The sequence below is a fragment of the Dreissena polymorpha genome, chromosome 10 (assembly GCF_020536995.1).
Source record: "Dreissena polymorpha isolate Duluth1 chromosome 10, UMN_Dpol_1.0, whole genome shotgun sequence".
In the NCBI taxonomy this organism is placed as follows: Eukaryota; Metazoa; Mollusca; class Bivalvia; order Myida; family Dreissenidae; genus Dreissena; species Dreissena polymorpha.
In genome coordinates, this window is record NC_068364.1 from 69,507,333 (window position 1) to 69,613,757 (window position 106,425).

The 106,425-nt window shown below is 35.3% G+C and overlaps 4 protein-coding genes and 1 long non-coding RNA gene across 18 annotated transcripts; 4 read left to right on the top strand and 1 right to left on the bottom strand.

Annotated features, from left to right (window-relative positions):
* Positions 1–3,326: 3,326 nt before the first annotated feature.
* LOC127846962 (A disintegrin and metalloproteinase with thrombospondin motifs adt-2-like) lies at positions 3,327–75,827 on the bottom strand. Its single transcript, XM_052378424.1, has 19 exons — positions 75,642–75,827; positions 73,012–73,095; positions 39,526–39,655; positions 39,148–39,361; positions 35,908–36,004; positions 34,690–34,767; positions 33,572–33,726; positions 32,591–32,628; positions 31,592–31,697; positions 31,001–31,165; positions 27,824–27,950; positions 27,433–27,549; positions 25,955–26,006; positions 25,145–25,294; positions 23,700–23,819; positions 12,001–12,198; positions 11,538–11,665; positions 5,190–5,221; positions 3,327–4,511 (listed from the first exon to the last, which is right to left on the bottom strand). The coding sequence occupies exons 2-19, from the start codon at positions 73,063–73,065 to the stop codon at positions 4,415–4,417; spliced, it is 2,058 nt and encodes a 685-aa protein (XP_052234384.1). The 5' UTR covers positions 73,066–73,095; positions 75,642–75,827; the 3' UTR covers positions 3,327–4,414.
* On the top strand, positions 7,718–10,761 carry LOC127846967 (uncharacterized). The gene is made up of 2 exons (XR_008033751.1): positions 7,718–8,447; positions 10,129–10,761. It is a non-coding gene; the product is annotated as an uncharacterized LOC127846967 (long non-coding RNA).
* On the top strand, positions 40,727–57,994 carry LOC127846963 (uncharacterized). 14 transcript variants are annotated; one of them, XM_052378427.1, is made up of 6 exons: positions 40,737–40,829; positions 46,900–47,015; positions 47,644–47,764; positions 49,521–50,243; positions 53,354–53,441; positions 55,003–57,994. In XM_052378427.1, the coding sequence occupies exons 4-6, from the start codon at positions 49,557–49,559 to the stop codon at positions 55,437–55,439; spliced, it is 1,212 nt and encodes a 403-aa protein (XP_052234387.1). In that variant the 5' UTR covers positions 40,737–40,829; positions 46,900–47,015; positions 47,644–47,764; positions 49,521–49,556; the 3' UTR covers positions 55,440–57,994. The 14 variants fall into 14 exon arrangements, with proteins under 14 accessions (XP_052234386.1, XP_052234387.1, XP_052234385.1 ...); XM_052378436.1 differs by lacking the exon at positions 40,737–40,829 and having other exon boundaries at positions 49,521–49,799; positions 50,019–50,243; XM_052378430.1 differs by lacking the exon at positions 40,737–40,829 and having other exon boundaries at positions 49,521–49,798; positions 49,838–50,243.
* A 7,169-nt stretch (positions 75,828–82,996) lies between the features above and the next one.
* On the top strand, positions 82,997–93,958 carry LOC127846966 (huntingtin-interacting protein K-like). Its single transcript, XM_052378441.1, has 3 exons — positions 82,997–83,177; positions 87,284–87,391; positions 93,688–93,958. The coding sequence occupies exons 1-3, from the start codon at positions 83,025–83,027 to the stop codon at positions 93,781–93,783; spliced, it is 357 nt and encodes a 118-aa protein (XP_052234401.1). The 5' UTR covers positions 82,997–83,024; the 3' UTR covers positions 93,784–93,958.
* Positions 93,959–94,087: 129 nt separating this feature from the next.
* On the top strand, positions 94,088–98,432 carry LOC127846965 (BTB and MATH domain-containing protein 36-like). Its single transcript, XM_052378440.1, has 3 exons — positions 94,088–95,923; positions 96,886–97,004; positions 97,779–98,432. Exons 1-3 carry the CDS (start codon positions 95,511–95,513, stop codon positions 98,231–98,233), a joined length of 987 nt encoding a protein of 328 aa, XP_052234400.1. The 5' UTR covers positions 94,088–95,510; the 3' UTR covers positions 98,234–98,432.
* Positions 98,433–106,425: the final 7,993 nt, after the last annotated feature.

The following is a 106,425-nucleotide window of genomic DNA, read 5'->3' on the forward strand; positions in this document are numbered from 1 at the left end:
ACCTGTCACAAAGTGACATGGTAAGCTTATGTGACCGTGTAATGTCCGGCGTACGTTGTGCGTTCGTGTGTGCGTGTGTCCGTCAACAATTTGTTTGTGTAGACAGTAGAGGTCACAGTTTTAATCCAATCTTTATGAAATTTGGTCAGAATGTTTATTTTGATGACTGACTAAAGGGGTTGTTTACCCTTGGGACTTCGGTTAATAAACCATTGCCCGAGCACACTGCTTAACATTAAAACTCTGCATTTAAAAGGTCGAAAACGGCCATAAAATGGACAGCCCGATTTTACTAGGCTGTACCATTGATACAAATATAAAACTTTGCAGTGTTGGTGCGTTGCTTTAATAAAAATCTAGTCGTTTAAAAAATAGCTTTACACTGGCTGAGCCTAACGCTGTTAAAAAGTGGCGTTTTTATTCGTTAATGGACTTTTTAAACGATGGCGCTGATTGGCCGAAATTTCTTATTAAGTATAACAAGTAGGTCAATCCGTTTATAAATATAAATTTTCCCACGGCGGACGACCTTGATATTGCACTTTACAAAAAGTAAACAGTAATATTTCCTATGTAGGAAATATAAAAAAGAAAGAAAAAGGATGAATAAATCCAAAAGAACTTGGACTTGTTTTAAAGTTATAAATTACTATGTTTATGTTATGTTACTGTACTTCTTATTAATTATTATTATTAATATGATGTTGTTATTGTATGTTATTGTTTGTTTTTTTTTGGTTTTTTAAGAAGGAGAGAGAGAAAGAATAGCCCAGTTTTTATAAGTGAAGATGGTGAAAACACACATACTGTTGTATGTGGCATCATCAATACTACACACAAATGGGATTGTTTACCCTCGGGACTTTGGTTAAAAACCATTGCCCGAGCACACTGCATAACATAAAACTCTGCATAAAAAGGTCGAAAATGGCCATAAAATGGACAGCCCGATTTTACTGGGATGTACGATTGATATAAATAGAAAACTTTGCAGTGTTGGTGCGGTGCCTTAATAAAAATCTATTGGTTTAAAAATATCTATCCTTATTTAAGAAGCATTAAAAAACGCAGTACTTTACACTGGCTGGGCCTAACGCTGTTAAAAAGCAGCGTTTTTATTGGTTGATACACTTTTAAAACGATGGCGCTGATTGGCCGAAATTTCTTATTTAGGATTGCAAGTAGGTCAATCCGTTTATAAATAGAATTTTCCCACGGCGGACGTTGCACTTTTACAAAAAGTAAACAATAACAGTTTCTATGCAGAAAATATAAATGAAAGAAAAGGAGGAATAAATCCAAAAGAACTTGGATTTGTTTTATAGTTATAAATTACTAAGTTCATGTTATGTTACTGTACTTCTTATTAATTATTATTATTTATATGATGTTGTTATTGTATGTTATTGTTTGTTTTGTTTTTTAAGGAGGAGAGAGAGAAAGAATAGCCCAATTTGTATAATTAAAGATGGTGAAAACACACATACTGTTGTATGTGGCATCATCATTACTAGACCCACTGTTCAGTATATACTGCAATGGGTTTGTTGGAGTCTTTAGACTTTGTGATCTGTGTTTTAAATGTTAAAATCCAAATAGGATTATTTTAATATAATGCTTATAGAAAAAGCAGATGTGTAATATGTTTGAGAAACAAAATAATAATACTTGAGGGTTTTCTAGATCACAAAGTGGTTGAACATTGCCACTATATATTTACATACATAATCAAGTACCATTATTATGTGTATATTTAAGGTTTAAACGAAATGCCACACAACAAGATCTAATCATTGGAGAGATATGTTTATCTATGAACATTAATTAGTAGGGATGCCAGAGTCTGATTTAACAGCTCTCAAATGTAAAGTGAATTTGCATGTATACATGCAATTATATGAAAAAAGAAAGGAAAAAAGACAATTTATAATAACACATAGGGAGTATAACTCTCAAATATATATTAATGTTGCAATTGAGTATTGAGTTATTAAAAATGTAATGTGTATAAATTTATGTATGTGGCTCAATGTTGAACACTTGCAGACAGGGAATATAGCCGTAATGCTCCAACGTAAGACCCTGTCTGTATGGAACTTAAAGGAGGATTGGGCTATGGAGAAGAGAAGTCCCCCCAGAGTGGCATTAAAGCAATATTTAAAAGTGAGTTTTGTGAAAAAAACTTATATGTTAAGGGTTATGACTTACGTGTCTCCAAACGGTCACCTTTATAGGGCCACATAAAAATAAAGGTAAGACAATGTGCTTTACAGTTAAAAATGAGACAAAAACAACTAAATTTGTACAAAAAGTACATTATTTACAATATGTACAGAACTATATGCGTTTATATATTTAAAATACATGTTGGCACCCTGGAGGGTTGAAAGAAGAAGAGATTTTTGGAAGTGTAGGCTGGTGTGAGTGGGGGAAAAAGAGCCAGCAGGGGTGATGTCACTCAATTGAACTAAGGGAGGTAATTGTGGGGATGGAGTCTACAATGGTTGTTTCACCCTGGACCAGAGGAAGTGCACGGTAAATGGAAAATGGTTTGTATACAATTGAAGGAGAATTATAAAAAGGTATGATGTAAAATGGTAAAAAGACCAAATATTACCTAGATGAATTAAAACAAACCCAAAAAGCTCTAATCCAACCAATATTATTTATATATTGGTGATAACAATGGAGGAAATAGTACTAAAGTACCTTGTATGGTATGTAAAATGGCAATTAAACAGAAAAACTGAGGCGATTTGCTATATAAAATAGCAATTTATTATAAAATTATGGAAATTTGCTATATAAAATAGCAATTTTAACATGAATTAGTGTAATACAGAGTAAAATGTTTGCTATGGTGTAGGAATAGCAGTATTGAGAAAAAAAATAAGGCAATTTGCTATATAAGATAGCAGTTTTACACAAAAATAAGGAAATTTACTACACAAAATAGCAGTTATAACAATATTTAATGTACTACAAGGTACAAAATTAGCAGTATCAACAAAGTCGACAATAATACCAAGGGATTTGTATTACCCTGGATAGGGCTAAATAAGTGTTTTTCATGGTTTAAGGCCCTGCGCCGTGCACTCCAGTCCGACACGGCTCTTCGAGTTTGAAGGGGAAAGGGTGGGGTGTCAAAGGGGAAGAGAGGGGGTGCAATGCAGCCAACAAGCCCAGGTTACTGGACAGCCTCGTCCTTTCTTGTAGTAAGAAATGCCATAAAATATGATTATATTAAACTGAGGAGCTGCGCCATGAGCGCATGATACGCCCGTCGTTCGCCAATGAAGTAGTAAGGTAATAAATAACCCTTTGAATCATTTTTTTACTTCAGTTTATTTGTATTTGAATACATGGTTTATTTTATAAGTACATGAGCATGGAGCGCCGTCTCCTTGACATTCATACCATATCTTTTTTTGAGTATATGTATGCATTTCTTTAGAGGATATGGAGTTGAAGTAAACCTGTTATAGATATTTTGACCAATAATAATACAGAAATGTAGATGGGTAAGTGGTAGTGTACAATCGGAATAGAAAAAAGCTCACCTTGTTCAATTTTTGACGAACAAAGTCCCATAACTCTGGAACGACAATTCAGAATTCCGTCAAAAACGAAAGGGGATCAGGGTTTATAAATATTAAGATTGTGTTGAAATTTGAAAAAAATCCATCGAAGGATATTTGAGCTACAGTAGGACATTCAATGAAATCACGAAATTTTGACGAACAAAGTCCCATAACTCTGGAACGACAATTCAGAATTCCGTCAAAAACGAAAGGGGATCAGGGTTTATCAATATTAAGATTGTGTTGAAATTTGAAAAAAATCCATCGAAGGATATTTGAGCTACAGTAGGACATTCAATGAAATCACGAAATTTTGACGAACAAAGTCCCATAACTCTGGAACGACAATTCAGAATTCCGTCAAAAACGAAAGGGGATCAGGGTTTATCAATATTAAGATTGTGTTAAAATTTGAAGAAAATCTGTCAAAGGATATTTGACGTAGCGTACGACATTAACAGACGGACGGACGGACAGACGGACGGACGGACAGACGCGGGGTATACCATAATACGTCCCGTCATAGACGGGCGTATAAAAACTGAAAAATGTAAATATGGTCAGAATGTTTATCTTGATAATATTTTATTTTGGATCGTATATGGGTCATCGGGGGTCAAAAATTAGGTCACTGGGCCAATTCTAGTAAAACTTTGTGTAGATGAAAGAGGTCACAGTTTTCATCACGTCTTAATGAAATTTGTCAGAATGTATTAATTAATGAAATCTGGCTTGGGATTGTATATGGGTCTGATAGAATTTAAGTTGATGTAGCAAGGTTAGTCAGGTGAGCGATTCAGGGCCATCATGGCCCTCTTGTCTATGGAGTAGCCTCAGTAACGGTGTCTACCGTGGTACCGGAAGTCGTCTGGCCGTCTGCTACCCGGTTGACCGCCACCGCGATATTCACCATGCAGATACTGTCTGGGTCTGAAATATACAGACGACTATGTCACATTCTAGCTTTATGTTCATGTACATGCGGACATTTTCATTTTATGGTCCGCATTCACAAAGATTTCCCTGTAAAATTGGGTGAATACCGGTTCAGACTTTTATTCAGGTGATTGCATGAAAGTAACGGCGAATCGAGGAAAATATTATACCCACGTATTCATCAACCAATTTCTTAGGTAATGTAAGCACAATGTAATAGTTACTTAATACTACTAGTTGACAGAACTATTATAATACTTAAATACTACACTCCAGCAGTTATAAAAGTACAGTACTTAAAATGCTTATAGCCAACAGTTAAGTTAATGGCCAACAGTTCTAGCACGTATTACTACTAGCGGACATGTAGTTATGGTACTACATGCTACTCACCGCAAAACAAGTACTTAACCCATTTATGCCTAGTGGACTCTCCCATCCTTCTAAGTTAGATCAATTTATTTCCAAAATTAGGGATTTCTAGTATTTTTATTTCTATATTTAGAATATTTCTCACACAAATTCCTTTAAGCAAACAGCGTATACCCTGATGAGACGCCGCATCATGCGGCGTTTCATCTGGGTCTACGCTGTTTGCCAAGGCCTTTTTTTATAGACGCTTGGCACAAATGAGTTAAATACTAGTAAACCTCCTCAACAGGGTCAATCTACCTTGTATTATATCTGCCGTCCGGTCTTCCGCTCTGAAAAAATGTCAAAGATATAGTCCGTCAATATTTGAACGAAGCACAACAAAATATGTTATTTTGTTGGTAGAGATTTCTTCTTGAATGTTTTCTGCGTATGTGACTAAAATCACATTTAACCTAGATTTAATGCAGTAATTCAAAGCCCATTTTTTTCCAGGAATGGACTTGTTATTTTATGGAACGAAAACTTACAATAATAGTCTAACACATAGCGATAACTTTTCATATTTAGGGGTATTTTGCCATAAGTTTCAACGTGTGTACATTCCAGGAAGTTATTAAATGTCTACATGCGTACATTTCACATCACATTAAAAATAATGCATGTTTGTATGTGGTAAGAGTTTTTGCATGTGTACATTTGCCATTAGCATGTGTTCACCCGTACATGTTAACTCATTTTTCTTCCAGACGTGTGAATTAATTCTGCAAACGCTTGTATGTGCCCATTATTATTAAATATAACATTAACGTTAGGTATTAAAGTTTAAAGTATAGTACGTTTTCTTTAAAACATATAAGACACACACACACAAGAAAATCGTGCATAATGCATGCGTTAGTTAACGCAAATTTAAATAACAAATTAGGTGCTATACCGTGGTATTAATGGGAAAATAAAGGACGAATGATCAGGTAAAACTAAGGTTGGTATGACTTGTTTGAATTTATTTTTAGATTTGCACAGAAAGATATTATCTTGTATGGTCACGATACGAGATAAACGGGTTAAAGGGGACTTGTGCGCAGTTTTCGTATTTTTGAAAATGACTCTTATTGGATTTACTTAAAAGTCTGAAATATTAAGAATAGTTAAAATATAATAACTAGAAAAAAAAAAAAAAAGTTCCCGCCCGGCGCTCGAACCCGGTAACACCCGAGGGGCTCGAACCCGGAAACACCCGAGGGGTTCGAACCCGGAAACACCCGAGGGGCACGAACCCAGTAACACCCGAGGGACTCAAACCCGGTAACACCCGAGAGGCTCGAATCCGGTAACACACGAGGGGCTCGAGCCCGGTAACACCCGAGGTGCTTGAACCTGATAAAACCAGAGGGGCTCGAACCCAGTAACAACCGAGGGGCTCGATCCTGGAATACCCGAGGGCCTGGAAGCCGGTAACACCCGAGGGGCTCGAACCTGGTAACATCCGAGGGGCTAGAACCCGGTAACAACCGAGGGGCTCGAACCCGGTTACACCCGAGGGACTCGAACCCGGTTACACCCGAGGGACTCGAACCCGGTTACACCCGAGGGGCTCGAACCCGGTAACACCCAAGGCAACGGGCTACCACTACGTAAAACATGCGGTCAAATTTTATGGTTAGTTGATCACAAAATAACGTCGGTAAAATATGTTGTTGTTTTTGTAAAATAATCGATGGAAAGCGTAAGTACAAGCGTTTTATTATGCTGTCTATTTCCACAGATGATCATAGATGATCATAAATAAACGAACATATATTTCTATATGTTTTCTTACCGATGAATGTTATTTTGTTTGTTTGCAAAGACATGTAATTCCTACGTTCCTTTTAAATATGTGAGCATTTTTAAGAAAATTTTCATTTCGCACGTGAAGTCCATTTAAAGACAGCGGGACATATGCGTGTTTTTATTTTCTGCCAGGTATTTGCACGCGATATACTGTTATACACGTACCAGTTTTCCTATCAGGTATTTGCTCGCAATATTTTGTTATACACGTACCAGTTTTCCTATCAGGTATTTGCACGCGATATTTTGTTATACACATACCAGTTTTCCTATCAGGTATTTGCTCGCAATATTTTGTTATACACGTACCAGTTTTCCTATCAGGTATTTGCACGCGATATACTGTTATACACGTGCCAGTTTTCTTATCAGGTATTTGCTCGCTATTTTGTTATTCACGTACCAGTTTTCCTATCAGGTTTTTGCACGCGATATTTTGTTTCCTATCAGTAATTTCCACGCGATATTTTGTTATACACGTACCAGTTTTCCTATCAGGTATTTGCACGCGATATTTTGTTATACACGTACCAGTTTTCCTATCAGGTATTTGCACGCGATATTTTGTTATACATGTACCAGTTTTCCTATCAGGTATTTGCACGCGATATTTTGTTATACATGTACCAGTTTTCCTATCAGGTATTTGCACGCGATATTTTGCTATACATGTACCAGTTTTCCTATCAGGTATTTGCACGCGATATTTTATTATACATGTACCAGTTTTCCTATCAGGTATTTGCACGCGATATTTTGTTATACACGTTCCAGGTTTCGTATCAGGTATTTGCACGAGAGATTTTGTTAAACACGTACCAGATTTCCTATCAGGTTTTTGCCTCCGAAATTTAATTTAGCACGTACTAGTATCATCATTTAGAAATATTTATCACTGTATACAATCCATCCTCCTTTTATTCGTATTCTTCTGATTAGGTCATCATGTACATGTATACACTGTATTATTAGTACTCGAGTATTTAATGCTTAAGCGTGTCTAGCAATACGTTTTCACTTTTTATATAAGATACGATAAACACATTAATATACAATTCAAACAAAACATTACAACCTCTACATAATTTAAAAAGTAGTTCAAACAACGATATGCAGTGTTCTATTTTGATGACGAGTTTAATATCTTACAAGAGTGGTCAAGTTTATGTCACTTAATTTTACATATCGTGCTATTCTAAACGTATATCTATCAGACGTGAACCTTTAATTACAGTAAATCCTTTCAAAAAAGCGGTCACCGTCTAAATATGCTAATAAGTGTATTTCATTGTACTACATCAGCATTGGCGCGAATAAAGCCGATGAAGTTCAAATTAAAACTCGTTCGTTGAAAGGTTAAAGAAAGGTTAAAGTGGATAAAAGAAGATTTGTTGTTTTTGTACTTAAACTTATACAAATAGGAATGCATTTAAAGCATAGAAAGATTAGTCATATGTTTAAAACATACAACAAAAATCGGCTGGCTAGGTATTTTGTTGAACTTTAATAAGAAAGTCGAAAATCAAAACTGTGTTAGTACATGTGTACGTATAATAGCAAATGGAAACAGTGGAATACGACGAAGATGGTAAAGCCGATGACGAGACTCTTGATTGGGTGAATATTTTTGTTCCCATAGCAATCGGTGTCCTGTTCGTGCTCGTGATTGTTTGGCTGTACAAGACTAAAAAGGAGGTACCAGTTGAGACGCAAGAAAAAATCGTAAGTAGACAGAGAGAAACTGTCATGCATGATCGTCAAATTTATTGTATAATAATTTTTAGTACCCATATGGAATAATTCAGCTGCTTTTGCCAGTATAGAATTAAACATGTATTTTGTTGTTGTTCACATGCTTTGTTCATTGTTTTTAAGGTTTATCAGACAAGTCATTTGGATCGTGCTGATTTAAATGGACTTATTTTGTAAATTTCGGTCAATGATCGAATATTAACCCATGTATGCATAGTGGACTCTCTCATCCTTCTAAAATGGATCAATTTATTTTCAAAATTAGGGATGTCTAGTATATTTATTGTTGTAAATCGGCTTTGATTTGCCTACAAAAAAATATTATTTTACGGACCGAAACTCGTAACAATTTGAATATTCTGAATAATGGACACACGTTAAATACACATCATTAATTGAGTGTGCATGTCAACCGTTGTTTTACATTAGAGATAAACACTGATCAGATAACATTTAAATTAGCAAATAAAAAGTACACAAAGTGTCCTATCAATACAACGAGAGACCTCTCTAATCATATCGCCCACATGTTGCAAAAGCTACCATGTGACATTAAAATCCAATGTAACATGGTACTTAGTTGCACCAATAGAGCGATATGAACGTTTTCAGTTATGACTTAAAGATCTTGTTTCTATTCGCTTGATGTACATGTAGTCATAGAGTTTGTTCGTTTTTTAAACCAGTGATCGGATCTGTTTTTCTTTTCATAATTGAAAAACGGTTTTTGCACGGGTTGAATCCTTTTTTCGTTTAATATACTTTGCCTTTGTATGTCCCTTTCTGTGTCGAATAAGCGTTATTCTTTCTATAAGCTATATTCCGGCTACATTCTCGAACTGTTTCGATTAGTTTGTCATCAGATCTTATTATCACTGCTTTCTCCAGCCGTAACATGTATAAAATGTCTTAAAGTACCCTGACCAGTCTATCAAACCGTATCATTCAGTCGTTTTTTTTTACATCAGCCGTATCTTTTACCCAACACTTTTGAATATCTCAACTCCTTTATCACACCGTGTCATATACTTTCTATTTGAGTTTAAAGGGACCTTTTCACGTTTTGGTGAATTGACACAATTAAAAAAAAACATGGTTCAGATTCGCAAATTTTCGTTGTAGTTATGATGTGTGTGAAGAATCAGTAATACTGAACATTAACCATGCTCTAAAATATCCATTATATGCATCTTTTGACGATTTAAAAACCTGTAAAATATAATGCGTGGCAACGCGAAACGATTGGATAATTTGGAGAGTTCTGTTATTGTTCTTATATTTTGTGACGCTACGAGAGTTGCTTATATTATTTAAGTAAAAAATACATCAACCTTAATATGAGCACGAATGGCCGGGTGGTCTAAGCGATAGACTTTTACTCCATTGGTCAGTAGTTCGTGCCCAGTTGAGGATTACTCATTTATCAATATAAAGCATTTAAAGGCATACTTCAATACATGCCAAAATCTGTGAAAAGGTCCCTTTAATGCCTGATGTATTATGTAACCGTCTCATTTGTTAATTATTTCAATTTCTGGTATAATCGCTGGATCCGTGTACAACTGTTCATGGTTTGGTCATTTAATACTATCATTGTCAACTATTACCGTATACAACTAGATTATTGTCCATGATGTGGTGATGGCTTCAGGTCGCGAAAATTCCCGTTTTAAACCGATGCATGACTACAGAGTGGATTGTGGACGAAACGACTGGGAACGAAAAGGCTGGGAACGAACCGTGCGCCACGACAGAAAATTGTATTGAGAAAAACAAAGAAAAACAACCATTTGCGAAAACTAAAATCGCTCATAGCGCTGGTTATGATACTTTAGTGGAGGAGAAGGTTGAGTTAGAACCTTGAATAATTTCGTATATAGTTTTGCAGTGTTAAATATGTTAATACCATCCTGCATATTTTTCATATTTTTATACGATGTGGATAAAGATTTCGACGATATTGTATTTTTATAAGCTAGTATCTTATTCAGATTTGATTTTTGTATTCAATGCATCATATTGTTCATGCATTTTAATCAGAGCTCAGTGTATTGCAGGACATTTTAGATTTGGTGTTTGTTCTTGTTCAGATCTGAGCGTTTGACAGTATAATATATTTATTGTCAAAAACGTGTTCCAATGATCAACGACTTTCACCTGTTGTTCCATGTATACACGTTTAAATCTACACGCCTGTTGAAACGTATATTTTATTTCGCTATGTGTATGCATGTATTGAAGTTGTGCGCGTGTTGTTTTGTAAATAAAAATGTTACGAAATGTTTTACGATTTATTTAAAAATTGTGACATTCTCGTGAAGCAAGATTGTCCTATGAAATGCAATATCAACATCGTGTTTTCGTTCCACGACTCCCCCCCCCGTCTCAGCTGAAGTCGCGACCCCAAAAAAATTGTCGATTTGCTATGCACTACACGTACACACCAATATTTGACTTTTTAGATTTATATACTAGTTATTAAAAAAATAATATTCGACCTACTTTTTTGTTTGTTGTGTTATTGTGTATAGCTTTTTGAGGGGTTTTGTAGGGGGCAGCAGCTGGGGCGGGGTAGCAGCTTATGCCGAGTGTTTTTCTCTCGTATACTTGTTTTTAATTTTTAAATGCCACTCACGTCCCAGCCATGTCAGTAAGAAAGTGGTTAGACTTTATTTCGGACTAATATCCGCTTTATATTCAAAGGAGCTGTAATTGTGTGATCCCGCTAAAATAATTCGTAGCGAGTAAAGTCGATATATAGAGCGAATACAAATAACAAATAAACGCTTATCGCTGTCTTTCTTATATGACTGGAAAGTGAGCGGCATAAAAAAAAAACATAAAAGTAATAAATGGTATAAAACGGCGATGAAACATGTCTCGGCATGGACGTCGCCATCTTGACTATCACGTGATAACTCCCTATGGGCAATGGATTGCTTGTGAAACAAATGAGAATGGTAGAATACTCTCTAATCGTGAAGTTTGTCCATTATACATAATATCTAAATGATCTCGTTGAAACATTATAATCGACAACTGATTTCAAATGATACATACCCTGCTGGCGGAATGTCCGCGCGAATCCTTCTGTTGCCCACGCCGACAACAGCAACAACACACGACGGCAACAACGATGCATAGAACCAATGCACCGCCTCCACCTGCTGCCACCGGAACCACCCACTCTAAACACAAAATGTATGACTTTTTCTAACAATTGAGAGTCGTGGTTAATGTGCGTACCCAAGTGTTGGTGTGATTTGCAGAAAAACGTACGAACGGGCAAGTAGGTTGTATAATTGATTTGTGAAAGGGCCAATGAGCTGTAGGCAGTACGGCGTCCCACATAGTCTGATGGGCATTCGGACGAAGAGACATATGGTAATTTGAAGCAGTGATTTCAATGTAAATACAAACGGCATGTTTCTGAGCTAAGAAAGGAGTATACGTCATCAAAACAGCAAGGGGCAAGGTATTACAAGTACAAATAGATCCAATAAAATAATTGAAGTCATCCAACCAGGTAATGTGTCCCCGCCATCACTTTTCTGAGTTGTACCGGAAGCTCCCTTAGAGGTCACAGCGGTAGTGGCCTGTGTTGAGCCGGAAGGGGATCTGGCGTTGGAGGAGCGACATGTGTCACAGCACTCTTGTGGGTAGTTTACACAGGCGGAGGATGCACGTTGGCATCCGTCGTAACTGTCCCCGTATTCGCAGCCTTTTGTAAATAGATCACATTTCAACGCATCATTTGCAGACGCAAATATTTCACTCTTTGCTCTTGTTCACAGTGTGACATAAAAAGTCACCTGAAATATTCATGAATATAACCACACGTGAAGAGGGTTTTGAAACAATACCCGTATTCGCAGCCTAACATAAAACGGTAACCGTAATAAAACATGCATATATGTACACTAGATGATATCTCGGTATTCAGATTATTGTTTATACTCTTATTTATGTAGTTACAAGATAATACCAAGGGGACATCAATAGTTTGAAAATGATTACAATAACCACATTGAACTTTTGCATACAACTTAAAGAGCTTTTTATGTCTAATAACAAATATAAAAAAATCCTTTCATGGTAAAATTATTAACATTCGCCAAAGATATATAATAATACATTCATAAATCATTTAATGTCACTCAAATCATTGATTTTAAAGAATGAATAAAAATAAATATATTTCACTGACACCTATTCCAGCACGACACGTGTTTGGAAATAGACAAATTCTACTATATAGTCCACAGTCAAAACTACCAAGGGCCATAATTCCTTTAAACCCTTAGCTGCTTATTTTCATTTCTTTACAATCATCTACACAGAAATGTGATTTAATTGTGAGATTTTTAGTGAATTCCACCCAGTATTTAAAGCTCCCGAAACACTAAATATCAACGAATATTTCATAAAATATTTCGAAAAATAAAGTTAACACATAACAAATCCGTGTTCCTTGTAGATCTAGCAATAGCCAAAATGTCAACGCTAGATGTGGTCTGGTATCATAGATGAAACGAGATACAAAATTCTCTTCATTATTTTTTGTGTTAAAATTTATATTCAGTGTTTATTTCCCGCGACGATATCCGAATATTTACGAGCGAACACGAGTTTGGCTTAGGGCAGCTAATGACAACTACGTCGTGCTTCCGACGCTACGAGCATTTTGTATCTCGTTGAATCGATATTACCATACCCCATCTAGCGTTGAAATGTTGGCTTTTGCTATGATGAATACTGATTTTTATGGGTTGACTTTGTTTTACGAAATAGTTAACGAAATATTCGTTAATTTTGAGTGTCCATGGGGCTTTGAAGAGAAATAAATATTTTAATATGAAAAACACATGACGGTCGAACATTCTTCCAAAAGCGTTCATTAAATTGTCAAAGTTTAATCGGGATCCTACGGAAACGTATATGGTACACCCCAATAATGTGGTCATGCCGGAATAATTTATATCGACTTACTGTGAAATAACATGGTATGTCGACATAGTTTTGTAGCTTTTCCGACCTTAATTCTTCTCGTCATAACGACATTAAGTTGAAGTCTCGACGTAAATGTTTCTGGCTTTTCCCGAAAATATATTTGGTCGACATGATCTAAGTCGACAAATCTACATAATTGTTGGCGTCATGCTCTGGTGAAACTGTCTTGCCATCATAGTTTTAGTCGACACGATGAGTTATTGTTAAGCCATGAAACCTTTTTCATATCATGTCGTCGTAGAATTTTAACATCGTCCAATTATTGCAACATTGGTCCATGACATCCGGCGTCGAACAGATTTTTAGTTTCTGGTATATTCTTTCGAAACACGCAAGACCTTAGACAGTCCATTTTTACAGCAGGAATGCTTGGTATAAAGGTAAAAATAACATACAATGTTTGCAAACAATAAATATTAATGTGTTCATGGGGTTTTATGAGCATTTAGAGAGCTTAAATCTCGATTGATTCATTAAGATATTTCTTTTCAACTAATACATGCAAAACGTGTGTTTAACGACTCGCAACTTTTTTATATTGCAGATTTGTGTCTCAGTGGCACTGATATATGTTGACTCATCGTTAGCTGTACTTTCAAATCAAGAAAGGGATGTTTGGATTTCGCGTTATCGCATACAGGGCTATACGCGTCTGGATATATGTGGATTTTTGCTTTTCCTACACAACGCTGCTCTCAGTTTGAGTCAACTGAAACGGATACTGCGTAGGTAAAGGGCTCAAAAGACGCAACGCGTCGTCTCCTCTTCCAGACGTTATACGAGCGATTCGCTCAGTATATAAAAGAAGGATGGCTGTATGTGGTTATAAAACTATATGGAAACTGGTCAACACAACCACAAATGTCAAAGCAACCCAAGAAACAACAAGATGTGTATTGAAGGTAATTGATCTTGAGGGTGTTGCTCTCAGGTCTGCACATCGCCTGCGAAACAGAGTCTATACCAATAAAGGTCCTTATTTTACTATACACATTGAAGGGTATGATAAGCTAAAGCCTTTTGGAATTGCTATACACGTTGCGGTGGATGGATTTTCCAGATGCATATTATGGCTGGAGGCATGTTATTCGAATAATAACCCTCGAATTATCGCGGGCTTCTTTGTTAACTTTGTGAAACGGATTGGTCGCCTTCCACGTCTGGTTCGTGGCGATGCAGGGACAGAAAACGTTTGGGTACGGGCTGTGCAGATAGCGTTTAGGTTTAATGACAAAGATAACATGTCTGGAATGAACAGTCACATGACTGAGAGATCCACTGGAAATCAAAGAATTGAACGTTTTTGGGTAAATTTAAGAGTAAGTTTTACTGTGTTTTGGAGGAACTATTTTAAGGATATGGTAGACAGCGGCTTGCTTCGGAATGATGATCCTGTGCATTTAGAATGCTTGTGATTCTGTTTCATACCATTAATACAACGCGATCTGAACCTTTTCACCCATCTATGGAATTCTCATCGGGTTCAGCAGCAACGACATGTGGAAACACCCAATGGGATACCGATAGTAATGTACTACCAGCCTGAGGCGTATGGATCCCGATATTTTTTATTTCGGCTTCCTTGCGAATTGGAAACCATTGATCGTATTCAAGAGAGATACTTTGTAAAGAAACCGCAGTTTGGATGTAAAGATGACTTCATACCAGTCCTAGAACATGTGTGTGAAATGCAGCGGGAGCAACTGCCAATTCCTGAATCGATTGAAAGTGCAACTTCTTTGTTCTGGGCCTTAAATGAAATATTGGATGGTTACTAATTACATATGCAAAAATATATGCTTAAAAAGTGGTTATATTTTGCAAATTTAATCGTTAAGTTCTTTTAGTTCAAGTAAGTTTCGTTTCCAGTTTTATTTACGATGTGTCGATAAGAAACACAAAATTGATATTATTGTTATTGGAATTGATCATGATGGTTTTTTTTCTTTGCTAAAAAAAATTCACTCATATTGTTGTACACATTTACAGACATTGAAAACTTGGCAAAACAGATTAATCAAGTTCCTCATTTCATTGTTAGATTGCAAAAGAACGAATGAAACGTCACTAATTGTTTGAAAACATGGCGGTCATTTAGTTATGAAATCCTCGTAAAGTATGGAATGTTCCTTTCAAAATATGGTTCTTTCAAAAGATTTATTAACATTTCATTTCAAACTTCAATATATGAAACGAAACGACTGTTGTTAATCTTATATTTAATATTAACACGGGCGCAAATAAATGATATGTTTATTTTGTATTTTCTTACTTGATTTGCTGTTCCTGAAACTGTAGTGTATATAGCACATGTTTGAAATAAATGTTCATACTGCAATACGATCTTTATTTTGTTGAATGGTCAAATAATTCGTTTTTGAGTTAATGGAAAATTATTCAAATGTGACACAAAATTGGGCTATTTGTAGATCAATTTTAGGGTTAGTGAATGTGATTGGTCTTTCTTCTTCGTCCGTCAAACTTTTCACTAAAGCGAAATCACCTACTCAGCTGTGTCAATATTACCAAAACATGAACAGTCTTTAAAGCTAGTAAGGTTGTTGTTTGCTTTTATTTCCATATTATGTCCACATCGCACATTATTTATCAAAATATTTTCAAAAATTTGAAATATTTGGTTTATATGGTCCGATATAGATCGGTCTATGTTCTGACCCTATATATAATATATATTTATTTATTTATTTATATATATATATAAATTATAATAAATTATTAGATTATATATATATATAATATGTATGTATTAATATATACAATTGTCTGCATTCATTATTTCGGTTCCTTATCTAAAAGTCTTAAAAAAGCATTTTCGGACTTGATGTATATATTAACAACATCCGTACAAGCTTAATTGTAATCTTCATTACTTGTGTTTGCATATCTTTAACATCAAAAACCACGTTAAAGGCATATCATGAATGTCGTAGGAGTTTATCTATTTAGTTATTTTTTCATCAAACATTTAGTTTTTTCTACTATTTTAGAATCGGATCTACCTAATAAATATGCGCGAAATATCAAAGGGTAGTGTAAACATATTACAGCGGGTATTTTTGATATGTTGTTAAATAGAGACAAGCTATTATATGCAATTAGTGTATTTAAATGACCATTTACGAATTTGGATCAAACCGATGCGATGGTATTTCTACTTTTGTATATCCCTAGTGGGTTATTATTCAGTTGACCGATCTTGAAACGCAGTAGCATCTTTATCCGAAATGAACCAGATGCAATAAGTGTATTTAAATGACCATTTACGTGACCATTAAGATCAAACCAATGCGATGGTGTTTCTTGATAAGATGCTTTTGTGGGTGACCGATGGCCGATTTTGTATCGCAGTAGCATCTTTTACCGAAATGAACCAGATTTCCGATTGAACCTGAACAATTAATGTAAGATTGAGATAGCAATTGTATTCATGGTCGTTCAAAATCAAAGTAATCTTGAAAGATAGAACGTGATTTATGATAAAAGAAACACCATCCAGTTCAACCGTGGCGAGTAAATTTGAATTTGACATTGGCTTAGGGGAAAATGTTTTGTAAAATAAGAAACTGTTAATATACTTAGCCGGTAATTAGTTTAATCTTTGTAGGTCATTTGAAACTGTCTTTCATGAATCTTATAAATATTCCATGTCGTATACAAAATAGCTTACTGAAAGAAAAGAGCCTTTAACTAAGCATATGGTCGAGTAAACCACGTGTACCGTAATGTTTAAAAAAGGTTATCGTTTTAATGTCCAAGCAGATGTGCAATTATTATTTTTTGATACATTTTATTCACAAACCCCAAGCATCCTATTCAAATATGTAATTGACGTGAGAGAATCGCAAGTTATAAATTATCTATATGACTATAGGAAGCACACCGTTTCAGTCTTAAAAATATTTTAAATTCTTGTCATTAAAAAAGTTATGATTTGTTCAATAATAAACAAGAAACATTTTCTGAAAAATAAAGTTGTTACTAGATTTACCAGAAGTGATACATAACAAAAATCAGGCGCGAATAAAAGATTATCTGATACGCGAAATTATCAACCTTTGCAAACCGATAACAACCCCTTCAAACTGGTCACTATATAATATAGTAACGTGTTATTGTCAGGGATACAAATTTAAACACGGCCGTGATACTGTGAAAGTCTGTGGCAAAAAGGTCCTTACTTTCGTGCAGTTCTAAGCAGGTTCGGGTTCGCTCTCCGCCCGACATTATAAAATATGTCATCATTTATCAGGCTATCTCTTAGACGGCCAATTTTAAATTTAATCTTACCTTAACCCATTTATGCCTAGCGTCTAGAAAAAAGGCCTTTGCAAACAGCGTAGACCAAGATGAGACGCCGCATGACGCGGCGTCTCATCAGGGTCTGCGCTGTTTGCTAAAAGGAATTTCTGTAAGAAATATTCTAAATATAGAAATAATTATACCAGACATCTCTAATTTTGGGAATAAATCGATCCAATTTAGTAGGATGGGAGAGTCCACTAGGCATAAATGGGTTAATCTGATACAATTAGGATAGCCACTGAAATACGTATGTGCACACATTACAGGTAAACATTTTGGACCAGGACACGTGTCAGTTGCGTAAATGTTGTCCTTAATAGGAATGAAATACTGCTGAAAACGGTAAAAAAATCTTACAAATGAAAAACAAAACAAAACAATCAAAAGAACAAATGCCTTTGTTTATTGCAGACTTCTGCAGAATAGTATTATCGCATGTTTAACGATTAAAACACTCAACGAAAAAGAGCAATGTACGTGAAACAGAAATACAAGTAAATAATTATTAGAAATACACTTTAAAATTTCTGTAAAGCACCTGCCGACCGCTCATTAAATCGGAACATAAGAGAGTCGGTCAACCGACATATTAATAATGGCAAATCAAAACTGTATACAGCCTGTTTGGTCAGTTTGATTTTTCATGGTTCTAAAAAGACAATAAAGTAGAGCAGTCACGTTTTCTTGTCGTGGCGGCCATATTGTTCGCCGTGCTGTAAAATTGAATTACACGTACATTAGCCAGCGTTGTTTTAGACAATATTCAACAGAAATAAATCACGATGAAAAGAGAAATGAACTTTGTTTGTTACTGTATGTTTTCCACGAACAATGTGTAATTTCGTTACATGCTTAAGAACTTGAACCTGGTCATAAAATGCGCCGCTTCTCAGCAAAGATTCTTCACTCGAATCATACCATGGATCTCCTACTGCTTGCTTTTAATGCTCGGCATTTAATTATGTTATAACTACTTCTGATTTAAGTACAATTTAAATAACTTGGTTTTGATATAACTGTTATCGCTTCTACTTTGTATACTTGATTTTCTTATGCATAATATATTGCAATTATTTCTGCTGCTAATACTACTACACACATTATTCATGATTTTTATTGAACAAGGGACCAAACACAAACCATATTTTGATTGAGATAATTTTTGTCTGTAATAAGACTTGTTTTTGGTTATCGTACATGTTTTTTTTTATAGTCTAAGACCACAGAGGCATGGATGTATTTACAATGAGAATTAATACCTTGTTATTGACATCAATGTTTGTGCTCATAAAAAACACATACACGCGGATATGACCCGTTAAACGATAAGGCAAGAGAGATAACTGCGTACTTACATTATATAATATTTTTGAATTACGTCCCTTGATTTGTATTTCTGCTTCTTATTACAATACTTATTATATGACCCTATATAATAAGGTTATTTGAATACAATATTTCGTAGAAGTATTTTTCTTAAAAATAAGAAGGTACGTTATTAAAGGTCCTTGAAAATGTTGGGCTACCAAAATATTTATCTGGAAGTTTAGCGGGTAAAATACAAATTTGATAATTTTTCGTACACTGAACTACTGCATGTATATATATACTCAACCGAATTCTAAATGTGTTATTGAAAGCGAATTATGCATTTAATCGCCGATTATACGTGCAGTCATCATTGTAAAACGAAAAAAAAGAACGGCGAATATAAAAGTAACGCTTGACTTTAAAGCGGGTATATACGATTATTTATATGTGTTTAATTGTAATATATTGATATAATATGTTACAATTACACAAAATAGGCAAGAACAATTATACATTAAAGCCGAATTTTATAAAATGCAGCAAAGACAAATTAGCGGCCAGAGCCGATTGTGACGAACATATTTTCCTACAATAACCGTAGCATTCGTCTTTGTATAAGGATTGGAGTTAGTGTTTGTGTGTCGTATGAATAGATATCGTTGCAGGAATTCAAATAAACCGTTAAACTAAGTTCAGATTCACATCGTACATGTATGATATACATGCTGGCGAATTCGGCTGTACAGCCGTTTTCAATTTCAGAATTAAATATCTGGCTTATTTCGCATTTTTCGACACATGTTCTTCTTAACTTTTATTTTAATTTATATTAATTAATAATTTATAAGCTCTAAGCTTATATTAAAAAGCATTGTTTTCAAGATATAAAGGGCCATAACCCCATTATTAACAGATTGTGTACAATGCCGTTTGGCGTGCATCATCCTCTTATCCATATATATACTCATACCACGTTTCAATAAAATCCGCCACAGCACTTCAAAGGTATGGCTCCGGACACAAAAGTGCCGGAAAGACGGACGGATGGACAACGCCAAAACAATATCCCTCCGCCTATGGCGGGGGATAACAAAATCAAGATTATCAACAGACCTATAATGTTTTGACTTAAAAAAGTGTCCCTCAATTTGGTTTATCTGAAAGAACTGAACGAAAGTGTCACTATCTATGTAAAAGCCATACAGCACTAGTGTATGGATGAATCGTACTGAAAGTACTTAAATACGCTCAATAGAAAATTTACGATAAAAACTGAACTCAAAATGAGCAAAAATAAACATAACAATATAGCACAATAAAAACTGAACTAAAAATGTTATTTCACAGTAAGCCGATATAAACTAATCCGGCATGACCATATTATTTGGGCACCATATACGCTTCCATAATTTTTAAACAACGACCTTTGTCCACATAAATTATATCGACTCCTTCAGTTATATCGCCATGTCAACATTATGTTACTTGCAAGTCATCAAGATATATGCCGTCATACAGTAAACAAAACAGAAAAATATAAATTTACAATACGGCTAAAGGTTAAAATATCGGCAGAGATTTAGGCTCTTATGTCAACATGCGAGTTGTTTAAGTCTTGACAACTTATCTTATTTCGAAAAATCATTATAATTTTAGGCGTCATGCTCTTTTGAAAATTACTTGCCATTGTAGTTATAGTCGACACGATGGGTTATTTTTGGCGACATGACACCTTTTTCATATCATGCCGTCATAGAATGTTGACATCATCACAGTATCAGGGTGTACCATATACGTTTCCATAGGATCCGCTACGTAAATAAAGAGAAGTTAAAACACGATGTTTGTTCTATACATTCTAAATTTAGAAAAAATGCCATTATTTTGCCAAAACTCGTGGCGACGAAAATTCCTTTCTTCACGATCATCTGTACAAAAAAGTTTGAGTGAGATCCACGAAGTGATAAAAAGGGTTGAAAACAAGTTTCGAGATTTAATAAACGTTTTATTGATAAAAAAATAGTACACGAGCCAAATACTATTTAATTCAAATCGTTAATTCCATCGATAATCATAACAAGAAATATCTTTAAAAAAGATATACGGCGTTGATTGTGGTCGATGTTTATGAACGATCAAAAGTTATCTCTATGAGATAAAAAGTAGCTGATGCCTTTTTTCTGCGCAGTTCTTAGCTACATCACAAGCAAATCAATTACGGGGTGTTGCGCCAGATTTCGTGGCTTATTTTGCATTATGTGATATATTTACTCAGATATCTATATTTACAGAATAGAAAAACACAAGAAACATGAAAATAAACGAGTGCATATAGGTCAGCCGGCAATACTCAGTCTTATTTAATTGCATAATTATAGTATAGTGAATTATTGTGCTCATGCTTAATAAACTGGTCTAAATGGATAAATATTTCTAATTTATTTTATCAAAATTGGTCCTTATCATGCAAATGTTGAAAACATATTAAAAATCGATGATTGACATACCACAATAATATCGCCGAATATCTTTATTTAGTATCTTTCTGATCAAAACAGACTTCAAGTGCACAAAGTTTACGAGACGGCGTTTATATAAAGATTTCTGCAACTGACCTCAAACTGACCTTGATACCTTGCGGATTGAAATGCAATGCATTAAAGTTAGGTAACAATTCTGCTGCTGAAACGACGGCTTGTTGAAAGATTTAAACATTTTCTTGTTAATTTAGAAAACAATTTTAATATGTTCGTCAAAGCGTATATCAGGTTACTTAACAACGATTCTTACATGATCTAAAATTTTTGAGTGCACATAATGCAATATCGTAGTAATTACCAAATATGAGAACACAGCCTTTCAGCTCTGGCGCTGACATTCTTCTAAATATAAAGGGACACGCACTCTGTATTGATGTCGAGAATTGAGTGTGAAACTGCTCCATCTCTCAAACCTAATTATTAGAGATAGAGCTACAATTGTTTCATGCTGAATACGCAATTAACTTCTTTGCATAACGAACTGTAGTATCCCTGTCCCTACACTTCCCAAAAATAGAAAGTCGAGGGAATAACATATTAATGTTAATGTGAAATCTGTTTGTAGATTGACCGTTTTCTACTGCGAAAAGTTTCAGGCCTACCGGCGGAAAATTTTATATTCGAATTGATTGGTCGTTTACAAAGGTCAGGCTAAGGTGAAAAGCTGGCGTATACAGCTAACGCCGAAAAATAAGTACGGTGTATTATTAGTTTCACCGTTAGTAACTGACGGTGTATGGGATATACACCCTCTGTAATTTTATACCATACGAGAGCGAAGCTCGAGTATGGTATTAAATTACTGAGGGTGTATATCTCATACACTGTCAGTTACTAACTGTGTAACGATTATATCTCAACCGACTACTCAATTACTCGGGTAGTATGGAAATTACTCGGGGTGTATGGAAAATACTCCATGGGCACGTGACCGCTCTAAGCCAATCGGATTAGGTCATTCTTGTAGGAGGTGAGATATTCTTTTTTACGCCCTAGTTAAAAACTAATTTATAATTTTAATGCTTCACGTACATTATGTGAATACTCTGTTTTACGCCAACTGTACACGACCAAGGCAACAGCTGTGCCTAAAATATTGATATATCGACAAAGCGACTAAACGAACTATTAACTCCATCAGATTAAAATGCATAGATTCCAATTTTTTCCTTCAATGATAAGATCGCAACCCCTTCTGCGAGCTCCGGTGATGAACTGTATATAAACTCTTTCACACACTGGCCGCGAATTGACCCGAAACCTCGCGGGTTGAAATGCAATGCAAGTAAGTACTAAATATGACAACATAGTCTTTAGTATAAACGCTTTTGCGCTGGTAATTCTATGAAAATAAAAGGTGAACGCACAAACTGTATTTATGTCGAAAATTGATTGTAAAACTGTTCTATCTATTGAGCCTTTTTTATAGAGATAAAATTGTTTCATGCAGAAAAACAGTGTTACAAAGACGCGGATATGTTTCCAATGTTCTGGTGTTATACTCAAATCAGCCAACGGAATAAATGAAGTGTATTCATTCGTACCTAGCCGCGGGAAATTTTATTTGAATATTATTGGACACTTACAAAGGTCAAGTCAGGGTGAAAAGCTGGCTTAATACAGCTTACGCCGAATATTAGTACTTACGGAAAGCTATCTACGTTCGTTAAGGAAATATTCAAACAGTTTTAATGTATTCAATGCTTTTCGTGTTTGTTTTTCAATACCTTTAAATATTTCAGTTTTTTCCCCTATTCTCAAGTGTTTAAATATTGTTAATGCGTGTTGCTTAACCTCTTAATATTCTCTCCCTTTAAATGAACAACAAGTGTTTGCTATATAATATGCGGTCCCTTCGACTATGCAGCCATTGTATTTTTGTTTAAGTTTTGCTCATACTGCCAATCATGAACAGAGCTTAAAATAAATACAATTGATACTTGAGACGGACGGACAAATGCAATGTTTAACGAACCTCAATAATTGAGGGCATAAAATACGGTCTCACCAAGATACTTTAAAAACGATGTCAACGTACCTGAAATATTTCCCCGAAAGTCGGCACAAGTTTTGCAGCAGGACACGGTTCGAAGGGTCTCATTATAACACTGCCATCGGCGTATGGCGCTACAGTTCGATCTGTCACCGAACTCGCAGCCTGTTACAATGAATTAGACCGAGATACACGAGATTCGGATAATATGGGCGATATGTGAATAATAAAATATCGTGCGTCGCCGCGACTATCTCGCAAAATATCGTGCGTCGCTTCGTGTGTCTAGTGTCGCCCTTTGAACGCGAGATACGACACACGAAGCGATACACGATATTTTTCTCGACAATCGCAGCGACGCTTCGTTAAACTGTCACTTCGTTACGTACCCGTTTATAAATAACAGACAACCCGCATGATGCTTCATTTCTGCCATATCGTTCGAGCATGTTGGCGGTTTTGAAAGGCGCCATACGAATATTGAAAAAAGACAACTATTCAGGCGAATACAATAAATAACTGTTGTTTTGATTGTTATCGAATTTCGAACCCGCCATCACACCAGAACGACAAGTTAAGTGCGCATGTGCAGCCAGATGAGCCCGCCATCACACCAGAACTACAAGTTAAGTGCGCATTTGCAGCTAGATGAACCTGCCATCACACCAGAACGACAAGTTTACTGCGCATGTGCAGCCAGATGAACCTGCCATCACACCAGAACGACAAGTTAAGTGCGCATGTGCAGCTAGATGAACCTGCCATCACACCAGAACTACAAGTTAAGTGCGCATGTGCAGCTAGATGAACCTGCCATCTCACCAGAACGACAAATTTAGTGCGCATGTGCAGCCTTCCTCCACGCAGACATTTGACAGGAACCAGCATAGCTGTAACAAATCCCTACCTTCATAACCAATCACGTGATGATAGCCTAGCCACGTAGTTAAATAATTTTATCGATGTTATTTGTGCTTTTTTTAATTTATGTAATTTTTTTTTATTATGAACCTAAACTTGTACACTATTTTCAAAATGCAATATAAAATGATACTACATTTCATAATATAATACTTTAACCAATAAAATAGAATCCTACCAAATATGGTAGGATTTTCTTGTGATGGCAGAGATTGTATGTGAGGCCAAAGAACGACAACTCTGCGTGAGGCCAGATGAACCCGCCAGAACGACATCACATAAATCTCTTGCTCTTTTACCAATTACTGACGAATAGCCGCCTCTGATTTGTAAATCGTGCGTCTCGGCGGATTAAAACTACAGGTCGATCATACGACAACGAAAAACCAACAGGGCGATACGAGATTTGTCGTTATTTCGTATTGGCCGGCCACATAGATGACAACACACAAGGACGCTGCGACAGAAATCAGTCACTAATCAATAACTTTTCCTCTTTAAAAGACAAAAAAAATTCAACACGTCTGAACGATATGGCACAAATCAGCCACTATTGACGGGTTATGTACCTGCGATGTCCAGTTTGCGTTGCGAACACGTCGTACAGCAAGGTGCGCGCGTTTCCTCGTGGTAACAGTTGCCTAGAAAAGCGCTGACCCGGTCTGAACACGTGGTTCCGGGAACCATCTCCCCGGGCTGGTCTCCGAATATGCAAGCATCTGGAATCAGGAACCAATATCATAGCAATCACAACGAATCAAATTGTAGGAACTATATATACTGTGCGATATACGATATATAACTGCTCTGCTCTCGAAGCAGCGATTCATCATGTTTTCAGTTTAAACCTGTTTATTTAAGCCAGATTGCATCGAAAGCCTCCGGCTTATTGAAACACTCTAGAGTCTGTTTTCTGGTCATAGAACCAGTACTCGGTGTCCTTTGAGGAAATCTAAAGAAGGCCCCCACAGTAGGGATCGACCCTTGACTGAAGCATCCTGTTTCCGGTCGGACAAACGTGGATAAGATCTCCATCTGTAAACGCCTTATGAAATGATTATTTAACTCTTCAATTTGGTATTCATCATTGGGATTTGGTTTGATAACTTCATTGTTATTAGCAAAATCACGATATTCTAAGAAAACATGGTTCAAAAACAGATTTTGCTTAAAATTGCACAAAAACATACTCGATATCATCGTTCGAAACGGACATCATAGTGAAATGCACATTATTTCGTGGAAGCGTGCTTGGTATTCCGTATAATACTGGATACATACCCTCTACCAGCAATATACGTATACAAGCCATTTAAAACAATCAAGCATTTACATCCTCGTAAAGTTGGTAATTATGTTTTATTGTTGAAAGAACGTACCGTTTTTTGCCTCAGCCTCTTTGGACGTCACACATGTTCCGTTGACACACCACTGAAACAAAAGGCATGAGACCACGTCACATAGCGATTTTACAGTGTCCTTTTTAGCGAACCTTTTAGGGTGTAAAAAAATTACAAAGTCAACGAACGCGTTGTACATCACGCGATTTGATAAGCATTGTCGAAATGAACGAATACGTTAATTTGGGCCTCGCAAACCTAACGCATCCACTTCAATATTGGATAAAACCTTCAAGTTTTAAGTCGCTATAACGGTCTAAAGGGATAAACATGTAATTAAATCGTTAACAGCAGTCATTCTTAGAATGCTTGGTAATAAACTAAACAAGAAATTTCTTTAACATTATATACGGCGTTGATAGTTCAATGAATAAGATCAAGGATAGCGAATGTCTTTTTCTGTGCAGTTCTTAGCTGCATCACACGCAGTACGGGATGTTACGCGGAGTTTTCGCGGCTTATTTTACGTTATTACATATTGCTGGTCATAAACATATAGAAACATAACAGAAAACCAAAAGAAGAATGGAAGTGAAATTAAAACATATGAGTCAACCGGCCACACGCGGAGTATCCGTATTTATAGGCGCGTTCTTCGAACAAACCTGTTTTAGTGGTTTGTCGGGCATTGCCATTTGATTCGATTATTTACAGTATCGAGAATCATCGCGCTCATGCTTAATACATTAGTCAATATGGTGGAACAATTATTGTCAAATTAATCAAAATAATATTTATCATTGTATTGTAGAAAACAAATTAAGAATCTATTATTGGCATAGCATAATTATATTGCTGAATATCTTCATGTAACATATTTCAGGTCTAAAAAAAAGTCCAGGTCACCTAGTTCACGGATAGCGTCTTTATTAAATAACGATTATTTTACTGGCCGCGAACTCCGGTGATGACCTGTATATAAACTCGATACCTCGCGGGTTAAAAATGCAATCCATTAAAATGAGGCCTCGCTTCCACTGCTCTTTATTACTTTTACATGTTTACATGTTGACAGGAATATGGAATTAAGTACTAAATATGAGAACATAGCCTTTAAGTATAAACGCTTTTGCGCTGGTAATTCTATGAAAATAAAAGGTGCACGCACAAACTGTATTGATGTCGAGAATTGAGTGTAAAACTTTTCTATCTATTAAGCCTTTTCATTAAAGATAAAAATTGTTTCATGCAGTAGAGCACTGTTACAAAGACGCGGATATGTTTCCAATGTTCTGGTGGTATACTCAAATCAGCCAATGGAATAAATGAAGTGTATTCATTCGTACCTAGCCGCGGGAAATTTTATTTGAATTTGATTGGACACTTACAAAGGTCAGGTAAGGTGAAAAGCTGGATAAATACAGCTACGCCGAAAAATGATTATTGAATGCCAAAGATCAATGACCGTTAAGAAATATGGTTGATAAGAACTCTACAGTATAGTTTTTTAAGCCTACCTTACGATTTCCACATGATGTCCCATCCGCCGGAAGGACGTTGCGTAGAAGCTGTACGCTATCCGTGGTACAGGACATGCCGGTACATATGTCGGCAAAGGCGCCTACGTGCGCGCTCTGAAAGAGACGCCGTGTCATTCAATATTGAACGCTTCCGCGACAACGAATAATGGTTAAATAACATAATGGCGCTGTCAACACCTTGATATCGGACGCATATTGAAATTTTAGCGGTTGTTTCAAATAGTTGTTCGGCCTGGTATCTCGACAAGGGAGGTTGATAGTGATTTATCCGCCCGTCCGTCCTTACGAAATGAACTAGGTTGTGTCGTGTTGAAAACGAATCTTGACCATTATACTACAAGACGTCAAACAATATCTTTTGACTGACCCTTAAAAATTCGGAATTCTGGCCAATCGCGTGTCGACACTGATCGTCAGGGCTGTAAGTCTGTCCCGGATACTTCCGGTCAGTGATGTTCAGCACCGAAGCTTTGTCGTCTATCAGCAAACATTTGCTAGTTAACAGAAAAACGACAGTTTTAACGGCCCGAAAGATCTTCTTAAAAGTCGGCTGTCACTATTGGAATAATGCAATCGGGAACTCTCGGACAATTAGACCATAACGGCGATCGCCTCTCGGGTGTATTTGGTGGAAGGATATATCTAACGCCTCGAGGCGGAAGATAATACACCGAAAAAATAGTACGGGTTACACACCACTATGTTTGCACTAAATTAAACGATACTATAGATATTTAAGGACCAATATCTCTAAGGAGTAATATAATAGAATATTTATTAATGTTATTGTTTAAAATTAGATATTATTGCATGCAAAATATTCAAATTTTAATAAAATGTGAAGAAAGCCAATAAGTTGTTTATTGAGGTGAAAACAACAACATTATTCAAACTTAAAAGAATCAGTATTTCTTAAATTATATTCATTGCAACATTGCTGATGTTCGGCTGCAGGCGACAAACTTTGAGATTTAATCAATATGTTAATGGTTTATACCATAAACAATCGTACAACACTGTACAGTGGTACAGAAAAAAAACTCTTCGGTGTAATATAAGAAATAGTAAACTCCACGTTGGTCCCAATGGCATTATAGTGACCAGCCAGGCAGTCACAAACTGTATATGGACCATAGCCATACGGCCCTCAGTCGGGCTTTTATCAGTTTTGAGACACATGAAAGGTTTCATGGAATGGAATGAGTGGGGAGCTCGATTGAATTTAAAAAACGATTCTTTCTGTACATTTGATGATGGCAACCATACAGTACTTCTGGCAGATATTGTTTATATTTTATCCTAGGCATTTCAATTCCAGATGTTGTTATCCCGGCCAGGCAACTAGCTTTTTAAAGCCTTAAACAATCCAGTGCCATTAAAATACGGGACAGTGTAACAGTGTTCAGTTTGGTAATATTCATATATTAAGGCATAACTTTGCCCTTGGAAATGAACTCAATTCAGAATGGTCTCTCAAAATAAGAAATACTGTATTGGAAATGTTTAAACTGAGCAGTGGTGCTGTTAAAATTTATATTATTTATATTTTAAGAATTTTTAAGATACATATCACAGTCATGCTCATGGTTTTTGGTCTGTACTCTTTAGCTGGGAAACAAAAACACTAAATGTAGTCGACAGTGCAGGCAACAATTGTACAAGATAGTTTCCATCCCTGACTGCCATTACTGACATGAAGTAATATATATATAACAAACCAATCACAGAAAACATTAATTTAAACAATAAGACTACTAGTAAAAAATAAAATCAGCATCTTCATTCAATTACATATTGCCTGTGAGAGAAGTTTTCACTTTGTTTTCAAATTCATATTTATTCTTAACGATTTTTACATCAGCAGGTAAACAGTTCCAGTCTTTGATCGCTTTATAATAAAAAGAAGTGCTGGTAAAACCATTCACTGGAGGACGCTGAAGTAAATAAAAGTTATCTTTACTATGTCTACTGTTATCACTATGTATATCAGACACTAAACTAAAATTATTATACAAAAAAGTCATGTAAGAAGGACATTTCTCGTTAACAATTTTATAAACATGGTTGAGTGTTAATTGCTTAACTCTGTTTTAAACATTTAACCAACCAATACTACTAAAATCTTTAACTTTCAAAGATGGTCTAGAGTCATATTCATGAATTAATTCAACAACTTTATCCTGTACAACTTGTAATCTATTTTTTAACTGTTTACTAATACCATTGTACTATGAAGAGCTAGCATAGTCAAAATGGCATTGAACCAATGAGTTACATAACAATTTTCTTAATTCCATATTTGAACAGTGGTTTTGTCTATACAAGAATCTTATTCTAGAGTTCACCTTTTTAATAATATTATTAACAATAGATGTAGCAGAAAGATCAGTGTCGAATATTGAACCAAGGTGTTCAACAGATGATTGAGAAACAATAGTGTTATCATTACATTTTACATAAAAATTATGAAGTTTAGATAATTTCCTTTTGGAACCAAACACTATACATTCAGTTTTTTCAAAGGTGTAAAAACAGTTTGTTATCCACTAACCATTTAATACAATTTTCAAGTTCTTTACAAAAACACTTCTGATGATACTAGGATCTTTGTGAGAATAAAGAATGGCACTGTCATCATCATAAAGAATAAGTTTACATAAATAAAATAATCGAAAATCACTAATATCCTATATCAGTGTTAAGGCATTATGAAATGGAAATGGGTGTGACAAGTAACAAGAACCCTACACATTTACATCGCAGAACATCTGATATCTACAATTACTGGATATAATATATATTTTGAAAGTTAATATAAAGAGGGCAATACAAAAGAATGTACAAAAGTAGTAATAAAGACAAAACAACCAGTTACAATGTTAAGAACTATGCAGTTGTTGGCAATAAAAGAAAAATAACCATTCTTAACTTTGAATTTTGCAAGTGTAAATACATGTGTGAACAGGAGTTTGAAATTCTATCCATAAAGCTAATCTAATAGCTAAATAAAAAAAAATAAAAACCCTATATAGTATAAAGACTATACTATATTGGTGTATATTTTTAATAATTTGGCCATTAGACTAGCTTTATGGATAGAATTTCAAACTCCTATGGTAAAACCAACTTATATGTGCTAATTGTCTGTCCAAAAACTTTAACATTTCCTATAACTTTTGCAATAATGAAAATAGCAACTTGATATTTGGCATACGTGTGTATCTCATGTAGGTGTGGTGTAGCCCACTGTCCGAAGAGTTCAGATTGGGAATAATGAAATGCACCGATATCATTTGCGGAGCAATATGCCAATCCAAGGGGGTTTCGGGCCGCAGATCAAAATTTAACGGAATCGACAAAGCCTACATTGCATGTATAGTTATAAAATACACCAATTATGCACTTACAAAGCATGCGACGCTTAACATGCCCCGTCATCTTTTGCGGAGCATTTAGAAAAGGGTTTGCGGGCCGTAGATTAAAACGGAATCGACAAATCATACACTGAATGTATAGTTATAAAAAGCGCTAATTATGCACTTACAAAGCATGCGACGCTAAAAATGCTCCGATGTCTTTTGCGGAGCAGTTTGAAAATCCCCAGGGGTTGCGGGCCTTGGACGCTGACATGATTGCATTGGATGCCGAAAGGATGTATCCGTCGTCGCTGGAACAAACATTGTTGTCCCCGTCGTGGCGACCACCCAGACTGAAAGTCAAAGAAATATCGCTGGTATAGTTAACAACGAACACTGCCTCAACCCGAAGCTAATTTATTAATAAATTTTGAAGATGAGCAGGACAATTTAAAAAGCGAAAATCAAACCTATTGACATTGTTCCATTAATTTTTAAATATTTTGAAAAATTATAATAATAATATAAATAATAATAATAATAATAATAATAATAATAATAATGATAGTAATAGTAATAACAACAACAACACTAATAATAATAATAATAATAATTTGAGTTGAATAATATTACAACTTCTACTTCTTATAGCAATAGTTCTATGGCACCGAATTGAAACGGGCAATGAAAAACAACACGGACAAAAAATCGAAGGGAAAGAAGCCTTACGTCAAAGAGTTTATTTGAACAAATAAAGCAGACGAAAATAAGTAACGTACGCGTGACCTAGTTCGTGCGTTTCTATGGTAACGGATAGGAAGTTGAAACGTTCCTCGACCAATGATGTAGACATGTTCGAACACATGGAGTTGCCTTGGGCGTAGCCTGAAGAGTGAAGGGTGTTTCGTATGATGTAAGAAAGCAATTTTTATATAAGTATATATGAGACGTGCTTTGTGAAAAGGGGGTTTTATGCAAGCGCGTTAAGTGTCGTTCCAGATTAGCCTGTGCAGTCCTCACAGGCTTATCAGAGACGACACTTTCCGCTTAAATTTGATTTTTGCTAAGAAGAGATTCCCTGTAAACTAAAAATACCATAAAAGCGGAAAGTTTCGACCCTGATTAGCCTGTGCGGACTGCACAGGCTAATCTGGGACGACACTTTACGCACATGCATTATGCCCAGTTTTCTCAGAACGCTATCAATTATTGGTTTTAAGACATTTACCAAAAATCACAATCATTTCGATATTCAAAATCTGGTCCCCTTGGGTGAATGTCACAATTTTCCATTTTAGATCTATGCTAAATAACAACATTAAAAGTATTATCCTGTCAACTGTATTAGAATATACAGTTAGCGTGTACATTAACCAGATTGTTTTCAACAGTACAAAAGTATTTCTTCGAGGACCCACGATCACTTTCCTAAAATTCATTTCGCAAGGAAGGAAGTTTACCATATTTAGCCCCACTACACACTAAAATCCTTACGAGATTGTCTTCGAAATAACATGTTGAGATTCACTCATGGAAAACGGGACTAGGGACTGAATAAATATGCAGTAAGTGTCGTCCCTGATCATAGGTTAATCAGGGATGACAATATCCATATTAGTTGGATTTTCGCTAAGAAGACACTCCATTTAAAACACAACAATATAAAAGCGGAAAGTGTTTAGCCTGTGCGGGCTACACAGTCTTATCTGTGACGACACGTTTCGCACATGTATTAAGCCCCGTTTTCCCAGAGCGAGGCTCATAAGTAATAAGCTTACCCGCGGCTTCTGTGTTGTTTGCTAATGCAAGGTCGTGACTGAAACACACATATCTGTATAATAATACATCATAAATATACCGTCCATATATACCAAAGAAACTTAATATATCGTTGCATTTAAAAACGGGTATGCCGAAATATTAAAAAAATACACTTTAACAAGAGTGCCAAACTGTCACAATGTACGCTCGTTTGAAGGTTTTAGACAACTTGATAACTTTACCATGACCCATATTTGAACTTGACCTACATATCATCTAGACACAACTTGTGACCAACTTTGTTGAAGATCAGATGAAAACTACTTCAATTAGAGAGCGGATACCATGCTAAATGCTTGAAATGCACTAAGTGACAATGTGGCTTAGTTGTTGACCCTGCATGACCCATATATTAAATTGACCTAGATATTGTCTAGACACAACTTCTGACCAAATTTGGTGATTATCGGATAAAAACTACTTCTATTACAGAGTGGACACCATGCTAAATGCTTGAAATGCACTAAGTGACCCCGTGACCTAGTTTTTGACTCGGCATGACCCATATTCGAAGTTGACCTAGATATTGTCCAGATACAACTTCTGGCCAAGTTCGGTGAAGATCGGATAAAAACTACCGCAATAAGAGAGCGGACACCATGCTTAATGCTTGAAATGCACTAAGTGACCCTGTGACCTAGTTTGTGACCCGGCATAACCAATATTCGAACTTGACCTAGATATTGTCTAGATAAAACTTCTGAACAAGTTTGGTGAAGATCGGATGAAAACTATTTGAATTAGAGAGCGGACACTGCTTTGAACGCCGCCCGCCCGCCCGCCGCCAAGGTGAAACTATAATACGTCCCGTTTCTTTAAAACGGGCGTATAAAAACGGTCCATTTTCCTGTCATCTAACATTTGAATAATTACAAACCAAAAAATATATAACTTAAATATAAGATTCCGGGCATCAAAGGATAGAGCCATTGCATCACCTCGTTAGAAACATGTAGTGATCTCCAACCGGAAATGACGCATCATCAGACCGTTTGCTGGCGATCCACGCCTGGAAGTCGGGCAGTAGGGTTTCGACGGCAACTTTTCCTCGGGGCATTGAGTTGTCCACATGATAAACAAACGAAGCTTCCGACTGCAACGTGAATTACTTTATTGCACGCAGTATGACGTCGACGCTTTATGGGCATCTGATGAACAAAATGCAGCTGACAATTGTAGATAACCAGTTGAATAAAGGTTGTGTACGTATTTATATCGATCTAATATTAATTAAAAAAACACAACTTAAACACTTATCCTCATGGAATAGAGGTTACCACGCAGACCAATGTAATTATTATACAATATAATATTGTACAAATTTTCACAGGCTACATAAGAATATCAACACAGAAAACAAGCACTCACTCTGGTGGTCATGTTCCCATATTGATACTGATAAATATGTTTATACATTTAAACACTCTAGCATTTTCTAAACATCAAATCACATAAAGTATTATGTAAAAAATCATAGTCTCAGACCCTACGTGTGGCTGATTTCTGCCAAGAACTGCTAATTTCTTTCTAATTCATTAACCCATTTATGTCTAGCATCCTGAAAAAAGGACTTTGCAAACAGCGTAGACCCAGATGATACGGCGTCTCATCCGGGTCTACGCTGTTTGCTTATAGGAATTTCTGTTAGAAATATTCTAAATATAGAAATAAGTAAACTAGACATCCCTAATTTTGGTAATAAATTGATCCAATTAAGAAGGATGGGAGAGTCCACTGGGCATAAATGGGTTAAGGTGTCCCTACCAGCAAGAACGGATTGGCAGAATTCAGCCAACGACTTGGCATATATAACGTATGTACACCTATTTATTCTTCCTCGATTGCATCGAAAGCATGCGACTTAATGAAATACTCTCGAGTCCTTTTCCGGGGTAAAAATGGTATTTTGTGTCTACAGTCGAGATCTAAAGAACGCTCCCACAATTGGGATCGAATTCGTAACATCCCGGTCGCTAGGCGTACACCATATCCATGGCGACCTTTTTGTATATCACGTCGAGATGACTAACGTGAAATAATATCTCGCCATAATTACCTTGAGCACATAGATTCCAACCAGTTTGACTGCAATGTCAAGGCCATATGACGCGAGGCTTCTGTACCGCATGTCTATCTGAAAAACATCAACAAATGATGATCTTAAAAGCGTTACTTAAGACGCATTTACTATATTTTCGAGGAGGGCGCATACACGAGCAGATATAGAATGATGACGTTAGTATCATTTTCATTCATCACAACATACATTTTAAGTTTATCAATTTTCATAAAGAAAAGTTATGTGGCTTTTCTTTGACGTACTAAGATAATTTACTTTCTATTATTATGCCGCATAATGTGTTAATGATCGGGTGTAAAGTGTCGGTCGCCGAGAGCAAAAAGCTTTTATTACAATTTTCTTGTAGTAGCAGAAATGCCCACACACAAATTCAACGTTATAACTTCACAATTCATTAGACTATAGAGCTTATTGTAAACTGCGACACATTTATAAATACAATCGTCGTTTCCTGAGAAAACCAGGCTTTATGTATGTGCGTCCGCACTGGCTAATGTGTTACTACACGTTTCGCTTTTATTCGTTTTTTGTTTACCTACAGTCTCCTCTTAATGAAAATCCAGTCTATGGAAAAAGTAAAAGGGTCGTCACAAATGAACTTGTACGGACTTCACAAGCTAATCTGTGACGATACTTCAAGAATAAGCGTAAAGCCCAGTTTTCACAGAGCTAGATTTATTATCAAGTTTGACACATATCGGATTAACACTCTGGTAGTCATGTGTCTATAACGTCAGCGGCCATAGCCTCTTTTCCGAAATGACCAGGAAAAAAAACGCCAACACTCATTCTCATGACGTCTGTGCAAATCGGGTGAAAACTGTTAGACAACGGAAATGAGACTGACTGTACAACCATACTTAGCAAATCCATCTTAACTCTTTCAGTGCTGGAAGCGAATTATGAAGGCCTTTGCAAACAGTTTGGATCCAGATGAGACGCCACATAACGTGGCGTCTCATCAGGATCCAAACTGTTTGCTATTCTGATAGTATTCTTGAACAAAAAATCGAGGAAAATGCTTATTTTAAGAAATTCAGCAGAAGACATTTTAGCAGACGACAAATTTCCCAGCATGCAAAGGGCTAACCCACCATATTGCATCGAGTGGTGCATATTGCAAAGCCGATTCTCTCTAAACACTGCCGTCGGTTTAAATGTGTCATTCAAAATTCCACCCACTAAGCGACTTACTCCGTTGACATGGAAGACATAGAACGTTTCCATGGTAGACAGCGCCTGTCTGTCTCGGCCGTCTGCTGACATGTTGGCTGGGGTGAGCTCGTACCAACTGCAACCAGTACCACAAAGTGACGTCATACTTTATCTAAAGCGTACAATACATAATTATACTAGAAAGTCGGTACTCAGAACCACAAATAACGCGTTAAGTTTCATAAAAATCAACGCCATGACCACCAGCTCGTACGAAAAATGAAAACAACTAAACAACCTTACGCACTGGAAAGGTGTAAAGAAAATATCCTATTGCTGCCACTTACACGAAACACATTGAAGCATGCTGCATTCAGTAAAGAAAGGATGAATACCCACAAAAGACTGTAAATAAATGCGCCCCACTCGAGATATAATGACAGTCGGACACTACGCTTATTTGGTGAGAGCCGGGTACCGTGCACCCAAAAGACTGTTAATGAATGCGCCGCATTTGAGATATAATGACAGTCGGACACTACGCTTACTTGGTGAGAGCCGGGTACCGGGCACCCAGACGACTGTAAATGAATGCGCCCCATTCGAGATATAATGACAGTCTGACGCTACGCTAACTTGGTGAGAGCCGGGTACCGGGCACCCGGACGCGACTGTAAATGAATGCGCCCTATTAGAGATATAATGACAGTCGGAAACTACGCTTACTTGGTGAGAGCCGGGCACCCAGAAGACTGTAAATGAATGCGCCCAATTCGAGATATAATGACAGTCTGACACAACGCTTACTTGGTGAGAGCCGGGTACCGGGCACCCAGACGACTGTAAATGGATGCGCCCCATTCGAGATATAATGACAGTCTGACGCTACGCTTACTTGGTGAGAGCCGGGTACCGGGCACCCAGACGACTGTAAATGAATGAGCCCCATTAGAGATATAATGACAGTCTGACGCTACGCTTACTTGGTGAGAGCCGGGCACCCAGAAGACTGTAAATGAATGCGCCCAATTCGAGATATATAATGACAGTCAACGATTACTTGGTGAGAGCCGGGTACCGGGCACCAAGACGACTGCAAATGAATGCGCCCCATTCGAGATATAATGACAGTCTGACGCTACGTTTACTTGGTGAGAGCCGGGTACCGGGCACCCAGAAGACTGTAAATGAATGCGCCCAATTCGAGATATAATGACAGTCTGACACAACGCTTACTTGGTCCGATCCGGGTAACTGGCTGTACCTTATAAAATCTTTGACCAGGCGTGAAACAGTACACTGATAAAGGGCACAATAGTGTGTTTTGACAAATATCATGAACGTTCCACTTCGCGCCGGTCATCAATCTCCATGCAGAGTTGTCGTTCCTTGCTCTCACATATGAATGTAATGTAACCGTCGTAGAAGAGATTGGCCGGTCATGCGAATACTTTGATAATGGATGGCACGTCGATACCTTATAATAACAAAAGCCATGCACGAGAGGTGAGCTCTTCAGCTTTTTTCATTTATTTTCTGTACAACTTGGTTTTTAGACACGGAATATTGTTTGGCCGATTTATTTATAGAACTTCGTATTGCGAAGAAAGAAATTCGCTGAAAAACGGTGGATTATATGAAAAACAACGATAAAAGTCCATCGAAAATCAGCATGGACTAGATGATGTTAACATATTTCAACAAAATAAGAATACTTAGAAATAAATAATGAACGTGTTTACTATTCGAATTAAAAGATATATATGTCTTATGTATAATAACACGTCTGTTCCCGATTAAAGTGGGATCCGATCAACTCGATCATCCCGATCACCGAATTTCCCGACCAAACCCGACCAAGCTCGACTAAAAAGGGTTAACACGACTTCTTCTCGACCTCTTGCCGATAACACACGACCCCCACACGACTCATTCACGACGTCCACTCAATCATCTTTCCGATTTCCGCTCGATCATCTCGACCTGTACGATCGCAGCTCGACCAAATGGACCTCAGCTCGATCACCACCAGATCTTCACAAGACCAAATAATTCGGGTAGAGGTCGAGCGGATCGGGTACAGAGCTCGTGTATGGTCGAATATCAAGCGGAAAGTGATCGTGTACGGTCGAGTAGCCGTCGGGTAGCAGTCTAGTAAATATGTTCATCAAATCGAATAGAGGTCGAGTGGATCGTGTTGCGATCTAAAATAACTCGGGTAAAGGTCGAGCGGATAGGGTACAGATCGTGTAAAAGATATCAATCCGATCGCCACACGATTGCTCCACGATAAACTCAATCTTCTACTCGACTAATACACGACCACTTCCCGAGCGATTCTCGATCCATTTTCTACTCGACCGCTACTCGATATTTTTTGACATGTAAAAATATCTGATAGGAAGCCCGACCAATGCCGACCTACCCGACTGCCCCCGACCACTCATGCCGACCGATCCAGACCAGTACCCGTCCGCTTGGTCGGGCTTGATCGAGTTGATCTGATCGGCAGTGGGAACCCAGCTTTACCCGAATTTTTTTAAACAGATATAACACACTATTATTTAGCGAACCAGACATGCAAAATTCGCTGTTGAATATTGTCGTAAAAGGCAGGCAATAGTTAACAATTTCTGAAGAACTGACGTAAATTAAAATCGAATCACCAATATTTTGCTTCATTGTTCTGATCCCTTTCGAATATACCGGTTATCATGTTTGTGTTTTCAGTAGGGTATTCAGTTAAGATACGACATATTGGGGATAAACATATTAAGGTTATAAGTTTAAAAAAAACTTTCGCGCGTGTTTTGTTTTTCTCTTTTATTGAATGAAGTGCCATGCGTTATCGCAGTATCGCCATGACCAGGGAACACTATACTCGCTAAAATACGAATCACGACATTAAATGCGACACACGACAGTGATCAACTTACGGTCTTATGTACAGTAAAGGACGGCAAATGTCAATACACGTAATAATAAGACATTACAAGGCGACTAGAGATAGATACAGAACATCGATATGCGATGATCTCTCGAAATATTGTCGTGCGTAGATGGTCATTGTCGTGTATCGCATTGAATGAGTCGCGTTCTGAGAAAACTGGGCATAATCCTTGTGCGTAAAGTGTCATCCCAGATTAGCCTGTGCAGTCCGCACAGGCTTATCTGGGACGACACTTAACGCACATGCATTATGCCCAGTTTTCTCAGAACGCGACTTGAATAATGGGCGTCGTGCTCAACGACAGTTAACAATCGATAGAAGAAACTCACAACTTATAACGACTGTAGTCAATGACCAAAACCAGTTTCACTGTATAAGAGCCGGTTTCTCGCTTCTCACGATACTGTATTGCCGCCGCTTGAAATGCGCTTGCCGCTTGACTTCCGGTTTGACTCCCGATGACCGTTTCACTACCATTAAACTTTTCGTTTCCGTTCACCGTATCTCTTCCGGATAACTTCTGACTTCCTGGCTTCGCAGCATCTGGACAAACAGTATGCGGAATATTATTATGATGTTAGTTTAATAAAGAAATGTTATAAAATCGACGAAATCCATCAAATGGAGAGCGTTTCTCTTCCGTAATGGCATTATCCTTTCATTTCTTTGCATACGCGGAGATTACCACCGCGGGCAAGTGTACACACCCACTGAGTTCGGGCTATCTTCGTCGGAACTGACACTAGCTGACGACTTGTAGAGTCCCAGCGCCAGGATGTCCCCCGAGCCGACCGGGAGTGCATACAATGGGCCATCCCGATGACCTATCTCAGCTATCTGGCAAGAAAGACGCAAACACAAGTGACGTCATCGCTATAAAACAGAAGCAACAACTTCTAAAACCCTTGCAATTCTTTCCACCGTGATAATAATCTATTCAACTATCAACTATCGTTTTGATTTAATTCTTTACATATTATAAGAATCTGCGTTCTTCTATTTCGCGCGGCTTCGTCTGTTATGACGACGGCACGAGTATTACTTAGTAGACGTCATAACTAGCTGAAATATGTCAATTGATTCTGTTTTTATTTGTGTATGAAAATGAAATGTACGCATACGTTTATATGTTTTATACATGTATACGTTATCAAAATATTATGTATATATTGCTTAAAATAATCAACAAATCGAATTGAATGTGTCTTCATACATTTTTATTAGAGCGCTATATGATGTATACTTAGCGTGTTATCTACCATATGTTTTTGTTGCTAAATAAACACGTTATTTGTTTTGTTATAAGAATGAAACACGGTTCATGGGCCATGTAAGCTGCTGCCTACATTTCTCTCTGAAAAATGGACGAATAAGGTATGTATGCGATATAAATCAGAAGAAAGGTATGACAATTATATGCCATTTATTTTATAGTAATAAAGCTGTGTTTTTCTATCTCAGAATTTTCACGACTGAAGTGGTTAATTGTATATTTCTGATAGCATTAGGTCGGCGGAGGGGCAAGTACATTGCTACATTTCGTTGATCACGCGTTGGTAAATGGATACTAGCATAAATGTGGCATTCAATGTTAACCAGAGTCGGTTTGTAACATTAATTGCTTAAAAATACAGAACTTGTCAAAATATCGCCTGTCGGAACAGATAACGTTGCCAGTTCCACGATTGTTCACAAACATAATGTCACACATTCAAAGCATGACCCGATAGAAAGTTTAGAATCTAACTAAGAAAGACCGACAGGTAAAACATATCATAATGAACCATAAGTATGATTTTGAAGATTGCTATTACAAACAAAACGCGGCAATTACGAATTATCGTTTAAAGTAATATACATACATGATAAATGTTAGTTTTTTCGCCAAACAGTGTGACGCGATTACGCCTACGTCATACCTGCATTACGTCATAAACGGTGCCATTTTGTTTACGAGTGTTCTGTACAAGAAGAAAGCTTGTGTGTCAAAAACTGCATGTGGACATTTTAAGTACGGTGAGAATATTTTATAGATAGTAACATATATTATATGCCAATATTTTCTGTGAACAAATGGCCCGTTAATGTTTTTGAAATTGTTGAGCACTTGTATGTGTTCTTGTTGCTCAAAAGAAGATTTACCAATAGTCTATTGGTCAATACATCAGAAACTTCTAAAATTGTCAATATAAGTTATAACAAAGTTTAAAACCTTACAACTTATTTGGCATAGTGAATTTAAGTATAAATAAGAAACATATTTTATTTATGCCAATAAGAATATATATGGTGCACTGTGCTAACAAGGTAGAAATCCGTCTTTTTGCGCTTTAGGCCCTAAAGCTTACCAATAATCGCGTTTGTCGAAATGGACGTAAACGTCTAGAAATAATACTTTCGGTTTTAAAAGCGGTACCGTTTGTAAAATAATACATTAATTGCTAACTATGCTATAGATTTAATGTTATCTATGCCAATAAGAATATATCTGAAGGTTACAAGGTAGGAATCCGTCTTTTTTGCGCTTTTAACTAAAAAATAATCGCGTTTGTCGAAATGGACGTATACGTATAGAAATCCTACTTTCGGTTGTAAAAGCGGTACCGTTTGAAAAATAATAAATTACTTGCTAACTAGGCTATAGATTTAACGACAATTTTGCAAACCTTCAAATTGCATCTATATGTTTTGATTAATATGTATTTTATTTCAAGGTGTGTGGCTTTAATAACTGTTTCAGTTTGTATAAATATGTTCAGTAAATCGAATTGTCGAAGTTTTGTTGGCCGTATGCCTATAACAATCGAGAACTTTTGCTTGTCGGATGTGACGTCTCGATACCAGTTAAAGAAGGCGTGTAGTGTATGCAATTTTTGTTGTGTATGAAACTATAGTGTTTGCATGGTTTAGCACGCTGTAAATAAAAAATTTTTACATGGATTTAACGGGAATTTACGAAAGCCTATTGGTACCTATTAATTTTTTTTTTAAGTTCGAAGTCGTAATAACGCCAAAAAAGGCATTACTACACAAATAAATACGTAATAACGGAAATTACGCATTATAACGATAATAAAGGCGTTATAAAGCTAAAAAAAGGGGTGTAATAACGCCCCAAACTTAAAGGCGTACAAACATTTATAAAAAGGCGTAAAAACGCTAAAAGAAAGGCGTTATGGTACACAGTTTTACAGTCCTTTTGCTAAATATGTGCCATAACTGTGCATACGTACAAATGAACCAAAATTTCCAGACGAGCACGTGTACATGCTGGTTAATATATGTTTATACAATTTCATTGCTCTAGCAGCATAACGTATGATTATCGTATTACGAACGACATAAGTTCAAACTGTATTTTAACTGAAAATGGGTCATCTCTGGTTATGTTGAACAAGAAATACCTTTGAAAAAAAGATATTTTGCGTATATGATTTCAAAAATTTGAGTTTCAACTGTACGTTTCTAAATAATTAAATTGATTACAAAGATTTAATTATTGTTTGACTGCAAACGGACAAATGTACGCAATCCTGATATGGATTTTGCCTGTGAACGGGTTGATCTTAAACGCAAAACTCGATATCATTACGATGCAAACGCGCAATCACAATACTGCTAGCTCGATTGCAATAACAAAAAAGGCGAATCTACGACGGTACGATCACGATAATGCGATATAACTTCGTGTTGTCACCATCGTAATGTCGCATTTTCACCATCACAATGTCGTATCGCGTTTTCATTATCGTACTGGCGTGTTATCCTATTCTTGCTCTGAGAGACGATTTCCAGAAAGACTGATATCGTCTTTTCAAATCCAATAAACTAAAATGTACTCATAACGCTTTGGTTTGAATGTCTTCAAAGAAGCCATCACTTTAAATAGTACAAACGGCGTTATTACGCTTTTTTAGCGTTTGTTCGCCTTTAAAATTTGCGTTATTACGCATTTTTTTAGCGAGTGTACGACTATTTAGCGTGTTTACGCCTTTAAGTTTGGCGTTATTACGCCTTTTTTAGCGTGTGTACGCCTTTTAGTCTGTGTTATAACGCCATTTTAAGCGTTTGTACGCCTTTGTGTTTGGCGTTAAAACACCAGTCCTTTTTAGCGTTTTTACGCCTTTTAATTTTAGTTTGGCATTATTACGCATTACGCGTAAGAATGCCATTTTTAGCGTCATAACGCCTTTTTTTAGCGTTTGTACGCTTTTAAGTTTGGTGTTATTACGCCTTTTTAGCGTTTAAACGCCTTTATTAGCGTTATAATGCGTTTGTTTGCGTTATTACGTGTTTATTTGCTTAGTAATGCCTTTTTTCGCGTTATTACTTTGAACTATTTTAAGTGGTACTAATAGGCTTTCGTAGGAATTAAATAAATCTTAACGGGTAAATCGTTTATTGCGGCTTTGTTTGCAATAATTCAGAATTGTTTTACTTGTTTCCTTAACCGTTCGATACACGGTCATCGGATGATACCCGTTTTTTGTGTGATAAATTGTGATAGGATTTCGATTCAGTTTCTGCTAAACAAGGCAAAACACGAGTGTTTTATTGTTATTAAATTTTAAGTATTAAATGAAAATGTATGCTTTATGTTAAATGTTCAGTGAGGAACAAGCACTATCCCATGGATAGAATAATTCAAGTTTGCTGTATCGTACGATTCCCTTCTCGTGATGACGTCACACGCAAGCGCTCCAAGTTAGGGAATCGTGCGATACGGAAAAACTCATTGCATTTATTTCTAAATTGCTAGTATATACATGTATAATGGCATCAGCAAGTTTATAACGTTGATCATAAAATCTGGTTAATGATACAGGGCTTTTTTTCCTTCTTTGCGAGTGGCCCTGGAAGGACATTTCACAATTTTGATAGGGACAATTCACAAACCTAACAGGGCCGTGAATTTTTACAAAATTGCCGTTTTTCACAATTTTAACAATTACACGGCTCGGTTTTTCACAATTTTAAGAAGTTCGCGACTCAATTTTCCACAATTTTGAATAGTTCGCGACTCAATTTTTCACAATTTTGAAAAGTTCACAACTCGTTTTTTCACAATTTTGAAAAGTTCACGACTCATTTTTTCACAAAGTGAGGGTGCCAGGGCCGCTTCACAAAGTCAGGAAAAAAAGCCCTGTGATATTTTCATATATTGAATTAAAAGTAATATTAACCAATTATTTAGTAATGTAACTATTTATTATTCAGATGTTCTTGCATGCTACATTATGTATATTAGTAAGAAAGTTGTTTGCAAATGTGAAGATATACTTAACATGCCTTTATTTTATAACCACAATTTTAAAATAGGTCTTAGTAGTATATATAATAAATTTATGTATGACAATGGAATTCGATTGGTAAGGGATATTGTAAACACCTCTGGACAATTTTTACAACAATCTGTTTTAGAGAATTATATTGGCACAAAGATCAACTTCTTATTTTATGAAGGATTGTTTAGAACTGTTAGGCCAAAACAAAATAATGGTGTGGTTACGGTTACTCGACCGAGCCTATTATTTTACTGCGACCGTACAACATTTTATTCAAAATGAAATCTAAAAAAAAAAAAAATTTTTTTAACAAAATCGAATCTATCTTGAGATGTCACCAAGATGGGTTGATAGAGGTGTCTTTTGCCCCGACTGAAGGTATGTTTTTCATGGTGGGTGGGGTAAAACAGTGATTTTTTTCACTGAAAAATGCATTGGAAAGGTGGTTGTTTTTGTATTTGTACACATCTTGAGGTTAGTCTATTTACATATCTTAACATTTCTGCACAGGAGTGCGGTGTTTTCATTAGGATAAATGAAACACCCAAGGTCAAAACTCTCGACAAATTCCATAAATTTAAACAGTACTTCTCTTGTCCCTGCTTCTATTGAAAATCCATCCATGCCAAGGCTAAAAGAAACTACGCACAATTTTTTCAAGAAATGCCTAGGCTAGGGGAACCTATGCTCAATTTTTGTGTGTAAAGTCTAGACTTAGTAGGGGGAACCCAAGCCCAAATTTTACATGAAATGCCCAGAATTTTCCTGAAAAGCTTGGGGAAGCCATGCCCAATTTTTCAATTCAGAGTTTTTAATTGCATTGTGCATGTTTTTTTGAAAATTTGTGTTTTTGTTTTATATCCTGTTTTTAAACCAGATAGTTTTAAATTGAGCATGTCGGATAGAGCTTGTTCTAGTTTTAATTAATGTGTACATGTATATACTTTTATTTCTTGCCAGAAGTACTGCTGAAGAGAGATCTTGTTCTAGTTATATTTGTTTTTTCTGTTGATGAGGGTATGCCTATCAAACAGGTGTTAGCCTTAGTGATTAAGCCATGTTTTTCAAAGTGTTTTCGGGTTTTTTTCCATCAAAATTTACAGTTTTTTTCTCTATATAAAAAAGTTTTCTGAAGTTTGTTTTTAATATGGATAAAAAGTCAATGCATAGCTACAGCTAAGTTGAAGTCATGAATTGACCATTCATCCTTATCATCAGTTAAAATGTTTTTGTGCTAGATTGCCTATGTATGTATTGGAAAAAAGCCGTTCAACAAAATAAAATAAAATAAAAAAATATAATGTTTTTCCTACCTACCCACCCTATTTTTTTGGCCCGTAACCTGAACCACAACATTATTTTGTTTTGGCCTTAGGAATTTTCTCAGTCTTTCTGACTTCCAAGATATTAAAAAGCCAAATACAGAATGTGCATTAATATCGTCTTAATTGAATAGCATAGTTTTTATGCAAAACCCAAACCGAAATGTTTATAAAACTTGTATTATCAATTCTGATATACCGACTTGCCAAGCAAAGTGGAATTCATTTTTCAATAAAATTGAATGGAAAAAAGAACATAATCTTGTTTTCAATATTTCCAGGAAATAAGTGATGTCTAGGAACTAAATCTCTGTTGTATAAAATGAACATTTTGGAAAATAATCTGTGCACTTTTTGTAAGCAAAATGAGGAAACTATAAAACATCTGTTTTGGGATTGCTGTTTTACACAGAGAATTGTGAATTATGTTTTTGAATTTTAATGTGCACAAAATGTGCAAAAACACTCAGAAATAAGTTGTAAAACAATGATATTGGGAAGTACAAAAAGTAATATGACTGATATAAATATTCTTATGATAGAATTGAAAAAATATATATACCTATGCCAGAGAAAGGGGATAGTTCCTTCCATACAAGGTCTAAGAATGAGCCTGACTGTGTCTTTAAAAATCCAAAACAATGTTAAGTGTCATTAAACAGAACTACAATCTTGGGCAACTGTAAATTTGTTTGCTGACCCACTATCATAATATGAACATTATTTATCCTTTAAAATCTCCACAATCAACCATTTGAAAGATCCCATGTACCAGTACTTAATAAATTGTCACTAGTCCAAAGCTTTTTATACTTCCACAATGAAAATAGTTTGTGCATCTGCTTTACAAAACATAACATTTGCTCTTCATTTTTTACAATAAACTTTATTTGCTTTTTTAAGATGTTTAAACATTTGTACATGGTATATTTCATGTATGAAGATCTATAAGAATATTATATTCTTATTCTAACAATTGGTTACAACACTGTTTACTCATACATACACAATAATGTATGCACGGTATGGAGCAGGATGACCTCGACCTGCTATGGACGAGGAAAATAAAGTATCATTATAAAAAAAAAATAGGATTCATAATGATGAAAATCCAACAGAAGGTGTAAAATACAACAACTACGTATAAACAAAACAAAAAGCATTTCTTTTATAAAACAGATGAACATAATCATGTAATAATCTTTATAAAAATTCCCATTTTGCCGTATAATCCCGTTGTTCCCTATCTGACGGGCCCCGAAAATTTTTCCCCCTAAACACTGTTGCAGGCCGTCAACTGATTCCTATATTCCTATATTTTCCTATATTTTGGAGAATGTACCCATATTTTTCAAAACCTATATTTCCTATATTTTCCTATTCTTTTGACTTTTTTTCTTTTTTGTTTTGAAAATTTCCTCTTTAAAAAATACTTTTATGAAGTAATACTGCCTTTAGATATTTTAATTTACAGTTTAAAAAGCTGTCCCTCCTCTTCCAAAGAATCGCCATCTTGCAGGAGTGCTGTTGTACACCATTGTGATATCTATATGGACACCTTTGCTGAAGAAAAATACAACCATTTCAAAGGTGAGAACAAATCATAGCAGATAGCTGTAACAGGGTTTTCCATAGGGATGCTCTTCTGACAGGATATTTAATGCTCTTCCGGATCTTAGATGGAATTGAGCGTATCTACAGGCCTCCAATTCTTTTGCATATTGTAAATTATTTAAATATTTAAGGGCATTGTAAATCTTGTACCGTATACTCAAGGTATATCTACTGATTATTGAGATGTTTTATTGTCATTTTGCCATGTACATGTATACCATAGCATCGTATTCTTGTTTTTAAGATATGCATCTACCATTGTGTGTCTGATACCCATGAGATTAGATTGTTTCACAATTGGTATAAATAACTCAGTGCATTTTTGTTAAATTTATTATTTTGATGTTCAATTTCAAATAGATTTATATGCAGAAGCTTACAAAAAAATCTTTGATTGAAGAGAGTGTATAGGAATTTTAATGTGCATAGAATACATAATTTATATTATATACAATGATATGATACTACATGTACGTGATTCATGTTTTCGGTTTCAATAATTTCATTATCAATGTTTTTTTGCACTACTATGTAAGGTTGTAAAACTATGTTTAATAATGTTTTGTGTTTTGTTGATTGTTAACTATTTATTAAAAAAATTCAGGTGTCCACATTGATGACCACAGTGTGTTGCTGCACCAGTATATCTGCCTTGGTGGTGAAGATGAGAGACTGTTTTGTTAAGTAAAACATAAATTTGATGATTATTGACGGAAAACAAGAAAGTAAGAAGTTCTCTACATATCTCTAGAACGTTGTCGTTACTTTTTACCATAAAATTCCTATATTTTAACCCAAGACAAGCCCATACCTCCTATATTTTGATGCAAACATTCCTTTATATTTTCCTATATTTTTACCTTAAGTCTGTTGACGGCCTGCTGTTGATTGAAGCTCGTATGTCCCCTAAAAAGGTACCATTACATGTTGTTTAAACATTATAAAGTGTTAGTATGAATGGTACCTCTTGACTGTGTCCTAAGTCTGGACACATGCGGGAAGATCGGCAAAATCTATTTAATTAATAAATCAAATGATTCTTTACTTGAAAAATGCCATTCAAAGCTGTTTGCATAATTTTAATTCGGAAAATTAAATCGGGTATTGTGAATTAACCGACTTGTTAAATAATCGAACATCTACACTGCACAAATTTGTTCACTCATAGATACCGATAATATTGAAAACGTCGATTCCCCTAATTTTATGACAAAAAAGTTGTAACATGGTTTGACAGTCACACTGTAAGAAAATATATTGAGCGATTGTTAATTGCCGAGCAACGATAAATTTGGCTCACGGAAATGATCTCTGTTTGTAATGTAATGCAGTCAGAATAAAATATTAAGAACCAGGGGGTTTTCTGCTATGTAAAAAAGGCCGTAAAACGGACCCGATCCCAAACGGAAATCATAATAAAAATTCAAAATTTCCAAAAAAACAAACATTTTTTTAGAAAGTTAGTCAGTGTTTTTTTCACTTATAGGGGAATGGTGGCGGGGCCCGTCCAAAGGGGAAAAATGCGTCGTTTTTTAGGAAAAGGAGAAAATTAAAAATTCACTCTTTTATATGTAATGATATTTATTATATGAATACACATGTTTGTATGAATATAATATTCACAGCAGAATGTCTCTGTCCTTTTTCTGAAATATATATCAATGATTTTTTCAACATTAGTTTCAGACAGTTCAGCCTTCATGCAGAGTCTCAGTTTTCTTAGCCATTTTGAGTCGAATTGAGTTTTTTTAAATCAATTAAATGGCAAATTTGAGCATTTTTTATCAATAAAATGAACCAAATTGGAATGTTTTTATCAACAAATATTTACACAATATAGATACATCAGGCCTTTTCCTGGCCATTTTGGGAGACAAATGCAATTCATGTGAAAAGTCCACTGATTTGGAAAAAACTAACCTAATTTATATAACACTTTATAATAATTAAAAATCATATAAATTATAGTTATATACTTTGTTAGTTATTTATGAAATAAATTTGCGATATAATTGTCATGATTATGAAACAGTTCTTTTAAAAAAAAAAAAAAAAAAAAAAATATATTTTTTTTTTGTTTTTTTTTTACTTCTGGAGGGGATTTTTTTTACAAAATGGGGGAAAAATATATACTCTTTTTTGAGGGGAATGGGGCCGAATATCGGCCCCGAAATTGCCATAAAAAACACTGTTAGTAGTGTCTTATTATTTATGATTATGAGACTAAACCTAAATTTTATTTTTTAAACATCGTACACAATATATAACTAGAATTTATATGATTTTTTCCCTAAAATGACCAGGAAAATACCTGTTGTGTTAATATTTGTGGATGCAAAATTCCAATTTGCTCCTTTTTGTCGAAAATAAATTCACAATTTTCCACTTTAATCGATAAAAATCTCCCAAGTTAACCAGACTACTTAAAAAAAAAATGGCTATGAAAAACCCTGAGAACAGCTTGTAACGTCTTATTCGCAGGTATCTTTGAGACAAGAACTGTTTCTCTGAGTCGCCATGTCGCCGCTGGTCCTAATGACGCTATGCCTGCACGTCCTTCTTGCAATGGGACTGCCCTATAGAAGTAGAACAGTAAAACAAGAACCAAGAAACTTATATGTATCAACGCAACCAAAACAACCATCAATGGAAGTACTAAGACGAGAACCACCACAAGTACCACTAGTACCGCGAGCACCACCACTAGTACCACTAGTACCGCGAGCACCACCACTAGTGCCACTAGTACCGCGAATACCACCACTAGTACCACTAGTACCGCGAGCACCACCACTAGTACCACTAGTACCGCGAGCACCACCACTAGTACCACTAGTACCGCGAACACCACCACTAGTACCACTAGTACCGCGAGCACCACCACTAGTACCACTAGTACCGCGAGCACCACCACTAGTACCACTAGTACCGCGAGCACCACCACTAGTACCACTAGTACCGCGAGCACCACCACTAGTTCCACTAGTACCGCGAGCACCACCACTAGTACCACTAGTACCGCGAGCACCACCACTAGTACCACTAGTACCGCGAGCACCACCACTAGTACCACTAGTACCGCGAACACCACCACTAGTACCACTAGTACCGCGAGCACCACCACTAGTACCACTAGTACCGCGAGCACCACCACTAGTACCACTAGTACTGCGAGAACAGGATTCGGATGACTATGATGATTCGGTAGAATTTGTCTGCTTTTTGTTTGTTTTTGTTTTTATTTATTTTGATTTTCAACAGTGTTTCAGACTTTAAGTCAAATAAAGACCATACAGGGCTTTTTTCCGTTTGTGTGAAACGGCCTTGGCCCCTCCCCCATAATAAGTCGCGAACTGTTGTAAGTTTTGCGAAAAAAATGAGTCGCAAACTTTCTAAAAAATTTGCAAATTTGAGTCGCGAACTTCTTGGAATGGTGAAAATTCCCAAAATTGTGAAAAACGGCCATTTTTAAAGAAGGAAAAAAGCCCTGTGATGAGTTAACGTGCTTTAACATTTTAAGTGTGAGCTGGCTTGATACTTGTACTTAGCGCCCATGCGGCTGATAGTGTCAACTGCCCTATTTAAACAAGATGTTCGGTGAAAACAGCTGTTAAATAATTTCAAGCCATAGTAAACTCCGCGTGAATTTAATTCGCGATCCGCGGATTTGCAGTCCGTTTCCTATAATTAAGCGAATTGTAACGTATTGAGGAGCTGCATAAGTTTACAATAGGTAGACATTTTGCTAAGCAACCTCACAAGCCAGTGTTTTTTCACCATTTTGGTAATGGGTCCGGGTCCCTTTGAATTGGGAAAATTCGCGGCAATTTGATTAAAATCGGGAACTAAGAGTTGTTGCTGTTTTGCTAAAAAATGCTTTAAATTAAGCCCTGGTAACAAATATCTACAGCGAATCGATTTCAAAACGAAACAGCCTCCGTCTGTATACCGTTTTTACCCGGGAAAATAGACGTTACTGACGTTTCGTCATTTCCCTTTATCGTGACATGAAAAACAACGGTAACGGAAAAAGAACTTGTTAAGGGAGGCGCATGTTTCACATAAGAAAACAATGTAAGATTTTTTGTTTGATATTTTATTGGTATATTAGAAGTATGTTCAAGCGGATAGTTATTTGCTGATTAATCATATTTCATATGTTTTAAAAGTTCTTGAACAGCTGAAACCAATGATATGGTTCCTTTATAAATCGAACGTACGTAAATTATGTTATTATTTCTTTGAAAATGTCTAGCTGTCTTGTAATGGACGTCCAAAAATGAAAAACTTTTTCCGGGTACAAAATTCAAGCATATATATCCATTTAAAGGAATGAATGATTCAAAATTAATAAGCAGTGGTAAAAAATTCTTTTTTTTTTCAATGGAAATATCTTTATATGATGTATAAGGTAAATAATTAGATTAAAAAAGGAGTTTTATGACCCTTACCACGAAAGAATTTCAGCTTTGAGATCATTTTGTGTTGTAATTATAAGAATTGATCATGGGCACTTATTACTGGTTAGTGGTTATAGTGCCTCCCCCATCTCTGATACTAGTTTGGCAGTTGTTATGAACTGACTATGCATAAACGCCGTCGTTGCATAAATTAGGCGTATTTTTCCCGATAGTTCATACAACGATGAAATGCAGAAAAATGCTATTCTATTCTTAAGTGTTTGCCTCGCATAATTGTTACAAACATTGCACTTTCATTCATAAAATCCCTTACGGTATATAACTTAAGATAAAATAGTCAATTCAACAGTAATTGTAAATAGATAAAGGCTGTTTCAGTTTAATCAGAAATCTAGTTGTCCTGCAACATGTCTCCAAATCAATATTTATCTCGTAGAAAAGATCAATCAATTCTGTGTGTTTTGATTTGTAAACTTTAAAATTCGGAATAATAATTGCTACATATCAACAAAAAGAGTCAAGAGTCAACGGCTAAAAATAAACCTTAACGTCAAAATTCATTTTCCGTATTTTTTACGTTACGTAACTTGACGCCAGTACTGAGCGCGACGTCGTAAGTATTTGAATAAGATTACATTTAAACAGCCTTTTCTTTAGCGCAAAACATAACGGTCTTTTTTTTAGAATTTTGAACAATTACATTAAAAAGAAGTAATATAGTTTATATAAATTTAAGTTATTCAATTATGCTTAAAATGAAAATACTAAAGAATGTCAATGTTTTAAGTGTGAGCAGGATTGTTGAAAAAATATTTGTATGACTGGAACAAATGTGCTTCTTTGAACACCATTAATTGACTCAACCGATACACGGCACGTATTTAACTTCTTTTACATAAATTAAAGCTTCTCTTACTGTTTAGGTATTGACAACAACTAAATTTGTAAATGCTTTTTTAGCTTCTTTAATAGTCTTCCCATTCTTAAACGAGCGACCCAATCCGTTATCGTTTACTTAAATGTCCCGGACCCGCGGGTAGTTTTTCGACCCGTGAAGCCGATTGTTGTTCTGGAACCCGATGAATCTCAATTAAAACTATTTACTTCTTCAAAATAATGTACTATAAATAAATAATGTAATAAAAGCAGATGCAAATTTGAACTGACCATGGCGTTGATCCGGTAAGCAAATGCAAATATTTTCTTAAATTAAAATTAAATTAAATGTGGATAAATGTCATATATGTGTTCTAATTAATGCATTCACATGCATGCATTCTTTACTTGTTATTTATTATATTTTTAAAGAACATTAATCATAATCATTCATAAAGTTGTGTTTATTTGGTGAACACTATCCTGTTAAAATAGTAGAGGGTTATTTTTTTCATTATGTACATATACAAATAAGTTTACTGCGTTCAGACCTCTAAAATACATATACATATCGGTTTTAAAGCCATGTTCAGTCAATGGGTTCAAAACGCATATCAGCTCTTAATGAATTTACTATGTTTTGTCAGATTAAACAAAAAATATTATCGTTGGATGGTCTCGACGCTTTTTAAATGTATTGCGAGTTTTGTTTTACACGTTGCACAGGATCGCGTTAGGTTTAAGGGCCGTGTTCTGTAAAATGGGGTTTAATGCATGTGCGTAAAGTTTCGTCCCAGATTAGCCCGTGCAGTCCACGAAGGTTTATCAGGGACGACACTTTCCGGCTAAATTGGATTTTGGCCAAGGAGAGACTTCTTTACACGAAAAATAACATAAAAGCAAAAAGTATGCAGACTGCACAGGCAACATATGAGACGACACTGTATGCACATGCATTAAGCCCAGTTTTCCCAGAGCAATGTTCAATGATTATCACGCTTAATCTACTCGTTGCAGGACTGCGATGACCTGGAGGAACGGCTAAGTGCCCTGGAAACCACCGTGAAGCAACAACAGGCGCTTATCAAGAGTTTGTCATGTATCGGTAAGTTACGACAGATTTAAAGCACCCCACAAATAGATATTTTTCATCAAAGCTCATGACAAATATGCATATATCTTCAAAGCTTATGACAAATATTGATATATACTATCAAAGCTCATGACAAATATGCATATATCATCAACGCTCATGACAAATATTGATATATTTATCAAAGCTCATGACAAATATGCATATATCATCAAAGCTCATGACAAATATTGATATTTATTTTATGCTTTCCTGTGGTTTATAGAGAAATATTAGTGAAATAAAACTGGTATTTCACTGTTTTAAACAGTGAAAAATAACAGTGAAAAATAACGATATTTTTCACTGTTTTACTGTGAAATGACGTCATTTTTTTTACGAAATGACGTCATAAATCCAGCGAAATTATCCAGTTAAACTCTTTTGCGATGTAAAAAACAGTGAAAAAAAGCACAAAATAAAAAGAAAATTCGTTGGATTCGATGGAATATCGATTTTATTTCACTCGTGATCATAAAAAATACATATTTTCACTTGTGGCTGCGCCACTCGTGAAAATATTATTTTATATGATCACTCGTGAAATAAATTCGATATTCCACCGAAACCAACAAATATCCTCTATATATTATCAAAGCTCATGACAAATATGCATATATCATCAAAACTCATGACAAATATGCATTTAGCATCTAAGCTCATGACAAATATGCATATATCATCAAAGCTCATGACAAATATGCATATATCATCAAAGCTCATGACAAATATGCATATATCATCAAAGTTCATGACAAATATGCATTTATCATCAAAGCTCATTACAAATAAGCATGTTTCTTTTATACCTAATGATAAAATATGACATTTCTGCAGTGAAATAACAGCAGTGAAAAATGGTTGTTTAATCGGTGAAAATAAATTTTAAGGAACTTTTTTTTCTTTTCGTTAGATTATCATATCAAGATTTTAATGATCACGAGTGAAATAAAATCCATATTCACCGATTCAAACAAATTTTCTTTTTATTTTATGCTTTTTTCACCGTTTATTTACATTGTAAACGAGTTTAAGTGGAAAAGTGAAGTCATTTCGTCGTAATTTTGCGTATTAAGGCACGCCACGGGAGAACGGGTAACTTTTCAGCGATAGGGAAACCGCTGTTAATTATTTTCTTGAAAAGGGGGTATACAAGAAACAAAAGATTTGTTCATGTCAGTGTCGTGTCAGCTGCGCCACTCGTGAAAATATATTTTATTTGATCACTCGTGAAATAATAAACGATCTTACACTGACATGAACAAATATCCTCTATATCATCAAAGCTCGTGACAAATATGCATATATCATCAAAGCCCATGACAACTGTGCATTTATCATGAAAGCTATTTACAAATATGCATTAATCATCAAAGCTCATGACAAATATGCATCCATCATCAACATGCTGCGAATACTGGTATTCAATAGATTTAGAGAAAATGATTGAACTAAAGAAATTATAGATGTACTGATTTATGTTATTGTATTTTGTTAAATTATATTCGACGTTTTCATTTGCATATCGTTGCAGGTCCCAATTGTCGGAAGAATTCCCCTATAGCTTTTTATGCCGTAATGACACAATCGCAAAAGAATGTTGTCTTCGGCAAGAAAATTATCTTCCAGAATGCTATCCTGAACAGCGGCAACGGGTATAATCCCAAAGTCGGAGTCTTTACAGCGCCAGTTAGTGGCACGTATTTGTTCTCTGCAAACGTATTACACCCACCACTCAAACACAACTTGATCGTATCATTCACGCTCTCTAGAGGCACTTACAAAACGAACGCCAATATCTTCTTCGCAGCAGGCCGTAGGTGGGGCGGAGGCAGCCAAACAGTGATCGTTAAAATGGACAAGGGCCAACACCTCTGGTTGCAGAACAACGCGAAGAACAATTTGAAGAAAGGCTTTCCATCAATTTACGGCCACGCTTTTACTTCGTTTTCGGGAGTTAAGCTAGACTGAGCGTGCGCACCGAGGTACTTTAAAAAAGTAAAGGCGAGTATTGCTAGCGTGGTAACTTAATGGGACAGTAAACCAATTGAAACTCCGCATAAGTTTTTGCTTACCCGTACAATCGCACTAATGGCATTGAAATCTAATAATATTGATATTTAAGTTATAAATACATGTTTGATGATCGACAATAATTAGTTATATAAATATCGTTTTGAAATAGACCCACATCGGTTATGTTAAATTTTTGCAATGTACAGTTTTATGAATGTATTATATTATGTTGGATTCATATATTTGTAACATATGTAATATGTTACATCTTGGCATAATTGAGATAATGTGACGTAACATCAAAAGGTGAGGTACACGAACGTAACGCTTAAACGACGTCGTTTTCTGATATTGTTACGAATACGTAAGATTATTACGATTGATATTTTTTTCCGATTTTCAGAAAGCTTTTGATAGCTTAGACCATAGTTTTATGTACAAAGGTTAAGATAGCATGGGCTTTAGCCAGTCTTTATTACAGTGGGTGAAACTGTTTTATAATAATGCACAATCTTGTGTAATTAATAATGGGTATTTTTCTGAATTCTTCGACACCAAAAAGGGAGAACGGCAGGGTTGTCCCCTCTCGCCCTATCTTTTTATCATATGCAGTGAATTACTAGCTAACCATATAAGACATAATACAAATATAAAAGGAATTCACATAGGCAACATCGAACTCAAACAAACATTATTCGCAGATGATGCCTGTTTTCTTCTTGACGGCAGTGAAAAGTCATTTGAATTGTTAATTATTACCCTTGAAAATTACTCCACTATATCCGGTTTAAAATTAAATAACAATAAATGCTCTGTAATGAAATTAGGTGCACTTATAAACAGAAATGTAAAATTTTGTCCACATAAAACATCTGATTGCGACTGTAAAAGCGCGACCACACTAGGAATAACAATATACAATAATACTAATTTAACGACTGAACACAATATATGTAATAAAATTCAAGAATTTAAAAACTGTTTACATAAATGGAGAAAATGGAATCTTTCACTGATAGGAAATATCACGGTTATCAAAACTTTTGCATTACCGAATCTTATATACCCATTTACAGTTTTAGAAAGACCAGACGAAAATAAATTGAAAACCTTAAAAACAACTATTTTCAAATGTGTATGGAATGATAAACCCGACAGGATAAAACGTGATCAAATTATACAGGAATATGAAAATGCGGGTTTGAAAATGATTGATATAGATTTATACATCAACCTGAATCAAAATTAACCAAATTATACATTATTTTTCTAGAAAAGTATGGTAATTATTTATTGTTAAAAAATCGCATCAAACCTGACGATATAAACACACTAAACATTCGATCAGTGTTTGTAAAGGACATATTCAAGGTCTAGAATAAGGTCAACGCGCAAAATAACATCACACAAATCGGGAAAAAAATTATTTGGAATAATTCCTTTATAAAAAATTCACACGGTTTATTTTTCTATAAAGAATGGCATATTACAGGAATCAATGATGTAGAACAAATATACGACTATGGAACAAGGCAATTTATAGTTTTTAGCAATTACAAAACTTGTACGGGTTAAATACCAGAGATTTCCTGAAATACTTTAGTCTTATAAAAAAGTGTGCCACTAGAATGGAAAGAAAAGCTGAAATCTGAAAACATTAGTATTCAACCGCAAGAATATTTACTCTCATTAATTTCAGAGTCAACTAGAATCTGCAAATTAGTATACCAAAAACTCGTACTAACAAAGCAAATCAATCCAATTAAGGCAATTGCGAAATGGGAACTATTTTTAATATAGAATTAGAAACGAATACATTGTTTATTCAACCATTTAGACTGACACATGATACCAAGCTAAGATCGTTCCAGTATAAATATATTATGCAAATTCTTCCAAACAATAGCTATCTATTGTTATGTGGTTTAACACAATCCAATATTTGTGATTTTTGTAGTATGTCAGTAGATTCGAATGTGCATATGTTTTGGGAATGTCCTGTAATTCAACATTTTTGGAACGGTGTTTAAGTGTATATCGAACTAACAGCGAATTTGCCGTTTATTTCATATTTTGACTATGAACATATAAGCTTCTGTAACGTTTCAGCAGGTCATTCGAACATGTCACAGATTGTTAATTTTATCATATTGTTGGCAAAATTATATATTTTTAGAAATAATTGCCAAAACAGTATACCCAATATTAATCATTTTATAACATTTCTTCAGAATAGGCTCAAAATTGAGGAGATAATTGCTTTCAATAAAAATCAAATAGAAACTTTTAGAACAATTTGGAATAGTTTTTTTTAACATAATTCATTTAAAATTGTAGTCTGAATATGCATGTTATGATTTAATCTATTTTTTCGAAGTGTATTAAATTATTATTTTGCTACAGTCTCATGTAAGACTCTCGTCAGATGTTTGTAGTATTGTTTTTTCTTTGTATGTTCGTTGTTATTACCATGATTATATTCTCTTTGCTGAAATAAAATTATAAAATTGTATGTACAATTGTTGTAAGTTAACAAATATGTTCATACACTTTAACATACACGATACGATTATTAGTACGAAAACTTCAAGCACTCATTCGTTTAATAAAATTATTAAATTACACATCTAGAAACGAACTATCATTTGAAAAATAATTGAATTTATTTAAAGAAAATTCAAATTGGTCAACCCTTATAAATTATATAAAAGAAAAGTGTTGGATAAGAATTAACGTAATGAGAAAACTTAATTTCAAACTTGATAGACAATCCCTTGAAACTATATACATCTCGTTTATTTGTCCAATTCTCGAATACGGTGACATCCTATTCGACAATTGCACACAGTCCGAAATATATAAGCTCGAAACAAATCAACACGAAGCAGCAAGAATTGCTACGGGCACAACAAAACTAGTATCTATTGAAATACTTCAATCAGAAATCGGTTGGGAATCTTTATAATCTAGGCGAAATAAACACAAACTCATTATGTTTTACAAAATGAAAAATTCGCATGTTCCTGATTACCTTGCTAACCTTGTCCCGCTTACAGTAGGTCAGTCTGTCCCGTACTCTTTAAGAAATAGAAGCGTAATCAAAACGTCAACTTCCGAACATCATTCTAAAGGACACATTTCTACCCTCAACCATCACCAGTTTCAATTCCTTGCCAAGTCATATTCAAAATGCATCTATTGCCGCATTTAAAAATATGTTGAATACTAACACTGAACCTTCCAGTAGTCCAAAACACTTTTACCGTGGGCCGCGAAATCTTCAAATTTTACATACACGTCTTCGCAACAATTGTAGTTCTCTAGGTGCCCGTCTTTTTAGAAAAAACATTAATGATACGCCTATCTGCAGTTCTTGTGACGAAATAGAAGACTGCAACCACTTTTTCTTTCATTGTGCTAAGTTCAGTGTAGAACGAGCTCAGCTTATAAATAGTGTATCGCAGATATGTTCTCCATCACTATATGTTTTTCTGTTTGGTGATCCTTCGCTTTCTGTCGATGAAAATTGTATCATATATGACCATAAAAATTCATAAAATTAACCAAGAGATTCTAGCCGCCATCCATTTTCTTCTCTCTACCACTCTTCTTTTCCATAAATTTCTACATGACCGTTTACAACCTCGAAATCAATACTATTTTTCTGTTAATGTTTCCTCCCCCCCCCCTCAATTTCTATTTCTTTCCCCCTGTAAAATTGCTTGGTTCTTTCCATCAATGTTGGTGGACTTGTAAATACGTTGCATTCTGTATTATGGTTTTTGGAATTGTAAGTTGCATTTTGCATCTTGTATTGTCAATTTACTACGACGTCATGACATAATGTCATGCGTAAATATAATATTTATCGGGAGAGGGCTCCAATGAGGTTCGCCTTTCAGCCCAATCCTATGTCAATGTCATGTAACTTTTGAATATGTTACTATGTCGTAATAAATAAGTTTAAACTAAATAAGTGAAGTTAATTTACAATTAATATTCTATATTTAAAATAGAATGATGAAACAATTATAATGGTATTCCTGTTTTCTTGTTTAAACAAAAATAAGGACAATATATATTTCATACATTTCAATTCAAATATACATACAAACGGGGCGTATAATTCAGTTTGATTAAACATATATATCTTTTTAATTTACGCAACTACTATACTTATTTACACTGAAAAGTCTTCTAAAGTGTATTTAGAAAATACTATATTTTTGCATTTTCTGTAGTTATTTACTTTACACTAAATTCAGTCATGAGTATAATTATATGCTTTAAAGCATAGCCAGGAGGAATTACTGTGTACCATAATTCTCATATCACTCTTCTATCCATGTCAAAACACGTTTGAGATCATTTTCAGGAATAGCGACCTTAACATTTGCTTTTACAGTTTCTAGCAAATAAACGATTGAGTATACACTAACAATAGCAAACTTGCTCTTCATCAGACTGAACATTAAGGGCCCGCATTTTTTATAGTAATGGCCCGTGATAACTTCGGCAGTTCTTGGGAATACACTTCCCCAATCGTCTTGCTCATTTTTCTCCAACGTAACTGCGGCATTGCCACGAAATTGGTGACTGGCAAATGGCTCCAATAGTTTGCACAGGTACGCAAACATTTCATCACTGCTTGTTTGTTTTTTTACGAACATAAGCTTTTTCCTCGTGCTATTCGCTTTGGACAGTATCTCACCATACTCAAACTTTTCACAATCTACGATTTCATCGGATCTTTCTTCTTCCATTAATTTCAGTAATGATACACCACACGTGCCACAATTTCTGTTGATGCAATCAGCCCTGTAGTAGTTCTCATTTTCATCCTTTCCACATAAATTTTCTTTAAGTAATTCAGGTACACTACTGTACACCAGAAACTCCAAATCCTCGCCACGTTTCTCTCTCAGCTGTAGTCTTCTCTTCATGCATGCTTTATGGAAAGTGTTGATTTCTACGTGATACCTGCACATACATGTATTTCTATCGCTTTCCTTCTCAGATGATCTTTGTGAAATATTCACCTCCGCGTGTTTTCTTTTAAACGAATAATAGGTTTTCGGTCTGACTGACATCTAAAACTTGTACAGCATGGCTTACAAACACACGCGCAGATAATCTTTCACGTTTAAGGTCTTTATTTCCTGTAGGACGCGAAATGCCGATGCTTAACCAAAAGTCATAAACAGTTCTTTTAACATAGTCTGATATTTAGTTTGAACGAGTTTTATTCCTTGTGAGGGTCCAACCTGAGGCATCGTCCTTAAGAACGGTAGTACGTATCCGCTGCCCGCCGGTCATATAACGCCGATGGACGCCCATGTATTTTCAAGATTTTTTTGCATATTCGCTCTTACACTTTTTCTCTACTCATTGCAGAAAAAATAACATTTCTACTTTGAATGTTTTCATCGTATCTGCGTTTTTTGTTTTGTTCAATGCTGATGTTACATCAACAAGCACACTGGTTGATAGGGATTCGTCGCTGTTGCACTGAAAAACATCTGTAAGATTTTGTACTTTGGACGATTTTGTTTTCAAATACAAAGACATTAACTGTGTCCTCTGACTTGGCGATGCCGGTAATACGGGCAAAAGCACGCCGCGTAGCGGCGTGCGTTGACCGTTTATTTGTATCAATTTTCTGAAATACAAAGAGACATTACCTTATAGGCTATCAAGTCAAATAATTCCTGCCGTCATCTATTTTCGCGATGGAAAATCATAGACCGCTGGAGCAACATAGACACTTCGAAAAACGCTATATGATACGCAGATGCATTCCTCAAGAAATAATACGTCATGGCAGTGATTATTGCGTAGCGGATCGTACTCTATGTTATTGTATTAAATGTTTATCACCGCCAAAATGCGATTTTTGTTTTTCTTCCTATTTGCCTGTTTCCCGGCCTAACGCCGTTACGGGAATAAGCCAAATACCAAAGACTGCTATACTAAATTTCGCGTTCACTTTTCCAAACATAATGTTCAGAAATATAACCCGTCTAAAATGTATTGCATAATTCTAGATTTCTTTCGAATTTATTTGCTTCGATCTATTTGATTTCGGATTGTTATTATTATCCTCATAAATCAATAAACGCTTGTTTAAAAAGAATGTCTTTTAAAATTTTATTGTCAGTATCGGTATTCTCGCGGTATTTCAAATGCGCCACCCTACAGTACGTGCTGTTTACATGTAAGAGTTCGTGACACAATTTGCATTCGCTCTCAGACAGCAGTTTTACATGTGATCATTAGCAATAATCTAGTAAATTGCGGTTGTAATCCATCAGAAACAAGTTTATTTACAAAATGTATCGATATTGCGATTGAACTGTTTTGTATTTTAGCTCAGTTTCAACTTGTTTAAACCTCGTCTGCTCTCACTTTGCCGAGGTTACATATTACTATATACAGATTAGGCCTAAAACCCCGAAACACTGTTGGATTTTCGTACCAAAATATTCCAGATTGTTCAAAATTAAACAAAAACCTGGTATTTACAAAACGCCTGCATCATTTATCAAATTTTAAGATTTGTGTTCTCTGTTAATTTTCCATTTTTAGAAGCTGTTCTGCCAAGCACTGGGCATCACACAAGCCATTCTATTGAGCAAAACTGACAGTTTTGGTTTCCAGAAATCAACAAAGGAGGGATTCCTGAATTATCAAAGTTTCCATGGAATGAAGTTTTTAGCCATGGTGATCTTGTTTATTGGTTCTGAAGGTTTACTTTAAAGGAACATATGTGAACTTTTATAGAACTTTGTAGAGTCTATATCTGTCTGTCTGTAAACAAAAATCAGCTATCACATTATAAAGACGTATATGCAAACATTGTTAATGGGTTGTTAAATTAACGATTTGGAGGCAATTAACATGTTGAACAAAAGCGATTGTTCCGATGCAAATTTAGCCTATAAGTCGACAAGTGTCTGCAACTAAATGTTAAACTTGCAATACAACAACTTACCACAAGTTGATAAAAGAACACCGAACGTAGACGTTGTGATCATTTAGTAAGACAGTGTAATTATAAACAGTAGCAACTAGCTTCATAAATTAATGAATTGGCTGTTAATTGTTGTCCCATGATAAATATTGTATATGCTAGTAAAAAACCAGCATTGTTTATTTATAAAATTGTATTTATACTATATTGTTTTGAATAAACTGCATACTATTCTGTATTATTCTTGTTTTTCATAATGCATTGAATGGATAATGATACATAAGGAATTCATTCAACAGTTTTTCAAAAAATAACATCACTTTGTAACTACATAATACGTAAATATTCTTGTAAGTTGATGACAGTGTTTAAGCATTACTGATTGTGTTACTAGTCTTTTATGCGCAAATAAATGATGTAAAGTGTTCACTTCTCTATAATGTATCGCAATGCATTACCATATAAGTTTTATATATGGACTGAATATACTAACATAATTTACATGCTTCTTCTAAGCCTAGACAGACGGATATATAAACATGCAAATTCGTTGAATTGATATCCCCCGCCAAACTAGAGCTTTGTCACAGACGTGACGTATACCCCCACATGCTTCATTGACCCAGAATATATACAAAGGGCCATAACTCCGTTATTACCAGATGATGTACAATGCCATTTGGAATGCATGATCCTCTAATCCGTATATATACTCATACCAAGTTTCAATGAAATCCACCAAAGCACTTCCGAGATATGGCTCCGGACACAAAAGTGCCGGACGGATGGACAGACGGACGGAAGGACGGACAACGCCAAAACAATATTCCTTCGCCTTTGGGGCGGGGGATAATAAGCTCATATGATTACTGAAATATATGTGTGTGATGTTTGTGTTATAAGAATGTATAAATTAAAAAAAAAAATATGGATGATATAACCTTATGTTTGTTTGCATTCAAATATTTACCATACAGCTACAAACTTAGTGTATGCAGTTTAGACTGTGATTTTTGAATTACTACGAAATGGCTCGTTTTTAATGGAAACATAATTTAAACTATGCGACAATAGTTTGCAAAAGAAGACTTTAACCTTGTGAGATACCGGTATTTATGAAATATTTCAATTGCAAAAAAAAACAAGTAAGATATCCTTCAGTTCACATAATTATACATTGATAATCCCGTCAATCAAAATTGATCTGACACATTACATTATTTTGATTATGTTAAATCAGTTTATGATTGAATCAACAGCTTACTTTGACTTGAGACATTTGATGAAATAACCTGTTTCCTGGGTAGGACCAGTAATTGGCATCTTAAGGGTTATCTAAAGAACACTTCCACTTAAGGGATCAAGGCCGAGACCCCTAAGTCACTAAGCGGACACCATATCTACCACGCCGCAGCCACCGAACCAGCTTTAAATTTCAGACGCTGAAAAAGCACACAATTATGAGATATTAAATGTTAAAGTTTGGCAGATGTAAAACGCTTTTTTTTCATCAAGCAAAACATAAGATTAATTTTGGCTGAGTTACTTTATCATTGAAACAATTATAATTACGATACGTGGTTATCAAATAAGCTTTTGCCCGTAAATACTGTAGCACCTATTATCATATTAATTAATTTCCTTAAACGCACAATGTGCGCGGCCGTGCCATTCTATTGCTGTAATCAGGTGGTGTAATTAAATCACGTTGTTGTTTCTCCTTTTTGTTTGTTTCATAACGGCGTTGATATTCCCTGTGTTTCTCCTTTACTATTGTACAGTGTTGCACGATTGTTTATGGTTTAAAAGAAATACACTGAAGAATTTCGTAGGAATAATGAAGTCATTTCGTTAAAAAATGACGTCATTTTACAGTAAAACAGTGCAAATTAAGTGGTGTGTAACCCCTAACGGTCCATATACAAAAAAAGTGACCGGTCCATATACTATTAGGTTCCTCTATCGCATTTTATAGACTGAAACCGGTCATATAGATATAGAAGGACCAATATCTCTGAGGTGTAATATATAGAGGGCATTTGTTGGATTCGATGGAATATCGATTTTATTTCACGAGTGATCATATAAAATAATATTTTCACTCGTGGCTGGCGCTTTCTGTTATTATTTGTATTATCCTGATGAAGGCGTAAGCCGAAACGTTGATAAAAAAGGAAAGAAAAATATGTGTTTTTGTTGGATTTATCATACTATATTACATATGTAATATGTTACATATTTGCATAATTGCGATACTTTACAATCTAGTATCGACCATTTAATGTAGTCAAATAAAAATAATATAACGTTTGTTAAATAGGTTTATTGCTAACATAGTATTCACGGTGCCTATATCAGGTGACTTTTTAAGATCTGTGCTGGCAGAATAAAGCGCGAACCAGATAACATTTTTAAGGATGCCTTTGTTTAAATAAATATTTCACCATTTCCATTTTAAATGGGATAAAGTGGAGAGCCCGCTCATTCGTGAGAGTTTTCTGTAGACATCATGAATTTTTAAAACAAATATTTAATAAGTATTTTTTCAGTAAAGTGCAAAAATGTCGCATCAGTGTGGGGACCTCATATTAGAAACGCGCGGTTGCCCTTTACTGAAAACATGCTAATTCGTTTAAAGAAAATCATGATACCTAAAGCAAACTCTCACGAATGAGCGGGCTCTCCACTTAATCCCATTAAAAATGGTAAAATAATTAAAAAGACATCCTTAAAAATGGTATCTGGATCGCGGCGCTTTATTCTCCCAACACATATCTTAAAAAGTCACCTGGTATAGACACCGTGGTATTTAAACAGCGCAGTCAATTTCAAAGGCCTTGCTGGTCTAATCAGAGCGCTCGAGATTGTTCTTTAAAAATTAGAGGATCCTTATTAGCGGGATCATATGGTGCTTGAATTCAGTGGAATTGTTCACTTTTTGATAAAAGCAACAAACTTGGCACATTTGTAGATTAAAGTATTTTATTGATTTTTAGCTATGGACCCATCTCCAATTTTCAAGATGGCCGCCATTTTCAAGATGGCCGCCAAGCTGGCCGCCAAAATTTAGGAAACTACATGTTACTGCCATATTTGATTAAAATATTCTGTTTTTGGCATTGAAATTAGCTGTTTTATGTTATAAATTAATTAAAATATGTTTCTACATGAAAAAAATGAATTAAATATTGCATATAAGTCAAAATGGCTTCCAAAATGGCCGCCTAAAGTACCAAAAATAGGATTTTCCTACTCCAATCTATAATTTCAATATTCAACGAAAGTATGTTATATAAGCAAGTGTTTTCCTTTTTTGTATTTACAGATTTCTTCATTTGTATAATATTCTCAACATATTGTTTCAGTCCTAAAATAAAGAAATAACTGCATTCAACGAGTTCACTCTTCCAGACCTTAAAGCTGCCTTAAAATCTAACCGCGGTCACATTCCTTCACCACATAATTGGTGCTTGAATTCAGTGGAATTGTTCACTTTTTGATAAAAGCAACACACTTTGATCATTGGTAGTTTAAAGTATTTAAGACAAAATAGGCTATGGACCCAATTCATATTTTTCAAAATGGCCGCCAACCTATTAAAAAAAGGAGAAAATATCGAGGTGCTGTTTTTTTTGTTGCGATCTTTTACAAATCAAATACAATACTTTATTACTAATTATGCTGATAATCAAAAATCTTGGCAAGAAAAACATTTATTATAAGTATTTTGTTAATTTTGTACTTTTTTTAAGGTCAAAAGGTCATTTTTGGGGGGGGGGGGAATTATGCTTTTTTTGGCAAATATTCATTTACTTTAATAATAAATAAATCCATAAAGCAGATTATCATGGTCCGAGAGCGCAGGTGTTTATTGCAAGTGTTGAGGCCATTTTTGTGTATATTTGAAAAATGAATTTTATATCCTTCCAGAAAACCCATTTCTTATGTGTCACAGCCGTGCATATCAATGATTTTTTGGGTAAAATCACTCAAAATCTAAAGTTTTCCCTCTGATTTCTGGAATAATTAAATAAATAGACATTTTCAGTCATGGGAATTCACCCAGGGTTTCAGTTTTGTGGTATTAAATAAGTATCAGAAACCTTTCTGATAATTCAGAAAAACAAATAATTGTACATGTTATTTTTTAAAGGGAAAAACCACCATTCGCATTTTATTTTTGCAAATTTGACCATTTTTCAAATTTTAATTCTGCAAAATCTTTTACAAAGTTAACAATTTCCAACATATTTGTCTAATCAGTGTTTTAAAAACACACATATGGCCTCCTTGTTTCATTCCAACAATGACTTTTTTATCAACATCTACTAGTGATTTTTGGTTGAAATGATAAAATCACACACAAAACTGCTGATTTTTAGAATAATTTGATTAAATTTAATTTGTTAAACATGTGATCATTATAATAATCAAATATTGTTCGCATATACACAATTGCATATAAGATCACTCTAATCAAACAATGCAAATAAGATCACTCTAAACAAACAATGAAATGACCGCAGTGTTATTATAGGTCAAAACCACTATTTGTTACTGTTTATGTAGGTTAAAAAACACTAAATTTTAACTGTTTTAGTCCATTTTTCAGGTTTTAGTTCCTCGAATTTTTACTCAACTGAAATAATTTTCAAAATAGTAGTCTAACTATTGTATTAAAAACACACAAAAGGGTTTCCTGATTTAATTGAAACATGAACATTTTTTAATGACGACTTTTATTGAGATTTCAGGAACAATATACGAAATCAAACACAAAACTGCTGATTTCTGGAATAATTTGATATAGTTAGATTTATAACACATGTTTTCACGATAATAATAACAATTGTTCGTCTTTGTACATATGCGAATAACATAGCTCAAAACAAAACATTCCAATGAGTACTGTGTACTTGTAGGTGTAAAACCACTAACTTTTTTTACATTTTCTTGCATTTTGAGTCATTTGACCTGATTTATTTGTGCGGTTTTCATACAACAATTGCAAATGTCGATATCTATCTGCTATCATTTTAATGATCAACATTAAAAAGGGCCACAGACTAAAAATTGACAGACTGACTGACAGACCATGAGTCCCATTCAGTTTCTCCGATAGGGACAATAATTGTTTGATTTTCATGTGAAATGTTAAAAATTAATATTTATTGAAAGTATACGTAGTTAAACTATTGTTTCATGTTGATAAGAATTGTGCGTGATAAATGCTAGTAGATGTGTGTACATGAAAAACAGTACATGTATCAACTATAATAATTTATCGTGTATATAAAGTATGTTTTATGTCTAGATGAATTTAAATAACTGTTTGAATTTCATGTCAAATGTTGTTACATGTAACAGTTGTGTGACATAAAATGTTAGTAGATGTTTTGTTTATAATGATACTGTAAATGTATAAAATATAGTAAAACGTTTTGCGTTCCGTTACAAAGTACATGTATAAATAAATCAAGAAAGTTGTTAAAAGTACCAAGTGGCCCTTTTTCAACCTATTAACACTAATATCAATACATTAGATTATTTTTAAATTGAAAATGTTATAGGGCATATTAAAGCAATGTTGGATCATTTTAAATGTTAGCAGATAGATATCGACATTTGCAATTGTTGTATGAAAAACGCACAAATAAATCAGGTGAAATGACTCAAAAATCAAGAAAATGTTAAAAAGTTAGTGGAGTTAAACCTGCAAGTACACTGTACTCATTGGAATGTTTTGTTTTGAGCTATGTTATACGCATATGTACAAAGACGAACAGTTTTTATCATTATCGTGATCACATGTGTTATAAATCTAACTATATCAAATTATTCCAGAAATCTGCAGTTTTGTGTTTGATTTCGTATATAGTTCCTTAAATCTCACTAAAAGTCGTCAGTAAAAATTCGAGGAACTATATATGCGAACAATATTTGATTATTATAATGATCACATGTCTTATCAATCTAATTAAATCAAATTATTCCAGAAATCAACAGTTTTGTGTGTGATTTTATTCATTTCCACCCAAAATCACTAATAGATATTGATAAAAAAAGTCGTTGTTGGAATGAAACAAGGAGACCATATGTGTGTTATTAAAACACTGATTAGACAAATATGTTGGAAATTGTTAACTTGGTAAAAGATTTCGCAGAATTAAAATTTGAAAAATGGTCATATTTTCAAAAATAAAATGCGAAATTTGGTGGTTTTTCCCTTAAAAAAATTACATGGAAAATAATTTGTTTTACTGAATTATCAGAAAAGTTTCTGATACCTATTTAATACCCCAAAACTGAAACCCTAGGTAAATTCCCATGACTGAAAATGTCTATTTATTTAATTGTTCCAGAAAGCAGAGGGAAAACTTTAGATTTTGAGTGATTTTACCCCCAAAAAAAAATCATTGATATGCACGGCTGTGACACTTAAGAAATGGGTTTTCTGGAAGGATATAAAATTCTCTTTTCAAATATACACAAAAATTATTGGCCTCAAAACTTGCAATGAACACCTGCGCTCTCGGACCATGATAATCTGCTTTATGGATTTATTTATTATTAAAGTGAATGAATATGAATATTTGCCAAAAAAGCATAATTCCCCCCCCCCCAAAAAAAAAGGACTGACCTTTAAACCTTACAAAAAGTACAAAATTAACAAATACTTATAATAAATGTGTTTCTTGCAAAGATTTTTGATTATCAGCATGATTAGTAATAAAGTATTGTAATATTTCATTTGATTTGTAAAAGATCGCAACACAACATCAGCACCTCGATATTTTCTCCTTTTTTGATAGGTTGGCGGCCATTTTGAAAATGGCGGCCATTTTGAAAAATATGAATTGGGTCCATAGCCTATTTTGTCATAAATACTTTAAACTACCAATGAGCAAAGTGTGTTGCTTTTATCAAAAAGTGAACAATTCCACTGAATACAAGCACCATATGTGGTGGAGGATGTGACCGCGGTTAGATTTTAAGGCAGCTTTAAGGTCTGGAAGAGTGAACTCGTTGAATGCAGTTATTTCTTTATTTAAGGACTGACACAATATGTTGAGCATATTATACAAATGAAGGTATCTGTAAATACAAAAAAAAACACTTGCTTACATAACATACATTCAATGAGTTATGAAATTATAGATTAAAGGTGGAAAATCTTATTTTTTTGTACTTTAGGCGGCCATTTTGGAAGCCATTTTGACTTATATGCAATATTTAGTTCATGTTTTTTTCATGTAGAAACATATTTTCATTATTTAATAACATAAAACAGCTAATTTTAATGCCAAAAACAGAATATTTTAATCAAATATGGCAGTTACATGTAATTTCCTAAAGTTTGGCGGCCATTTTGGCGGCCATCTTGAAAATGGCGGCCATCTTGAAAATTGGAGATGGGTCCATAGCTAAAATTGAATTAAATACTTAAATCTACAAATGTACCAAGTTTGTTGCTTTTATCAAAAAGTGAACTATCATTTCACCATATGACCCCACTATATGCCGCTAAACTCAACCTTAAAGTGCTAAAGATTTAATAGTCTACGACAATAATTACGGGTATTAATCACGGGCCCCACCTCTTGTATGCGATGCATTAACAAATGAGCAAATGTTACTTCCGAGGTGGCGCTAAGGACGATGTTTTGAAAATTCACCGATTATTCTACAGGGTGAGTAAGTTGTATATGTTTTTTACACATATTTTGCATTATTTTCATACAATCACAACCCATTTGGAAACGTGAAGACCTTTATAAATTGTGTCATAGGGGAGTTTATGAAAGCAAATCGGTGCATTTTTTTCTGTGCGACGAGCACATTTCCGACCACTGAAATCGCTAACGACAGCAAACTATTGCTTTAAACATGTACAAGTTGTTGCATCCACAAAATAATAATCTTCCAAATCACTCGTGAATTAAAATTGAAGATTTATCTAAGCCAACAAGAAACATGATTTAAATATACAGTAACAAATAACGGTCACAATCAATAGACACAATATAATGGACCACCAACGATAGCCATGAGCGTTTTTATGACTATATATTTTTACACTTATTTCTATTGCAAGTCCGGCATCGTTAGTGGTATTATGACCTCATTTCATATTTTTCAATTGCAAGTCAAGATCGTAGGTGGTCCCTTTCATCTGTTATATTAAAGGACGTCATAAAGAAATGATTCCATGAAAATGTCCAGATAACCGATACAATTACCCATTGTATTATTTAAACATCGGTGGAAAACAAAAAATAACAAGAGGGCCATGATGGCCCTGAATCGCTCACCTGACTCATTAAGATCAGATGAAAACTATGACCTCTATTGTCTACACAATGTTTTTCTATGATTTGACCTAGTGACCTAGTTCCTGACTCTAGATGACCCAAATACAATCCCAATCCAGATTTCATCAAGATAAACATTATGACCACAGTTCATAAATATTGGATGAAAACTGTGACCTCTATTGTCAACACAAGGTTTTTCTATTTATTTGACCTAGATTTTTACCCCAGATGACCCAAATACAATCCCACCCAGTATTCATCAAGAATTCTGACCAAATTTCATAAAGGTTGGATGAAAACTGTGATCTCTAATGTCTACACAAGGTTTTTCTATGATTTGACCTAGTGACCTAGTTTTTGACCCCAGATGACCCAAATAAAATCCCAACCCAGATTTCATCAAGATAAACATTCTGACCAAATTTCATAAAGATTGGATGAAAACTGTGACCTCTATTGTCTACAGAAGGTTGTTCTATTATTTGACCTAGTGACCTTGTTTTTGACCCCAGATGACCCAAATACAATCCCAAACCGGATTTCATCAAGATAAACATTTTGACCAAATTTAATCAAGATTGGATGCAAACTGTGACCTCTACTGTCTACACAAACAAATTGTTGACGGACGGACGCACGGACACACGCAGGCACGCACAACGGACGCCGGACAGCACACTATCACATAAGCTCACTGTGTCACTTCATGACAGGTGACCTAAAAATATATGTCGGAGATAAACATGAACAGTTGTGGTTAAAATCCCATAGAAACAAGGGCTGTTTGTAAAACATGCATGCCCCCCTATATGGGCTATAAGTTGTAGTAGCAGCCATTGTGTGAATACGTTTTTCGTCACTGTGAATGGTGGTGGTGGTGGTGGTGGTGGTGGTGGTGGTGTAGTAGTAGTAGTAGTAGTAGTAGTAGTAGTAGTAGTAGTAGTAGTAGTAGTTGTAGTAGTAGTAGCAGAAGTAGTAGTAGTAGTAGTAGTAGAAGTAGTAGTAGAAGTAGTAGTAGTAGTAGTAGTAGTAGTAGTAGTAGTAGTAGTAGTAGTAGTGGTAGTAGTAGTAGTAGTAGTGGTAAAAGTAGTAGTAGTAGTGGCAGTAGTAGTAGAAGTAGTAATAGTAGACGTGGTGGTGGTGGTGGTGGTGGTAGTAGTACTAGTTGTAGTAGTACTAGTAGTAGTAGTAGTAGTAGTAGTAGTAGTAGTAGTAGTAGTAGTAGTAGTAGTAGTAGTAGTAGTAGTAGTAGTAGTAGTAGTAGTGGTAGTAGTAGTAGAAGTAGTAGTAGTAGTAGTAATAGTAGAAGTAGTAGTAGTAGTAGTAGTAGTAGTAGTAGTAGAAGTAGTAGTAGTAGTAGCAGTAGCAGTAGCAGTAGCAGCATTACAAGACCAATACTTAAGAATGATCAAATGGGAAAAGGTAACATAGCACCAGCAGTAAATATGGGGCTCATTTACAGGTCAGATTTGGAATCTCTGCTGTAAAATGAGATTTTGAATGAATTAAAGGGAGGCAAATCTGTAATAAAAAGAACATGCATAAACCGTAGTTGTTTCCCTTGTTTGAACCATGCTAAATCCTTACAAGTTTGGAAAGAATTGGATGAAAAATTTGGACTTTATTGCATAACACCATTTTCTCAATTCAAGGGGAGGTAATTCTGTACTTCATGGACCAATAATGCTAATTTTTTGTAGGGTTTGTGTCCTCATTGATATAAAGACACTGTGCAAATTTGGAAAGGATCGGACAAAAAATGTGGAAGATTTTTGAAAGTTTTCACAAAATAGGCAAAAACGAATAAACATGCAAAGTTCAACGAGCTCCTGCGGCCATGTTTTTTGACGAATCAAATTTCTTTGAACAACTTTTTCAGGGGAGCCCTCAAAGGTCATCCCTGTGAAATTTTTTGAAAATCTGATGAGCGGTTTCTGACAAGAAGATTTTTTAAGGTTTTTACCATATATGGTCATGGCGGCCATCTTGGTTATGTGATCAAATTTTTTTTAACAATTCTTTTGTCCCATGACCTAGGGATGCTCCACATGAAATTTAGTTGAAATTGGCTCAATGGTTTAGTAGAAGAAGATGTTTACAAATTTGTATACGGACGGACGGACGGACGGACGCCGGACGCTGAGTGATCACAATAGCTCACCTCGAGCTATCGCTCAGGTGAGCTAAAAACAAAATCGGTATCGGGGTATCGGTTGGTATCGATAACACTTTATTAACTCACCAGCACCGTTATGTTGGGATGGTTTGAACACGTGTCTACCATAGAGTGAGCCATTCGTTCTGCATCCTTGTACAGGTTAATACACTGAAACAAATGCACATATTTATACAGATATAATCTTAATTAACAAATAGATACATTAACATTTGTTAATAATAATTTTGGACGTTTACTACAATGTGTATACTAGCGACCAAGCTTTAGATACCTTTAGAATCGTTGAAAGATTGGACGAATTTTGAATCGTGCCTTGCATATATATATATATATATATATATATATATATATATATATATATATATATATATATATATATATATATATATATATATATATATATATATATATATATATATATATATTACATGTACATATGTATATATACACATGTTTACTATTAAAATATGTGTATTATCAGGGTGCATAATCAAACGGGGTTTCCTGAGTTCTAAACACGGACTGGACAGAATGTAAATACACGTTTAAGCACTTTATTCTGCAAATATCTCAAGTTATTGAAATATATTTGCAAACATCTTTAGTGCATAAAAGACAGTTTTTCTTGCAGTCTGTGTCGATATCTTAAGGTGTAAGAATTAATCCTTGAATACGTCATAATCGGTTACAAAATTCTGCGTTCGCGAAGCATTTTCCATGTACATAAATGCAGTAGACATCGAATTTTTGTCCAAGAAAACAGGCTTATTAATAAAGAAGTTCTGATTACATTGCCATACGCAGAATAAAACACTGTCTTTTATGCACTAGTTAAAATTCTTAAAGTCTCTATAACGCTCAAAATCAACGAAAATTTCGTTGATTATTTCGTAAAATAAAGTTAACACCTTAACAATCAGTGTTCCTTATAGCAATAGCCAAAATTTCAACGCTAGATGTGGTATGATTACATAGATTTTTGTAGATACAAAATGCTCGTTTTCATTTATTTGTGGCCACAATTAATTCCCGCGAATATATCTATTCATACGACACACGAACACCATTTTAGTGTTCATGTGTCGTATGAATAGATATGCAAAACAATAATAAAAACGAGCATTTTGTATCTACAAACATCTATTTTACCAGACCGCATCTGACGTTGAAATTTCGGCAATTGCCATGAGGAACACTGATTTTTAATTGGTTACCGGTAAGTTTATTTTACGAACAATTGTACGAAATTTCCGTTGATTTTGAATAGTAATGTTACTTTAAGAAAAAGTGTTTTAAAAAAGTTATTGAAGAAAAAGCACCTCTTACCGGTGTGTGTAAATCAATTTATTTACGTTTAATTGGAACCCCACAAAGTCACGTGATCCTGCACCCTGATTTTTTGTTTCTGGGAAGCATATTTATTGAGTTCGCGTTGTTTAGTTTAAACCTATTTTAGCTCGATTGCATTGAAAGCCTAGGGCTTATATAAACGCGCTCGAGTCCGTTTTCTGGGCCTAGAACCAGTACTTGGTGTCTTTGGGGGGGGGGGGAATCCAAAGAACGCTCCCAAGGTGTTGATCGAACCCGTGACCTCCCGGTCGCTAGGCGGACACCATATCCATTACACCACGGCGACCTGAGTTTGCGTTGTTTGTTCGTTCGTTCGTAATTTAGTCCATCGTGTGCAACAACAAAAATACATCAATTTAAAACCAATGTGCTTACCATAGCATAAAAGTCTATACGTTATATACTGGAACATATGATCAGGGGTTTGCACTCGTTGCGTATGCAAGACTGACGTTGTATAACCGGCACTTAAAGGGGCCTTTTCACGTTTTTTGTAAATTGACACAATTAATTTTTCTAATGCAATACTACGAGGATTGCGTATATAAAGTATAAAATACTCCTCTCACGGATGGCCGAGTGGTCTAAGCGATATACCTTTACTCCAGGGGTCAGTGGTTAGAGCCAAGTGAAGGTTACTTTTTTTCTTCCTTTTTTTTTAAATTGTCTTCTTGTTGTTTTATCGGAGCTTTTTAGATCCAATGTTCACACTTATCAATAGAAAGCATTTAATGACACACTTCAATACATGCGAAAATCTGTGAAAATGTCTCTTTAACGGCCATCCAAACTAACCCACATAGACCAACTTAGCCTTATATGGAGATGGGTTCTCTGCTTGACGGTCATCTAACTGGACATGTGTGGTTTTCTCTGGGTTCCACGTCTCCCCCCTCCCCACTCCAAACAAAATTCACACAAACACAACAAAACAAGCCAAAAGCAAGTAAAAAATTGAACATCTTTGAGTAACATCTACATAGCTGGACATTGCAGCTGTAATTCAAAATTCGCCCTAATTTTCGAGATTCTAGTTAGTTAATTAGATAGGGGTGCTGGGATACACTCCGGGTCCACACATAATACAGCCTCGGGCGAATAATTTCATAAACTTTGATATACACACCTCAATGATTTTATTCGGAGCAGTTTGTGAATAGACCACATACATGTACGAGATAGGACGATCGAAATACACTTCTACCCCGTTAAGCAACCAACCCAATGTTACCACCAGACTTCTATCGGTGGACACGTTTTAAAGAGTCAATGGTTTTCCTATATACTAGTATTACAACAGTCGCAAACATTAATAGATTACTGGTATTTCAAGATTTACATACGTGCGTAACGGTGTTATGTTTCAGTCCATTATCATGCGGAATGTACACAGTTTTCACGGGTCCGGCAAGTTCAAAGTTTACAACGAAATCATGATTGTCTCCCTTGACCCATGTGTTAAAGGCTCTGGGCGGTTGAAATCCATCTCTTTGTGCCGATCGTTTTGTTTGCCGTCTATAGACGTGAACAATCTGTGTATCTTCTGAAAAAAAGATAAACAGACAACGATTTAAATAAATAATTGCGTTGACTCGTTTTAGAGTATCTGCCCATAGGCCAATCTTAAAGGGGCCTTTTCACAGATTTTGGCATTTTTTAACTTATTCATTAAATGCTTTATATCGATAAATGTAAACAATGGATCGTAAAAGCTCCAGTAAAAAATCAAGAATAAAATTAGAAAAAGGAAAAGAGTATTGCCCGGACCAGGTTTCGAACCAGTGATCCCTGGAGTCCTGCCAGAGTCCTGAAGTAAAAACGCTTTAGCCTACTGAGCTATTCCGCCGGGTACATATACGTGAAGTATTTTATACCTTATATAAGCAATCTTCGTAGTTTCACAAAATTTAACGACAAAAACAGAACTCTCCAAATTATTCAATCGTTTCGCGTTGCAACGCTTTATAATTTTTAGGTTTTAAAATCGTCAAAAGATGCATATAATGGCTATATTAGACCATGGTAAATGTTCAGTATTACTGTTTCCTCACAAATATCATAACTAAAACGAAAATTTGCGAATCTGAAACAACTTTTTTCAATTTTGTCAATTTACCAAAGCGTGAAAAGATCCCTTTAACGCTTCAATCAGTGGGATACACCACACCGTCGCCGTTATGGCGGAATTGTCCGAGGGCTCCCGATTGCCCATAGGCTTGAAGTGGAAGCGGGAAGATGACACAAGTCAGAAATGATACCGTTTCAAAACAGAAATTGCAAAGACTGTTACGTTCTTGAACACGAATTTCATTTTTCCCCTTGAATTTCCAATGTTTATTTACGTAAGAGGTTTATAAATAAATATTATTGAAAGTACACAAACATGATCAGTTTTACTGACAGACAATGGAAAAAAGTGTGAACGAAATATAACCATATTTGTTTTAAAAGCTTTTCAATTGAGAGCTGAATTATATTATCAATAATTTCCATGTACTCACATTTATTTATCTACGTTTTATAAAAGTACAACATATGACAAAGTGTATACACAGATTTTGATCTTGTTTAGGTTAAACATTATGTACGTCATCGACCGTCTGTGCATATATTTTTTTATATTTTGTGTGAAATCATAGGCCTAAAGCCTAATTTATGTTGAAATAAACTCTATCAAACTATATAATGTTTTAGCAATGCTTTGGACTCTTGCATTAGAAATAAGTGTAAAATATAGTCAAAAGTTTAATGATACATCATCGTGAAATTCTGGGAACGGACACGAGTATTGTGCGAAAGACGTTCAGTATGTGAATACACCATAGATACACGGATTATATGAAATCAAGCAATCTGTAAAAAAAATAATAAAATAACAAATTAATATAAAGAGCGTTCTTTTTCCATTTTTAGTAAGTTACCCAAAATATATCACCTAATTGTAGCATACAACTTCAAACGTGCGACCTAAGCAATACATGCAACATATCGCTTAATAAATTATGATTAATTGTGGCATTTCATATTAAACTCAAATCATGCACGATAAAGAAACGAAACGAAATAGTTATTTTACTTTATCTAATCATAAATTAAGGAACTTGCACTAAGTTACAGTGCCCATTATGACAGTGAACTTGACTATTGCGCCAGTTTGACTAAATGTTCAGGCGTTCATTTAAATTCGTTAATACAAACCATTTAAATCTTCATAATAAGCAATCCGCTTTGTCATTTCGACCCCAGTGAATTATATTGAATGCATAGTGCCCTGCATTTTCACTAACGTCGTCATAGCCTTGTTTGAATATTAAGTTGTTTCACATCGTTTATGATAGATAAACGTAGCATTTACACAAAGATACAAGCCAGTTTGTGTGCATCTATTAATATGCTAGTTTTAAGACTAATGCCTCCGTAAAAATGCAATAACCATGAGATCGTCTCTTGCCTAGATTGTCAATAGAAATAAAAATGCATAGGTGTACGTACACTGCATTGTCTATAGGCAATTCATATCAACTTTTCGTTTTATTTTCAGTAAACGAACTACGTTTGTAATTGGAAAATTTTACGACAGACCTCTCAATTGTTGATGCATTATCTTTCAGCGACAAGTGGCTCAACAAATCTTTTGAGACTGACGAATCCCTTATCCTCTGATCACGAAAAGATCGAATATATGAAAGTCACGGGCTACGCCAATCCAATCTCCGCGCAGAGTTGTTTTTCTATGCTCTCAAATACAATTATACCGTCTTGCAATCACAAGAAAATCCTACCAGATTTTGTAGGATTGTTTGGTGTACGTACTATATAATGAAAAGTAGTTTCGTTTTCTTTACATTTTGAAAATATGGTATAAGTTTAGGTTTTTTTAAAAAAAGTAATAAAAAGAGCGGTAAATTGTGTGCACCACGTGCCTAGGTTATTAAGGTAGGGATTTGATCCAGCTATGCTGGTTCCAGTCAAATCCCTGCGCGGAGATTGACGCCAATCGTGATACATCGACTGTCTCCTGAATCCTCCGCTGATTTATGCAAAAAAATTCGTCCAGAGTGGGGTTAGGCTTTTTTACGAGATTTTATCCACTACGAACAATGACCCTATCGTGAACCTTTTGATTAATAATGCATCTAGACTGAACTGGGAGGCGGAAAACTACAACGGGCGAGGCATGGTCAGGGGTGATAACCCCCAAAAAGGGTTAGGGTAAGGGTTAGGATTAGGGGTCGGGTTAGGGTTAGGGTCTGGTTTAGGCTAACCCAAACCCTAAACCGACCCCTAACACTAACCCAAACCCTAACCCTAAACCTCTAACCCCCCCCCCCCTTGCGCAATACCATACCATGCCTCGCCCGTTGTAGTTTTCCGTCTCCCGACTGAACTCCGCTTGCAGAGTAGGACGCATTGTTTTCTTTGATGATATACTAACTCTACAAATGCAGATGCAACATTTACTAACTTAACCCTTTGCATGCTGGGAAATTTGTCGTCTGCTAAAATGTCGTCTGCTGAATTTCTAAAATTAGCATTTTCTTCAATTTTTTTTCAAAGAATACTATCAGAATAGCAAACAGATTGGATCCTGACGAGACGCCACGTTCTGTGGCGTCTCATCTGGATCCAAACTGTTTGCAAAGGCCTTCAAAATTCGGTTCCAGCACTGAAAGGGTTAATTTTTGCGTTTACATATCTAGCAGAGGTACTTTTAAATTCTTGGCTTATTGATAGTAGGGAACCCCAAGAGCTTGGTATCATCACGTGTTTGTTCTCTTTCTTGACAAATAACAGCGCTAACATTGGTCTATACAGGGTTTATTTAAATACAAAAGCCCAAAGCAAAGCACAGGATCGTCATAATTGGAAATATAAGGATGGTTACTAAAATTTGCTTTGACAAGTTTTTCTGTATTTAATTGGATATAATAACAATTATTGTTGTTGTTGCATATTGCACTAATAGCACCAAAACTATAATTTGCAATGCAAATATTGTATCAAAAACTGCGTGATGCTCTTTGGCGAAATGCACATGAACGTCAAATGATAAGAAAACGCGGACGGGCTCTCTTACGAACTCCAAAAACAGTAATATAGTTAGCCAAGTTTCGTACAATCAGAAATAAGACACTATCATTAATACAGACACGCGAAAGATCTTTACTAAGATCTAAGCTAAGCAGAAGCGTTATTTAAACTCCATCGTAATTTTGTTGAAATAAATGTTGTTTCAAATAAATTACACTCGGTTAAGCCCCAAATCAATTGCGGTAAATGAACACCTTTATGCAACTTTTTCCGAGTCTCCTCTATGATCGTGTGGAGCCATAGAATCTATCAACCACTTGGTGTCTCAAATTGTTGCTACCTCATGTTCTAGTCTTTGCAAGGACCGTCCTTTATCCCAAACTTTCCTTTTCCCACTTTTCCTATTCATAACTTATATTTCAAATTTCTGTCATAGCACATGTAAATGTATTCTTCGAATGTTGCCATTTATTGTAAATAGTGTGTAAGAAGAGAAACTTTATAATCATTATTTATTTCGTTTCAAGCTTTTTCTACTACTGCTTTGGCAGCGATTGATATAAACTGAATTTGTCAATAGAAATAAATATTTGTTAAACCAAGCCCGTGTCATTTTTTGCGCGATTCGTCGCCTTTATAAAAAAAATATAATGATATTCAATTTGATCAGTTGGATAAAATCAAACTTTGCATAAACACATATAAAGACGAGAGCTACTCTCGAGATAATAAGTCGGTAGCAATTAAGTCCCTTGAAAGAAAGCCGCAGGCAAGTCCTTAGGAAAAACTTATTTGCAGACGCAATTTAGATTCTGTATTGTCTACAAAAGTAAACATACACTATAACAACATTATGTGGAAACATTACCGTTTTTTTTTCTGACAAATTAAAAAGAATATAAAAAAGCCACCTACTTATTTCTTCGAGTCCCTCGAACATGCCCGCATGAAGCATTCCTTCCACGTGTAACATCACGCATGCAAGTGCGCACACAAAACCAAGCACCATGCTCAGTCTGATAATAAATTTTCGGGACCAAATATTCGCTAAGTTGTTTATTTTGCTCGCTCGCGCCACCCAAACATCATACTTAGTTATAAATTTTAATGTTTCACTTTAAATTCAACCGCTACAAACTTACCAGCATGTATTTCATCGGCTTCTATCCGCATGGGTTCATTTGTTAATGAACTCGTTTCGATTGACTGAGTTTGAGCCGACGCCTTATTAACCGACATAATGAATTCCTTTTCCATCTGAATACATTTTGAAATACTTAGACCTAATATACGTGTTTAAAATCACATCTAGCATTTCTTGCACGTTTTATGTTGGTTATATTTTTTATTTATTGAATTCGTATAGGACAAACGGATAGACAATTTTTTATTCAAACGTTGTATTCGTGTGTTCATTGTTCAAATCAAGACCATCTGTTTCGGCGGCCTTATTTTAGCAGTTTCAACCACCTTCGCGAACTTTGACTTTATTCCATATATTGGTTCTATTTACAACTCTTATTTTGATCGACCTTGTCAGTTGACTTATTTTGTAGTTTTGATCGGATATCATAGGTTTGTATGTCCATCGATAAAAACAATCGTCCTAGATTGTGGCAGACTTATTTCCGTTATCTAGTTTGCTGACCTTAGTCCAATCATTCCATTGAACATCCTAGCCCAACAAATCATGCGCATGTTGGCCCCACTTGAACAAACAAATATTGAACCCAATTGGGTCCAATATGGGCCAACATTTGCATGTCCAGACATCACCCACATAGAGTCCATATTACAACAATAGAAACAAAAATATTGAAAATGTATTTCTTTTGTATACACGTATTTTAATTGCGTCTAATGATGAGGGCATGGTCCTAAGCGATTGTTATTACATCTTAATAAGTTTATGTAACACTTCAGTCCAGTATATACCGTTATAATGTCGACATTGTACTTTCTCAAACTTAAACTTATACGTGGTTATGTACAGGGAGTGCTACGTAAAAGATAGTTACTTTCTTATGTACTTACCATAAAGCGAATTATGTCTACTTCAGTATATTCACACAGGTCAAGTTTTAGACGGTACCGACACACAAGCGCGTATTTATTGCAGAACAACTTTTTTTTCTGATGAAACCTGCACAAATTACCGGTAGTGGTGGATCTAAATTAATGAATTCGTTTTTGAACTTTATTTTGTAATTGGATACAACTTAAGTTTTCGTTGGTTTTCTTGTAACAATTCTTCTACACTTTTATTATACAATTTTTTATCCATCAACCTTTTTTTAAAATGGTTTAGCAACGTCGTATATACTCGCTTTAAAAGTGTATGACGTATGGGTCATATGGAATCTATTTTATTCTACCATTTTTCCTGAACAAGAGATCCGGTTATCGTTAATGAATATTTGTAGCTGGTAGTAATTGGCACTAACGTGTATTTGAGTCGTGTTCTGAGAAAACCGGGCATAATGCATGTGCGTAAAGTGTCGTCCCAGATTAGCATGTGCAGTCCGCACAGGCTAATCAGAGACGACACTTTCCGCTTTAATGGTATTTTTCGTTTAAAGGAAGTCCTTTTTTACCGAAAATCTAGTAAAAGCGGAAAGTGTCGTCCCTGATTAGCCTGTGCGGACTGCACATGCTAACCTCGGACGACACTTTACGCACATGCATTATGCCGGATTTTCTCAAAACGCGACTCATTTATTTTTCCTGTTTATATAAATCAGTGGATAACTTGACATGTTCTACTATCCAGAGAATAACTGAATAGGTGAAAGCTTTTCATATATGAGTTGTGCTCTGAGAAAACTGGGTAAAATGCATGTGCGTAAAGTGTCGTCCCAGATTAGCCTGTGCAGTCCGCACAGGCTAATCAGTGACGACACTTTCCGCTTTTATGGTATTTTTAGTTCTAAGGAAGTCCCTCCTAACCGAAAATCAACTTTAGGCGGAAAATGTCGTCCCTGATTAGCCTGTGCGGACTGCACAGGCTAATGTAGGACGACACTTTACGCACATGCATTAAGCCCAGTTTTCTCAGAACAAGCCTCATATTATTCAACCAGTACGATTTGTGTCCATATACATCTCACCATAGTCAATTAAAGCAGGTTTTGATTTCTATGGATTTTATCCTCTGACATATGTTTTGAAACGGGTTTTCAATAGGCTATTTCTCCAATTATGGGTTTAGTGGACCTGTTTCATAGGTTGAATTAAAATCCTTTCGTTTGATGATTTTCAGGAACTTCATTTTTAACCTTTCCAGACCACAAGGTGGCCTTATGAGTGTGTTTATAGTCAGTGTCCTTGTTTCTTATATATAAGGAAATCTTCTCCGAGGTTTCAATTAGCCGCAATTTGTTTGGATGATCTTAATTCATGGGTTTAATTCACCATCCTACGTGACGGTGGCATTACAGGAAGGTAAAACAAAAAACACAACATTTAAGAAAATATTAAAATTCGTATTAATATGAGGGAAATAGTAATATAATTCAAAAGTTCTGTTTATAATATTAAATATAGCGCATCTTCTCCCAAATATGTGCAGCCATGGAAATATACAAACAAACTGTATAATTTCCTGGTGCAGTGTGCAAGATTATCGGACACTCAAGATTAACGCACAAGATTGAACATAATTGTGTAGTGTAACCTAATTCGCATGCCTGTACAAAATGTCTGCCGAAGATGAAATCACAGATACCAATTCGGAAGAAAACGCAAATAAAGGGAAGAAGTCAGCAAAATATGACTCAAGTGCTGCAGATTTAGAAAAAGTAACGGATTATGTAGAAGAAACCGAAATTTCGTCGCAAGATATCGGCGAGGTAAGTTGTTTTGTTTTCAGTTTGTTGTAAATGTCACCAGTTTTCGAGACTCTACATAATAACATGTATTAGTCATTACACTTTTACAAGGAGTAATGCAAATCATTAAAAATAAATAGAAAAATTATTATTAATAAACAGAATAATTTGTGATCAGAAGCCGTAGCCAAAATTTACCATATTGTAACCATTTGTCAATCAAGCGTGTTTTTTGGCAAAATAAATCAGGGTTTTTTTTTAGAAAAAGGGGAAGACGCTGGACGCTGGGTAAAAGGGGAAAATCTAGCGCGAAAGAGACATATTTGGGGAAAAAATAAAAACTGTTCATTTTAATGTCTATAACTCGCCTACAGACTTCAGATTTTGTTTAAAAAAAAGAGGCATGTCTCTGACCTTTTTGTTCTTAAACACATGAACAAGTATGATATTAAAGTCAAAGTCCTAAATGTAGTTGCAGGTGTAGATCTAATAATGAGAAATGTTTTCAACTGGGGCCGGGGAACGATGTCAATATTATGATTTCAATTTCATGATGAATGGGTTGACGATATAGATCTGCTACAGTATTGGAAGGGAGAGGTGCGGCAGCTGCCTATTGTCTACTTTCACTTTCACAATAATCCGACAGTATTAATCGATGTTGATAACATGTACCTCCGAATCCTGCTGGGTTTCAACGGTTTTTGATGATTCATTCTTAAAAAATGCGTCAATGCAATTAATATTTTCCGAGTCCGATCGTTTTATTTTGTTCGTGTATGAACGCCAATTGTGAGACTTTTTTTCTGTTTTAACGTTTATATCTTGGCTTTCAAATAACCCGGATGAAAATTCGACTGGTTTCCGGTAATTAATTGACGAAACACCCTTCTCGCGCAAGACCGGAATCCAGTAAAATAGTCACATGATTAATACGATTAGTTACCCGGTTTCCATGACGTACTTTAAGAGCTACATATAGAATCACTGGGATTCCCAGATTTGTGTGTTCGTCGGGAGAGAGAGAGAGAGAGCGAGATCGTTGTACATGGTACAAATTGGATACGTGTCGACTTTCCCAAAAGAAAAAAAAAACATGTCTTTGAGGGTAAAATATTATATTTGGGTGAAAAATTATATTTTTGGGGGGAAATGTTATTTTTAGGGGAAAAATTCTGGTAGGGGAAGACGCCGAATATCGGCGTCACTTTCTTAGTAAAAAAAACCCCTGTAAATACAACTAGATTAACACTGGGTTATATCGGACACCTCAAGGAAAAAGACAGCATAATCTCGATGACTCACTTTTCAAAGCGGAATGCTTTTGTTTTCTTGCTACAGTATCTTTCATGCAACAGTATGGAATGTTCAAATCCATTTTTAACCCATTAGTCAACCAATGAAAATGCACTTAATAAATATTGACGCATCAGGGTAAAACTGGACGTCCCAAGGCTTGTATCGGACACTAAAAAGGCTTAAAATCGGACAGTTGTTGGTTGTAAGTATTTCCGTTGTTGGGCTTAATTGTGATGTTATTTAAGCTGTGAAAAGTCTATACACCGGTGAATCTGTATTTTGAAGCTATATTTTACATATATTGTCAATATACATGTATGGCATATTTACATCGCATACCTTTTCCCTGTTTGGACATATCTGAAAAGCGCGGATATACAAGATATACATTGTTATTTATTGTTATTTGTATTTTAGTTAATGGTCCGTTTCTTCCAATTTCTCTATTTTGCTACCAAGCCATAATGATTCTATAGCTCATCTAATAAAAGTATAGAAAACACACCTAAGTTCTATAGGTCTTGCCATAGTTTGGTGTCCTATAAACCCCGATAGCATTTTACGAAGCATTTACTACCTGGGGATTATCGGACAGTTTAAGTTTTCTTATTTTTTTACAATACATGTAATGTTTGTAATAGTTTTATTATGTTGTTCAGAAGATAAATATATCAGTTAAAATATTTTGTTTTCTCACAACGGTATTCACTCATTTCACAACGTACCGTTACTTGTAAAATGACCGTTTTAAATGATCCCAACTCTCGGATTTTCGCCGAGGTGAAGAGGGGATGTCTCTCAAAACAAACTGGCATCTTCCAATCAAAATCGCCAATTTTTTCCATCACCCAATCAGATGATTGGTTACATAATTAATACTATAAAAACGTATTAAGTAGAATTTAAACAAAGCTCAAAAGGTTGAATGGAAGTCGTTTTGTATGTAAATATTTAACTTTTTGTGGTTGTCTGATAAACCCTGTGTGTCCGATATAACCCAGGGTTACTCTATAGTCTTTAGTATTGACTTATAGATGTTTGTTTATTACCATGAGACAAAGTCACATGATAGTCGAAGTTTACAAAAAGGTTTGTATCCAGGGGTTTTTATCTGATTTTGGGGAAAGGGCCTGGCCTTTTTTGAGGGGAAAAAAATCGCGCGAAACGATGAATTTTGGGGGTAAAAAATCTGCGAAAAGCCGGATTTTGGGGAAAATAAGGAAAGTCTAAAATAATCAATTTAACATATTTTACTGTTTTTAAAACAAATTCAAGGCAACAGATAATTTTATTATGCAATATTTTTCTAGTTTCTACAGTGGATCAGGTTAACTTATATATAAAAAGGTAAAAAAAAAAAAAAAAAAAAATATTTTTTTTTTTTTTTTTTTTTTGGAGGGGAAAATGAAATCTAGGGGAAAATTTACCAGCTGAGGGGAAAAAAAATCCGAGGGTAAAGGGCCGATTTTCGGCGGGTCCCAAAGAAGGAAAAAAAACCCTGGTATCATAACTATTTAATTAATATAGATATATATTTTTTTTTAATGCAGGGCGAGTAGATTAAAGTGAAGGGCAAGTGGATTGTCAGGCCTACTCACCCTGCAGGGTGAGTGGCTCTTGAAAAATTCTTCAAGGCCTGGCAGGCCTCGAAGAATCCACTTGACAGCTCGCATATGCGAGTGAAGTTGACGGTCGGGCGAGTAAAGTTTGTTAAATACTTGACCGACCGGGCGAGTGCTGTTTTTCAAGTTGAGAAATATAAATTCAGTTCCAGAGCTCCTGCCACATAGATACGAATTGCGAACATTTTTTCATGATTGTTAAAAAACTTGTTCACCGATGTTCATTTACTGTAGCTGCCACCCCCATTTTTATACTGCTCAAAGTGGTAGGCATTAAGAATTGTGTTTGTCTGTCTGTACATATGTACAAGCTTATAGCTTGTGTTTTATCTATGGATTGAATCTTGCTCAAACTTTCAGAGTCAATGACCTTAATGTGTAGATAATCGTTAATACTAATGTGAAACTCACAAAAATTAGCTTTTACTGGATAAAGTGACTTTTCTAAATATTCCTTTTTAAACTATATAAGAGAAAATCAAATCTTTATAAATCTTATTCCATTATTTGCCTACCTTTTAATCAGACGCAATAATTTTGAAAATGATAAACAATATTAGACATGTACAAACTGTATAACAGAGGTTTCAGTTTACATTGTTGTTTTTCAATAAAAAAGATGTGAACAACAAAAACAAAAAAATGATTTTTACTCGGTATATTCTCCGCGTTTGTGAGTGGTCATTCCGAAACTTGTTTGTGAAAAGTATAGGTTTGGTTTGTTGCCTCCAATGCCTTATCATATTCTTGTGGAAGGGCCGGTTTAAATGTGTTTCGATGTAAAATATTTTAAAAAGACCATTCCTGATGAAAATGTAAAAAGGTATTCATTAACATAAATGTTCAGATGTAGAAACAAAATCAATAGTATGCAGACAGTACACTAACCCTTTCCCACTTAGAAGCAAAGTGAAAATAGCTATTTGCAAACAGCATAAAACCAGAATAGCCTGCCAGTTACTCGCAGCCTGTTCAGGTTTTATGTTGTTTGCTGCTCACCAGTATCTAAGGTTTGGAAACCAAGCCTTTAAAACTTGAATCTTGAAAGGTCAAATTAGATATAATTGTCTAAGGGACTACAAATGCGTGAAAATATGTTGGTACGTATCTGAGTTGTTAAGGGTTGAACACCTACATGTAAGCTTTGAGTTGATATTTTTTGTGTTGAAAATAGTTGGAGCTCATGTGCAACTTGTATCATTTCAGGCTATAAGAGTAGCAAATGATGAAAATCAGAAAAAGAATGTCGCAAAGAAAGAGAAGGAAAAAGAGCTTTCAAAAATTAAAATATCGAAAGAAGATGTTGATCTTATAGTAAGTATTTTTACTGTGACCTAAAAAAAAAAATTACCTATAAATATGAGGAAAATCAATTGAAGAATCCAGTGAATTATCCTGTTTTGATGCAAGCAGGTTTAAATAAATATACATGAAAATGTTTGTGAGCATGATGTCTTAAGTTAAATTATCCGTAGAGCCCCCAAAAGTATAGTAGCTATAGCACTTGAATAGTAAATAATTGAATTTGACTGCTTTAGGGTGTTACCAAATTTGAAGGTCATTTTTTATTCAATAAAAATCTGAACAACATAATGTTTTTATTAAAGAATTTTGTGAAAATGCTGATTAAACGTTGCTATACCAAGAGCAAGCTAGTATCTTAATTACCTTGATTATATTATAAATACATAACAGTATCCAAACAATATCATATGCTATGCAGTGTTGTGCTATACATTTGACAATTAAAAATCACACTTCTCTTTCTGTGGTTACTATGTGTGAAAGCTTGATTTTTTTAACTCCTCTACTTATCTCAATGCATTGATGATTGTATAGAAAGGAATTGAGGCTATGATGTTATGTATATATTTGGCAGAAATGTCGTCCTTTGATTGTTTTTCCACTATGCAATAAGTAGTGGCCTGAAGCGTGTGCTTTCAATTCCTCCTTAAGATATACAATTCATGTAATGGGTTGACATAATTCTGGCCTTTTGTCTATTTTCTACCATGTTGTATATAGTTATTTTTATGTCCCCCACCCACTACAGTGGGGGACATCTTGTTTTTGCACTGTCTGTTGGTCTGAACGTTGGTCTGTTGGTCTGTTTGCTCCAACTTAAACATTTGCAATTACTTTTTCAATATTCAAGATAGCAACTTGATATTTGGCATGCATGTGTATCTCATGGAGCTGCACATTTTGAGTGGTGAAAGGTCAAGGTCATCCTTCAAAGTCAGAGGTCAAATATATCTGGCCAAAATCGCTCATTTTATGAATACTTTGGCAATATTGAAGATACCAACTTGATATTTGGCATGCATGTGTATCTCATGGAGCTGCACGTTTTGAGTGGTGAAAGGTCAAGGTCATCCTTCAAGGTCAGAGGTCAAGTATATGTGGCCATAATCGCTCATTTTATGAATACTTTGGCAATATTGAAGATACCAACTTGATATTTGGCATGCATGTGTATCTCATGAAGCTGCACATTTTGAGTGGTGAAAGGCCAAGGTCATCCTTCAAGGTCAAACAACAACAAAAAAAATCAAAGCGGTGCAGAAGGGGACATAGTGTTTCTGACAAACACATTTTTCAATATTGAAGATAGCAACTTGATATTTGGCATGCATGTGTATCTCATGAAGCTGCACATTTTGAGTGGTGGAAATTCAAGGTTAAGGTCATCCTTCAAGGTAAAAAAAAATAAAATGTTTCAAAGCAGCATTCTCATGAAGCTGCACATTTTGAGTGGTGGAAGTTCAAGGTCAAGGTCATCCTTCAAGGTCAAGGTCATCCTTCAAGGTCAAAGGTATTTTTTTTATATAAAATTCAAAGCGGCGTTCTCATGAAGCTGCACATTTTTAGTGGTGGATGTTCAAGGTCATGGTCATCCTTCAAGGTCAAGGTCATCCTTCAAGGTCAAAGGTCAAACAACAACAAAAAAAATCAAAGCGGTGCAGAAGGGGACATAGTGTTTCTGACAAACACATTTTTCAATATTGAAGATAGCAACTTGATATTTGGCATGCATGTGTATCTCATGAAGCTGCACATTTTGAGTGGTGGAAATTCAAGGTCAAGGTCATCCTTCAAGGTAAAAAAAAATAAAATGTTTCAAAGCAGCATTCTCATGAAGCTGCACATTTTGAGTGGTGGAAGTTCAAGGTCAAGGTCATCCTTCAAGGTCAAGGTCATCCTTCAAGGTCAAAGGTATTTTTTTTATATAAAATTCAAAGCGGCGTTCTCATGAAGCTGCACATTTTGAGTGGTGGATGTTCAAGGTCATGGTCATCCTTCAAGGTCAAGGTCATCCTTCAAGGTCAAAGATAAAAAAAAAAAAAATATATAATAAAAGCGGCATTCTCATGAAGCTGCATATTTTGAGAGGTGGAATTTCAATGTCAAGGTCATCCTTCAAGGTCAAGGTCATCCTTCAAGGTCAAAGGTAATTTATTTTTATTATTTTCAAAGCGGCGTTCTAATGAAGCTGCACATTTTGAGTGGTGGAAGTTCACAGTTAAAGGTCATCCTTCAAGGTCAAAGGTCAAACAAAAACTCTTTTTTTCAAAGCGGCGTTCTAATGAAGCTGCACATTTTGAGTGGTGGAAGTTCAAGGTCAAGGTCATTCTTCAAGGTTAAAGGTCAAAATAAATAAATTTCAAAGCAGCGCAGAAGGGGACATGGTGTTTCCGACAAACACATTTCTTGTTCTTCTTCTCTCAACTCCTCTTTTAATATGGGATGGATTAGTTAAAAACTTTTACAGTTGAATGACTGTAATGTGCAGATGATCTTAAATGAGAGTCAAATTTTTGCAGAATTATGGTCATTTGTCTGTCTTTTGTTTCCACCATTTAATCCCTATTCCTATTTTTAGCTCACCTGAGCACAAGGTGCTCATGGTGAGCTTTTGTTATCGCTTTTTGTTCGCCGTGCGTCGTCCGTTGTGCACTGTCAATATTTGCCTTGTTTAACTCTCTAAAGGCCACATTTATTGTCCAATATTACATGAAATTTGGTCAGAAGATTGGTGTCAATGATATTTTGGATGAGTTTGAAAATGGTTACGTTTGCTTGAAAAACATAGCTGCCAAGGGGCGGGGCATTTTTCCTTGTACATGTATGGCTTTATATGGCTATAGTAAAATCTTGTTGACACTCTAGAGGCCACATTTATTGTCTGATCTTCATGAAACAAGGTCAGATAATTCATCCCAATAATATCTTGGACAAGTTCGAAAAATGATGCCGGTTGATTGAAAAAAAACATGGCCGCCAGGGGGCAGGTCATTTTTCCTTACATGTATATGGCTATAGTAAAACGTTGTTAACACCCTAGAGGCCACATTTATTGTCAAATCTTCATGAAACTTGGTCAGAAGATTCATCCCAATAATATCTTGGACGAGTTCCAAAATGATGCCCGTTGGTTGAAAAACATGGCAGCCACAGGATGTGGAATTTTTATGTCCCCCACTATAGTAGTGGGGGACATATTGTTTTTGCCCTGTCTGTTGGTCTTTTGGTTGGTCTATTGGTTGGTTGGTTTGCACCAACTTTAACATTTTGCAATAACTTTTGCTATATTGAATATAGCAACTTGATATTTGGCATGCATGTGTATCTCATGGAGCTGCACATTTTGAGTGGTGAAAGGTCAAGGTCATCCTTCAAGTTCAGAGGTCAAATATATGTGGCCAAAATCGCTCATTTTTTGAATACTTTTGCAATATTGAAGATAGCAACTTGATATTTGGCATGCATGTGTATCTCATGGAGCTGCACATTTTGAGTGGTGAAAGGTCAAGGTCATCCTTCAAGGTCAGAGGTCAAATATGTGTGGCCCAAATCGCTTATTTTATGAATACTTTTGCAATATTGAAGATAGCAACTTGATATTTGGCATGCATGTGTAACTTATGGAGCTGCACATTTTGAGTGGTGAAAGGTCAAGGTCAAGGTCATCCTTCAAGGTCAGAGGTCAAATATATGTGGCCCAAATCGCTTATTTTATGAATACTTTTGCAATATTGAAGATAGCAACTTGATATTTGGCATGCATGTGTATCTCATGGAGCTGCACATATTGAGTGGTGAAGGGTCAAGGTCATCCTTCAAGGTCAAACGTCATATAGGGGGACGTTGTGTTTCACAAACACATCTTGTTCCTTATATGGCTATAGTAAAACCTTGTTAACACTCAAGAGGCCACATTTATTTTCCGATCTTCATGAAACTTGGTCAGAAATTTTGTCCCAATGATACCTTGGATGAGTTTGAAAATGGTAACCTTTGCTTGAAACATGGCTGCCAAGGTGCGGGGCATTTTTAGCTCACCTGAGCACAACGTGCTCATGGTGAGCTTTTGTGATCGCTTTTTGTCTGCCGTGCGAAGTCTGTCGTTAACATTTTGCCTTGTGAACACTCTAGAGGCCACATCTGTTGTCTGATCTTCATGAAATTTGGTCAGAACATTTGTCCCATTGATACCTCGACTGAGTTCAGAATTGGGTCATGCTGGGTCAAAAAACAAGCCACTAGGTCAAAAAAAAGAAAAACCGTGTGAACACTGTAGAAGTCACATTTGATGCCCAATCTTCATATAACTTTAAAAAAATGTTTGTCTAAATGATATGTTGGTTGAGTTTAAAGATTTTATAGTTAAAACCTTGTGAATACTCTAGATGTCACATTTATTGTCCAATCTTCATGAAATTTGGTCAGAAGATTGGTTTCAATGATATCTTGGATGAGTTCGCAAATGGTTACGTTTGCTTGAAAAACATGGCTGCCAAGGGGCGGGGCATTTTTCCTTATATGGCTTTATATGGCCATAGTAAAATCTTGTTAACACTCTAGAGGCCACATTTATTGTCTGATCTTCATAAAACTTGGTCGGATGATTCATCCCAATAACATCTTAGATGAGTTCTAAAATGATGCCGGTTTGTTGAAAAACATGGCTGCCAGGGGGCAGGGCAGTTTTCCTTATACGGCTATAGTAAAATCTTGTTAACACTCTAGAGGCCACATTTATTGTTCAATCTTCATGAAACTTGCTCAGAAGATTTGTCCCACTGATATCTTGGATGAGTTTGAAAATGGTAACCTTTACTTGAAAAACATGGCTGCCAAGGGGCGGGGCATTTTTCCTTATACGGCTATAGTAAAATCTTGTTAACACTCCAGAGGCCACATTTATTGTTCAATCTTCATGAAACTTGGTCAGAAGATTCATCCCAATAATATCTTGGATGAGTTCGAAAATGATGCAGGTTGGTTTAAAAACATGGCCGCCAGGGGGCAGGGCATTTTTTCTTATATGGCTATATATAGTAAAACCTTGTTAACACTCTAGAGGTCACATTTATTGTCCTATCTTGATGAAATATGGTCAGAAATTTTTATATTAATGATATCTTGGATGAGTTCAAAAATGGTCACGTTTGCTTGAAAAACATGGCCGCCAAGGGGCGGGGCATTTTTCCTTATATGGCTATATAAGGCTATAGTAAAATCTTTTTAACACTCTAGAGGCCACTTTTATAGTCCGATCTTCATGAAACTCGGTCAGAAGATTCATCCCAATAATATCTTGGACGAGTTCAAAAATGATGCTGGTATGTTGAAAAACATGGCCACCACGGGGGCTATTGAACTTATATGGCTATAGTAAAAGCTTGTTAACACTCTAGAGGTCACATTTATTTTCCGATCATCATGAAACTTGGTCAGAAGATTTGTCCCAATGATATCTTGGATGAGATTCGAAAATGGTTTTGGTTGCTTTAAAAACATGGCCACCAAGGGGCGGGGCATTTTTCCTTATACGGCAATATATGGCTATAGTAAAACCTTGTTAACACTCTAGAGGCCACATTTATTGTCCAATCTTCTTGAAATTTGGTCAGAAGATTGGTCTCAATGATATCTTGGATGAGTTCGAAAAGAATTATGTTTGCTTGAAAAAGAAATGGCTTCCAAGGGGCGGGGCATTTTTCCTCATATGGCTATAGTAAAATCTTGTTAACAATCTAGAGGCCACATTTACTGTCTGATCTTCATGAAACTTGGTCAGAAGATTCATCCCGATAATATCTTGGACGAGTTCAAAAATGATGCAAGTTGGTTGAAAAACATGACTGCCAGGGGGTGGGGCATTTTCTTATATGGCTATAGTAAGACCTTGTTAACACTCTAGAGGCCACATTTATTTTCCGATCTTCGTTAAATTTGGTCAGAAGATTTGTCCCAATAATATCTTGTTATCTTAGGTGAGCGACTTTGGGCCTTTCAGGCCCTCTTGTTTTACATATGTTCTCAATTGTCACTGTCCTGTCATGTGTCTATTTGTCATGATTATTTTATTAAACTTTTATTAATCAGCCCATTACTTTTATTTTGTTACTATTAAATTAATGAAAATTACCTAAAACAATTTTTGATTTGATAAAATTTGAGTTGCTTTGGTTGTGGCAGTGCTTTTATGCATTTTATTTGTTACTTTTTGTACTTTACTTTGTACAATTTATTCAATCTGTATGAAAAAACACCTTGTCATGTGTATTTTGTGTTGAATTTTGTATGCTTACTTTACATTTCAGGTAAAAGAAATGGAAATAACGCGTCTTATGGCTGAGAGAATGCTTAGGGAACACAGAGGAAATGTTGTAGACGCACTCATTGAATTGACTAATTGAAGTGGTTTAATTTTTGTATCTAGGTTAATTTTCTTTACATAAATTTGCATCATGAAAACGTGAGTTTTGTGTATAACATTTTATTTTTACTTTCATCATTTGTTCCCATGCATGAACCTGTAAATGTCTGGACAATTTATTGTAAAAACCTTACATAAAATGGAAAAACCTTCAATTTGTGTTTGACTTAATAAATGTACTAAACAACAAAACTTCTGAAGATAATGTATATGCATGTAATATGTATTACTTGGTTGACTTCTTTGTGACGATTTATATTAATTATTAAACTGTTACCTCTGCAGATAATGTAAGAAGGCCATCAAAGTCATGGTCAAATATAAGGAATTGGTTCCATGCAAGGTTTTCGGAGCAAAACTTTCCATTATGTTATTAATACAATAAATAACTTGACAGACGCGACAAGCATGATGAGATCATGAGACAGAGGGGCGCACCCAAGAAACAGCGAATCCAAGGTTCAAGGTCATACTTCAAGGTCAATTTTAAGAATTCTTTCCCCGACACATTTTCTGTTGCGAAACTGTCCAACCTGGATGATTTTCCATATGCTAGTAGCTTAGTAGAATTGGTATGCATGGTGAGCAAGTGTTCCGCGCATTATCCAGAAGAATGCTTCAAAGGTCACACTTAGCACTTTATCTTAAGAGCATACACGTGTTTTTTTTTTCAACAAACTTGGGATGCGTGACACGCTTGACAAGGAGTGTCGAATGTTATATTGAAAGACCCAGGCCAATGGTCATAGATTTATGGCAAATGCGAATAAACGGATTCTACCCCTATAATAAACACTATGACCAGAACGTTTTCTTTTTCAGCAAAGAATAATGGTCAAATCAGATTGCCGAGTTGGTGGGCAATTTTTAACAAGCACAAATAATCACGTTCAAGACTCCGGTCAAGTTAACAGTTCAATATCAGGTCGAAACTTAGTTGTGGATCAGCATAAATAGGATTTTCACATAATTTGGCGACACTTTTTGCATATTGAGACGGAGTGTACCAGGTCATAAGTTCAATGGTAAAGGTCAGATTTCAAGGTCCAAAATAAGATATCAGTTTAACCTTTTTGCAATATTTACATACAAATACTCTGTTGATGAATGACTAATTGTGATATCAGCGGTCTTGTAAAATACCGACGTACACAAAAGTTTTTATATTGTTTACGCGGTTTTGATATTGTTCACAACAAACGTGGTTAGAAGTTTATCGCGTTGATGAAATTATTTTGCTCGTGTAGCTATAGAGCACAATCAATGTTCAAGGTTATAGCTTTATAACGCAGTCGTTTATTTTATATTAATATTAAGTAAGGGATCTAGGATAAAAGTAAAAATCTTCTCCATGATTATGCATGAAAAAGCATTGTTGTATTTCAATGCCCAGTCTAGACTATATTTGACGAATGTAATATCGTTCACCGAGAAGATGTCAATCATTGTCATCACGCTGTTCTTACTCGCAAAAGTCCTCTGTGCAAACAAATTGGTCAATTGCTTTTCTTTATCTCTTTGTTTTATTGCATTAGATACGCTACCGTTTAATTTATTTGCGTTCCGGACTTCACAAACACTTTACATGGACCGGGTGCGATTTAATGTCCCAAATATCGATTAAAAACCATAACTACAAGTCTTTGATTTACTGTAGTATCAGTACAGTTTTCAAAGTTGTATGGTCTACTGCAATACTAGAAAGTGATGGCGACAGGTAATAATGGGACCAAACAGAACGGAAAACATGTATTTCCCATGATGAAGAAGGATTCTGTGACGAAAGAAAGCAATCAGAAAAATGGACCAGAAAATCGCGCGACGCTGTACAAAAAGCTGACGGAAAATGGCGAAAATCAGTTCAGTAAACGAACAGACATTGAAGTGGGGCAGTGTAGTAAGAGGACAGAAAAGGAAGACAATCAGCGGACAAACCTGTCCAATACGGCGCTAGATAGCAAAATTGAACATAGAAGCAACCCGTCCATCAAACCAGCAGACGACTTTGATAACCCTTTCAAATTAGCAGACGACACTTCGGATCTTCGTCTGATAGTGGAAGGCAGACCTTTGTACGTATCCAAGGTGGTCTTGACCTTAATTTCGCCGGTTTTCAAAAGGTATTAGCAATTACTTTTTTTCATTACATTATATTAATTTTGCTGCACGTGTTAACGAGTATGGTTACACATTAGTTTTTTTGTAAAACCCATTGTAAAAACTGTTATATTACGCACACCAGATGTTATTGTTAAGTAAGTGAGGAAACATGCAAATAAATGTCATCTTTGAGCTAATGACTTGAATCTGAACAATTCCTCATATAAAATACTGGGTAAACTTCAAAAGAATTTTAAAAAAAAACAACATAATGAGCAAAAGTTCTGCATAACATTCGCATCAACGGGAAATTCATTCACGACAGTTATTTCGTGTAAAACCTAACATATGTATGAGCTGTGCTTGTCTTTTGAAAGTCAGGTTCCAAAATATGCTTGAAAGAAAGTCAGTTGCAAAAAGGAGGTTAAACAAGTATAATTTGACATTAAATGACTAAATAGAGATAAAAAAACTAATCGAGAAAATAATATAATTGTGATTGATGTCATATTTTATTATAAACATGAACAAATTCTGTTAAAGTCAAGTACCGGTAATTACACAACCAATTGTGAACGGTTTTCCTTAAATTCAATAACTTATACATTCCTACGTCAACGATATTGAAACAAAAAAACGAGGGAAGCACAAATACCGTAGAGCCGAAAGGGCGTATTCACTGAAAAGGAAAAAAAATGAGTGGCTAACCGGTTGAAAAAAATACGGTACTTCTTGGCGAAATAATCACGAAAACGAGGCCATATTGGAAGTCAGTTCCAACTGATCTCACTTAAACCCAGTTAGCTCCCGTATACGCTTGCCCCCCTCCCCCCAACTGTGTGAACTACTGTCGATCGTTATTTTTTATGATCTGCCAACGATTACACGCACAATACTCCGATTTCCTCCGGAAAATTGCAATACAACTGGAAAAATCGAAATACATGTACTGATCAACATCATTACTTTTGCTTTGAAACAGATTGTTTCGCCAAAAAGAGAACGAGAACATGGTTGAACTTCCGCTTCCGGGTAAGGAATGCACAGACGTCATCCAATTTCTGTCCTGCGTGTACCCGGACAGACTAGCACCATTAACAGGTGGGTTGCGTATGCAAGAGCAAACTGAAGATCGCGTACACACGTGATTGAGTAAATCGGACAAAGGACTTCATTTAGTTACTTATTTTGGCCTCGTTCTGAAAACACTTGGCTGAATGCAAGTGCGTGAAGTGTCGTCCTAAATTAACCTTCGCACATTCATTAAGCCCAGTTTTCTCAGAACGAAGCTTATTTAATAACCGAAGTTGCCATATTTATGGAAACAGCCTTTATTATACACACACAATTATTCTCCACGTAAGAAATCCTGCAATGACAAATTGTTGATGGTATAGTAAGCTATGCATATCCGTACAAAGGTTACATTTGTATACTCCTTTAATAAGGAAAATTATCCGCATAGCATTGCTGTGCATTATTTGCGCCCAGTCCTTTTTGATCTATTTAAGGTATGCTTAATGTCCAAGGGTGTTTTTCAATGACAAATGACGATCATGTTTCTTTAATTCATTTACAGTCTCTAAAATCATTAAATGACAAAGCTCGTCTTTATCATGTTATTTGTCTTTACTAATCAACCAAATACTTAGTTATTAGTTGATTGAAGTATGAAGGTTATTTTCGAAACATTTTTCTGTTCAATCTTTCTTGATCACCTACAAAATGTTGCATTTGTTTTTATATATACAGGACAAATATGTTGCCTCATTGAAATACTTACCCCGGTACTTGCGAAAATTACGTAGATGCAAATAAGGTATTTATAATACTTTTGACGATTATCTTATAATAACAATTACAAGTATATTGCAGACAAAAACGTCGAAGTTGTGTTGCTATTGGCGGAGGAATACGAAGTCCATCGTTTGGTAGAAAAATGCGAAGATTTCATGATCAAGGACATAGAAATCACCGCAGCAAGTAGTCCCCATACCGAAAAAGTAGTCCGATATTTGTATTTGGCTGAGAAATTCGGGTTGGAAGCTTTGCAAAAGGTTGCTTTTGACACTGCTGCAACGATGCATTCAGATTCACTGGAAAACGTTCGAGAATTCTGGGAACTTCCGCCAGTTACCACGACAAATGTATTCATCCGCAGACTGAAACTGTTAGAAACTATCGGAAAGACAATAATGAAGAAAATCAAAGAGACGCGAAATCACTGCGCACTATATCACAAACACGACGCTGAACATGATGTGACTGTTTGTCTAAAGTGCTGTGCTAGCATAGGCAAACTTGTTATGGTTGAGTTCAAGCACTTTTAAACGTGGACGTTTTCTTAAAACAAGAAACGTGTCCATAAGACACGGATGCAACCACCTATATATGCAGTATTGACGTTTATGTAGCCTAGACTTCATCAATATTTTACATTAAAAATGTTTTCGAGTGCATGATCTTAGCAATTGCCTTGATGTATGCATTTACAAAGGTTGTTCTTGTAGAAATATATTATAGCCAATACACGCTTGTAGTAAACGTAAACTGAAGCACAATCTTAAGATCAGTCCAGTCGGCTTGTGAAAAGATCGACATAGCAGTCTATTTTAACAAACAATGATCTTTACTCCCACCCATTCACATGCAATAACCATTAGTGCCTTAAAATAAGGTACCCACGCATCACGTTCCATTTCACTTCATCAATTCATGCTCGAGTACCTGAGTGGAAACTGTCAGTTTTGACCTTGGTCGCACCGAACCCACGTGATATCTTGAGCAAGATTTTCATATTCTATTTCTAAACATTAAGTATGGTCAACATTGCAAATAGTTGTTAAATTAATTTGTGACACACTTTTTAAATGGTGACCTCGATTCCATCTCAAACATATGCAATATCAAATTAAGTTTTATTACAATAGCCCAATTTATTCTCTATGTGAGCTTATATGACCTTAAAGCCCAAAGACCCCATGCTCTCTCAATGTATATTTTTTATAGAGTTTCATTTACAAAATATTAAATTTATGTTAAGTAAATGACAAAGAGGCCCGATTCCCGAAATTGTTCAAAAGTCTCTCCATACTTAAAAAAAATGCGCAAAATTATTTGAAAATATTCTTTCATGAGAGGAGAAGATCTATGGCTTAGAGTTTTATATTTGACTTTATATTCAAGTACGACATTGGCCTTGGACTCGAGGACCAGGTTCTAAGGCGAGAGACACACCGTTTCATCACACCTGTCGGGTTATTTAAAAATCCTTTTATGATTGATAAAATTAGGCCCCAGGCAGGATCTAAGTGTGACATGAACTTTGGGCACTATCTTATAAGAGATTTTACGAAGTTTAAAATATGACTGAATTTTAAGCTCAAAAGATTTTTTTTTATTTATAAATAATAAATGTTAATAATGTATGATGAAAATATTCCTTAAACAGGAAATACTCGTGAACATTGTAATGGATTGAAATTGTTTGCTTAAACAAGCTCATAATTGTAATTGGTGATTTGTGTTTTTAGTTAATAAAAAATGTATTGTAAATAAAATTTAAGGATGTGTAAAAACACAAGCTTCATGAGCTCCTATAAATGAGTGACAACTAGTGGGAAAGTTTCAATTCAATTCGCACAACTTAACATTTAAAAACTTAATGCAAATGTATAACGAAACTTACTTACGTGAATCCACTTAAACAGCAAACAGGACTAAAAACGGGCAAGTGGGGCCTGAAAAGGGGCAGGGTGACCTATTTTAACTAAAATAGCCTGATGGTAAACTTTGTGAATTGTTAGTGAATTAATTGTGCTTTTTAAAAGTAAGTTGTTATACACAAGAATCCAGTCAGCATATCTGCCAGGAGGTATGTTCATCATTAAAAATTATTTGATGTTATTTTGATGTTATAACAATTTACTCGAAAATTGACAAATGACAGATTGGAAAAGTGTGGGCATTCATACCAGGGGGGGGGGGGGGCGGGCGGGGGCTGCCGTTTTCCTCTTCTTTAATCCCTATACATGTTCTTGTGTGCAACACATGATCTCATCAGTATTAAAAATGCTGAATTATGTCTAAGATATGTCAAAGTAATTGAGCCGTGCTCAGTGAAAAAGGGGTTTAATGCATGTGCGTAAAGTGTCATCCCAGATTAGCCTGTGCAGTGTGCACAAGATAATCAGGGAAGACAATTTCCGCTTGTATGGTATTTTCTGTTTTAAAGGAAGTCTCTTCTTAGCGAAAATCCAGTTTAGACAGAAAGTGTTTCCCTGATTAGCCGGTGCGGACTGCACAGGCTAATCTGGGACAACACTTAACACACTTTTATTAATCCCCTTTTCACAGTGCTAGGCTCAAGTCAATGCTAAACAAAGTTTTTGTTCGAAAAGAAATCAAAACCATAGTCATTACGTATGAACCAACAGACAGGGTAAAGTCTATATATGCCCCCAGCATTGACCGTGGAGGCATACAAAAAGGCAGATTGAACCACACATATTTTTAGGTAGGACTGTTTTAACTATATAATGGGCAGTTTGAAACTGCTTCCTTCCCCTGCATACCAGTTTTAAAACTATGACAGTCGTCTTTTGTCAGTTTTGTTACCATAATATCTTGAATTCTAACACGACACGTGCCAAATTTTATATAAACAAAGAGTTACTTAACAAAACTTGCCGATACATTTTCCACCAGCGTAATAATCCGGTATTTTATGAATGAAAGTTTATCTGATCGACAGAACAGCCGAAAGTTATTTTTATGGGCGGAACTTCACATAAAATATTAGACAAGAAACAAAGATACATTGTGTAAATCTTTAGTAAAAACCGGGTTAGAATCGAAATCATTCGTGTACGTTACAGTTTGTTGTCGAATAACCCACGACCGGGAGTTTAGATGCGTGGTTTCAAATCACTCGTGCGTCGCATTTAAACCGGTACCATTTGTAATATAGTAGTAAATAAATGTCTTGTTATATAAAAACGGTATATTCCACCATATTCTTGTGTTCAACAAAAATATACCAACCATAGCTTAACAAACGACATTTACAGTAAACCGAAAATTTATAGATAGATATACCGGTACTTTGAATGTGCATTCCAACTTTTTGCGATAGTTTAAAACAACTCACTTCTTTTTATCAACATATGCGGAATAAAAGTATGTGCACGTTAATCTAATGCCCATGTCATTCACTATTCTCATTAAAAATGTAATTCATTTAAACTTTTCGGCTCTGCGAAAATTATTAATTTGGTTCGTGCATGATTGGTATTAGCCACGCAATGTTTACAATGTTAATAATGACATAAACAACACTTGTACGAAGAAAAGTTTTGTATACAAGCGTTTATTTCCTCATCATACAGCATATTAGGTTTAATTGGCATTTAACTGGAAAAAAAAATACATTTCACATGACGGATTCGACGATTTTCAAATATAATGATTTCAAGCTGCGTGTTATTGAAAGATATTTAATTTTGAAAAACAATTAAAAGTTTAAACATCTTACCTATTTTAAGGAGTCAAAAAACTACATTTTGCTTTAATATTTTCAGAAAAAAGATACTTTCATTAGCGGTTTGGTATCTAGTATGACTCACATGCAAAAACAAAGCATTTCATTAAAATATATGCTGCTTAACGCCGCTTTACACCCCAACATAAATAATGATAGACAAATCTTAAGAGACCATATGTTTTCGGTCAAGTAGTTAAATGAAAGAGGTCAAAATCAACATATTTATATACATACATTAATAATTATTATCATTTTATTGAATACCCGATAATGTCGGATTTATTAAAGCACGTGTAGAAGAGCGCCACTGAACGAGGTTCTATACGGCCAAATGTAATACCGCTCGAGTTGTTTTGCGATGGATACATAGACGCTGTCCCCCTGCCCAGACTTTCACCACGACTGCATTCCCGCCTGTCAACACCCCCACGCCTTGCGCAGTAGCTTCCATTTTGTTATCCCCATTCACTTTCAATACAATATGTGCCAGTCGTTTCGTGTCGCTTGAATCATAGGCTACTTCAACGTTTAACATGAAGACATATTCTCCACTCACAGGTACAGTAAAGATGCCGGTACTGGTGCTGTAGTGGCCTCTTTGTTATAGTGAACATGGTCGAATTTGATGATAGTAGCTTTGTCATAATATGAGTTCAGTGTACGAAGCTTGGTCGAGAAACCGACAAATATACCTGTATCAAGAACATTTTTGGTCATTTCACAGTTCAGTTGCAGTTGGTTAGAAACCACTACTTTAACTACGGGAAAAATGTATTGTCAAAAGCTAATTGCTAATAAGTATCTTTATTTGTGTTGTTTTATGAACGCCAAGCTGCCTGATAATTTGTGCACGGCTTTAAGAGACCAATATGCTTTCGGTTCAGGTCGTTTCATAAATCTGGAGAAAATACGTATACTGATATACAAACAAAAAGAATAACTATAATTTTATTGAATACCAGTTAATGTCGGATTTTTTTTTAAAGCAAGTGTAGAAGAGCGCCACTGAACGTTGTTCTATACGGCAAAATGTAATACATCTCTTGCAGACTAGTGGTAGCTACATAGACTCTGTCCCCGGCCGAGACTCTCAGCACGGCTGCATTCCCTCAAGTCAATATCCCCACGCCTTGCACACGAGCTTCTGATTTGTTCACCCGATTCACGTACAATACAACATGAGCATGTCGTTTCGTGTCGCTTGAATCATAGGCTACTTTAACTTTAAACATGAAGACATATACTCCACTCACAGGTACAGTAAAGATGCCGGTACTGGTGCTGTAGTGGCTTCCTTCGTTGTAGTGAACATGGTCGAATTTGATGACAGTAGATTTGTCATTATATGACTTTGTATCAAGTCGGACTGAGAAACCGACAAAATTCCTGTAACAAGAACAGTTAAATAAACGCATTTCACATGTCAGTTTGTTAGAAACGATTACTGTAACTAAAGCATAATAAATGTATTGTCAAAAGTTATATTGCGTTTTGTTGTTGTTATTTTAAAACTATATATGGTTAGAGCGGCTATTTCGTAGGATGAATTTTAAAGTAACTTTTAACATGAATTGTTAAATACAATATTTAGGTTCCGAAATTAATAAGATCAATTAGTTAGGTGACTCTAAGAATGTCACCTTACATTGAAGTGTGATAGCCGTGTAAACACTGCGTCCATGGTTCATTAATAATAATTATGTTAATAAAAGCTGTATGGATATGTGAATTAGAGTGTGTTTTATTAAATGACTTTCATTCAAAAATTTATTTGAAACTTTCATAATTACCCGCCCTTACCGGTTAAGTGTTGAAGTCTGGATATCTGCCCTCATGTAGTATCCACTTGTGCTGCGATGGTGCTTGTCTTCGACTTAAGATCAGACAGCGTCCTTTCAAAAGTATCATCCCTGGACTGCAGTGTTTGAGTGTTTCGCTTTGTGGTCACAACTTCCTGTTGCACAGTAGCTATCTGAGCTCGTGTTTTCTCAGAGGCCTATTTCATCTCGGATTTAATATCAGACTGCGCCTCTTTCAATGACTCGACCATTTCAAAGAGGCTACTGGCGTTATGCAACATGTCGTGCTCAAGCTTTGATATCTGCATCCCCGTTTCGTTTAACTCTTTATGTAAAGTACCCACAAAAACGTCAACCTCGTACTTAATAATGTTGTGGTTCTTATCAAGTATTTCTACACGTGCTGAGAGCGATTGTGCTGCAGCCTTCTCCTGCTCCAGTCCGCGTCTCGACAGGTGCGTGCGTCGCCCTACTTCTGCTGCTGCAACGTCTTTCACGTGACTGTCCATATTATCGAGTCTCTCCTGGAAAACGACCATCTGCTGACTTAAAGTACCAGCCTCATCGAGCCTCTTTTCCGAGGAGATCACCTGCTGATTTGTTGCGTTCATCGATGTCATGAGATCCTTTATCTCTTTGTTCATTATATTCTGGTCTAATACTATTGTGTCTAACTTTGCAGACAACATGCCATAGACCTTGTCCCATGTTAAATCACACTGTCCGCCCTTGCCTAGTAGAATAACCGACCACAAGAAATAAATCAGGAGACACATGTATCAAGCCGAAATCTTTTTCTTTTTAACGCGGTCAACTTTATTCCTTTCGGTCCGCGAAGTCTGTTGTTTTAAAGCACTTTGCCTTGCATCTATATTTATTTTTTTTTTTTTTTTTTTTTTTTTTGTATAAGTATATTTATTCACCAAATGACGATACAATTGCACACATTTTGACATAGCAATAAAAAAAAAAAATAGCAAAAAAAAAAAACATGCGATAAACATATCTGTCGAAATTTATAAACGAGACAGCAGCAAGCAATATTCATAATTACATACGGTTCGACAAATAGATCAAAGCATACAAATGCATGTTCTGGCAAAAAAAAAAAATTATGTTAAAAAGTTGTTCCAAATTGCTCGAAAGGTTTCTATTTGATCTTTATTGAAAGCAATTATCTCCTCAATGTTAAGCCTATTATGAAGATACGTGTTAAAATGATAAATATTGGGAATGGTGTTCTGATATTTATTTCTAAAAATATAAAATTTTGCCAACAATATGATAAAGTTAACAATATGTGATGTTTTGGAATGACCAACCGAAACGTTACAAAAGCTAATATGTTCATAATCAAAATTTGAAATGCTCGGCAAATTCGCAGTTTGTTCGATATACACTTTTACACTGTTCCAAAACTGTTGAATTATAGGACAATCCCAAAACATATGCATATTTGAATCTACTGACATGCTGCAAAAATCACACAAATTGGAATGTGTCAAACCACACTGCAGTAAATAACTATTGTTAGGAATAATTTGCATAATATATTTATACTGAAAAGTTCTTAGTTTGGTATCGTGGGTCAGTCTAAACGGTTGAGTAAACAGTTTATTCGTTTCAAATTCTTTATCAAAAATTAATTCCCATTTTGTAACTGCCTTGATTGGATTGATTTGCTTCGTCAGTACGAATTTTTGGTATACTAATTTGCAGATTTTAGTTGACTCTGTAATTGATGAAAGTAAATTTTCTGGTGGTTGATAAATTATGTTTTCAGTTTTCAGCTTTTCTATCCAATCTTGTGGCACACTTTTTATGAGACTATAGTATTTCAGAAAATCACTGTTATTTAACTCGTACAAGTTTTTTAATTGCTCAAAACTATAAAATTGCTTTATTCTATAGTCGTATATTTGTTCTACATGATTGAGTCCTTTAATATGCCAGCTTTTGTAGAAAAATAAACCCTGAGAGTTTTTTATAAAAGAGTTGTTCCAAATTATTTCTTTTCCTATAGTTGTGATGTTATTTTGAGCGTTAACCTTATTCCAGACCTTAAGTATCTTTTTTAAGAACACTGATCGAATTTTAAGTGTGTCTATATCGTCAGGTTTAATGTGATTTTTTAAAATGAAAAAATTTCCATAGCTTTCCAGAAAAGTACTGTATAATTTTGTTATTTTGGATTCCGGTTGATGTATAAATCGTTTAACCCAAGAAGCTTTGAGACCATCCACAAAGCTTTCTATGTCAATCATTTTTAAACCGCCATTTTTATATTCTTGTATAATTTGGTCACGTTTTATCCTGTCTGGTTTATCGTTCCATAAAAATTTGAACATAGTTGTTTTTAAAGTTTTAATTTTACTTTCATCTGGTCCTTCTAACACTGTAAATGGGTATATTAGTTTTGGCAATGCAAAAGTTTTGATAACTGTGATTTTTCCTATAAGTGAAAGATTCCATTTTTTCCATTTATGTAAACAGTGTTCAAATTCCAGAATTTTTTTACATATATTGTGTTCAACCGTTAGATTAGTAGTGTTGAATATAGTTATCCCAAGTGTGGTCGCGCTTTCACATTCCCAATCAAATTTTTTATGTGGACAGAATTTTACATTTCTCCTCATAAGTGCACCTAGTTTCATTACAGAGCATTTATTGTTATTCAATTTTAAACCTGATATGGTTGCAAAATTGTCAAGGGTCATAATTAAATATTCAAATGATTTTTGACTGCCGTCAAGAAGAAAACATGCATCATCTGCAAATAATGTTTGTTTGAGTTCAATATTGCCTATGTAAATTCCTTTTATATTTGTATCATTTCTTATATAATTCGCTAATAATTCAATACATAAGATAAACAGATAGGGCGAAAGGGGGCAACCCTGCCTCACTCCCTTTTTGATGTCGAAGAATTCCGAGAAATAACCATTATTAATAACACTAGTTTTTGCATTACTATAAAACAGTTTCACCCACTTTAGTAGAGATTGGCTGAACCCCATGCCTTCTAAACATTTATACATAAAAGTATGGTCTAAACTATCAAAGGCTTTTTGAAAATCAGAGAAAAAGATCAATCCTGTTTCTTCGGCATCGTTTATTTTATCAATAACTTCATTCAGAATTCTTATGTTTTCTCCAATATATCTCCCTTTTATGAATCCCG

What these genes read in the sequence shown, in the direction of transcription:
- LOC127846963 (XM_052378426.1), top strand. Translation starts at nt 49,557, where the DNA reads ATGTCGCCGCTGGTCCTAATGACGCTATGCCTGCACGTCCTTCTTGCA. An exon ending in CGGATGACTATGATGATTCG is followed by an intron (nt 50,244 to 53,353) that starts GTAGAATTTGTC and finishes TACTCGTTGCAG; the next exon opens with GACTGCGATGACCTGGAGGA. An exon ending in CAAGAGTTTGTCATGTATCG is followed by an intron (nt 53,442 to 55,002) that starts GTAAGTTACGAC and finishes ATATCGTTGCAG; the next exon opens with GTCCCAATTGTCGGAAGAAT.
- LOC127846962 (XM_052378424.1), bottom strand. Translation starts at nt 73,065, where the DNA reads ATGGCTCACTCTATGGTAGACACGTGTTCAAACCATCCCAACATAACG. An exon ending in AGATAGCCCGAACTCAGTGG is followed by an intron (nt 39,362 to 39,525) that starts GTGTGTACACTT and finishes CTGTTTGTCCAG; the next exon opens with ATGCTGCGAAGCCAGGAAGT. An exon ending in ACGCAAACTGGACATCGCAG is followed by an intron (nt 23,820 to 25,144) that starts GTACATAACCCG and finishes TCATTGTAACAG; the next exon opens with GCTGCGAGTTCGGTGACAGA.
- LOC127846966 (XM_052378441.1), top strand. Translation starts at nt 83,025, where the DNA reads ATGTCTGCCGAAGATGAAATCACAGATACCAATTCGGAAGAAAACGCA. An exon ending in CGTCGCAAGATATCGGCGAG is followed by an intron (nt 83,178 to 87,283) that starts GTAAGTTGTTTT and finishes GTATCATTTCAG; the next exon opens with GCTATAAGAGTAGCAAATGA. An exon ending in AAGAAGATGTTGATCTTATA is followed by an intron (nt 87,392 to 93,687) that starts GTAAGTATTTTT and finishes TTTACATTTCAG; the next exon opens with GTAAAAGAAATGGAAATAAC.
- LOC127846965 (XM_052378440.1), top strand. Translation starts at nt 95,511, where the DNA reads ATGGCGACAGGTAATAATGGGACCAAACAGAACGGAAAACATGTATTT. An exon ending in ATTTCGCCGGTTTTCAAAAG is followed by an intron (nt 95,924 to 96,885) that starts GTATTAGCAATT and finishes GCTTTGAAACAG; the next exon opens with ATTGTTTCGCCAAAAAGAGA. An exon ending in CAGACTAGCACCATTAACAG is followed by an intron (nt 97,005 to 97,778) that starts GTGGGTTGCGTA and finishes AGTATATTGCAG; the next exon opens with ACAAAAACGTCGAAGTTGTG.